At 41.9% G+C, this 142,648-nt stretch overlaps 5 protein-coding genes across 14 annotated transcripts; 3 read left to right on the forward strand and 2 right to left on the reverse strand.

The window, feature by feature from the left end:
- Positions 1 to 719: 719 nt before the first annotated feature.
- On the reverse strand, positions 720 to 52,194 carry GTF2H1 (general transcription factor IIH subunit 1). Of its 2 annotated transcripts, XM_008004902.3 has the most exons (16): positions 51,723 to 52,194; positions 40,818 to 40,986; positions 37,502 to 37,694; positions 36,820 to 36,906; positions 35,269 to 35,434; positions 33,915 to 34,008; positions 32,091 to 32,240; positions 31,893 to 31,972; positions 26,122 to 26,249; positions 25,919 to 26,006; positions 21,672 to 21,760; positions 21,167 to 21,284; positions 16,025 to 16,115; positions 15,423 to 15,538; positions 13,373 to 13,465; positions 720 to 1,985 (listed from the first exon to the last, which is right to left on the reverse strand). In XM_008004902.3, the coding sequence occupies exons 2-16, from the start codon at positions 40,969 to 40,971 to the stop codon at positions 1,899 to 1,901; spliced, it is 1,734 nt and encodes a 577-aa protein (XP_008003093.1). In that variant the 5' UTR covers positions 40,972 to 40,986; positions 51,723 to 52,194; the 3' UTR covers positions 720 to 1,898. The 2 variants fall into 2 exon arrangements, with proteins under 2 accessions (XP_008003093.1, XP_008003103.1); XM_008004912.3 differs by lacking the exon at positions 36,820 to 36,906.
- A 5-nt stretch (positions 52,195 to 52,199) lies between these two features.
- HPS5 (HPS5 biogenesis of lysosomal organelles complex 2 subunit 2) lies at positions 52,200 to 97,309 on the forward strand. Of its 6 annotated transcripts, none has more exons than XM_073017847.1 (23): positions 52,200 to 52,295; positions 56,870 to 57,026; positions 62,865 to 62,975; positions 63,436 to 63,500; positions 63,974 to 64,166; positions 65,859 to 65,992; positions 68,561 to 68,773; positions 69,410 to 69,481; positions 74,197 to 74,285; positions 76,441 to 76,619; positions 77,749 to 77,907; positions 78,465 to 78,651; positions 79,324 to 79,447; positions 80,283 to 80,432; positions 82,534 to 82,611; positions 83,479 to 84,056; positions 87,849 to 87,969; positions 88,190 to 88,345; positions 89,158 to 89,277; positions 90,443 to 90,556; positions 91,985 to 92,091; positions 93,841 to 94,111; positions 96,122 to 97,309. In XM_073017847.1, the coding sequence occupies exons 2-23, from the start codon at positions 56,919 to 56,921 to the stop codon at positions 96,180 to 96,182; spliced, it is 3,390 nt and encodes a 1,129-aa protein (XP_072873948.1). In that variant the 5' UTR covers positions 52,200 to 52,295; positions 56,870 to 56,918; the 3' UTR covers positions 96,183 to 97,309. The 6 variants fall into 6 exon arrangements, with proteins under 6 accessions (XP_072873948.1, XP_008003043.2, XP_008003069.2 ...); XM_008004852.3 differs by having other exon boundaries at positions 52,282 to 52,387; XM_008004861.3 differs by lacking the exon at positions 52,200 to 52,295 and adding an exon at positions 52,324 to 52,518.
- A 7,519-nt stretch (positions 97,310 to 104,828) lies between these two features.
- Positions 104,829 to 108,358, reverse strand: LOC103239243 (serum amyloid A-2 protein-like). Of its 2 annotated transcripts, none has more exons than XM_073023224.1 (3): positions 107,703 to 108,358; positions 105,418 to 105,556; positions 104,829 to 105,015 (listed from the first exon to the last, which is right to left on the reverse strand). In XM_073023224.1, the coding sequence occupies exons 1-3, from the start codon at positions 107,791 to 107,793 to the stop codon at positions 104,886 to 104,888; spliced, it is 360 nt and encodes a 119-aa protein (XP_072879325.1). In that variant the 5' UTR covers positions 107,794 to 108,358; the 3' UTR covers positions 104,829 to 104,885. The 2 variants fall into 2 exon arrangements, with proteins under 2 accessions (XP_072879325.1, XP_072879323.1); XM_073023222.1 differs by having other exon boundaries at positions 104,829 to 105,024.
- Positions 108,359 to 124,722: 16,364 nt separating this feature from the next.
- LOC103239253 (amyloid protein A) lies at positions 124,723 to 128,575 on the forward strand. Of its 2 annotated transcripts, XM_008004955.3 has the most exons (4): positions 124,723 to 125,209; positions 125,793 to 125,887; positions 127,758 to 127,896; positions 128,300 to 128,575. In XM_008004955.3, exons 2-4 carry the CDS (start codon positions 125,797 to 125,799, stop codon positions 128,436 to 128,438), a joined length of 369 nt encoding a protein of 122 aa, XP_008003146.3. In that variant the 5' UTR covers positions 124,723 to 125,209; positions 125,793 to 125,796; the 3' UTR covers positions 128,439 to 128,575. The 2 variants fall into 2 exon arrangements, with proteins under 2 accessions (XP_008003146.3, XP_037855527.2); XM_037999599.2 differs by lacking the exon at positions 124,723 to 125,209 and having other exon boundaries at positions 125,482 to 125,887.
- Positions 128,576 to 134,783: 6,208 nt separating this feature from the next.
- SAA4 (serum amyloid A4, constitutive) lies at positions 134,784 to 140,897 on the forward strand. 2 transcript variants are annotated; one of them, XM_008004975.3, is made up of 4 exons: positions 134,784 to 135,461; positions 136,365 to 136,459; positions 139,654 to 139,792; positions 140,518 to 140,897. In XM_008004975.3, the coding sequence occupies exons 2-4, from the start codon at positions 136,369 to 136,371 to the stop codon at positions 140,678 to 140,680; spliced, it is 393 nt and encodes a 130-aa protein (XP_008003166.2). In that variant the 5' UTR covers positions 134,784 to 135,461; positions 136,365 to 136,368; the 3' UTR covers positions 140,681 to 140,897. The 2 variants fall into 2 exon arrangements, with proteins under 2 accessions (XP_008003166.2, XP_072873956.1); XM_073017855.1 differs by lacking the exon at positions 134,784 to 135,461 and having other exon boundaries at positions 135,908 to 136,459; positions 140,518 to 140,795.
- Positions 140,898 to 142,648: the final 1,751 nt, after the last annotated feature.

The following is a 142,648-nucleotide window of genomic DNA, read 5'->3' on the forward strand; positions in this document are numbered from 1 at the left end:
CCTCAGCCTCCGGAACAGCTGGAACTACATACCACCACGCCCAGCTAATGTTTTTTTTTTTTTTTTTTTTACTTTTAATAGAGATGAGGCTTTGCTACGTTGCCCAGGCTGGTCTTGAATTCCTGAGCTCAAGTGATCCTCCTGCCTTGGCTTCCCAAAATGCTAGGATTACAGGTGTGACTCACCACGCCCAGCTTACAACTTAATTTTTAATACAGCACTCAACAGAACATTCTATTTCTCATGTCTGTCTTTCCCAATAGCCGTATTTTTAAAATTTCAATCATTTTTCTATTTGCCCCATTGTGGCAGTAACACATTTGAAAGTACTTTGTGAAAGTGTAAATTTTAAGGGATTATACCATTACTATACTGATCTGAAAGAAATGGGAAGACTGAAGGCAGGAAATGATGTGGCCTCTTTCCCTTTACCAGTTCAAGGTCTTGATAAATTTCTTTTTTTTCTGTAAAAATAGAGATGAAGTCTCACTATGTTGCCTAGTCTGGACTTTTGAACTTCTGGGCTCAAGTGATCCTCCTACCTCAGCCTCCCGAGTAGCTGGAACTACAGGCATGTGCTACTTTGCCTGGCTTAGGTTCTGACCTTAACAGTCATTATATGAAGGATAACCAGTTTGTAACATGGCCTAAAATAAAATGAACAGTTCTCAGGCAGCCCACCCAAGGAAATTCACACATAATGAGAAACCAGAGATGTGTTTGAGTTAAAAGAGTAAGTATAAAAAGTTTTACTTTTTTGTGTAATTTTTAATACAAGACATCTAAAGTCTTAAACAGTAAGTTGATCCCATCAGGAACAAAATATGGCACGAATTCCAGAAACAAGAACATTTTTTTTTTTTTTTTTGCACTTAGGCTTTTCAGTCACTATGCAATGATTATCGATTCGCCAAGGACAGTAACAGTCAAATACTAGAGAAAAGGAGATAGGAGAAACATCTTTTATTTCTTCTAAAGAGGTGAAAATAATATTTTTTTATATTTCTCACTCATAAGATTTTTAAACTCTTAAAAATGCAATATCCTCTTTTCAAAGCACATGCCATCTTAAAAAAAATCTTAGCAATGTACATTTGCACTCAAAGAAAAACATGCAGCGCCATTGTCTTCTGACAAAATTCTGCATTAAAAAACCCTATGCAACTTTCTGCAAATATGTTCCCTCTTTATTATTCAGGGACTCCAAACCACAAACATTCAGTGCAATATTTATTGTTTCTTATTTCCGTAGGAAACACAGGACCAGTGATGTCTTCTGACAACTGTTTCCTGATGGTTGAGCAACAGTCTCCCTTTGCTTTATTTTAAAGTACTCTTTTTAACTTGCTGATGTAAGGTATAATTGGAATTCATTAAAACTTGAGGATCCAATAGAGGGTGGAGGATGAAGGATAGAGGAGGAATACTTAAGGTCTACCCTGTGTCATAAACTTAGGAAAAAAATTTACACGGAAAAAAATGACAACCAAAAAACCTCGATTTTATCAATGCACCCTTTAAAAAGTTTTTTTTTTAAATTTCTGAAAGCAGCTTAATGTCAATCAAAAGCAGTTCCTGAGTAACTGCAGTAAACAGTCTTTTAAAATATATATATGTACATACACATGTACATATATATGTGCGTGTGTGTATATATATATATTTGCAACGTAGCTCATTTGGTTCTGCCTTAATTTACCTCCCCAGCATTTAGTCCCTTCTTTCCTTTCAGTCCCCAATGTGCAAGTACAATAGCATCAGCTCTGGGAGTTGGCGTGGAGCAGATGTTTCTTATCACTCCTGTGAGGTCATCTGCTTGTCTGTCAGGCCAGGTTTCCAGAGTTGCTGCAGGTCATAGTTCTCTCGATCTCACAAAACCTGTGAGCATTATGGCCACCTCACGTTTTCTTCATCAGACGCCGTGACTGCCATGTGTGGAGCTTGTTGTAGGCTGTCTGGAGCATCTCTTCTATGTGACTTACCAACTGAAAAACACAGCAACACACTTAACAACTGGGCAAAAGCAAGGGAAGTTAATCCTTCCAACCCAAATCTGGCACATATTTCAGAGTGTAGTTTTGGAGCTCCTCTGTATTTCCCCAGTCAATGAGGCAAAGTGCAAGCCCTCTGAGAAGGTTCTGTCAGACACATTTTGTATGGAAAGGAAGGACACAAAGTGGGGGGCAGTGAAAAAGCTGTGGTTGTAATGGCTGTCCTGTCATTAACCAACAATAGGCCAATATGAAAGTCACAACTGTGCTCCAGGCCTCAATCCCTTCTGTCAAACAAGCGGTCTGAACTGTATCTGTGATTTTCTAGATTTGAGTACTGGTCAGCCAACTAAGGCCAGGATGGCAGTATACACTTTTTTTTTTTTTTTTTTTTTGAGACAGAGTCTTGCTCTGTCACCCAGGCTGGAGTGCTGTGGTATGATTTTTGGCTCACTGTAGCCTCCACCTCACAGGTCCAAGCAGTTCTCATGTCTCAGACTCCTGAGGAGCTAGGATTACAACCATGAGCCACCATACCTGGCTAATTTTTGTATTTTTAGTAGAGATGGGGTTTCACCATGTTGGCCAGGCTGGTCTCGAACTCCTGGGCTCAAGCAATCTTCCTGCCTCAGCCTCAAAGTGCTGGGATTACAGGCATGAGCCACTGTGCCCAGCCTTGTATACACATCTTGGCAGAACATTGGAAAAATGCCTTATTCTCCTGAAGATTCTGATTAAACAGGCCTGGGATGAGACCCAAGAATCTTTGATTTTCAAAAGCTCCTGCAGTTAATTCTGAAAAATTTTGTGAAATAGTTTGCTATTTTTAGGGTTTTTCCAACTCCAGCATTTCAGTTCAACATAACTCAGCATATTACACAAAACCCAAATGGTTTCAATGCTTCACACAATGTGCTATGTCATGTCTTGGGTCAGGACTACAGATCTTTGAATAGATTAAGAATTTTGCCCTCACCATGGACATAGCTAGGCTAGAAGTCAAAAGGATCATATGGAATCTTTTTTATTTTTTTTGAGACACGGTCTCACTACATTGCCCAGGCTGGAGTGCAGTGCCTATTCACAGGTGCAATTTAGGTTTACTATAGTCTCAAACTCCTGATTTCAAATGATCCTCCTGTCTCAGTCTCTTGAATAGCTGGGACTACATGTGCATACCACAACATCTGGCTTACACTGACTTTTGAGGTTCAAGTCTCTGGAATATGTTTCCTTGGAGGTGGACAGTGTTTATGTGTTTGGAAATAAAGTTTTCCCAAGTCTGGGAGGATGGAGATGGAGATCAGGAAGTCCTAAATTCTTCTGGCATGTCAATGCTTAGGTCTGAGGGGTACAGAGTTAAAAAAAAATTCCCCTTACTGCCATACCTGTTTATCATTATGGGGGATAGGAATATTTAGCTCTGTCTGAAAACTGTAAAAATTATTCTGCTTGATGGGCAGCAGTATCTATATATTATCAATTGGAAGAGATCAACAACATATCCTACTGTAAGGCTGCACATGGCCTCAGCATCCTTTTTTTTTTTTGAGATGGAGTTTCACTTTTGTTGCCCAGGTTGGATGCAATGGCGTGACCTCAGCTCACTGTAATCTCCGCCTCCCAGGTTCAAGCAATTCTCTTGCCTCAACTTCCTGAGTAGCTGGGATTACAGGCACTCGCCACAGCACCTGGCTAAGTTTTTGTATTTTTAATAGAGAAGGGGTTTTGCCATGTTGGCCAGGCTGGTCTTGAACTCCTGACCTCAGGTGATCCACCCGCCTCGGCCTCCCAAAGTGCTGGGATCACAGGTGTTAGCCACCGCGCCTGGCCCTCAGCAAACTTTCCAACACAGTACTCCAAGCAGTTATAATCAATTGAGAAGGCACATGACCTGAAACCTATCTGCCATCTGTGCCCTGCTGTGAGAAGACACTCTAGGCTTCTATTCTAAGTAATGCTGTTTTATATTTTAAGAAAACCCACTTAGAATATTTAGGCAATAAATACGAAAAATCTTACTGATGATTTTTCAGCTTTCAATTATAAAACTCCCCTTTTAATTATCCTAGTTATTGAAACATTGAATCTTAAATTTGTAACTAGAGTCACGTGCCACATAATGATGTGCATATATGATGGTGGTCCCATAAGATTATAATAGAGCTGAGAAATTCCCATCATCTAGTGATGCCGTAACATCATAGAGCAGCACATTATTCACTCGTTTGTAGGGATGCTGGTGTAAACGAACCTATTAAGTAGCCAGCTGTATAAAAGTATAGCATGTACAATTATGTACAGGACATAATACTTGATAATGATAATGAATATGTTACTGGTTTATCTATTTACTGTATTTTAAAATCATTATTTACGGTGTATTCCTATTTATAAATATAAAAAAGTTAACTGTAAAATATCCTCAGGCAGGTCCTTCAGGAGGTATTCCAGAAGAAGGTATTGTTATCACAGGATGACAGCTCCAAGTGCATTACTGCTCCTGAAGACTTTTCAGTGGGACAAATGTGGAGGTGGAAGACAGTGATAGTGATGATCTTGACCCTGTGTGGGCTTAGGCTAAAGTGTGTTTGTGTCTTAGTTTTTAACAAAAGTTTAAAAAGAAAAAAAAAAATTAAAAATAGAAAAAAAGGACCAGGCATGGTGGCTCACACCTGGAATCTCAGCACTTGGGGAGGCCGAGGCGGGTGGATTGTGAGGTCAGGAGTTCAAGACCAATCTGGTCAACACAGTGAAAACCCGTCTCTACTAAAAAAAAAAAAAGAAAAATTAGCTGGGCATGGTGGCGGGCACCTGTAATCCCAGCTACTCGGGAGGCTGAGGCAGGAGAACTGCTTGAACCCAGGAGGCAGAGGTTGCAATGAGCTGCGATTGTGCCACTGCACTCCAGCCTGGGTGACAGAACTAGACTCCATCTCAAAAACAAAACAAAACAAAACAAAAACCATATACATATATATATACACATATATATTATATGAGAGAGACAGAAAGGCTTACAGAATAAGAATACAAAGAAAATACTTTTGTACAGCTATACAATGTGTGTTTTAAGTTACATATTATTCCAAAGAATGAAAAACTTTAAAAATATTTAAAGGTTTATAAAAGTAAAAATGTTATAGTAAGCTAAGGCTAATTTATTGAAGAAAAAAGCTCTTTTGTAATTTTAATGTAGTCTAAGTGTACAGTGTTAGTAAACTCTGCAGTAGTGTACAGTAATGTCCTAGTCCTTCACATTCACTCACTGAGTCACCCAGAGCAACTAACTTCTAGTCCTGCAGTCCTGCAAGCTCTATTTATGGTAAATGCCCTTTACAGGTGGACCACTTTTTATCTTTTATAATGAATTTTTACTGCAACTTTTCTATGTTTAGATACACAAATACCACTGTGTTAAAAATGTGTACATAGATGGCTGAATAGGAACAGCTCCAGTCTCCAGGTCCCAGCGCGAGCAACACAGAAGACAGGTGATTTCTGCATTTCCAACTGAGGTACTGGGTTCATCTCACTAGGGATTGCTGGACAATCGGTGCTGGTCAGCTGCTGCAGCCCGACCAGCGAGAGCTGAAGCAGGGCAAGGCATGGCCTCACCTGGGAAGCGCAAGGGGGAAGGGAATCCCTTTTCCTAGCCAGGGGAACTGAGACACACAACACCTGGAAAATTGGGTAACTCCCATCCCAATTCTGCACTTTACCAAGGGTCTTAGCAAACGGGCACACCAGGAGACTGTATCCCACACCTGGCCGGGAGGGTCCCACGCCCACGCCTCATTGCTAGCACAGCAGTCTGCGATCTAACTGCAAGGCAGCAGCGAGGCTGGGGGAGGGGTGCCCGCCATTGCTGAGGCTTAAGTAGGTAAACAAAGCCTCTGGGAAGCTCGAACTGGGTGGAGCTCACAGCAGCTCAAGGAGGCCTGCCTGTCTCTGTAGACTCCACCTCTGGGGACAGGGCACAGCTAAACAACAACAACAACAACAACAACAAAAGCAGCAGAAACCTCTGCAGACGCAAACGACTCTGTCTGACAGCTTTGAAGAGAGCAGTGGATCTCCCAACACGGAGGTTGAGATCTGAGAAGGGACAGACTGCCTGCTCAAGTGGGTCCCTGACCCCTGAGTAGCCTAACTGGGAGACATCCCCCACTAGGGGCAGACTGACACCCCACACCTCACAGGGTGGAGTACACACCTGAGAGGAAGCTTTCAAAGCAAGAATCAGACAGGTACACTCGCTGTTCAGCAATATTCTATCTTCTGCAGCCTCTGCTGCTGATACCCAGGCAAACAGGGTCTGGAGTGGACCTCAAGCAATCTCCAACAGACCTACAGCTGAGGGTCCTGACTGTTAGAAGGAAAACTAACAAAGGACACCCACACCAAAACCCCATCAGTATGTCACCATCATCAAAGACCAGAGGCAGATAAAACCACAAAGATGGGGAAAAAGCAGGGCAGAAAAGCTGGAAATTCAAAAAATAAGAGCACATCTCCCCCTGCAAAGGAGCGCAGCTCATCACCAGCAACGGATCAAAGCTGGATGGAGAATGACTTTGACGAGATGAGAGAAGGCTTCAGTCCATCAAACTTCTCAGAGCTAAAGGAGGAATTACGTACCCAGCGCAAAGAAACTAAAAATCTTGAAAAAAGAGTGGAAGAATTGATAACTAGAATAATTAATGCAGAGAAGGCCATAAACGAACTGACAGAGATGAAAACCATGACACGAGAAATACGTGACAAATGCACAAGCTTCAGTAACCGACTCGATCAACTGGAAGAAAGAGTATCAGCGATTGAGGATCAAATGAATGAAATGAAGCGAGAAGAGAAATCTAAAGAAAAAAGAAGAAAAAGAAATGAACAAAGCCTTCAAGAAGTATGGGATTATGTAAAAAGATCAAATCTACATCTGATTGGGGTGCCTGAAAGTGAGGGGGAAAATGGAACCAAGTTGGAAAACACTCTTCAGGATATCATCCAGGAGAACTTCCCCAACCTAGTAGGGCAGGCCAACATTCAAATTCAGGAAATACAGAGACTACCACAAAGATACTCCTCGAGAAGAGCAACTGCAAGACACATAATTGCCAGATTCACCAAAGTTGAAATGAAGGAAAAAATCTTAAGGGCAGCCTGAGAGAAAGGTCGGGTTACCCACAACGGGAAGCCCATCAGACTAACAGCAGATCTCTCAGCAGAAACTCTCCAAGCCAGAAGAGAGTGGGGGCCAATATTCAACATTCTTAAAGAAAAGAATTTTAAACCCAGAATTTCATATCCAGCCAAACTAAGTTTCATAAGTGAAGGAGAAATAAAATCCTTTACAGATAAGCAAATGCTTAGAGATTTTGTCACCACCAGGCCTGCCTTACAAGAGACCCTGAAGGAAGCACTAAACATGGAAGGGAACAACCGGTACCAGCCATTGCAAAAACATGCCACAATGTAAAGACCATCGAGGCTAGGAAGAAACTGCATCAACTAACGAGCAAAATAACCAGTTAATATCATAATGGCAGGATCAAGTTCACACATAACAATATTAACCTTAAATGTAAATGGACTAAATGCTCCAATTAAAAGACACAGACTGGCAAACTGGATAAAGAGTCAAGACCCACCAGTTTGCTGTATTCAGGAGACCCATCTCATATGCAGAGACATACATAGGCTCAAAATAAAGGGATGGAGGAAGATCTACCAAGCAAATGGAGAACAAAAAAGCAGGGGTTGCAATACTAGTCTCTGATAAAACAGACTTTAAACCATCAAAGATCAAAAGAGACAAAGAAGGCCATTACATAATGGTAAAGGGATCAATTCAACAAGAAGAACTAACTATCCTAAATATATATGTACCCAACACAGGAGCACCCAGATTCATAAAGCAAGTCCTTAGAGACTTACAAAGAGACTTAGACTCCCATACAATAATAATGGGAGACTTCAACACCCCACTGTCAACATTAGACAGATCAACGAGACAGAAAGTTAAGAAGGATATCCAGGAATTGAACTCAGCTCTGCAGCAAGCAGGCCTAATAGACATCTACAGAACTCTCTACCCCAAATCAACAGAATATACATTCTTCTCAGCACCACATCACACTTATTCCAAAATAGACCACATAATTGGAAGTAAAGCACTCCTCAGCAAATGTACAAGAACGGAAATTATAACAAACTGTCTCTCAGACCACAGTGCAATCAAACGAGAACTCAGGACTAAGAAACTCAATCAAAACCGCTCAACTACATGGAAACTGAATAACCTGCTCCTGAATGACTACTGGGTACATAACGAAATGAAGGCAGAAATAAAGATGTTCTTTGAAACCAATGAGAACAAAGATACAACATACCAGAATCTCTGGGACACATTTAAAGCAGTGTGTAGAGGGAAATTTATAGCACTAAATGCCCACAAGAGAAAGCTGGAAAGATCTAAAATTGACACTCTAACATCACAATTAAAAGAACCAGAGAAGCAAGAGCAAACACATTCAAAAGCTAGCAGAAGGCAAGAAATAACTAAGATCAGAGCAGAACTGAAGGAGATGGAGACACAAAAAACCCTCCAAAAAATCAATGAATCCAGGAGTTGGTTTTTTGAAAAGATCAACAAAATTGACAGACCGCTAGCAAGACTAATAAAGAAGAGAGAGAGAAGAATCAAATAGACACAATAAAAAAATGATAAAGGGGATATCACCACCAACCCCACAGAAATACAAACTACCATCAGAGAATACTATAAACACCTCTACGCAAATAAACTAGAAAATCTAGAAGAAATGGATAATTTCCTGGACACTTACACTTTCCCAAGACTAAACCAGGAAGAAGCTGAATCCCTGAATAGACCAATAGCAGGCTCTGAAATTGAGGCAATAATGAATAGCCTACCAACCAAAAAGAGTCCAGGACCAGATGGATTCACAGCTGAATTCTACCAGAGGTACAAGGAGGAGCTGGTACCATTCCTTCTGAAACTATTCCAATCAATAGAAAAAGAGGGAATCCTCCCTAACTCATTTTATGAGGCCAATATCATCCTGATACCAAAGCCTGGCAGAGACACAACAAAAATAGAGAATTTTAGACCAATATCCCTGATGAACATCGATGCAAAAATCCTCAATAAAATACTGGCAAACCGGATCCAGTAGCACATCAACAACCTTATCCACCATGATCAAGTGGGCTTCATCCCTGGGATGCAAGGCTGGTTCAACATACACAAATCAATAAACATAATCCATCACATAAATAGAACCAAAGACAAAAACCACATGATTATCTCAATAGATGCAGAAAAGGCCTTTGACAAAATTCAACAGCCCTTCATGCTAAAAACTCTCAATAGATTTGGTATTGATGGAACGTATTTCAAAATAATAAGAGCTATTTATGACAAACCCACAGCCAATATCATACCAAATGGGCAAAAACTGGAAAAATTCCCTTTGAAAACTGGCACAAGACAGGGATGCCCTCTCTCACCACTCCTATTCAACATAGTGTTGGAAGTTCTGGCTAGGGCAATCAGGCAAGAGAAAGAAATAAAGGGTATTCAGTTAGGAAAAGAAGAAGTCAAATTGTCCCTGTTTGCAGATGACATGATTGTATATTTAGAAAACCCCATTGTCTCAGCCCAAAATCTCCTTAAGCTGATAAGAAACTTCAGCAAAGTCTCAGGATACAAAATTAATGTGCAAAAATCACAAGCATTCTTATACACCAGTAACAGACAAACAGAGAGCCAAATCAGGAATGAACTTCCATTCACAATTACTTCAAAGAGAATAAAATACCTAGGAATCCAACTTACAAGGGATGTAAAGGACCTCTTCAAGGAGAACTACAAACCACTGCTCAGTGAAATAAAAGACGACAAAAACAAATGGAAGAACATACCATGCTCATGGATAGGAAGAATCAATATCGTAAAAATGGCCATACTGCCCAAGGTAATTTATAGATTCAATGCCATCCCCATCAAGCTACCAATGACTTTCTTCACAGAATTGAAAAAACTGCTTTAAAGTTCATATGGAACCAAAAAAAGAGCCCGCATCTCCAAGACAATCCTAAGTCAAAAGAACAAAGCTGGAGGCATCACGCTACCTGACTTCAAACTATACTACAAGGCTACAGTAACCAAAACAGCATGGTACTGGTACCAAAACAGAGATAGAGACCAATGGAACAGAACAGAGTCCTCAGAAATAATACCACACATCTACAGCCATCTGATCTTTGACAAACCTGAGAGAAACAAGAAATGGGGAAAGGATTCCCTATTTAATAAATGGTGCTGGGAAAATTGGCTAGCCATAAGTAGAAAGTTGAAACTGGATCCTTTCCTTACTCCTTATACGAAAATTAATTCAAGATGGATTAGAGACTTAAATGTTAGACCTAATACCATAAAAATCCTAGAGGAAAACCTAGGTAGTACCATTCAGGACATAGGCATGGGCAAAGACTTCATGTCTAAAACACCAAAAGCAACGGCAGCAAAAGCCAAAATTGACAAATGGGATCTAATTAAACTAAAGAGCTTCTGCACAGCAAAAGAAACTACCATCAGAGTGAACAGGCAACCTACAGAATGGGAGAACATTTTTGCAATCTACTTATCTGACAAAGGGCTAATATCTAGAACCTACAAAGAACTCAAACAAATTTACAAGAAAAAAACAACCCCATCAAAAAGTGGGCAAAGGATATGAACAGACATTTCTCAAAAGACATTCATACAGCCAACAGACACATGAAAAAATGCTCATCATCACTGGCCATCAGAGAAATGCAAATCAAAACCACAATGAGATACCATCTCACACCAGTTAGAATGGCAATCATTAAAAAGTCAGGAAACAACAGGTGCTGGAGAGGATGTGGAGAAATAGGAACACTTTTACACTGTTGGTGGGATTGTAAACTAGTTCAACCATTATGGAAAACAGTATGGCGATTCCTCCAGGATCTAGAACTAGAAGTACCATATGACCCAGCCATCCCATTACTGGGTATATACCCAAAGGATTATAAATCATGCTGCTATAAAGACACATGCACACGTATGTTTACTGCGGCACTATTCACAATAGCAAAGGCTTGGAATCAACCCAAATATCCATCAGTGACAGACTGGATTAAGAAAATGTGGCACATATACACCATGGAATACTATGCAGCCATAAAAAAGGATGAGTTTGTGTCCTTTGTAGGGACATGGATGCAGCTGGAAACCATCATTCTCAGCAAACTATTGCAAGAACAGAAAACCAAACACCGCATGTTCTCACTCATAGGTGGGAAATGAACAATGAGATCACGTGGACTCGGGAAGGGGAACATCATACACTGGGGCCTATCATAGGGGAGGGGGAGGGGGTAGGGATTGCTTTGGGAGTTATACCTGATGTAAATGATGAGCTGATGGGTGCTGACGAGCTGATGGGTGCAGCACACCAACATGGCACAAGTATACATATGTAACAAACCTGCACGTTATGCACATGTACCCTAGAACTTAAAAGTATAATAATAATAAAAAAAAAAAAGGAAAAAAAAAACAAAACCAAACCGTATACAGTACTATGCTGTATATGTTTGCAGCCTAGGAGCAATAGGCTACACCATACAACCTAGAAGTGTAGCAGGCTATATAGCTAGGTTTTTTTTTTTTTTTTGAGACGGAGTCTCGCTCTGTCGCCCAGGCTGGAGTGCAGTGGCCGGATCTCGGCTCACTGCAAGCTCCGCCTCCCGGGTTCACGCTATTCTCCTGCCTCAGCCTCCCGAGTAGCTGGGACTACAGGCGCCCGCCACCTCGCCCGGCCAGTTTTTTGTATTTTTCAGTAGAGATGGGGTTTCACCGTGTTAGCCAGGATAGTCTCGATCTCCTGACCTCGTGATCCACCCGTCTCGGCCTCCCAAAGTGCTGGGATTACAGGCTTGAGCCACCACGCCTGGCCTATAGCTAGGTTTTAAGTACACTGTGAGGTTCATATAACAAAACTGCCTGTCAATGAATTGTTTAGAACATATCCTTGTGGTTAAGCAACACGTGACTGTACTATTCTTCCCAAGGTATCTCTGGGAGGACTTGTATAACTGCACATACAAATGATCTGATGTGGTTGCTCCAACCTTGTTTTAAATACAATGCTAAAAATGCTGAGCATAAAGTGACACTTCTCAATACCTCATCCACTGACCTTCCCTGCTGTAAACAATCAGGGAAGCTGATGCCAAATAGAACCCAGGAATAGTTTTGCTTACTGTGAGTAGTGGCAATTCTATCTTTCCTTATGCTGCTAGGTTTGTGCTTGCCACTCAGTTTTTCCAAATTAATAAATTACTAATATATATTTTTGAGAACATACACACAGATTGTAAAACTTTTTGAGACAGAGTCTCGTTGTGTCACCCAGGCTGGAGTGTGGTGGTGTGACCTCAGCTCACTGCAACCCCTGCCTCCCAGGTTCAATTGTCCTGTTTCAGCCTCCCGAGTAGCTGGGACTACAGGCATGCGCCACCATGCCAGGCTAATTTTTGTATTTTTAGTAAAGACAGGGTTTCGCCAAGTTGGGCAGACTGGTCTCGAATTCCTGACCTCAAGTGATCGGCCTGCCTTGGCCTCCCAAAGTGCTGGGATTACAGGAGTGAGCCACCGCACCCGGCCAGATTGTAAAACTTTTCTAAGGGAAAGCATGGAGCTGGTTATTACAAATGCCTTGGTTACTCATGACCTCTGGAGAGGAAGAGAGAGTGGTATGCAACTGGACAGGGGCACTCAGGGAATATCTATGGGTTATGGTAACATTCTATTCATTTTCCTGATTGGTGAGTAAACAGTTGTTTTATTATTTTAAAAATATGTATGTATTTTATATACTTTCGAATGCATGACACATTTCAGTATTAAAAAATAGTACTTTGAGCAACAGAAAATAAAGTATTGGCAGGGCGTGGTGGCTCATGCCTGTAATCCCAGTACTTTGGGAGGCCAAGGTGGGCTGATCACCTGAGGTCAAGAGTTTGAGACCAGCCTGGCCAACACGGTGAAACCCCGTCTCTACTAAAATACAAGTATTAACTCGGCGTGGCAGCATGCACTTACAATCTCAGCTACTCAGAAGGCTGAGGCAGAAGAATTGCTTGAACCCAGGAGGCGGAGGTTGCAGTGAGCCGAGATGGAGCCACTGCACTCCAGCCTGAGCGACAGAGTGAGACTCCGTTTCAAAAAAGAAAATTAAGTACTCATTTACATGAAAGCAAAGTCAATTTCATCATTTTACTACAAAGAGAAAGAAGATCAGGCAAAAATCAGATTGCTGCCTTACATTTGTGCTTAAATACTGTCTCCGAATCTTTTCTTGGAATGGGCAGAGCTTCGTAACTTGGAATCGTTCCAAATTACTTTTCATTTTCACTACCTATAAAAGATGAGAAACAATAAATTACAGAGAAATCTCAAAGAAGCTGTAGAGACCAAGAGAAAAACAAAGTTCTACATATGAAAGTTACTTTTCTTGTAGAATTTAAATATAAAAAGAAAATAAATATACCAATTATATCCCATTGTTAACACTTCAATGTGAACATCTTTCAGTCATAAACACTCATTTGGCCAGGCGCTGTGGCTCACGCCTGTAATCCCAGCACTTTGGGAGGCCGAGGTGGGCGGAACACAAGGACAAGAGATTGAGACTATCCTCGCTAACATGGTGAAACCCTGTCTCCACTAAAAATGCAAAAATTAGCTGGGTGTGGTGGCACATGCCTGTAGTCCCAGCTATTCGGGAGGCTGAGGTAGGAAAATTGGTAGAACCTGGGAGGTGGAGGTTGCAGTGAACTGAGATCATGCCACTGCACTACAGCCTGCCTACAGAGTGAGACTCTGTCTCAAAAAACAAAAACAAACAAGAAAACTCAACTCATTTAGTCACTCATTCACTTATTCATTCATTTAGAGACAGGGTCTCACTCTGTCACCCAAGCTGGAGTGCAGTGGCAAGATCATGCACGGCTCACTGCAGCTTTGACCTCTCTAGGCTCAGGTGATCACCTGAGCTACTTTTCGTAATTTTTGTAGAGACGGGGTTTTGCCACATTGCCCAAGCTGGTCTTGAACTTCTGAGCTCAAGCGATCTGCCTGCCTCGGCCTCCCAAAGTGCTGGGTGTAGCGGCTCATACCACTACACTGAGGTGGGAGAATCACCTCAGCCCAGAAGGTAGAGGCTGCAGTGAGCCGAGATCACTCCACTGCACTCCAGTCTGGGTGACAGCATGAGACCCTGTCTCAATAAAAAAAATAAAATAAAATAATTATTGTCTTTCAGTGTATGAATATACCAAATGCTTCTCTAACCAACCTCCTTCTGGTAGATATTTAGGCCATTTCCTCTATCTTAGACAGTGATAGACCATCTCTAGCTAAGTATTTGCATTCCTAATTATTTCCTAAATTTCTAAACGTTGAATTTCATTTGAAGTTTCATTTGCATGCTGAAGTAAAAGCACCTAAAAAAACACTAGCAGTGGAAGAAAGGACTCTTGGCAACGTGGTCAACATTGCTCATTTTAAGTTTTTTGTTCTTTTGCAAATTAGTAGGTGAAAAAAATATTCTTTTAAAAAATTTATTTATATATTTTTTGGAGACAGAGTCTTGCTATGCTGTCCAGGCTGGTCTCCAATTCCTGGGCTCAAACAATCCTCCCACCTCGGCCCCGCCAAAGTGTTGGGATTACAGGTGTGAGCCACCATTGTTGGCCAAAATGTTCTTTTACTGTAGCTTTAAATTTATCTGCATGCTGGTGAGTGTGAGCATTTCCCCTTAATCTTCCTAGGTCACTCCATTCTTTAGTGAGTTGCTTGTAAAGTGTTTGTCTATTATTCTTAATGAGGTCTTTATCTTTTACTTAATCATGGTTTATAAGAGCAATTTATAATATTACTATTAATGTTACATTTTTCCATTTGTCAACTGTCCTAATGGGTTAAAGGGGTTTTAGTGTTAAATAGCTAGTGCTATATTTGTTGTCAGTTCTTACTTTGGATTTTGCTATCCCTGAAAAACGTATCAAATATAAATAACTTTACTGATGTAATTTGTTTTGGGTCTCTATTCACAGTGGCTTGGAGGTAGATACAAGCTTTAAGTCGTATGATTATTAGTAATGGAACTGGTCTGGATCTCAGTTTCCTAATCTATAAAATGGGTACCAATACCTACTCCATAAAGATGTTGTGAGGTTTACATGAAATAATGTATGCAAAAGAGTTATCCCAGTGTCTGTCACATGGTAAAGACTTAATAAAACTATCCAATTTCAAAACATCTCATAAGTCACTACCACAATTATGTGGCTGTCTTCAGAACTGGTTCTAACCTTTTCTTCTAGGAATGGCGTATTAACAGGAAAGCAGGACCAGAAATGCCGTAGAAGTTCTCCAACAGCTACATATAAGTGTTTCAATTCAGACTGAATATCATTTGGCACCATCTCTGCAAAAGAAGAAAGAGGTCCACAGGGTAAGAGCTATTTTAACATATATACAGAATTGAAAAAAGTGACCACTCAAAGAATAAACTTGAACATGTACTCTGTCAATGCCAAACCAGGATATGCTATTTTCAGATAAGTAAGTAATTTTGGGGCTGAGAGATCATAAAATTTAAAAGCTCTTGGGATTTTAAAGAAACTTTCAGGTTTCCCCTTTATTCTAAGAGATAGGGGAGAAGAAAGCAGCTTTTAGTATGATATTAGAGAAACTAGCAATGTACCACTATTTGTAATAGTAAGACAGTTCTGAAACCTAAGATCTTGTCTAGATGTGTTTCAGAATCTGAATGTATAAAAACAAATCTACAAAATAGAAATCCCAGGATTATTCCACGGAAAAACCAATAAAAGTTCAGCACTCCTCCCAGCTTGGTTTTTAAAGCTGATTTAGGCAGAAAGATAGTAGTAGAAGATGGCCCGGCACATACGGTTTATGGCTTGCTGTGTTCCTCCCTGCATAAGTGCCCCTCCAGGTGACAGTGCTGTGATGGTACTACTGGCAGCACTACTTGAGAGAACCTGAAAAAAATGAAAATGCAGAAAAACTGGTTTTCCTTTTTTTTTTGCCACCTTTCTTTCTTAAATTTTAGTTTTAGAGCAAAAGATGAAGTGTTTTACTTTTGTTTAAATACTACATCATTTACAGTGATCAAAGTGAACTATTTTCCTTGAGGGCAGAAACACAATCTGTGTAGAAAGATGAAAAAACTCCCAAGGTTTTGCCTAGTTAAAGCCCTTTCTTAAGTACCAATTCAATTTAACTTGGGAACTCTTACCACTGAAGGTAAAATGGAGTTTAAGGAACCAGGTAAAACATGTTAACCTGTATCCTTTGTTACTGTTAAATTTATTTTTCTAAGAAACAAAATCTTGTTATGTTGCCCAGGCTGAACTTGAACTCCTGGGCTCAAGCAATCCTCCTCCCTCAGCCTCCTGAGTAGCTGGGACAGACTACAGGTATGTACTCCACACCTGGCTTTGCTAACACATATCCTTGAGAGCAGATTGGGGGGGAATCAACAGAGCAGAAATTTATTAATTGTCATTTAGTTTTCAAGGAAGGGAATAAATATAGCCAAAAGGGGGAAAAATATACTCCCCACTGTATCAACATCAATATTTAGGAAAAAATTGACCTATCTATTCAATGAGTGCCTATCAAGTGCCACGCACTGTAGGGAGGCACTGCTACAGGGAGGAACAAATAATTTGTGAAACAGCAAGTGCAGGGTTAGCATCTCTAAGATTTTCCAATGAAGTTTTTATGAGCAGAAATCCATCCATGTATAGATTGGATGAAAACATTTTTTCAACTTAGTGTAAAAGTACAGTATGGGACAACCATGAGTCAAGGGGACACTGGAGCTCACTTTATTCCTATTTTCTTTTTGTCAGATACCAGCCTGGGCAATATGGTGAAACCCCGTCTCTACAAAAAATACAAAAAAATTAGTTGGGCGTGGTGGTGCACGCCTGTAGTCCAAGTTACTTGGGAGGCTGCGGTGAGATCATTTGAGCCTGGGAAGTTGAGGCTGCAGTGAGCTGAGATGGCGCCACTGCACTCCAGTCTGGGCAACAAAGCAAGACCCTGACTCCAAAAAAAAAAAAAAAAAAAAGAAACAGACTGACTACAGCATAAAAAAATTATGTAGGGAGAGCTGGGCATAGTGGCTCACAGTTGTAATCCTAGTGACTCAGGAAGCTGAGGTGGGAGCATCGCTTGAGCCCAGGAGTTCAAGGCTGCAGTAAGCTATGATAGTGCTACTGCACTCCAGTCTGGGTGACAGAAACCTCATCTCTAAATCAAACAAACACCACCACCCCCAAAACAAAAATTACGTGTGTCTACTTGGGCCCCAGGGCCAGATACTGGACAACCATAGTCTAGATTGAAAGAATTGGTCAAATAATCCCAAGTTGGTTATGTGTGCATATATGTACACATATGTATTTTCTAGCTTTCTGCTGAAGGGACAATGAGACCCCAGTGGCAATGAGTATACCTAGTGCTCAGATATGTTTTTTTTTCTTTTTTTTTGAGACAGAGTCTCACTCTATTGCCTAGGCTGGAGTGCAATGGTGTGATCTTGGCTCACTGCAACCTCCACCTTCTAAGCTCAAGCAATTCTTCTGCCTCAGCCTCCCGAGTAGCTGAGACTACAGGTATGTACCACCATACCCAGTTAATTTTTGTATTTTTGGTGGACACGGGGTTTTGCCATGTTGGCCTGAGTGATCTGGAACTCTCGAGTGATCTGCGTGCCTTGGCCTGGCAAAGTGCTGGGACTACAGGCTTGAGTCACTGTGCCTGGTCCCAGATCTTGGTTCCTACCTTAATCCACTCAGTGCTAAAAAGAAAATTCCACACCTGGGGCGGAGCAAATACAAGATAAGCCTGGAACATCTATCTTACTGCACCATTAAGTAAGGAGGGGCTCAGAATGATGGGGATATTGTCAGACACAGGAGAGCCTATGCGAAGAGGGTAGGAAGGGTTTGACTATAAAGGGGTATGGGTAGACTTTCTGAGGGGACAGAACGGTTTTTTTTAAATCTTGATTTTGTTGGTGGCTACATAACAGCATGTGTTTATCAAAACTTGTAGACTAGCAGACTTAAAAAGATAAATTTCATTTTGGGAGGCTGAGGTGGGTGGATCGCTTGAGCTGAGGAATTCAAGACCAGCCTGGGCAACGTGGTGAAACCCTGTTTACACAAAAAAATATAAAAATTAGCCAGGGGTGGTGACGCATGCCTGGAGTACCAGCTACTTAGCTACTTGAGGGGACTGAGGTGAGAGGATTGCTTGAACCTGGGAAGTCGAGGCTGCAGTGAGCCAAGATGGTGATACTGCACTCCAGCCTGGGAGACATAGTGACACCCTGTCTCTAAATAAATAAACAAATAAATAAATTTTACTATATGTTAAGTTGTACCTTGGTTAACAGAAAGAAAAAAATAGCCTGTAATCTCAGCCCTTTGGGAGGCCGAGGCGAGTGGATTGCTTGAGCTCAGGAGTTCAAGACCAGCCTGGGCAACACGGCAAAACACTGTCTCTACCAAAAATACAAAAAATTAGCCAGGCATGGTGGTGAGTGCCTGTGGTTTCAGCTGCCTGGGGGGCTGAGGTGGGAGGATCACTTAAGCCAGGGAGGTGGAGGTTGCAGTGGGCTGAGATCATGCCACTGTGCTACAGCCTGGATGACAGAGACATGAGACCCCATCTCAAACAAACAAACAAACAAACAAACAAAACCAAAAGAATAAAAGAAAAAAAAACAGCAACAGTGTTTAACTCATAGAATAAATGAATCCATGCTGATATAAATAACAAACAGAGGAGAAGGGAATGAAGGGAATGCTCTTCCTTTCATGTCAGCTGGTAACGTAGAAGAGCTGATGGAATTAGAAAATCATCATTTAACAACCGCTCTTCCAGGTAAGAATCGTCAATGATTCTAAAAAAACTACTAGATGGAAGTTTGTTGTGTGGTGACATATGCATATAATCCCAGCTACTCAGGAAGCTGAGGTAGGAGGATTGCTTGAGTCTAGGAGTTTGAGACTGTACGGAGCTATGACTGTGCCACTGCACTCTAGCCTGGGCATCAGGGCAAGACCCTGTTTCTAAAGATAATAATATTAAAAAATAAAACATTTGGTGAGAAATGGGGTATTTACATAGTCTCAAAGTACAGCTCCACAAAACACTTATTAATTACAAAGGGAAAAATAGTTAACTTTTTGGTGGAAAACCAGGCAAATACTACCTTTAACCAAGTGAAAAAATGTATTATCACAAGCTGGGATATACACAAATCATTTGCCTCCTGATATGACACACTGAGTAGGATACAACATTATTTCTGGAAAAATGCCTAATGTGAATCTAGTCACGAGGAAACATTAGAGAAATTTAAGGTCATTCTACAAAAAATTGCCCAGTACTCTTTCAGTGTCAAAGTTATGAAAAGACAAAGATTAACAAATCACTCCATTTTAAAGGAGACTAAAAACACATGAGAAACAAATACAACTCATAAACCTGGCTTGGCTGCTGGACCAGAAAGTTTTCTTTTGCTATGTATGGTATAACTGGTGAAAGTGTAGATCTGTAGACTAGATAATACATCATCAATGTTAACTTATTAATTCTGTAATTGTATTGTTATTTAAGAGAATGTCTTAGTTTTTTGAAAATATACATCAAAATATTTAGGGGTAAAGGAAATTATGCCTGTAACCCTCTCTCAAAATGGGTTGGAAAACATTTTTCTGTCACTTTCTGTAAAATCTGAGATTTCAAAATAAAAAGTAAAAAAGTAAGTCTTGATGTGTGATAAATACCATAATATAGGTATACACTCTGCCTCAGTGCTCATAAAAACGGAGAAAAGGAAAAAACAAATTCTTCTTTGCACAAGTTAAGGATTACTTTCCAAAGGCAATGAAACTGGAGCTGAGTCTTGAGTAATTATTAGCTCCTTGGGGGAGAAACAGGGCTAAGGGTATTCTAAGGAGAAAGAGTATGAGTCAAAGCACAGGAAGCATGAAGGAGACAATGTGATCAAAAGATTCTGGACAGCTTAGTGTGTTAGGCTGGAGTACGGAACCCGTGGCCATGTGTGGAAGGTAGTAGTGGAGACTATGGCTGAAGATGAGACTCGAGTAGTGGGCAGGGGCCAGACTATAAAGAGTTTTGCAGACCAAAGGTACTCAGACTACTGCAATGAAGGGAGGTAGTGAAGATTTTCCAGCTGCAGTGATAAAATACACATTTTTATTTTAAAATATTTATTTATCTATTTGAGATGGAGCTTCGCTCTTGTTGCCCAGGCAATGGTATGGTGTCAGCTCACTGCAATCTCTGCACCTCACCCAGGTTCAAGTGATTCTCCTGCCTCAGCCTCTTGTATAGCTGGGATTACAGGTGTTACCAGCACGCCCAGCTAATTTTTAAATTTTTAGTACAGACAAGGTTCCACCCATGTTGGCCAGGCTGGTCTCGAACTTCTGACCTCACATGATCCACCCACCTCAGCCTCCCAAAGTGTTGGGATTACAGGCATGAGCCACTGCGCCCAGCCAAAATAAGTGATTTTAGAAAGGCAACTTGCAGTAGCAATATGGAAAATCAGTCAGGTTTGCCCAAATAAGGGTGATAGAATCAAGAAGTATTATTGAAGGCAGAACTGACAACCTGTTGATCGATTGAAGTACGAAGAAAAACAAAGAACAATGATGAGCTGTTTTACATATTTTGAGCCTGAGTCATGCAGAATATTCAGAGAATAATGTCCAGAGAGAATTTGGAAACCTGGGAGATTTTCCCAATAAAAGTATACAGAAGTAAAAATCACAAAATTCATCACCTTATTTTTCATTATCATCTTCAGATGCCTCTTGAATGTGCCAAACACCTTTTCTTGCTACCTCGATTTTTTCAATTTATCAGAACTATGTCTTTAAACCCAATTATAATATTAGTTGTATAGTTCAATCTGCTTGTGCTCATAAACTGAGGGAGAAACTATGGGAATTCTGGCCTTCAAACAGTAGAAGTCACCTACCTGAGTTAACTTGGGTGTATAAGCTTCCATTTCTTGTTTAATACTTTGAAAAGAATTAATAATGTCCTGACTTGTTGCATACTGTAGTGACTGGATTGGAGTTGGACCATGATAATACCTGCAGGTTAGCACAGAAGAAATTACTAATCACACACAGTAAAGATGCTCAACATTTGTCTTTGCAACATTTTAGCAGTCAGAAAAAAGTTCCCCTCAAGGCCAGAAACGGGGTAACTATATAGTTAAAGAGATTTCAATAAAATAATTTCAATAAAATAATTTAACTCCCATAAGGGCAATAAGAAGGCAACAGCAGAAAGATCCAACATTTATTGTCATGGGTTTGATCATTTTTGCTTTCCTGAGAAGCATAAATTTTAAACAAAAAAGGATATTGTACTTTGATAGTGACAAACTGATGAAAACATGAGTGCTGTACTTGCAGGATATATTTTGGACTGAATTGTGTTACATAGCTATTCTGCTTAATATTGACCAAACTTACCTATCTGACTTCTTGAGGTTTAGTGCAATCGTTTTTACAGAGTTATTTTTCCCCAAGTCTTCATATTCAATGGACTCTTGTAATTTCGCCTATAATTATTAACACAGTACTTTTTATTTGGTCACAACTTTCTCTTACAAAATAAACATGACTGAAAAAATAAAACTGTACAGAGAGTAAAAAATGAAGTCTTCCCACCATGAGCTTCACTTCCTAGACATGACTGTCCTACAAATGGTTGAACCAATTTTTTCAACCAATACTTAGGAGTACTACTTTTCTTACACTTTGACCACATGAAGTATTACTGAACTTTTTACTTTTGCCAATCTGGTAGGTAAAAGTTTACATTTTATTATTTTTTCCCCAAACGAATGATGTTATGCTGTCCGCTATTTTTATATTGGGTACTTTTTAAAAAATAAGACTTTTTTAAATATTAAGGAAACAGTCTTTTACTTTATGTGTTGTAAATACTTTATCTTCCAGTTTGGTATTTTTTTGCTTTAATTATAAAAAAACCATCTCCTCGGCAGATGCCTGTAATTCCAGCTACTTGGGAGGTTGAGGCAGGAGAATCGCTTGAACCCGGGAGGCAGAGGTTGCAGTGAGTTGAGATCATGCCACTGCGCTCCAGCCTGGGCAACAAGAGTGAGACTTCATCTCAAAAAAAAAAAAAAAAAAAAAAAAATCTGCCTCTTTGCCTGCTTTTTGCTTACACATCTGGGGCTTTTTTTTTTTTTTCCCCCTAGGTGCAAATCACCATCTCCCCAGCTGAACTCAGCCTCCTAAATTGCTGAGATTATAGGCACATGGTACCATGCCCAGCTTGTGGCTTAATTTTTGCTTGAATCTTGGATCCACTCAGAATTAATTTTGGATTAGGAGTAAAATAGGGACTCTAAGTTTCTTTTTTTTTTTTTTTTGAGACAGTGTCTCGCTCTGTCACCCAGGCTGGAGTGCAGTGGCACGATCTTGGCTCACTGCAAGCTCTGCCTCCTGGGTTCACGCCATTCTCCTGCCTCAGCCTCCCGAATAGCTGGGACTACAGGCGCCTGCCACCTCGCCTGGCTAATTTTTTGTATTTTTAGTAGAGACGGGGTTTCACCGTGTTAGCCAGGATGGTCTCGATCTCCTGACCTCGTGATCTGCCCGCCTTGGCCTCCCAAAGTGCTGGGATTACAGGTGTGAGCCACTGCGCCCGGCCTGGGAATCTAAGTTTCTTTTAACAAAATTATCGATCAGTCCTTCTAACACCATTTGTAAAATATTCATCTTTTCTCACTGACTTTTAAAATGTCATGTGTATCATATATATGCTTAATTCCTCCATGTATTTGGGTTTACTTCTGGACTCTTTATTTTTACTAATTTTATTCATTAATTTCATTAATCTGTTACCCCCATGCTATTAATAACCTGCTTAAATTTTTACAGCCTTGTAATAATAAAAACATATTACTTATGAAAGATATATGATCTATGTAAACATTTGTGCAAATCAGCCTAGCAATGTCTTCCTCTACAAAGCTATGAAATTCATCTGGTCAACTCTTACTGACTACCAAGACTAGAATCAGAACATTCAGGTTATTAACTATATCTCAAAAAAGGTCAATCTGAAAATTTAACATTTTAAACTGCTCCAACTTTAAGATTCTAAATAGTCCCTTTATGGTACAGAACAAATCTGATCTCCTCATATGATACTCAGAGAAATACATCCTTACCTAGACTCAGCCTAACTTTTTTTTATTTTTTTATTACTTTCTCAACTCTATACCCTTCAGCCAACTTCAAGGATTACTGATGTCTTCATGATTTTTGACATATGTCAAACTTATTTCTACCCCTGCTGTCGCCTTACCTATGACATGTCCCTACCCAAGCTCCCGTTAACAATCCAAATCCTAAACTTATGCCAAGGCCTAGTTAGGTCACCTGACTTTCACACTTAACTGAAAGTTCCATCAAGGTAGGGACTCTGTCTGCTATTAATTCTGAATCTCTCATTCTACAAGTGAGAGAATCTATAAAGTGTAAACCTTTATAGAATAAAGAGCAGTCAACTACTGACTTGGAAGAATAGTTAGAGCCAGCACTTACTACTGAATACTGATAGCCCCTGACTTATAATGGTTTCACTTGGAATTTTTCAACTTTATGATGGTGTCAAAGTGATACACATTCAGTAGAGAAACCATACTTTGAATAGCCATACATTGTTTTTCATTTTCAGTATTCAATGAGTTACATGAGATATTCAACATTTTATTACAAAATACGCTTTACAGCAGGTAATGCTGCCCAACTATAGGCTAATCTAAGTGCTCAGAACACGTTTAAAATAGGATAGGCTAAACTATGGTGTTCCATACATGAGGTGTATTCAATGCATTTTCGATTTACAGTATTTGCAACTTCTGATGAGTTTACTGGGATGTAGACCCATTTAAGTTGAGAAGTATCTGATTTGTAAAAATTCACACAAATAAATAAATTTCTTTTTTATTTTTTGAGATGGAGTCTTGCTCTGTCATCCAGGCTGGAGTGTAGTGGTGCGATCTCCACTCACTGCAAACTCCACCTCCCAGGTTCAAGTGATTTTCCTGCCTCAGCCTCCCAAGTAGCTGGAATTATAGCTGCACATCACCACGCCTGGCTAATTTTTGTATTTTTAGTAGAGACATGGTTTCACCATGCTGGCCAGGCTGTTCTAGAAATTCTGACCTCAAGTGATCCACCCACCTGGGCCTCCCAAAGTGCTGGGATTACAGGCATGAGCCACGGCACCTGGCCAAGAAATTTCTGGTAACTTGTTCACCACCAAGAATCAAGGGTACTCAGTGCAACAGTATACAAAGAAAGCATCGCTTAATTGCTTTCTTCTCTAACTTCTTTATAACTTATATTTTAGTTTTGCTTTAGTTCAAAAAAGAAATACCTTACTGGCTTTATTAATTTTACAGGTAATACATGCCTGTAAAAACATTAAGTTACGGAAATAGGCCAGCACAGTGAGTCATGTCTGTAATCCCAGCACTCTGGGAGGCCGAGGTGGGCAGATCACATGAGGCCAAGAGTTCAAGACCAGCCTGGCCAACATGGCAAAATTCCATCTCTACTAAAAATACAAAAATTAGCCAGGTGTGGTGGTGCATGCCTGTAATCCCAGCTACTCCGGAGGCTGAGGCAGAAGAATCGCTTGAATCCAGGAGGCAAACGTTGCAGTGAGCTGAGACTGCACCACTGCACTCCAGCCTGGGTGACAGAGCAAGACTCTGTCTCAAAAAAACAAACAACAACAACAACAACAACATTAAATTACTGAAATAAATGAAAGAAATTAAGACTTATCCATAATCTCTTTATTGAAAGATAACTGTTTAGCATATTCATTTGAAGGCCCTTTCAAAGCTCACAAACTATTTTTTTGTGTGTAAAACTGTACTGTACCATCTGTTCTGCGAACTCTTTGATGCAATATATCATTAATGCTTTCAAAATAATTAATAGTTGCATCAATCTCTATTGTATAAATGCACTACAGATAACAGAATCTTTGCTACTGTCTTTATTGTGATATTGTAACAAATATTTCTATCTAAATCTTAGTATGCCTTTCTTAAGAACTAAATGTCCACAAGTAGAACTAAGGATATAAAGCTTTAAATGTTTAATACACATTGCCTGACTGCTCTCTAAGAAAGCTTTATCCTAATTAGGAAGGGAGGTACAAAATAGCTTGGCAAAGTTGCAGGAGAAGAATACACAAGAAGCTAATTCTGTCCATCCTTCTCCACAACCTCAAATGATTTCATCAATATTTAATGAGAAGACACTTTCAGCTCTGAAATGCTAGGTTTAACAGGGCTAATTCACTTTCTTTTAAAAATCATATACATGAAACTTTGGCTTTTCTGTCACATTGCCTCTGTTAAATGAAGGTTTTATTCCCAGAGAACAAAAATCACATATAACAACAATCTGTATGTATGTGTACATGTGGGGAAAATAAACAAACAAAAAACAATAAAAATGGCTAACAGGCTAGAGTCAATGGAAAGTTGGCTGGCAAGCCAAAGCTGGGGAAATACTCTTTGTAATGCTATACACTTTAAGCTAAATGCTTAACATCTTGGTCAGAAGAACTGAGTCATAGGAAATAAGCATATATAGTTCTTGCAGTTACGTAAAGTATTTGGAGAAACTTGAGACCCAAATGGTTCATATTTTTTTGCCCATACCCTTTTGACTGCTGGCTGAAAGCAGTCTGCATCTCCGGAATTTCCATCCATGCTGCTGGGCTCACTATTTTGTTCATTTTGTGCTTCTCTTAAAACAAAGGGGGAAAAAAAAAGTTAACGTTAAAAACCACAACCAAAACACCACAACTCCATCTGGATATCTTGAAAAGCCCAGTTACTGCACCTCTGCATTTATACTTAACTGTTTTCTGAGTCCAGCTGCCAGGACCATGGCACTGTGATGGTTAAATCTCTTGATGATGGCAGCATTACTATTCTCTTTTATGGATTTAGAATTGGAAGCAGATGGCACAGAGGAAATGCCATAGCCCTGTGAGAAATAATTTAGTAGATTAAACATTTTTTAAAAAGGTTCTGCTTTTCTTAAGACATGCTTAGCTGAAAAAATTTGCTGGATGATGGGACTTTATTATTTTTCATGAACATTACTAAATATTTATGAGCAAACATTTAAAAACAAGTGACATTATACACATAAAAGATTAACAAATAGCACTAACTTGTTATAGCATTACAAAATACATCTTAAACTGAATTTTTGTCTTTTTTTTTTTGAGTCCCGCTCTGTTGCTCAGGCTGGAGGGCAACCTTTGCCCCCTGGGTTCAAGTGATTCTCCTGCCTCAGCCTCCTAAGAAGCTGGGATTACAGGTGCCTGCCACCACACCCAGCTAATATTTTGTATTTTTAGTAGAGATGGGGTTTCACCATGCTGGTCAGGTTGGTTTTGAACTCCTGACCTCAAATGATCTGCCCACCTCGGCCTCCCAAAGTGCTGGGATTACAGGTGTGAGCCACTGTGCCTGGTCTGTATTTCTCTTTTAAAGAACAATTTGGATCTAGTTATCAAAACATTACATAGAAGTGATAGAGGCCAGGATGCCTGTAATCCCAGCACTCTGGGAGGCCAAGGTGGGCGAGTCACCTGAGGTCAGGAGTTCAAAACTAGCCCGGCCAACATGGTGAAACCTCATCTCCACCAAAAATACAAAAATTAGCCAGGTGTGGTGGCACACACCTATAATCTCAGCTGCTTGGGAGGCTGAGTGAGGCAGGAGAATCACTTGAACCCAGGAGGGAGAGGTGGCAGTGAGCTGAGACTGCACCACTGCACTCTAGCCTGGGTGACAGAGCGAGACTCTGCCTCAAAAAAACAAAACAAAACAAAAAAACAAACAAAAAAAAGTAAATAAAAAGAATAGAATATGGATTCAGAAAGATAAAGACTCAAATTCTTTTTCTAACATTAATCTAGGCAAAATAAACTTTTCCAAGTTCTATAAAGTAGGATAAAAGATAACAAAATGAGATTATGTTTTAAAACATGTACTGAGTGCATGCTACTTGCTAGACCATGTAGACACAAAATTGATTAAGACCCCATGCCATAGAAGCTTAAATACTAGTTAGTGGGAAGCTGGGCTGGAGAGAATTACTAATCAATCCTACTGGAGAACAGGGTTTGAAAAAGCTACAGAGAAAACCAACTGGTGCTTGCCAAGTAGATCTAGGAGACAATAACATTTCAGGGAGAGGAAACTGCTTAAACAAAGAAAGAGGCACTGTGGTCCCGATTATTTGGGAGGTTGAGGCAGAAGAACTGTTAAGCCGAAGAGTTCAAGTCCAGCCTGGCAACACAGTGAGACCCTGTCTCTATTTAAAAATAAAACAAAAGCAAAGAAGCAATGTAGCACATATTGTGACATGAGACTGTATATGGTTCAATATACTGAGAAATAATGATGGTCCAGGAATTGGTGAGGCTAAAAAGGTAAAAGATAGATCATAAGACTCACATGTGCTGGGCATGGTGGCTCACGCCCATAATCCCAGCACTTTGCGAGGCTGAGGTGGGCGGGTCGCCTGAGGTCGGGAGTTCAAGACCAGTCTTGGTCAACATGGTGAAACCCTGGTCTGTACTCAAAATACAAAAATTAGCTGGGTGTGGTGTGTGCCTGTGATCCCAGCTACTCAGGAAGCTGAGGGAGAAGAATTGCTTTAACTCAGGAGGCGGAGATTGCAGTGAGCCGAGATCACGCCACTGCACTCCAGTCTGGGCAACAGGGTGCGACTCCATCTCAAAAAAAAAAAAAAAAGATCCATATTCTGTTCATCCATGTATCAAATAACTACTAAGTGATTATTACTATATGACATGTGCTGGGAACAGGCCAATAAACAGAACAAAGTCAGCTTCATCAAGATTACACTCTGACAGGAGAGTGAATGGAATTATCAAGTAAAACAAGGTAAACACAACTTTTTTTTGAAAGTGGAAAATGTTATGGAAGACAATAGAGGGTAACATGATGAAGTGACTGAATTTGCGGGTGGTTAGAGAAAGCCTTTCTGATGAAGCAACTTTTTAATTTTTAATTTGAAAATTTTTATTTTTTTTTGAGACAGGTTCTCACTCTGTTGTCCAGGCTGGAGCACAGTGGCCCAATCACAGTTCACTGCAGCCTTGACCTCCTGGGATCAAGTGATCCTCCTGCCTCAGCCTCCCAGTTAGCTTGGACTAGAAGTATATACCACTATGCCCAGCTCATTTTTAAATTAAAAAAAAAAAAAAAAAAAGGTTTAGAGATGGGGTCTCACAATGGACTCAAATGATCCTCTCACCTCAGCCTCCCAAAGTGCTAGGATTAAAGGCATGAGCCACCCCACCCAGCGGGAAATGACATTACAACAGATATCTAAAGATAGGCAGAAGCTGGTTAGGGGACAAGCAGCTAGAAGAACAGTTAAGTGCATAAGCCCTGAGGTAGAAAAAGCATGGCATGGAACTGAAAGGTTATTATGTCTAAGGCATGAATGAGTGGAAGTGCCCCATCTGAGAAGAATGCAGGAGCCAAATCAAGCAGTCTTGTAGGAATTTTGATTTTATTCTAAGTTCAATGAGAAGATAATGAAAAATTTCATATAGGGGATTATTAGGATTTGATTTATATTATAATCCTTTCTCTTTTTTTCTGAGACGGAGTCTTGCTCTGTTGCTCGGGCAGGAGTGCAGTGGTGCAATCTTGGCTCACTGTAGCCTCTGCCTCCCCAGTTCCAGCGAGTCTCCTGCCTCGGCCTCCTGGGTAGCTGGGATTACAGGCATGCGCCACCAGGCCTGGCTAATTTTTGTATTTTTAGTGGAGATGGGGTTTCACTTATTGTCCAGGCTGCTCTTGAACTCCTGACCTCAGGTGATCCACCCGCCTCAGCCTCCCAAAGTGCTGGGATTATAGGCACAAGCCACTGCACTTGGCCTATATTATAATTATTACTGCTAGAGGGAATAAACTATAAAAGACAAGACAGCAAAAATAAAGGTCAGTTAGGAGGCTAAGGCAAGCAAACAGGCCAAACATGATGATACCATAAACACAAAAGGGTGTAAGTGTCTGTGTAGATACCACAGATGAGAGGTGTATTGTACAAGGCTTGCTGATACACTGAATGCTGGATATAACAGGAGGAAAACATGGCTGGCTGCAACGGCTCACGCCTGTAATCTCAGTAATTTAAGAGGCTGAGGTGGAAAAACAGTTTGAACCTAGGAGTTCGAGACCAGCCTGGGCAACACAGCAAGACCCTGTCTCTACAAAAAATAAAAAAATTAGCCAGGTGTAGTAGCCTGTGCTACAGTCCTAGCTACTCAGGAGACTGAGGCAGACTGCTTAAGTCCAAGAGGTCAAGGTTGCAGTGAGCCATGATTGTGCCATTGCACTCCAGCCTGGGTGACAGAGTAAGCCTGTCATAAAAAAGAAGAGGAAGAATTAAGGAGACTCGCCGACTCCCAGGGTTTTGGTTTAAGCAAACTGCAATGCTTTTTACTGAGAGAGAGAATACCCATGGAGATAGGTTTACGAGGATGGGAATCAAAGGTTCCATTTTACATGTGAAGTTGAGATGTCTTTGAAATAACTGAGTGGAGATGTCAAGTAGGCAGTTAGAGCTCTGCAGTCAAAGACAGACTATAGTTACCCGGGATTCATCATTATGTAACAATAATTTTTTTATTTTTATTTTTACTCCCTCCCCTGTTCCCCATATCTAGTAAAGCAATGGAATAGACAGAATGCATTCAGGAGGCTGGAAATCATAGCCTATGACAGTTACTACTATCAGAAGATTGATAAGGGAAGAAGGAACACTAAAGGAAAAACTGCATCAACCAACATTTGTAGTAAAAGGATTGGTTATATAAATGTTGATATACCCAAACCATTGGAATACTATGCAGGAATCTAAAAATACAGATAACAACAGTAACGCCTATTACCTACTACTTATTACGCACTAGGCTCTTTTAACTCACAGAAATCCTATAAGGCAAGTACTATTAGCCTAACGGGGGGGAAAAAAAAAAACAAACCCAAAAAGCTGGGCTTGGGCCGGGCATGGTGGCTCACGCCTGTAATCCCTGCACTTTGGGAGGCCGAGGCAGGCGGACCACTTGAGGTCAGGAGTTCGAGATCAGCCTGGCCAACATGATGAAACCCTGCCTGTACTAGAAATACAAAAATTAGCCTGGTATGGTGGCATGTGCCTGTGATCCCAGCTACTCGGGAGCCTGAGGCAGGAGAATCGCTTGAACCCTGGAGGTGGAGGTGGCAGTGAGTCGAGCTCACGCCACTGCACTCCAGCCTGGGCAACAGAGTGAGATCCCATTCAAAAAACAAAACAAAACAAAAAAACCAAACTGGGCCTGGAAATGTTAGAAAATATCAGAATCTAAGTCAGCTAGTTTGGTTTTAAAGTCTATGTTTTAAACTATGGGATAGTTTATATAGATATTGATACTAAACAAAAGATAGTTATAAATGTACATGTACAATATGCCATCATGTTTATTTAAAAGCCAAAAAAAGCACTAAAAAAGTCTTTTCCTTCATAGTAAGTTGTAAGTCTAAGTGCCGCTAAGCTTTATTTTCTCAGGATAATTAAAGAGGGCCATGTTTGTATAGATTCTTCTGGAGTTATGAAAGGGTAATGTCCTGATAAACTCACTGTATGATGAAAATATAAATTGAAAATACATTGGCCGGGTGCGGTGGCTCATGACTCTCAATCCCAGCACCCAGCACTTTGGGAGGCCAAGGTGGGCAGATCACCTGAGGTAAGGAGTTTGAGACCAGCCTGGCCAACATGGCAAAACCCCATCTCTACTAAAAATACAAAAATTAGCTGGGTTTGGTGGCACGTGCCTGTAATTCCAGCTGCTCGGGAGACTGAGGCAGGAGAACGGCTTTAACTTGGGAGGCGGAGGTTGCAGCGAGCTGAGATTGCGCCACTGCACTCCAGTCTGGGCAACAGAGTGACTCTGTCTCAAAAAAAAAAAAAAAAAAAAAAGAGCAAGAAAATGAAAACTCAGAGTAAAGGGAATAACTGAGGAAGACAGGTTCTGGCCTAGAAGACAGAGGTAGTGATAAAATTATCCTTGATCACAACAGGAACCACCTCTTTCTCTGCAAGTGGATAAATCTGTAGGTCTGGGGTCATGATGCTGAGGTAGGTAGGTCATATATGATGGCCTACTTGCTGAAACACTGGGGTTGGCATGGTGTAAGCGTCATGAGATTGCTTAAGGTTTGGCAGACAGTAAGCAATCAACAAATGTTTGTTATCTTCCTTATTTATTAATTTATCCACATTTCTTTAGATTAAATGTTAGCTAGAGCATAAAGCTGGACTCATCACATTAAGCCTTTATTATTACTAGAGAACTGCGGATGAGGGAGCTAGAAATTTATTTTTAAAAAGTTTTAGCAACTCACACAGGAATTTCATTTCTTCCAGGCAATTTTAATGGCAAACAACGCTATTTCAGAGCACTTCCGATAAATCACTTCAAATAACAGTATTTTGCTTATTTGACATTCTCACAAGTGGAACAGGTCTACACTTAAGACAATGTTGAAAACTAGAAGACTCTTTTCTCTCAAAACTTCTTTTATTGCTTCTTACCTCATCTAATGGTTTATCTTCCAAAGCTGTTAAATCTAGTAGTGGGTTTTTCACTCCTAATGAAACCATTGTTTTTAGGCCTAGAAAATCAACAAAATAAAAAGTTCAGCATGTCTTATCTGTCTCAGAAAATTAACACCTATAATGTCTAGAGGATGAGAAGTTAAATACCAGTGTCTATCAGAGATAAACAGTTACCTTTTTCATCTATTTTGGCACATTCTGCAAAGAGATCCTTTGACCCTGTATTCAGCCGATCCCTGTGAAAATAATGGGACTGGAAAAACCGTGTCCAGAATTCCTTCTCTGTCATGTTGTGGGGAACATTTTCTGCATATTTCATTTTTACTGTGGGGAAAAAAAACCCACAAGAAAATATCATATACTGAATTTCCATTTTTAAAACCTCTCAAATTAGATAACGGAAATACAAACCATCAGCAAAATCTAGACCATAAAGCTCTCAACTCTACATACTATATATTATAATCTCATTATAAACATGAAATGTAACTTGAGAGATCAGGCAAGGCATGACCTCTATAAATCTTACAAATTACTAACAAAACCTTATTTGTACCAACAGAATAAGGTTTTGAAGTTTTAGTAGAAATACCAAGAATCTCAGGAGTCAGAGCTGAGTTGGCTTGTTTGCTCATTTATATATGTGCACTCTCAATCCAAGGCACCATGTTAGCTGGTGGGGAAAGAAAAAGCTCAATAGCCACTGGACTGTCAGCTCAGCACTCCAGGGGCTTACACTCTAGCAAGCATAGAGTTCAACAGCATTGTTTCCTGAGCTCTGAGTTTAAATTTCTAGGTCTGCCACTTTCTGTGTGACCCTGAGCAAATTACCTAATCTTTCTGTACCTTGGTTTCCTCATCTGTAAAGTAAGGGTCATAACAGTACCTCCACTTCATAGGTGTACGTGATGATTAAATCAGTTACTATAGAAAAATAACTTTATTAGTGTCTGGCACATAATAAACACTACACAACTATGTTATTATCAGAAAGATACAAAAGAGCCAGGCACTATGGCTCAAGCCTATAATCTCAGCACTTTGGGAGGCCGAGGCGGGCGGATCACTTGAGGTCAGGAATTCAAGACCAGTCTGGCCAACAGGGTGAAACCCCACCTCTACAAAAAATACAAAAATTAGCTTGGCGTGGTGGCACATGCCTGTAGTCCCAGCTACTTGGGAGGTGGAGGCAGTAGAATCACTTGAGCCTGGGAGGCAGATGTTGCAGTGAGCCAAGATGGCGCCACTGCACTCCAGCCTGGGTGACAGAGCAAGACTGTCTCAAAAAAAAAAAAAGAAGAGGGTCTTGTTTTGTTGCCCAGGCTAGTCTTGAACTCCTTGCTTCAAGGGATCCTCTTGCCTCAGCCTCCTGAAGTGTTGGGATTACAGGCATGAGCCACTGAGCCTGGCCAGGATTTCATAGAGGTGGCAAGGAGGTGATGCTTGAGCTGAGTCCTGAGAGAGAGATTCCTAAGGACTAAAGGGGTGAGAGTGGTGAAGAGGGAAGAGAGAACAGAATACAGCTTAAGAGAGTACTGCTTAGTCAGAAGAATGACAGACGCACTGGCTCTCACCCTTGTCTGCACATAATAAATCACTGAGGCTGGGGTCAAGGAATTTATACTTTTAGGATGGCATCTGCATGGGAAGTAATTTGTGGGTTAGGAAGGTCACTCCGGATACGGTACGAAGGATGATCTTAGTAGTATAGACAGACTCATTTATTGAGGTCTCTGCAGAATGCCATCTCATCAGGTATGTTGCAGGCTAAATAAAGTTTAAGAACCACTGATGAAAAGAATGGCAGTCGTATCAGTGAACTGATGACAACACATTGTTTACTGAGCCCCTAGTATCTACTGTATGTCAGGCACTGGGTAAAGTACTTTACGTAATTTATTGCACTTGATCAGGAATGTGAAGCTTTTTATTTTTCATTGATATACTACAGAATACATCCATATATTTTAACCATCTGAAAGAACTGATTCTTCTTACCTGCTGGATAGGTCCTAAATATGGACTCAATGATATCAGAAGTTAAATTATATCTTAGACCGTTACAGCCATCGGTCTGGGGCCGGACATCAGCCTAAAACAAAGTCCATACACACATACACGTTAGAACATCAGGGAAAGATGGCTAAGGTCCCAGTGGACACTGGACAAAGGTGGAAAAAAAAATTAATTCTAAAACTAACTGCATAGACAGAGAAAGTCCCTCACCTTCACTTTTTGCACAGAGGCAGGACTCAAAGAAGCCTGACTTGTGACCTATAAAATATGCTTCTTTGGAAGTCTAATATGGTCAAATAGGCATGTTTAAGTATGAAAGCAGAGAGGTGGTGGAGCTTTAAGATAAAATTTGTATAGTCATAAAAACCACTACAAACCTTGGTTAGTAAATAATTAAATTAACATTAACTGACTGGCTTTTTTGTGAAAGGCCTTATTAATTCGCTTCACTAATAAACATCCAAAAAAGATACCAAACATACAAATAGTATTCAAAATTTTGTTGAATGTGTCAATACTATTCTGGCTCCACCAGAATACCAACTGACTGAATTCCATTCTATAATTCCATAGATGAGGTATTTCCAATTTTTCCAATACAGTTTACAAATCTTACATTTTCCATAATATAGTCATGATACATTTAACTTTATAAGTAAAAAACGGCAAAGATTGAAAAAGGCACCAGAAAGCCCTAAATTTGAAAATATTCAAAAAAGTATTAGTCCAAACTCTAAAAGAGTCATTTTCAAATTCCATTTGACTACCAGTATGCTAGGGTCAAGTCCAAAGGCCAAGAAAACATAACTGGTGAAAAGAAACATAAATTTTAAAAAAATTGTACGTATTTTAAAAACAGTTTGGAAGAGGGCTGAGTGTGGTAGCTCATACTTGTAGTCCCAGAGCTTTGGGAGGCTAAGAAGGGAGGAATGCTTGAGGCCTGGGATTTGAGACCAGCCTGGGAAATACAATAAGAGCTGCCCCCAACTCTATAAAAATAAGAAAATTTAGCCAGTCAAGGTGGTGCACACCTTTAGTCCCAGCTACTTGAAAGGCTGAAGCAGGAGGATCGCTTGAGCCCAGGAGTTTGAGGCTGCAGGGAACTATCACTGTGCCACTGCACTCCAGTCTGGGTGACAGAGTGAGACCCTGTCTTTTAAAAACAAACAAACAAAAATAATAATAGTTCAATAATAATGAAGAATACCGTGGATACTCAATTTTCCATTAATTTCCTTTAAGGAAATGCTAAATTTAACAAAAGGAATAATCGTCTTAAGACGTACATTGGAGTTTGAATCTTTATTTTCTTCAGAAATCTAGAAGGGTCACATACCAGAAATGCAGCAGAAATGCCAACATCCTGCTTATGATTGGATGTGGAAGAACTATCTGTTGCATTCACATTTAAACGATTGGCCCAGAATTCCTCAGCACTGATCACTTGACTCACAACAAGGTCTTTATAAAGCTGAAACAAAACAGGATCTTCTTGCAGCATTCTGTAAAGCAGAATATACTGAATATAACTGAACTTCTAGAATAAAACACCATTTAGGTACATTTTAAAAAGATTTTGGCAACACAAAACATTGAAACACACAACTTTTATTTTGTGATGTTTGAGCAGCAGAGGTCATTCATTTCACTTTTCCGTAATTAAGAGCAAAATACCCCACATTTTTGGAGGAACAAATGATGTGGCAATAAATGGAGGCAGGTATAAAGGAAAGATTAAACCCTTTGAGGGCATGGGTTTGATTTTATTCATCTCTGTATCCCAGTGATTCAAAGATCACCACGTCTGTAGTGTACTGTCGTCCGTTAGTATCTGAAAATGCTCAAGTCCCTTAGATAAAATGGTATATTTACATACAAGCTACACATATCCTCCCATATACTTAAATCTCTAGTTTATATCATCAAATACAATGTAAATAGTTGCTATACCATATTTTAATTTGTATTATGTTTAATTATTGTACTTTTTTTTCCCCAAGTACTTCTGATCCAAAGTCAGTTGAATCTGTGAATGTAGAAGTCCTGGATATGGAAGGCTGAATGTATTCTCTTTCACATACAAAAGTAAATGGACAGGAGAGGAGGTATGCTTGAAATTTTCTAGGAGTGAAGTTTTTTTTCCTTTTTTTGAGACGGAGTCTTGCTCTGCCACCCAGGCTAGAGTGCATTGGCACGATCTCAGCTCACTGCAGCCTTTGCCTCCCAGGTTCATGCAATTCTCCTGCCTCAGCCTCCCAAGTTGCTGGATTCCAGGCATGCGCCATCACACCCGGCTAAGTTTTGCGTGCGCGCGCGTGTGTGTGTATTTTTTTTTTTTTTGAGGCAGAGTTTCACCATGTTGGCCGGGTTGGTCTTGAACTTCTGACTTCAAGTGAGTCACCCGCCTCAGCCTCGAAAAGTACTGGGAATACAGGCATGAGTCACTATGCCTCGTCTTCAGCAATGGATTTTTCATGGTGCTAAGCATGCACAGATATAAGCACTGATGGCCTGAAAAATATTGGTGATGGAATAATTCATAAGGAAATTGTAGCCAGGTGTGGTGGTTCACACCTGTAATCCCAGCACTTTGGGAGGCTGAGGCGGGCAGATCCCTTGAGGTCAGGAGTTTGAGACCCGCCTGGCCAACATGGTGAAATCCTGTCTGTACTAAAAATATAAAAATTAGCTGGGAGTGGTGGCGTGTGCCTGTGATACCAGCTACATGGGAGGCTGAGGCAGGAGAATTGCATGAACCCAGGAGGCGGAGGTTGCAGTGAGCTGAGATCACGCCACTGTACTCCAGCCTGGGTGACAAAGCAAGACTCTGTCTCAAAAAAAAAAAAAAAAAAAAAAAGAAAAAAGAAATTCTCATTATTTTACATACTGTCTCAGTTTTTCAGTGTGAATTCTTTTAGGTTTCTTGTTCACAAGCATACTTCCAGTGGCTTGGCATCTTCTCTGTAACAGAGAACTAGGAAAATAAATTAAAGAACTTCAGCACCTTCCAATCTCCATTCTGCTCCTAAGCAGATCTTAGGTGTGATGCAGTTAATTCAACTTCTGGGTTTCCACTCTCACTTGCCTGAAGTCAAACAAGCAGTAAGATTTTAAAGCTGAAAACTAAACACCAAGGTAAAGACACTAGAGCCCATATTTTCCTACATTACAGTATCATAGCAGAAGCGAGGATAGATGGCCGGGCGTGGTGGCTCACACCTGAGGTCAGGAGTTTGAGACCAGCCTGACCAATGCGGTGAAACCCCATCTCTACTAAAATTACAAAAATTAGCTTGGTGTGGTGGCACACACCTGTAGTCCTAGCTACTTGGGAGGATGAGAGAGGCTAATTGCTTGAACCCGGGAGGTGGAGGTTGCAGTGAGCCAAGATTACACCGCTGCACTCCAGCTTGGGCGACAGAGCGAGACTCCGTCTCCAAACGAAAAAAAAAAAAACCAAAACCAAAACAACAAAAAAAGTGGGGATACCTAACAAGTTATTACCCTACTAGGAGACTAGAGAGAACCCAGTATCTATCTCTTTCGAAAGGCTATTCTTTTCCTCCCACCTGTTCTTTTCTTCCAGTTCTTTATTTGCTTTCCTCTTGAATTTGGGCAGCAGCTGCTGAAGAAGGTCCTTTACTGCATCTCGCTCTTTCACTGCTGTGCTTTCATTGGAAAAATGGAAGTTAGTTGTGTCCCCTGCATGTAGGACCAGCTGAAGCTGAATTTTAGCTTTTCCTTCTGGACTAATTTTCTGGCCTAAAAAGAAGCATGAGGGTAGTTAGATGATGACACTCACACTGCGGGAATAACCATACAGTAAGTTACTTTCCAAGAAGATTCACGATTCCTTTGGGCTTTAACTGCCCTATTCCAATAGTGATGCTTTTGCAGAACGCACAATTCTTAAATGATCCCATGTAACCAGAGCATGCTCAACAAATTCACTAACACTCTGCTTCCTTCTTCGGTACTCTTTTCATGCAGCACTTCTCACCCACTGCTACTACCTCCAGATATTAATGGGCTTTCGTTTCCATTCAACTAGGGCAGACCTCTTTAAAGCTTTCTGAATGTATTTTAAACAAACTGCCCCAAATCAACATTGTCATTAATAAAAATGACCTATCATGATCCAAAAGACTGCAAAATGCGGCCCATGGTTTATTCATTTTGCAAGGGAAATATGTAATTTTATATTCAAGATATCTGGTGTCACCACTTTAATAAAGTAATCAAACTTAGCCTCACTAAAAGTGAGATAACCTGACACTATATGCTTTCTGAGGTGATGGAACAGGAAGTGAATATCACTATGTATGTTATCATTCTTGCACAAAATGTTTAAGCTGAATATATTCAAGCCTTTAGGTCTGATTTTTAATTTATAAAAAAATACAGGTACATGGGAATAAATTAAAACCTTGAGGAGACAATCAGAAATATTCAGAACGTTTGATATTTGACAAGGCTACACCCTGGAAGGTAATAAAGAAATGACAACTACAGGAACCTACATTGGATACCATTTTTTTTTTTAAACCCAAAAACCACAACTATAAATATCATTGAAACAACCAATGAAAATGTAACAATGGGTATTTTTTATTAAAATGTTTTCAGTGTGATAATGGTATTACAAGCAATAAAAGTGCACACACAAATGATAAAGCAAATATGGCAAAACAATAAATGTAGTATCTAGGTAGGGCATATTACACAGGTTTTCACAGTACCATTCTTTAAAATTTTTTGTAACTTTGTCAGCTATGGTAAGAACTACTGCTGATTTTCACCTTAGTGAAAATCAATTTCAATTCCTTCTTTCAGATGTGGGCATTCCTTCAAATATTCAACTTGAAACTGTTCTGGTGCAAATTTAGTTTTGGGTATGCACTGCTTTCACCAATAACTGAGAAGAACTGTAGAGAAATTGGAGATGGGCATACTGTTTATTGTACACTGTGGTTATCACAATGTGCGTGTGTATTACAAAGCTATGGGGCTAGCTTCCCGTTTGAGAGAGATGCTAGTACTCCTAATTTATAAGTCTACTGTTACAGAAATGTTAGTAGCTAAGGCTATCAGCTACTAACAGAAATTTGTAGGGCATTCTCACAGAAATACATACATATATATATATATATATTTTTTTTTTTTTTTTGAGAATGAGTCTCACAACAACACCCAGGCTGGAGTGAGTGCAGTGGTGCGACCTTGGCTTACTGCAAGCCCCGCCTCTCGGGTTCATGCCATTCTCCTGCCTCAGCCTCCCTAGCAGCTGGAACTACAGGCACCTGCCACCATGCTCAGATAATTTTTTTGTATTTTTAGTAGAGATGGGGTTTCACCGTGTAAGCCAGGATGGTTTTGATCTCCTGACCTCGTGATCCGCCTGCCTCGGTCTCCCAAAGTGCTGGGATTACAGGCGTGAGCTACCATACCGGCCAGAAATAAAGTTTTAAAAGGAGGTACTATTACCAGGATAGTGGACAAAAGACCATAAGGCTTAGGCAGTACTGAGCTACGATGAATTTTAAATAGCATTCTTTTTTGAAAATTAAGATTCTAAATTATTTCAGTGGAGAAAGACAGGGATCTTGGTTATTTCCTGCAGCAAAGTAGAGGTAAGTCTTTGGGGCAAGGCAGTGGTTTGTATACAAAGCAATTTATAAATTGAGCACTTGCAAATTGAGGGTTGTCCGTTTTGGAGGGTATCACATTGCTTGAAATTATCACAGAATTTTATTTAGGAGAAGAATCTTATATCCAGGGAAATAAATGAATTCATTAATGATTATTGTCAAGGAGTTGTTGCCCTAAGTTTCTCCTAATCAAGATCTTTCTTTTTTTTTTTTTGAGATGGAGTCCTGCTCTGTTGCCCAGACTAGAGTGCAATGGCATGATCTTGGCTCATGGCAACCTCTGCCTCCCAGGTTCAAGTGACTCTCCTGCCTCAGCCTCTGGAGTAGCTGCGATTACAGGCGCATGCACCACTCTCGGTTAATTTTTGTATTTTTAGTAGAAATGGGGTTTCACCATGTTGGCCAGGCTGGTCTCAAACTCCTGACCTCAGATGATACACTCACTTTGGTCTCTCAAAGTGCTGGGATTACAGGTATGAGCCACTGTGCCTAGTCCATGCCTGAAATTTATAAAAAGAAATTCTTCCATCTACATTCACTATAAGGTTGGGTCTTCTCAACAGAAGATGGCCACAGAAACAAAGATCAGACAACTTGCCTAACTGGTACAATTTTAGCAAAGGAAAATCTGGCATCATCTATCAGCATTTTAAATGCATAAACCTGGCCAAGCATGGTGGTGCATGCCTGTAATATAATCCCAGAACTTTGGGAGCATGAGGCAGGAGTGTTGCTTGAGGCCAGGAGTTTGAGACTGGCCTGGGCAACACAGCAAGACTCTGTCCCTACCAACAACAACACACAAAAAAATCACATCAACTATTAAACAGGAAATTCTTTGCAGAAATGTATCCTATACACACAAGCTTGAAATGATATTACTGTAAACACTGCAATAAAAAAATTCTGGAAAATTCCTAAGTGTCCAACCACAGAGGGCTGGTTAAATACATGATGGTATATTCATTTAGTGGGGTATCATGCAACTCTTAGTGTGTGGAGATCTATATGTGAGGTAGATTTACATATTATACATAAATCTGTACCTGTTCTATTATTAAGTGAAAAGGCCAGATTGTAAACCAGTATATATTCAGTGACCCCATTTTGTAATTATTTCTACATGGTTGATTTTTGGATATAAAATAAAACACAGAGATTATTTATATAATCTTTTCATAAAATTACTAGCAACTATGACATACAAATACATCAGAACTTAGTATAGCTGACTTACATTTAATATCCGCATACATATGGCTGATTGTAAATCTATCTTTGCCTTCAGGTGCCCAAGCAATTCTTTCTGCCATGAGGTATAGAGCTCCATCCTGCTTCTTTTGACGCACTTTCTTTACAATCAGCAAAACTTCTTCAGATGAGGTTGCCATGGTGGCTAGAAGGTGCTAAGAGAGAAAAAAATGATGAAGAAAAAAACTATCCCACACATCAATTAGGGTTGAATTTGTTGACTTCTAGAGTCCCTTTCAAATATAAAATCTAAATTGTAGGAAATTAACTGGAAAGAAAAAAGTCTCTTTTCTCATTCAAAGTGGAAGATAAAGTTGCATGGCATCATTCCTCTACAATTGCATTTTATTTTGCTCATACCACAGGTGTAAATTTATACAACACTTCTATGCTAATGAGTATTATCAATTTATTTTCCTCAGTTACATTCTTAAATTATACATACACAATTTGCAAATGTGTAGTATTTTATACAGTCTATATTTACAACTGTAAAACTTTAGAATTACACAGTCATATTTATTATTTAGTTCAAATTTGTTTCAATTGAAACTAAGGTCTGCAAGATTTGTGGGGTCTTCCCAGAACCACTCCCAGAGCTAAAACCACACCAAAGTTTGCTGATTTCTGGTCTGTTTCTTCTGTATAAATAAAACTGGGAGAACTAAGTATTTAACACTTCACATGCTAATTTCCTATCTTTTAACATTCAAATGTCTTCAACTGCTCTCCAAGTCTTCGCCATGATTCATTGGTATAATGCCTAACTAGTAACCTAAGAAAGAGTTTGGTCCCTCCAACTCCATCCCCCGCCTCTAGGAATCTTAAATGCCCAATCCAAATCCTCCAGGCTTGAGTGTGGCTGTCTGGACTCGAACTGATGGTGATGTCTGCCATGGGCCGGGATGGGGAAAGTTGTGGCACCAATGCCACATATATGCCATTTCTGGTGAAGTTATGACTTTAGTAACCAGAGGAATGGCTAAAATATAATTTAACAATTACGTTTGCCCTGGGCAAATAAGTGAAGCTTTACTGAAGTATTTTTCCGAGGGTTAAAACAAATGAAAACAGGCCAAGTGAGGTGGCTTACACCTGTAACCCCTGTGACTCGGGAGGCCGAGGCAGGAGATATTACTTTTAAGCCCAAGAGTTTGAGACCAGCCTTGTCAACAAAGTGAGACCCTGTCTGTACAAAAAATAGGTCTAACTACATGGGAGGCCAAGGTGGCAGAATTGCTTGAGCCCAGGAGTTTGAGGTGGCAGTGAGCTATAATCACCACACTGTACTCCAACCTGGGTGACAAAGTGAGACCCCGTCTCTAAACAAATAAAATGGGAACAATGAAATACTGGATCTGCCATTAGTTCTTCAAAATAATTGAGAACTTCTATTTGAACATAATGAGAAAATAAGTATTAGGAAGGGGAGTATGGCAGGGATTAAAAACAATAGAAATCAGAAATTCCTATTATAAAATTACAAAAAAAAAAAACTCATCACTTTTTTTTATTTTTATTTTTTGAGATGGAGTTTCATTTTTGTTGCCCAGGCTGGAGTGCAATGGTGTGATCTCAGCTCACCACCACCTTGCCTCATTTCAGGTGATTCTCCTGCCTCAGACTCCTGAGTGGCTGGGATTACAGGCATGCGCCACCACACTCAGCTATTTTTGTATTTTTAGTAGAGACAGGGTTTCTCCATGTTGGTCAGGCTGGTCTCAAACTCTCGACCTCAGCTGATCTGCCCACCTCGGCCTCCCAAAGTGCTGGGATTACAGGTGTGAGCCACTGCGCCCAGAAAACCATCCACCTCTTAAGATTAATATGGCTGGGCACGGTGGCTCCTGTCTATAATCCCAGCACTTTGGGAGGCTGAAGCAGGTGGATCACTTGAACTCAGGAGTTCGAGACCAGTCTGGGCCACATGGTGAAATCTGTTCCCACAAAAAATACAAAAATTAGCCAGGCACAAGGATGTGCTCCTGCAGTCCCAGCTACTTGGAAGGATGAGGCAGGAGAATCGCTTGAGCCCAGGAGGCAGAGGTTGCAGTGAGGTGAGACCACAACATCGCACTCCAGCCTAGGGATGAAAGTGAAACCCTGTCTCAAAACAAAACAAAACAAATCACTGGATTAAAAAAATTATTACTTCTTATTCACTCAAACAATGAGTTAGAAATAAAAAATACAAGGGAAAAATGTGAAACCCTGCTTTCTCTGAAGTTGATTATCTCAATTATGAGTAGTCAGATACCCCTTTTATAAGTCTTCACAGACTATTCTATCCCGAAAATACAAAGGAAATAGGTCAGTGTGAACACATTTATCCAACAAATTTGTACTGAGCCAAGGAGCCTGGGGGCTGTCCAAAGATGAATGTCTGTTGATTTCTGCCTTCAAAGATCTTCCAGTGCAGCGAGCAAGTGTGTATATGTGTACTATTTGTTAGTGGATATAAATTAGAATGTGTGTGGAGTCCTGATTAGGGAAAAGAAGTCAGGCTGGTGGGAGCAGGGAAAAGCAAAAAAAAAGCAGATAAGCTACAAGTCAGCCTTTCTTCATGGTCCAGGACACATAGCCCTCCCGTGCAAATAATTCACAATCTTCCTATGCCCCACTGATCAACCAGACCCTCAGCTGATAGAAAAATGCAAGTTAGCTCACTGCAGCCTTCGTGTTATCAGTACCTCACGTAGCCTTCTTCAGCAAAAGCACCACCCTATAAAATCCCCAGGAAGCTTTTGTCTCCTTGCAGTCAGTTCTCCGCTTGCTAATCTGCACGTTGCTTTCTTGCAACATATTTTCCTACTTTCTCTAATAAACCTGACTTTCTTTACCTACAACTGTCCTGGCAAATTATTTTTACTACTGGTGCCACCAGCCTCAGACAGTTGCTACCCACGACATGAAGTCCCAAAAGGGACACAAAAATGTTCCAAGTTAGGACTCGGAGGCAGTTTCTTCACTCAGAAAGCCATGAGAAATGTTTGCCACAGAAATTTTTAGAAGCCATTTAAAAAAACTGAGATAAAATTAACAAACCAACAAATGCATAGGTCTTAGGCATTCTGTTCGATGTGTTTTGACAACAGTACATACCCATTTACAAACACCCAAAATAAGACACAGAACATTTCAGTCACCCTTGAACATTCCCTCATGTTTCCTTCAAGTCAATCTCTTTTCCCCAACCTCCAGCAACTATTCTGACTTCTATCACCACAGATTAGTTTTTATCTGTTCTAGGATTTCATATGAAAGGCATCATGCAGTATGTACTCCTTTTGTCTCCAGTTTTTTTTGCTTAACATGTTTTTTGAAATCCACCATTGTTGCATATGTATCAGTTCATTCTTTTTAATACATAGTTTGGTTATATATTGGGTCTTGAAGAGAGAACTTCTACAGAGAAAGTAAAGGGAAACAGGTGTCAGAGACAAAGGGAATAGTTTGGGGCAATGGATTGAAACTCTAGGAATGAGTAGTCTGCTTAGGATACAGCATAAGGTTCATGATGATCAGTAGGATATGAGGTTGGATGGTTAAGATAGAGGCATACAGTGGAGAAGGCCACCCTATGTGGCAAACAATAGAAAACTTCTGAAGACTTCTGAATAGGGCAGTGATCTGCATTTTAGAAATTAATCTGTGGGCAGCAAGAGAGACTGGAGAGGAAGGGACAAGAAGGACCACTGAAGCAGCAGAATGAACAGACATCGCTGAAGTGCTGAAAGAAGCATCACGGTTGCTTGCCCATACCCCATTTCTGAGCCTTACTGACATGAGCACAGTGGTACCATTTTCTGAAATTAATGAGAAGGAAGAGCAGATTTGAAAGTGAAGATAAGGAATTCAGTTCTGGACATGATGAGTGTGAGGTACTGCTGAGTCATGCAGGTGGAGACAGTCTGCATTATGTGGGCATTTGCAAATGCTAGAATAAAGCCCGATTAGATGACTGCTTTTAATTAAAAAGGAATTTTAAAAATTCCATAATGTCACAACCCTAACATCAATTTTCCTCATTTTCAGTTGTGCTTACCTTATCTGTACCTACCTCACAAATGTAATCATAAAATACATTCAAGTTCATTATTTTGTGATTTTTACTCACCACTGAGAATTTCTCCATGTTTTCTTTCAATCCCCAGTTTTGATATCCATATATCAAATATGATAAAGGATCACAATTCTTAATAAATGATACCATCTTTTAACTGACTTATTTGATGTCTTAAGACTTTGAATTTTCCCTTCTAGAAGTTTAAAAAACTGTTTTAAGACTATTTAATGACATGAAAAGATACACAAAGAGACAAAAAAACGCAGGTAGTTTGATTTCATATTCTTTTCTTTTTTTTTTTTTTCCAAGATGGGAGCCTTGCTCTGTCGCCCAGGCTGGAGTGCAGCAGCACAATCTTGGCTCACTGCAACCTCCGCCTCCTAGGTTCAAGCGATTGTCCTGCCTCAGCCTCCAGAATAGCTGGGACTACAGGCATGAGCCACCACGCCCAGCTAATTTCTTGTATTTTTAGTAGAGATGGGGTTTCACCACGTTACCCAGGCTAGTCTTGAACTCCTGGGCGCAGTAATCCGCCCGCCTCAGCCTCCCAAAGTGCTGGGATTACAGGTGTGAGCCACCGCGCCTGGCATGATTCCATTTTTTTTTTTGAGACAGAGTCTCATTCTGTCACCCAGGCTGGAGTGCAGGGGCATGATCTTGGCTCACTGCAATCTCTCCCTCCCAGTTCCAAGCAATTCTCCCTGCCTCAGCCTCCCAAGTAGCTGGGATTACAGGTGCCCGCCACCACGTCCAGCTAATTTTTGTATTTGACAGGGTTTCGCCATGTTGGCCAGGCTGGTCTTAAACTCCTGATCTCAGGTGATCCGCCTGCCTCGGCCTCCCAAAGTGCTGGGATTACAGGCATGAGCCACTGTGCCTGGCCCCATATTTTTTTTTTTTTTGAGACGGAGTCTCACTCTGTCACCCAGGCTGGAGTGCAGTGGCCCGATCTTAGCTCACTGCAACCTCCACCTCCCGGGTTCAAGTGATTCTTCTACCTCAGGCTCCTCAGTAACTGGGGGTTACAGGCGCATGCCATGGGGTTTCACCATGTTATCAGGCTGGTCTCGAACTCCTGACCTCGTGATCCCCCACCTCAGTCTGCCAAAGTGCTGGGATTACAGGCGTGAGCCTCCATGCCCAGCCTGCCCCATATTTCTAAATTTAAAAAAATCTAAAATTTAGGCTGGGCAGGGTGGCTCATGTCTATAATCCCATCACTTTGGGAAGCCGAGGTGGACAGACTGCCTGAGACCAGGAGTTTGAGACCAGCCCGTGCAACATAGCAAAATCCTGTTCCTACAAAAACTATAAAAATTAGCTGGGCCTGGTGGCACACACCTGTAGTCCCAGCAACTTGGGAGGCTGAAATGGGAGGATTACCTGAGCCTGGGGAGATGGAGCTGTGATGACGCCACTGCACTCCAGTCTGGGTGACAGTGAGACACTGTCTCAAAATAATATTCTTCATCATCTAGAATTTACTGAATGCTTAATAATGTGTCAGGTGCTAGACTAAGTTTCTTACAGGCATTATCTCAGTCAGTCCCCAGTTAATAATCCCATGAGGTAGGTTCTATTATTAGTTACATTTTGTACATAAGGAACCTGGGTCTGAGAAATCAAGATGCTTTCTTAAAGCATCAGGGAAGCAGCAGAAGTGGGTTTGAATCTGGGTCAGTCTGTCCTTGAAATTCCACTATGTCACTCTGAAAATATATGTGACTGAAGGGACAGACATCAAATTTAATAGTGATTATCTATGGGTGATAAAAATACAGATGATTTAAATGTTCTCTTTTCTGATCTATAAAAAATATGTATTTTATACTAAAGCAGTTATTTTAAAAAAATGTCTTCCCAAGAGTTTCTTCTTTATCAAACCAAATGTTTATAAGGTAACCCAGGAAAGTGTTAGGGGTGCTAGTGTGAGAATTTGAAAACAGTGTTTTCTATTTTCAATAGTTTATTATTTTCAATTTCTGTAATGCAGGTGTATCACTTGTACTTTTAAACTAATTTATGAAAGGAAATTTTATAACATGTATGAAATCATTAGTTGAAATATTTTAACATGAATTTTCTAGTATTCTTTATAATAAACATGTAACTATGCAATTCTTCTGCCTCAGCCGGCCAACTAGCTGGGATTATAAGCACCAGCCACCACGTCCAGCTAATTTTTGTATTTTTGTATTTTTTTTTTTTTTATAGTAGAGATTGGGTTTTGAGGCAGGTGGATCACTTGAAGTTGGGAGTTAAGAGAACATATTTTTAAAAGCCCACTCTGTAGAATATGAAACTGGACTGCAAACCATACAGATTAGGAAACATATGTTTTCAGAAAAATGAATTAAAATCTAAGAAAGATGAGAGGGGAGGATTTGAGGGGGAAGTTGGCAGATAATTTTAAGTATGTTGATACCTCATTATCCTACTTAAGCAGGATAATTTTAAGTATGTCAGTAGTTGGAAGAAAAGCAATGAGCAAGGACAGCTGATAGAGCAAGTCTCCAATTAACTGGGCTTACAGGTACAAATAAAGTTTTAGCATTGGAAAATAATACAAAAATCTTTCTGAGTTGAGAAGATAAAAAATGCATGAAGACAGAGAAACTGCAAAGTGGAGAATATATTAGAACTGACTATATCAACTGGGAAAAACATAACTTTTTTTTTTTTTTTTTTTTTTGAGAAGGAGTCTTGCTCTGTCACCCAGGCTGGAATACAGTGGCATCATTTCAGCTTACTGCAACCTCCACCCTCCGGGTTCAAGTGATTCCCTTGCCTCAGCCTCCCGAATAGGTGGGATTACAGGCACGTGCCACCACGCCTCGCTAATTTTTCTATTTTTAGTAGAGATGGGGTTTTGCCATTTTGGCCAGGCTGGTCTCAAACTCTTGACCTCAGGTGCTCTGCCCGCCTCAGCCTCCCAAAGTGCTGGGATTACAGGCGTGAGCCACTGCACCCAGCCATATCCTCTTATATATAACATATAAAACCATTTATATCAAAATTCATTTATGGGGAACTTTAAGAAATAAATATGAGATAAAGTACTGAACACTGGGCATAACTGATCAACTCTCTCACAGCTAATTTGCTTGGTAAATTTTCCTGGTCATCTGTAGCACCTCTAAATTGTTCAAAGACCAATTTCAGGAGGTTTAATAGAATCACTGGAGCTATCTTACAATGCCTTCTGTGATTTCCAGGTTTTTCTTGAGTGTATTCCTTGAGTGGCAAACACTTCTTCCCAGGAGAACGCTATAACAGTCATAGAAATTCACGAAAATTATTGGTGTAGGCTACATTTAAACAGATCAGGTCAAAGAAGATCTGGCTTTACTAAAAGACTATTTACTTTATGAAACAGTCTGTTATAAGACTTCTTTATTTAAATATCTTCTTTACTTAGCAAGATCTCTAGTCAAGGCATTAATTTATTTGCAGTTAAAAATGTATTTGTCTGAATCTAAATTCATATACCTTGCTCTGAGCCTTTGTACATTCTCTTCCTTTCCCATCAACTGGCTAACTTTCACTCATTTTTTTTTTCAGTCTATGTTAAGCTAAAGTTACCAGGCTAAAGTCTCCTATTATTTTCTTCATGGCACTTACTACAAAATAATTTTTAATGTAATTCTTTTAACGTATACATCTCCTGACAGATTTCAAGCTTCATAAGGGAGGGCAGAGGCCACATATATTGGGTTCTCTGTAACACAGCACTCAGTAATATAGTGTTTGGCCTATAGGAAGAGTCCAAGAAATATCAATGACATCATTTAAGATCTTGCTGTTAAAAGAATACAATCTTTTGGTAAGACATAAGACGAAACCTCTGCATATACATCCTTGTTTAAACTCCAAGAACCACTATAGTTCTCAATTCACAGATCAATGTATCATTTCTCATAGAGATTCTAATAACTGGATCTTGCACTTAAAAGGGAACAGTGATAGGGAAGAATTTGAACTGGCTGAACACAAACCTTTACATTACTGCACCTCTGCATTTCCATTACCTACACCCCCTTTTCCAATGTGCAAGAGATAAATGGAGGAGAGGAGACAGGGAGCAACAAGTGAAAGAGAAATCATCCTCTGAAAGGAGGATTACTAGAGAGCACTGTTACATCTGCCAGCATACAAAAATGGAGATTTGGAATGCCGCTTGCCATCAAGCAATCCAAAAGTATTTTAACAATTCAGCATTAAAGGGAATAACTTTGTAAGTATGCAAAGAGTGACCAAAATGTACTGTTTTAAGGATAATTTCACAGACAAGGAAGATATTAAGGAGAATAACTGATGTGGCAATTTTAGGACTGAGCACTTGCACATTTTACAGCAGTGCAGGGAAGAGGCAGGAGGAAAATGCGCCAGAGATGCATGACAGAGGAAAATATGCTCATATCTACTAATACTGCATGCTGACAAAAGCATATTACCAAAATTGAGAGAAGAGTAATCAGTTGGTAATCAAAGTGGTGAGAAGAGGAACTACTAGGTCAACGGCTGATACTGCCACCCTGAAAGCAGGAAAGAGACAGGAAGGGCGCAAAGACATCTCTATCAGCGGTATCCATAAGGCAGAGATAAATGGTAGCCAAAACGCTAGGAAAGCTCAAGGGATGCCAGAAAACATTCTGATGGTAGGGAATAAAATAGCATAGAGAAGCAGATTATCAGAGGGCAGGACACACGGTACCAGCAAGAAGTTACAAGCCTCGAGAGCAGTACACACAGGAAGCATTCACAATCGAGGACTGGTGCTGGTCCCTGGTAGCTGGCTTCACTACTTTTAACTGATTCCTCTCGCACACTGCACCAATTTTCCTAGTATTTTTCAAAAGACCTCTCTGAATTTGCTTTGTTTTTTCCCCCACATTTGTACCGCAATGTGCATTTAATATTACTTAGGAGACACTCAAACTTACCAATCTGCTGCATTGCTACAAGTCGGCTGAGTGGCCTGGTCAACATAGTGAAATCCCGTCTCTACTAAATATACAAAAATTAGCCAGGCGTGGTGGCATGCGCCTCGGTCCCAGCCACTCGGGAGGCAGAGGCAGGAGAAGCCCTTGAACCCAGGAGGTGGAGGCTGCAGTAAGCCGAGATCGCGCCATTGCACTCCAGCCTGGGCAACAAGGGCAAAACCCCGTCTCGGAAAAAAAAAAAAAAAAGTCGACTGAGTGAGGATAGCAGACTATCTCTTTTTTCTCCTTTCTGAATGAGGGGCTTAAGCCTACTAACAGGTACAAAGTTCTCTCCAGAGTCTAGTCCTTCTGTGAGCCAAAGGTCTGCTACTAGAGGTTACCTTCCCTGCGGTTGTGACCTCTCCATCTCAACTGCTCTAGTCTTTTTTTTTTTTTTGACAGGGAGTCTCCCTCTGTTGCCCAGGCTGGAGTGCAGTGACTCACTCGGCTCACTGCAAGCTCCGCCTCCCGGGTTCACGCCATTCTCCCGCCTCAGCCTCCGCAGTAGCTGGGACTACAGGGACCCGCCACCACGCCCGGCTAAATTGTTTTGTATTTTTAGTAGAGACGGGGTTTCGTGTTAGCCAGGATGGTCTCGATCTCCTGACCTCATGATCCGCCCGCCTTGGCCTCCCAAAGTGCTAGGATTACAGGCGTCAGCCACCGCGCCCGGCTGGTTTTGTCTTCTAAAAAATCTTAAGTTTGGCAACTTTGGCTTAATTACCTAAGTCCAGTTCAGTGGTTTTCAAACTGTGTTCCAAGAAGATGCCTCTAGGATATAGGCGAAGTGGAGTGGTGGGGCCTGGCTCTCTTAAACTTAGTTCCACCAGAGTATGTTGCTTTTTATATATTGGGTTCCAGGTAAAAATTCATGGGGAGAAATTGTTCCAATCCTTTAAAACGTTTGAAAATCACAAGCCTGGATATTGGTTTGTATGGAGTCAATACTCACTGCAAAGCATATTTCATTCAAACCACTGTTGTTTTTTTTTGTTTGTTTTTAAGACCTGGTCTTCGAATGGACGAAAGGTGTATTTTTTATACCTCCTTTCCCCGTCCCCATTTTACTGACGCTAAAAGGGGAGTTTAGGAGTCATTTGGGGCCAGGCACTGTGGCTCATGCCTATAATTCTAGCGCTTTCGGAGGTCTAGGCAGGAGAATCGCTTGAGCCCAGGAATTCGAGGTTACAGTGAGCTATTATCACGGCACTGCATTCCAGCCAGGACGACAGGGCAAGACCGTGTCTCTTACAAAAAAAAAAAAAAGAAAAAAGTCATCTCCTTATTCAATTTGGCCTTTGAGAACACTGGGGGATATACAAAACAATTATCTATATATCCAGGTTCTCACGGTCTATTTTTCATCATTTCACCACAATCAAATGACCAAAACTAGGAATGTGTGGACTGGCCCATGTGTTAAGAAGGTTTTTAAGAGAGGTAAGATTGACAGGTGGAAGCAAAAGGTGTGCAGACACCAAGGTGAGAGCTTTTCTCTTACAGAATCCCAGACTCAACAGCACATTTCCTGACGGGAAGGGCTTCTCTGTCTGGGAGAGGCCTCCACTTCATTCTCATAAGCCAAATCTGATCCTGGCTTTGGGTAAACCTGCTCTCAGTGGAAGAGCAGGCTTCCTTTAGACAAGTAGATTAGGGGTCGCCTCTTCCTCGCCTCGGGATAAGGGCAAACAAGACGGTAGGCTTGGGCGTTGGGAGGACGCCGACAGCGACGCTGGGAAAAGGGGTAGAATCCACGCCGTCCTGCGGCCCCCAGGCCTGTCAGCTCCTCACTCGCCCACCCACCCGCCCGCCCGCCCGCCCGCATTCTTCGGTCTAAACTTACCAGGTGGAAGCCACAACTCCAGACAGGAAGTAACTAACTGGGTTGGATCTGGTCGAGTTCCGCTGCGCTTCTTAGAGCCGCTGCTGAGAAGAAGCTGAAACCCAGCGGCTGCAGGAGTTGCCACCGCCTCTGCTACTGGGGGGTCTCGGCTCCATCGCTGGCTGCGAGGAGTCAGAGGGCACGTGACCGGAAGTAGCAAGGCGGGCCCTAGGCACGTGACTCAAGAGCGCGGCCGCCATGACACCTTCCGCTAGTTCCCTCCCTCCCCCACGGTTTCCCGCCTGTTTCGTTTCCTCTCTCCGGTCTCGAGCGGCGAAGGGTCCTGAGATCCTGGCTGGCTCAACCATTTGGCCTACAGCTCCTCTGGTTCCAGTCGGCGCCGTGTCTTCAGCCTGCAACGGCCCTCCGGCTCCAGGCCGTAGAGAGCGTAATCGCGACCGCGACCTAAGGGGGAGGGACTACGCGCAAGCAGGGGGCGTGACTCGTCACGTGATGAGGAAGTGCCGTTAGTAGCGTTGTCTCCGGTCCACGGCTCTCCTGGATGACGTCAGCAAGGAAGGGGAGGAACGGGAGGTGAGACTGAAGTGCATGTTCTGCTGTTAGTGGGCGGTGAATTCCCCGGCGCTAAGTCGGAAGCCGAGATCCGATCCACTGAGAGCTGCGAGGTACTGGCCTGGATGAGGTGGAGCTGGGTTGGGACCTCCGGGCTGCTGGTCTGTGAGCCTGGCTTTGAAAATTGGTTACTGGGTCTCCTCTCAAGAGATCTCAAGATATTAAAGTTACTGCTGTTAAAAAGGTAGTAGTTCCACTAGGCAAGGAACTTTTTGTGGGCAGGGATTGTATTTTGTTCATCCTTGTGTCTCTAGCGGTGTGTTCAGGTCCTGGAACATAGAAGGCACTCGAATGTTGAATGAATGAATGTATGAATGAGTCAGTCGCCATTTGTCTGTCTGAGGCAGAGAGTTGTTTTCTGATCATTTCTTCTTAGAAAGATCCCATTGTGACAATGAGACAGTCGGCAACTTCTCCTCATTTCTTCAATTTTTGCTCTCGTATTTCTTTCTTCTCTTTTCTTCCACGCACCTACTGGGGCAAAAGAGAACATATTTGCATTTGATGTGTGAGCAACAAACACTGAACTATTTTACGATAATGGGAAGATGATGAGATTTGGATTCAGGAGACGAGTATTCTAATCTCAGATATACCATTGATGAGCTCTGTGGTCCTTGGGCAAGCCAGTCTTCCAAAAGTTGTTTCATTTACTTTGGTTAAGCATTTGTCGTCAACTTGTATGTTCTTAGTTTTTGGTAGAGTCACTTCACAGAAGTAACATTTAAACTCAGCTTTGCAGAAAGATAGGGTTTTGGTAAATGGGGGAAGATTCCATAAACATCATGTTTTAAACCATGGAGGCACAGCAAGTTTATAGAATGAAAGAGAAAAAAAAGAGTTGAGTCCAATGTAGTTGGAGAATAGGAGAGAGGTTAAGATGGGAAATGAGACTGGAAAAAGAAGTAGGGAGGAGATAACAAGATTTTCAAGAAATAGAGCTATTGAAGGCTTGTACAGTATTAAGTACATACTTTTAAAACTTTATTGTGGAAAATTTCAAACGTAGACAAAAGTAGGATAATAAAATGAACCCTCATGTACACTTAATGCCACTTGGGCAATTATCAGCATTCTGCTGTTCCTGTTTATACTGTTTGTACATTTCTAGGTACTTTTTGTATCCATTGTTGCATTTGATTAATAGCAGCTTTCAATTTGAGCTCAGTTCTACTATATGTAGCTACTGGCTAAGAAGATTTTGTTTATGTAAACAATTTCTTTGGGTTTTAGTTGACCACTTGCTCTGTTGAATCAACGGTGTAACACGGCCACTTAAACACAACTAATACTATTTTAGGTTGTAATATAGAAACTTAGTGTCTAGATCCAGGAAGTTAGTGTTTCTACTCTATTCTGGGCTCATCCAACTGCTTAAGGAGTATTATGCTCAGCACTAGGCACCTCATTTTTAGACAAACTAAAGTACCTCTGTAGAAGGTTGACTGGACAGAGGGTTGGAAAATGTCACGTCAGGAGTGATGGAGGAACTGGGAATGTTAAATTTTTAGAAGACCTGATAAGACTTTTGAAATACAGAAGGATTGTTTTGGAAAGAGACAGCTCATTCCCTTCAACTATAGAAGCTACATACAAATAGGAATAATGGCAGAGCTATAAGTGATCAGGCTTCAGCACAGTATTAAAAAGAACCTTTTAACAGTGAGCCCTGTGGAGGACTGAAGTTGGCAGCTTCATGAGAGTGAGTGATTTCTTTCCATTGCTGTAAATGTTCGGGGATCTAGGGCAAAACTAATTTCTGAATTAGGTGGACATGTTCACTGAATTACCTGTGAACCTGTCTCCATGTTGAGAATTCTAGGAAGTAGGGCTCATGTGGGATCTCGAAGCTGGATACGCTTGGGTAAGAAGATCTGGAGGGGAAGCAGTCATTTCAGGGAGAGTAAACATAAATGCATAAAGTTAGAGTTGGTTTAACACTGTCATCCAGCAGCTTCTCTGAGAATTGGCATTGCTTATGCTGTTTTTATTGTCGGTTCTTATTTCTGTTACATTCTTTTTTTCTTTTCAGTAGAACTTACTAGGTGTGTTCCCCTCCCCACCCCACCCCCACCCCCATTATATTATAACTTCCAGGACATTCTCTTTTCACCGAGATTAAGGCAAAATGACCTATCTACTTTGGAGTTTCTTTCAAGATCACACGTAGAGGAGACACTATGATATTATCATTCCTTTCCATCTCTTGGATCCTGTACCATGGTTTTATCTTTTTCTTGTATTTTCAGTCCCTTTCGTTTTAGAGTCTACTTTTAGCTACTACCTACAAATCTGTTGAAGAGTCTCCCCAATAATAAAGTCCAGAGGGGTTTTCTCCTTTTCCACCGGACTTCTTGAGTAATTGAAATGTTTTATCCTCATTTTCATACCACCCACCCCTTTTCTCAAATCTTTGTTTTCTAGCGTCTAACCACCCACAGCACTTTACAGAAATTATGTGACCTCCCAATACCAAATTCTTCAGTTCCTTTCTGTTGCCTGCCAAGTTAAGTTCAGGCTCTTTGGTTTGAAATTCGAAGTGTTTTGTAACTTGGGCCCAAATTGTGATTCCAGCTTTGTCTTTCGTTATTCCGTTGCTTGTATCCTATGTTTCAATCAAAGACTAAATTTGTATGCTTCTAGTATATTCTGCATTTTTTTCTTCTCTATATATTTGCACGTTGCTGCCTTACCTGCTACCCTTTCCCTTTTCCTTGAGATAAAAGTGTAGTCAGCATCAGTACTACTTTCCTTAGAGAGTTTTCTTCGGTTCGCTGTAATTCAATGTGATCCCTCTGTCCTGTAAAGTTCTAACAAAGCAGTTTGCTTATGTTTCCCTCATAAGATGTGTGTGTGTGTGTGTGTGTGTGTGTGTGTGTGTGTGTGGTATTTGTCTTTTTCTCTCTATTATAAACTGACTGACTTCTGAAATTATTTTACTTGTCTTTTTTTTACCACTGTGCCTGATACTTTACTAGGTACTGAATGAAATGAATGAGTGAAAAGAATGAGGGAAGATTTTCTTAGATCAATAATTCTCAAATATTTTGAGTACAGGCATGTGAAAACTTTTTTTTTTTTTCCTGAACATCATTCTCCTTGCAGAGGTCAGGCTGTATTAGGAACAGTATTACTAGCAGAAAATCAGATTGTGTTATATGTGTGCAATAAAAAATATATATATATATTTTTTTTGAGACGGAGTCTTGCTGTGTGCCCCAGGCTGGAGTGCAGTGGCACGATCTCGGCTCACTGCAAGCTCCGCCTCCCGGGTTTACGCCATTCTCCTGCCTCAGCCTCCTGAGTAGCTGGGACTACAGGCGCCTGCCACCACGCCCGGCTAATTTTCTTGTATTTTTAGTAGAGACGGGGTTTCACTGTGTTAGCCAGGATGGTCTCGATCTCCTGACCTCGTGATCCGCCCGTCTCGGCCTCCCAAAGTGCTGGGATTACAGGCTTGAGCCACCGCGCCCGGCCAATAAAAAAAATATTATAGTCTTCGTTTTGCCACTAGAAAGTATGTTCTTTGAGGGTTAGAACTTTATCATATCTAGGACCTAGAATAATGGCTGGCACTTAGGTGGGTGCTCAGTACAAATCTGTTGAATAAATGAGTGATTGAATATATATGTTTCTGGGAAAAAAGTCAAAAACATAAAGTATGAACAAAAAACGAGAATATATAAACAGTTTATGAATTTTTCTGTTGTATTAATTTGTTTTCTAAATTTGGCAGGTAACAAGTGATTGAGAAAAGTTGTAATTTATGGGGAGAATTTTCTTTTCTTTTTTTCTTGAGATTGCTGCAATTGGACATAAAAGTGCATTTGAGAGTAGGTGAACACAAAAACTCTTGTGTTACTTTACAAAGTCCTCCCTGGTTATTTGGCATTTGTTACCTTGCATTCTTATCCCTGTTCTGTCCTATCTAGTCTCTTTTGTTGCAGCTCTTTACTTTTCTTTGTGCTCTATTTCCCTGTACCTTCTCACTTAGATCTGTTCATTCATTCACCTCACTTACTAAGCCCCTGCTAGGTTGGAGAGAGAAGTCTAGTGGCCTATTCCTATTAAGCACTGTTAAATTGTTAGCTGATAACTGTAGGGTTTGCTGATAACACTTAATAAGTTGAGACCTTTCTGGAAGATTGCATTTTAATGAAAGACTCCTAAAGACAGAAGATTTGCTACTCACAGAATTACAGCAGCAGGGTTACTGTTTTGCCTCAGAGGAGATAGGCCAATTTTCCTAAATCCTACTCTGCCTATTCTGCTTACTCACACTGTTAGATAATAGAGGGGGATAGGATTATGGAGGGCCTTGAGAATCTGTACCTGCTACTCTGGGAGTTTTAGAGTCGGGGAATGACACAATGTAAACACACTGTGGCATACAATGTTACCTGTATGTGTTTTCTTTCTAAGTACCTGTATAGTGGGGACTTTCTCATGTTTCATTATGTTCCCCACATATTTGTTAAATGCATGTTAAATGAATGGAGGGCTTCTTAAATTATATTTTTGTGGATTTTATTCAGGTAAGGAATACTGTATCTATCATTCAACAAGTTTCAGCTTTCTGGCTAAATGACTTTTGTGCCAGTGATACCAGAGTCCTACAGCCATGTTCTTGCAGAGTTTGAATCTCTGGATCCATTACTGTCAGCCCTGCGGCTGGACTCCAGTCGTCTAAAGGTGAATTTATTGATCCTTGTATCAGTTTCATTTTCATGTACTCTTTGTTACTGTGCCCCTACCCTCTAGTTCCTTAACGTTTTATGGAATCTTGGGTGTTCTTACCTGTCCTAGTCATACTTTCGTGGGGAGAAAAAAAGAAAATAAACTTTTTATCTGAGGAATGTGAGCCCCTTTAAATTATCAGGCCAAGGCTGGGTGTGGTGGCTCACACCTGTAATTCCAACACTTTGGGAGGCTGAGGTGGGAGAATCGCTTGAGGCAAGGAGTTCAAGACCAGCCTGGCCAACATGACAAAACTCTGTCTCTACTAAAAATACAAAAATTAGCTGGGCAAGGTGGCATGCGCCTGTAATCCTAGGTATTCGGGAGGCTGAGGCATGAGAATCACTTGAACTCAGGAGGTAGAGGTTGCAGTGAGCCAAGGTCATGCCACTGCACTGTAGCCTGGGCAACAAAGTGAGACTCTGTCTCAAAAAAAAAAAAAAAAATTGTCAGGCCCAGAGAAGCATTGGCGTGAAACAGTCTTTTATCACTCTTTTTTTTTTTTTGAGATGGAGTCTCGCTCTGTCACCCAGGTTAGAGTGTAGTGGCACGATCTTGACTCACTGTAAGCTCCGCCTCCTGGGTTCTCGCCATTCTCTTGCCTCAGCCTACCGAGTAACTGGGACTACAGGCACCCACCACCACGCCTGGATAATTTTTTGTATTTTTAGTAGAGACAGGGTTTCACCAGGTTAGCCAGGATGGTCTTGATCTCCTGACCTTGTGATCTGCCCGCCTTGGCCTCCCAAAGTGCTGGGATTACAGGTCTTATCACTCTTGTTTGAGCTAATTAATTACCTCTTGAAGCTACTTACTGTGTGGGCACTAGACTAACTGACACCAAGTAGTGATAAAATGCAGTATACCTTATACTTCAAAAGTGTATAGCCAATCACTAATCAATGTTATTGCTGTAAGCCAATGAGAATTCCTGACAAACAGCCTCTTCTGAGAACTTGAGTTTCTTGTTTTCCAGAGCATTCACCAAGGCAACTTGGAAGTGTGTCCTAGGCTGCAGTCCTCAAACTTGGCCCAGATAAACTCGATGTTAATTTGGCCTCAACTTCTTCCTTTTAGGTTGACATTTTACATAGAGGTATAATTTTCATAGCTCTTTCTTGATTTATTTTTTGAGCTATCTTTTGAATTCTAATTTACCGTCCCTGGAAACCATAATACTGACTTGCTTGATTTTCCCCTGTTAGTGTTGCTGTCTTCTCTCAGAAGCTAATGTATTTGATTGAAAATAAAATGGTATAAATGAGTATATCCCACAAAGACCAAGAGAAAACTGTCCCTTCACCCTCTGAAGGTTTGCTGAAAATCAACTAATACAAGTAAGATTAATAGGAGAAAAGGCATATAAAATCTTCTTTTCTTTTTTTTTTTTTTTCATTTGAAACAGGTTCTCTTTGTTGCCTGTGCCTGAGTGCAATGGGGAGATCCTAGCTCACTGTAACCTCAAACTTCTGGGTTCAAGTAATCCTCCTGCCTCATCCTCCTGAGTACCTGGGACTAAACATACTCGACACCATGCCAGGCTAATTTTAAAAAAGTTTTTGTAGAGATGGAGTCTTGCTATGTTGCCCAGGCTGGAGTACAGTGGTGAGACCATAGCTCATGATAGCATCTAACTCCTGGCCGCAAGCAATCCTGTGCCTTGGCCTTTGGCCTCCCCAAAGCACTGGGGTAACAGGAGTGAGCCACCATGCCTGGCTGTATGTACCCTCTTTCATAGGGAAGTGGGGATATGGAGAATGTAGATGATTGTTCTGAGTAGCAATAAATCCTTAGGGAGAATGAATAGACCTAGCAAGTGGGAGGCAGACATGGGAAGGTGAGGGATGGAGCTGCATAGGAACAATCAGGTAAAATCCCCCGGATGAACTCTTGGAGCTGCCTTCAGAAGAATAAATGAAAAGTCTATCTGGGCATGATGATCACTCCCAGTCTCTTCTCTAGTGGTTGATCTTTCCTGGTAATTTGATGAGATCCCTAGGGAAAGTGTTTAGGTCAATTGCATTTCTTTTGGAAGGAAGCTTTCCCTCCCTCCCTCCCTCCCTCCCTCCCTCCCTTCCTTCCTTCCTTCCTTCCTCCTTTCCTTTCCTTTCCTTTCCTTTCCTTTCCTTTCCTTTCCTTTCCTTTCCTTTCCTTTCCTTTCCTTTCCTTCCTTTCTTTCTTTCCTTTCTTTCCTTCCTTTCTTTCTTTCTTTTTTGAGATAGAATCTGACTCCCTTGCCCAGACTGGAGTGCAGTGGCATGATCTTGGCTCACTGCAACCTCTACTTCCTGGGTTCAAGTGAGTCTTGTGCCGCAGCCTCCCGAGTAGCTGGGATTACAGGCACCTGCCGCCATGCCCGGCTAATTTTTGTATTTTTAGTAGAGACGGAGTTTCACCATGTTGGCCAGGCTCGTCTCAAACTCCTGGCCTCAGACAATCCTCCTGCCTCCTCCCAAAGAGCTGGGATTACAGGCATGAGCCACTGAGCCTGTACCTTTTGGAAAGAGGCTTTCTTGGTCAGATAAGAAAATTCCTATGGAGGGAGTCCCTCTCTGTGCTTGGTGGAGAGGTGGAAACGAGACAAGGTTAAAGGGACTTTGATTTTGAGGCAACTTCTGACAACTGTCCGCATGTCAAAGCTCCATATTTTGGGGTATTGGTTGCTGAGCCCCAATAACCCCATTACATTTTGAATAACATGAATCATTGCAGTTATACTACGGTCATTCCAAAACAGGGAGTCTGGTGTAACCCTCATTTTAGGGAGCAAAGCAAAAGTTAGTTCGCTCTGGGCAGAATGTCGACCTAAGAGGAAGAAGCTGAGGCAAGTGCCCTGGCTTGGTGGTTCACACCTGTAATCCCAATAATTTAGGAGGCAGAAGTGGGAGGATTGCTTGAGCTCAGGAGTTTGAGACCAGCTTGGGCAACATGGCAAAATCCCATCTTTACAAAAAGTACAAAAATTAGCTGGAGATGGTGGTGGGCACCTGTGATCCCAGCTACTCAGAAGGCTGAGTTGGGAGGATTGCTTGAGCCGGGGAGGTTGAGGCTACAGTGAGCTGTGATCGCTCCACTGCATTCCAGCTTGGGTGATACAGCAAGACCCTATCTCAAAAGTAATTAAAAAAACCCAAAAAACAAAACAAACAAAGGCAAAAATAATATAAGCAGACAGTTTATTAGGGCCAAGCATGAGGATTACAACCTGGGAACATAGATAAAAGTTGTTTTAAATATACACTTTAATTAGCAGCAGTTACAAGTGGATTTTTTTTTTTTTTTTTTGAGATGGAATCGTGCTCTGTTGCCCAGGATGGAGTACAGTGGCACCATCTCAGCTCTCTGCAAACTCTGCCTCCTGGTTTCAAGTGATTCTCATGCCTCAGCCACCAGAGAGGCTAGGATTACAGGTGTGTACCACCATGCCTGGCTAATTTTTGAATTTTTAGTGGAGACGGGGTTTTGCCATATTGGCCAGGCTGTTCTCAAACACCTGGCCTCAAGTAATACGCCCGCCTCAGCCTCCCAACGTGCTGGGTGATTATTTTTTGAAACGGATGGTGGGGCAAGGGGTGGTGCAGTCTTACTGTGTTGCCCAAGCTGGAGTACAGTGGCTATTCACAGTCATCATAGCTGAGTCATAGCACACTGCAGTGCACTGTAGCCTTGAACTGGTGTCAGGCAGTCTTCTTGCCTCAGCCTCTCAAGTAACTGGGACTATAGGCGTGCACCACACCACATGGCCCGACTAATTTTTGTAAATTTCTTAGAGATAGGGTTTCATTATGTTGCTGTGACTGATCTCAAACTCCTGGGCTCAGGCAGTCCTTCAGCCTTGGCCTCCCAAAGTGCTGGAATTATAGGCATGAGCTATCGCACCAGGCCTTTTTTTTTGAAATGGCATCTAGCTCTGTCTCCAGACTGGAGTTCAGTGGTGCAATCTTGGCTCACTGCAACTCCGTCTCCTGGGTTCAGGTGATTCTACTGCCTCAGCCTCCCAAGTAGCTGGGATTAAAGGTGCACACTGCCACACCCAGCTAATTTTTGTACTTTTAGTAGAGATAGGGTTTCACCTTATTGGCCAGGATGGTCTCGATCTCCTAACTTCGTGACCCTCCTACCTCAGCCTCCCAAAGTGCTGGGATTACAGGCGTGAGCTGCTGCGCCTGGCCTGGATTTCTTAAAAATAAAAAATTTTAATTTAGGGCTGGGGTCTTATTCTGTTGCTTAGTCTGGTCTCGAACTTCTGACCTCCCAAAGTGTTGGGATTATAGGCGTGAGCCACCTTGTCCAGCCCAAGTGGATGTTTAAAGGAAAAGGAGGCAGATTCTGAGTTGTTTACCAATAACATATTAAAATAACAAAAACTATTGATTGGCTATACATTGTTCTTAGTATCACAGATTTCAGTGACATGAAGTTAACAGGCGAGACAGCTAGTCAGTGACAAAATGACTTTAAACAATTGTCCCCAGGCATGGGTGCCGAGATTGGGGGCATGACTGATATCTCATATTCATTTCTGTCTGGACCTGCATACTTCACATAGTTCAGACTGCCCTGAGCTATTTTTCTTTTCCCAATAGCTATGTGTTTTGATTGTCCTTGGAATTCAAAGAACTATGTACTTCCTTCAATCTCTGAGTTATTTTGATTAAACTCAGGAATGATGTGGTAAAAAACAAAGTTTCATAACCAGTACCAAAATAATTTCATTTTTATACTTTTGCTACTGCCCTAAAGGAAATACTAGCATCTGAGGAAAGGGAAAAATAGGAAGTGATAGACAAAATAATATGAGTAACAGTTTTGAGGCTTGACATCAGACATTTTTTCAGCTGCAAGTTACAGTATGGTGTAACATATTAATAGGAGCTTAAGTGGTAAAGATGTTTATAATCTCATAGGAGGTTAGTGTTCTGGGTTTAGTGTAGTGGCCCAATGATGTAACTGGCTCCCATTTTTCCCATTCTACCATTGTACATATGTTAGCTTTTAGTTGCATTTGCAATGTGTGTCCTGTCTCCAGTCTTACTGTTCTCATTAACATCTCAAGAAAGTGGGGGCAAAGGGCAAAGGCTTTCTACAGGCTCTGCCTCTTATCTGGAAAGGTAAAGCTTCCCTTCCTGAGAAGCCCTCAGCTGTGTTGGTCATATTAGCTAGAATTGAGTTACATGGCAACGCTTGGCAGCTAGGGAACTGGGAAGGTGAATATTTAGGTTTTCCAACTTCTGTAGTGAAAAGCAGCAAAATTGAAGAGGATTGGGAATGTCTCTTAGTCAACCAACTAATAACTTTGCCACAGGGTATTGGGCACAGCATGGCCACTGCATTCTCTAATGGAGTCTCACCTACCCTAAGACTTGCGGATGTTTTGTGGTGTTTGTACAGATCAGAAGTGATGTAAATGAATGAATGTTTAACATGGTTACTTTATCTTCTGGTCACTTCCTCGGTCTTCCATTGTTGTAGCTAGCATCGGAATGACCTAGCCAAATTACACAAAATATGAACAGTCTAACAGCCAGCTTTTGCCAAGGGAAAATTACTCACACGGTGGAGCCTATTCAGCCTTTGTGAGATTCGTTTAGAAGTTTAAAAACAAAATGTTCTTTCTTCAGTATTTTTTACTATTCTAGAATTAGAGAGTAAGTGTCATGTTGTGTCCATTTGGGCAGAGGGTAAAGTGAGGGAAGGAGCCTGATGCATAAATCCTCAGTATTTATTTTCAGTGGATAGTCTATTTGGTTAAGTAGCTGTGATCATCTCACACTTCTCTTTACATGTTTTTAGTGCACGAGCATAGCTGTGTCTCGGAAATGGTTGGCTTTGGGCAGTTCAGGAGGAGGACTCCATCTCATTCAGAAAGAAGGTTGGAAGCACAGGCTTTTTCTTTCACACAGGGTAAGATTAAGGGCAGCTCTGTCGTATACCATTTGGAGTCTCTTTCATAAATGCAAATTTTTCCAATATAAATAATCGTTTGGAATAAAAGAATGTAAAACGTGCCCTGGTGCGGTGGCTCACGCCTGTAATCCCAGCGTTTTGGGAGGCCAAGGCGGGTGGATTACCTGAGGTCAGGAGTTGGAGACCAGCCTGGCCAACATGGTGAAACCCTGTCTCTGCTAAAAATACAAAAATTAGCTGGGCGTCTTGGTGGGCACCTGCTACTTGGGAGGCGGAGGCCGGAGAATTGCTTGAACCCAGGAAGTGGAGGTTGCAGTGAGCCGAGATCGCATCATTGCACCCCAGCCTGGGCAACAGAGCGAGACTCAGTCTCAAAAAAAAAAAAAAAAATAAATAAATAAATAAATAATAATGTAAAACTTGAGATTTAAAAAATATTTTTTCTTTTGTGCTCTAGGAAGGTGCAATTTCTCAAGTTGCCTATTGTTTACATGATGATGATTATGTTGCTGTAGCTACCAGGTAAGAATCTGTTCTAAAACCGTCTGTCTTTTTTCAAATGCATTTTAATTTGACACATTTAATTATTTTATTTAATGTGTGTGTTAGGGTAACCAACCATCCTGGTTTGCCTAGGATTGTCCTAGTTTTAACGCTGAAATTCCTGTGTCTCGGGAAATCTCTCAGTACCCAGCAAATGAGAACGGACAGCTGGTCATCCGAGTGTTTGTAGAAAATGCTAATTTGAGGTTACGACATTTCAAAGGCCTTAAAAGAGAAAGGGAACAGAGATAATTTAGATCATTTAACTTCTCCTATTAAACTGGTTTGGTGACTAAAACAAGGAAATTAATATCTTGACTTTTTATAATACTTCCTCTTTTCTGAAGAATAAGAGTTACATATGTATTTAGTATAGTTGATACTGTGATGCAATTAAATTGTACCTTGTTCATCATTGCCAAAAGTTTGCCTCTGTGACTCAATTCTTGCAGTCAAGGTCTTGTAGTTGTTTGGGAATTAAATCAAGAGCGTCGTGGGAAACCAGAACAAATTTATGTGTCTTCAGAACACAAAGGCCGAAGAGTCACAGCTCTCTGTTGGGATACAGCTATTCTTAGAGTTTTTGTAGGTGATCATGCTGGGAAGGTTTCTGCCATCAAACTCAGTACTTCTAAACAAGCAAAGGTGAGAAGCAGTCCCATTCTTTGTGTATATAGTGAGATACAAGGTGTTGTCTTATAAAACTTCCAATTAAAGAATGTGATTTTTATCTACTATATTTCTTGGGAGACTAATCCAGAGTCCAGACTTGGAGATTTTGAGGAGACCTGTTTTTATATAGTACATATGGTAGCCTGTTATAGCTCAATGCTGTTACTGAATGGCTTTTGTGAGCTAACTTCAGTACTTTGCACGTTATCTATTGCAGTTCTTCCTGATTCACCTGCATGGCTCATTTAAAGCATTCTTTAGTATAAGGCTATTAAGAAAGAAAAGAAATCTATTTATTATTGGTGTGAATAAAATGACAGACATAGAAATGACACCAATTGCTCAGGCTCCTGATCTTCTCCGCTTCTTGTGTAGAAGAAACTCATAGGTCTAGGAATATTTTTTTATCAGGATGGATATAATTTATTTGGAATGGAATCTTGAAGACACCTTCGGGCTTTGCTCTGCTCTGCAGGTTCTCAGGCTTCCTGCTGCAGTTATTTCTGAGTAGAAGGGTTGAGACTCAGTTTACCCTAACAGAATGCTCCAGTCTGTCATTAAGACAGAGTAGACCAGCTTCTCTTTGTCCTGCTCCTCCGGGGCCATTACAGCAGAAGTAGAGGGATTTGTCTCGCATTGGCTTGTTTCTATTTAGGATCCTGGCAGAAAAGAAGGGCTCTAACTACTATTGGCTAAATTAATTTTATTTTATATTTTATTTTATTTTATTTTGAGACAGGTTCTTGCTCTGTCACTCAGGCTGAAGTACAGTGGTGAGATCATGGTTCACTGCACTCTTGATCGCCCGGGCTGAAGCAATCCTCCCACCCCAAACCTCCTGAGTAGCTGAGTCTACTGGCATGCACCACCACGCCTGGCTAATTTTTAAAAATTTTTTGTAGAGACAGGGTTTTGCCATGTTGCCCAGGCTGGTCTCGAACTCCTGGGCTCAAGCGATCCACTCACCTTGCCCTCCCAAAGTGTTGGGATTACAGGCATGAGCCACTGCACCTGGCTATTGGCTAAATTACTTTATTTTAATGAACACATCAGAATATTTTTCTGGTTTTTGCCATCATGACCGATCAAAGTTATCAATTGATTCTTAATATATTTTGGATCTAAAATATAGAAACCCTATACATAGTAAACGTACTTTGTCTTTTTCTCAAAGGGAGAAGTACTATCTACAGGTGAAAAATTCTCTCACGTACTCCAGAACTTTATTTAGTTAGAGACAGGTTCTTCCTCTGTTGCCCAGGCTGGAATATAGTAGCTCGATCAAAGCTCACTGCAGCTTCAAGCTCCTAGGCTCAAGCAATCCTTCTATCTCAGCCTCCCGGGTAGCTGGGATTATAGATCTGTGCTACCACGCCTGACTAACAAGTTCTAAAGCTTGCTTCATCTTTTTCATTCTAACCTCTAAGATTAGATGATCACAAACAGAGCCTTAAGAATTCCCTTCTGCAGTTAACGTACCAAATTATTTAATACAACTCTTAAGTGAGTGAAACTTCGATATCCTTACAAGCAAATTAAATTTTGGCTTATTTGAAAATTTTATTTTGCTATTCAAGTTATTTTCATTTACAAGGTAAAGTGGAAGAGATCACATGTATATGTTATGATTAAATAAACTTTATTTCTTTCTCACATTCCTTTTAGGCAGCTGCTGCTTTTGTGATGTTTCCTGTTCAGACCATAACAACAGTTGACTCCTGTGTTGTACAGTTAGATTATTTGGATGGAAGGCTACTTATATCTTCACTAACTCGATCCTTCTTGTGTGACACTGAGAGGTATATTGGCCATCCATTAGTCACCAGAAATGCAGACTTTTAGAAATGGGAGGAACTTAGAAGTTATCTACCCCAAGCCCCATCAATCAGTTATACAGATTTTTTTTTTTCTTTTCTTTTCTTTTTTGTTTTTTTGAGACAGGGTCTCACTCTGTCACTCAGGCTGGAGTGCAGTGGTGTGATCATGGCTCACTGCAGCCTTGACCTCCCCAGCTCAAGCGATCCTCCTACCTCAGCCTCTCAAGTAGCTGGGTCTACAGGCATATGCCACCATGCCCTGCTAATTTTTTGTATTTTGTTCAGAGACTGGGTTTTGTCATGTTACCCAGGCGGGTCTTGAACTCCTGGGCTCAAGTGATCTTCCTGCCTCAGCCTCCCAAAGTGCTTGGATTACAGGCAAGAACCACTGCCCTTGGCTATTACAGATGTTACGGAATCAGTTGTATGCAAGCTGATGTTAGAGAGCAGAGAGGAGGTAGAGGAGTCTAAGACAGTCCAGTGGGTGACTAAGACAAGTATTCCGTGAGCCCGTTGCTGGTGAGGCGTATTCTAAGTGCCATGAGAGAAGGCCAAAGGCCTGTTTTTATATGGGGAAGCAGGAAGGCTTCTTTGAGTTTTGTTGTTTTCAAGATTTGTTTTATTTTAATAGAATTTTACTAAAGGGTAAAATTGGATGAAGAATAAGAGCTTTACGAAGATAAGTGTTTCATCAAAATCTCAAGGGTAGATAGAGCCAGAGGTCCAATGAGTGGCAAAGGAGTGCATTAGAGGTAGCTGTGAAATACCAGAGCAGAATAGCAGACAGCTGAAAATGAGTATTATGCATCACTCTGCCAAAGTTCTCAGCCATTCTCACTGCAAGGAAATTTTCACTGGCCTTTCTTTTTTTCACTGGATGTGGCAGCTATCATATTTCTCAGGACCATCTCCTTTTGAAAATTTGTCATGGAGAGTTTTGAGCCTACACAAAAGAAGGGAGAATTGTGTAATCAACCCCCGTGTACCTATTTCATAACTAAAGTTGGATGATAGTAGCCTAGAACCTCTTGTAAAAATAACATGTTTAGATGTGCTTACTCTCTGTTAGCTAGAATTCAGTTTTTGGGAACATGGATAGTATAATAAAATATATACTTATGTTAAAAAATCTTTTTGTTTCAACCTATTTTCCCTCCCAACAAACAGTATATATATATATTTTTAAAAGCTGGGCCTCCTAGTGACTAGCCAAAGTGATAGGTATGACTTTGTTTCATGTAAATTTAGTGTTAAGGATTAACTAAGGTAGCATATGTGAAAATACTCAACTTTGGGCCTGTGACATATTATTTGAAAAATAATAGAAAGTAAGATTAATGAGGATACAAATGATAATGAATTGATTGCATTTTTCACTCAGCAAACATTTATTATAGTCCTCCAGATCCTTAGCACCATATTAGGTATCATAAAATATATAAAATAAGGAAGAAATATATTTTATTTCCCAAATAAGGAATATAAGTAATAAAACCACTACTTCCTGTACTGCTCTGTATACATTTCAAAGCACTCTTACACCAATGTTCTTAAAGTAAAGCAAATGTTATGTTTTATTCATAAAGCAAGTAACTACAGAAGTAGTTATTGAATTATCTGAGGTTATCTAGTAAATTCATGCTAGAGAGCATACTAGATCACTCTTCAATAAAAGAGATTGAGTTTATGGAACTCTACAATGTATTGAGTGCTTTCTGTAGGCCTGACACTGTGCTACACACTGGGAATCCAACCAAAGAGGAATAAGAAGTGTCCTTTGCCCTGAAAAGTCATGATTTGCTGTTTAAATAGACATAATTGCCATATATCATGTCATAAGTGCTATGAAAACAAAGCATAGGAAGCATGTAATTCCATATATGGGATTCAGGGAAAGTTTCTGAGGAGGAATGATGGAATCATGGAGGGTAAGTAACAGGAGTTTTTAGGAAGAGACATCTACCTCGTCATTATCACCTTCCATGTTCCCAGGCAGTGTACTGAGCTCTTTTATATATCTAACTCATGTAATCCTAAGGGAGCAGAATACTCCAAAGTGCAGAGTTTCAGAAGGACCTGGGTTTTTGAGGAAAAAGTAAATTTATTGGGTGTTTGTGGTGAGGAAGTGACTTGGAGACAGGGTTGGAGAACTAGATTAGGAGCTTCCATAGAGTGTCCAGAGAACATTTTACAAAGTGACTTTAGAAGCAATTAGTAGGGTTCAAGGATGTACGAAATAGTTCAGTAGCATTCACTTTTTAGATTTGAAAGGGGCCTTTACATTAATTCTGAGCCTCTTATTCTGTGGCTAATAAACTAAGTACTAATATGAAATGATTTGCTTCCTGTCACAGAAATAGCTAATGGCAAATCAGAGCCAGAACCCTATTTTGATCTTTCCAGTCTCTTGTTTTTTTCAGTATATTGCTATTATGAATGAAGGAGAAGGCATTGTGAGTGGAGTTATTATGCCCATGCTGATTTGTAGTGCCATTGCTTTTGCCTTTTTTTTGTAAGTAAATCTGCTTTCTCTTCCTTTCTGGATGTTAGAGAAAAGTTTTGGAAAATTGGAAACAAGGAAAGAGATGGAGAATATGGAGCTTGTTTCTTTCCTGGAAGATGTTCTGGGGGCCAGCAACCTCTGATATATTGTGCTCGCCCAGGCTCTAGGATGTGGGAAGTGAACTTTGATGGAGAAGTTATAAGTACACATCAGTTCAAGAAACTCCTCTCGTTGCCACCTCTCCCTGTGATTACTCTAAGGTAATGATTTGTATGGCTTGTTAGGATTGTTTGAAGAGCTTATATATAGAGGTTGGGTGAAAATCTCTGATATTGTGTAAGTGTTAAAGATTTTATTATACCTGGCCAGGCGCGGTGGCACACGCCTGTAATCCCAGCACTTTGGGAGGCTGAGGCCGGTGGATCACGAGGTCAGGAGATTGAGACCATCCTGGCTAACGGTGAAACCCCGTCTCTATTAAAAATACAAAAAAAAAAAAATTAGCTGGGCGTGGTGGTGCATGCCTGTAGTCCCAGTTACTCAGGAGGCTGAGTCAGGAGAATGACGTGAACCCAGGATGCGGAGCTTGCAATGAGCCGAGATCATGCCACTGCACCCAGCCTGGGCGACAGAACGAGACTCCGTCTCAAAAAAAAACAAAAAGATTTTATTACGTCTTTTCAGAGTGAAGTTGAATTTTTATTAAAAGATTCAGAAAAACCAAAGAAGTCTTTGAGAATTACCTTTCCTATGATTAGTGTGAGTTGAATAAGGGCAGATGTAGTTAGGCTGTTGAATTTGTTTTGGAGGCAAAAATTACCCTATATTGGGAAAAGTATAATTTTATGTTATACTTCTAACAGATAAACTCATTAACAGATGTATTTACTTTCTAGATCAGAACCTCAGTATGATCATACAGTTGGATCCTCCCAATCTTTGTCTTTCCCCAAACTCTTACATCTTAGGTAAGTTTCTACTTTTCTTTGATCTGGGGGGAAAAAAAGAATACTTAGCTTTTAATCTCTATTTCTTGTTCAGAAGTAGTTAGTTTTTTAAGGTTATTTTTGCACTAAATTATTTTTAGAAAGTTAGGAAATAATTATGTTACATGAAGTGTTCTGTATTTAAAAGGAATGCAAAGATCCTAGAAATACACTTCTCTTTCCAAGCCAATTGGAGAGTTTATAATTGCCAAGAAACTTCTAACAATTAGAGCTAAGATAGCTCTACTAACCTCTTCATAACCTCTCCTAGCTGGTGGGATGCTATAATGAAAGCAAGTCCCAGATCAAAATCTGCCACACAGATGTATGTCTTTTTAGCAAGCAGGCACAAAAAAAGTTGTAGAACTTGTTCTTGTATGCTTGGTGAAATTTCAGCTCTCTATCCTGTAGGTACTCTGACAAATAACTTGCATGAAAGATCTGCTGGAGGCAGTTTCAGCCGTATTCTAAAGTCAGAGTTCAGCCAGCCTTCTAGTTGGATTTGGTGCAAAGTCCAGCACAAAGTGCTGCCCTAAAAGTTGTTAACTGCTGGGCCTGCCAATTCTTACACCTTGTTCTGCAAGAGCAAGAGTGCCAGTGTATGATTTCCAGCCAATATCTTGAACTCATCAATAAAAAATTATTTCTGATATCCCTTAGGCTAGTTAATAAGATCTCTGATGCAAATTCAGCAAACGTTGTATGAAGTTGCTATTCATACAATACAATGTTGTACAATACAAAGTTGTACCATACAATGGTACACTGGAGTGCGAACACCTGATTCAGTTCTTTCAAAGGGTAACTAACCACTGTTTGTGATTTTTTAAAAGTAATTGAAATTTAACTGATTGCCTCTAAGGGTAAGGATAAAAACCAGCTTATGTATTTGTCATACTTCCTACACTGAAGTATTTAAAAGTGAATTATAAGGCTGGGTGTGGCTCATGCTTGTAATCCCAGCACTTTGGGAGACAGAGGCAGGCAGATCATCTGAGGTCAGGAGTTCGAGACTAGCCTATCAACATGGAGAAACCCTGTCTCTACTAAAAATACAAAATTAGCCCGGCATGGTGGCACGCTTCTGTAATCCCAGCTACTAGGGAGGCTGAGGCAGGAGAATCACTTGAACCTGGAAGGTGGAGGTTGCAGTGAGCCGAGATCGTGCCATTACACTCCAGCCTGGGCGCCGAGATCGTGCCATTACACTCCAGCCTGGGCTACGGAGCAAGACTCTGTCTCAAAAAAATAAAATTAAAAAGTGAATTATAGACATTATAACACTTTAGTAACTCCATAATTCTAATTCATCATGAAAGTTACTAGAGAAAGACATTTATTTGCCCATAATTAGATAAAGCATGCTAAAAACTCTTCCTTCTTTAGCATTCTTCCTTTATGGCACTTGTCATTTTTATGTATTATATAATATATAATTCATATATTACATATTATATATTTATATATAAATTTTATAATTTTATAATTATATACAATATAATTACGTTTATATATTATATTTACATGTTATAATTTTGTAATTACATATTAATTTATAACTACATATTAATTTTTATAATTACATATTATATTATTTGTTTATAATTACATATTAATATAATATGTTACAATTAATTTCAATTAATATAATAAATTACAATTAATATAGTTACATATTAATATAATATTTAATATAATATAATTACATATTAATATAGTATTTATACATGTCTTACCCTAGACAGTAAGCTCCATGAGGGCTTTATTTCTGTTTTGTTCACTATTATTTTTTCAATGCTTGGCCTAATGCCTGGCATGTGATAGATACTTAATAAATATTTGTTGACTATGATGTGATGTGCAGGGTGTTGGGAAGTCCCTTACCCAAGAGTATTTTTTTTTTTAGAGACAGAGTCTTGCTTTGCCACCCAGATTGGAGTGCAGTGGTGCGATCTCGGCTTACTGCAGCCTCCGCCTTCCAGGTTCTAGCAATTCTCCTGCCACAACCTCCCAGGTAGCTGGGACTCACAGGTGCACGCCACCACCCCTGGCTAATTTTTTATATTTTAGTAGAGACAGGGTTTTACCTTGTTGCTCAGGCTGGTCTCGAATTCCTGGGCTCAGGGAATCCACCTGCCTTGGCCTCCCAAAGTACCCAAGAGTATGTTTTCTAGTAGTCGGACCATAATACACTTAGCTCTCCTGGTAGAGTTACTCTTTTGACTGTAGCTATTTAAAGCTCCTGCTAACAGTCCCTACCATGGTAGACAAAACCTTTGATGATCTGACTCTGCCTGTTCCTCAGCTAAAGCAACAATTAATGCCGTTTTGAAACCTCTGCTGATTCCTCCAAGAGGCTTACATTAGACAGCCTGTTCCTGTGCATGTACTGTTGTCAAACCATATTCATTCCTTTATCATTGCCACTCTTACTGTATTATGAATATGCATCCCAGCATCAGATTGTCAACTCCTTTTCTATGGGCAGTGCTAGACACATAGAAAACTCTCAAATGATAGTGAATTCAGCAAAAAGTTGTTTCAAAAACATGAAGAGGAGGGCTTCTTTTCATTCCTGTTTGTTTATTTTTTTCATTTGTACACTGTGCCCTGTGGGACTTTTACTGTTGCAACCCATACATCCCAGAGGGGGCATCCTTATGCACTTTGTTTCCTTTCAGGCACATTGGTATTACTTTCTCGAACTTTAAAACAATCCTCTTAGGTTTGTGTCCCCATTTATTATCAGTGTAGGGATAAGGGGATGAGGAATGGATAAATTACAAGTATCAGCTTTTATCTAAGTTCCCGTCCCCAGCCCCCCATCTAATCTAGGTTGCAATTCCTAAGGAGTTTTCCAAGCTCAATGTCAGGTTCAGTATCAAAATTATGATCCTGTATCTCTTTCTCAGGGATCCTCTGGACCCCTTCCTTTTTTTTTCTCCTCTGACTCTTGAAGGCAGCCTTCTCAATTTGACTTTGGATTAAGATTCTGACCATTTCTTGCATTTTATGACAAAGATTACTATCGTGTAGGGATAGTGATCGGGTCTTTCATATTGACAAAATGTTTAACACTTACATGAGTACTCAACTCCTGTTAAAAATCAGTTAGTTTCATAGACACATGGAACCATTTTTAGTATTCTTGGAAACATAAAGGAAAAAGAAATATGGTCCCTGTTCTTAATATTGTAATTTATTGGAGAGGTGTGATTTATTTCTCCGAAAAGTTTAACAACAGTAAGAAGTAAGAGTTGTGACAGTGCAAGTACATGATTTAGTGCCATATGAGCAACAGTGTAAGAAATAGGTTGAGTGCAAGAAATAGGGTGAGTGCTGTGGGCTGTAAGGGAGGATTTCAGAGGGAAGTAGAACTTCTGATCCTTGAGAGGTGGCTAGATGAAGAACATTGTAAGTTGGAGAATGTCCTGACCAGCATTAGGAAGTGGAGTTTTTTTTTATATATCAGTGGTATATACCAGTGGTATATAAAAAATAGTAGCAGCCTTGAGAGAGTAAATAAAATATATGAGATAAATTTATGAGTAAGTATAGAAAAAGATGAGAGAGTGCCAGAGAACTGGAGAGAAAGAGAACCAAGAAAATGCAGTGTCCTAGAGCCCCAGGAGGTGGGGTTCAAGAAGCAGAGAACAGTTAGCCAGGTTGTCTTCTGCTTGGGGTTAAGAAAATGGGAAGTGATGAAGGGTTATTGGGTTTGGCAGTTTGGGAATCTGTGACTTTTGAGAATTCAGTTAAGTGGAATAGTTAGGATTCCAGATAATAGTGGGTAGGTTAGTGAAGATAAGTGGAGGAGGAAGTAGATTCTGTGTTACACAGGAAAAGAGTCCAGGTTTTGGAGCCAGACTATCCTTGGTGTAAATTCTGAGTCTTCTACATTTCGTGCTGAATGGCCTTTGGCATATTATTTTATCTCTCTGAGCCTTAGCTTTTTCTCTTTTTAATAAAATAAGAATGGTATATCTACCTTGATTGGCTTCTACAAAGTTAGGTAATATAGACAGAGCCTTTAATAAAGCTCCTGGAACATTGTTGACCAGGAGTTCTCAGCCTTTTGTTGCCCACATACAACTAACAACATCAAAATATTACTGTTCCCCTCCCCTCCCCTCCCTCCCTCCCCTCCCCTCTCCTTTCTTGACAGAGTCTTGCCCTATCACCCAGGCTGGAGTGCAGTGGCACAGTCTCGGCTCACTGCAACCTGCACCTCCTGGTTTCAAGTGATTCTCCTGCCTCAGCCTCCCAAGTAGCTGGGATTACAGGCACATGCCACCACGCCTGGCTAATTTTTGTGTTTTTAGTAGAGACAGGGTTTCACCATGTTGACCAGGCTAGTCTCAAACTCCTGACCTCAAGTGATCCACCCGCCTTGGCCTCCCAAAGTGCTGGGTCTACAGGTGAGAGCCACTGCACCCAGCTGACCCTTTTCTTTTTCTGGAAAATATCTAGTATATATGTCTGAATTTTCCCAGTTTGGTATCATTTTACGCTATTTATTAGTGGACTGTTGTTACAGACAGAAAGGAGTTGTTAGGACTCGATTAGATGGATCACTCTTGTGTTTTCTTTCTACAGTCTGATTTTACTTTAATAGCTAATGCAAGGATCTGAATTCAGGGAATTATAAACTTTTGTGTCCTAGCACCCTCGAATTCTCTTGACTTATTCTCTTGCAGTGAGCATTGTGTGCTGACTTGGACCGAAAGAGGAATTTACATTTTCCTTCCTCAGAATGTTCAAGTTCTTCTTTGGAGTGAAGTCAAAGGTAATTATATTTTTCTTTATGTAATTTTTAATCTCATGCTTATGAAAATTAGATTATTGTAGGAGCATTCTCTTGTAATTTAAGAAGTAGAAAAATAGGATTTTTTTTTTTTTTTTTGAGACAAAGTCTTGCTCTGTCACCCAGGCTGGAGCGTACTGGTGCGATCTTGGCTCACGGCAACCTCCGCCTCCTGGGTTCAAGTGATTCTCCTGCCTCAACCTCCTGAGTAGCTGGGATTACAGGCATGTACCACCACACCTGGCTAATTTTTGTACTTTTAGTAGAGAAGGAGTTTCGCCATGTTGGCCAGGCTGGTCTCGAACCCCTGACCTCAGGTGATCTGCCAGCCTTGGCCTCCTAAAGTTCTGGGATTACAAGCGTGTATGATTATAGGTGTGAGCTACTGCGTCCAGTCACGTTTCTTTTAAAGATGGACCGTAGATGTTTCCCATTGTAAGGTACTTCCTAAACATGCATTTGTGAATTTGTATTCAGCTATTTATTTTTTCATGAATAATTTTATTTATTTTTTAATTGACACATAATAATTGTACATATTTATGGGGTATATAGTGATGTTTCGATACATGCAGTGTATAGTGTACCCTGATCAGATCAGGGTGGTTAGCATATCTATCATCTTAGACATTTATTAGCTCTTTGTGTTGGGAACGTTCATTATTCTTCTAGCTCTTTGAAAACATACATTGTTGGCCGGGCGCGGTGGCTCAAGCCTGTAATCCCAGCACTTTGGGAGGCCGAGACAGGCGGATCACGAGGTCAGGAGATCGAGACCATCCTGGCTAACCCGGTGAAACCCTGTCTCTACTAAAAAAATACAAAAAAACTAGCCGGGCGAGATGGCAGGCGCCTGTAGTCCCAGCTACTCGGGAGGCTGAGGCGGGAGAATGGCGTGAACCCAAGAGGCGGAGCTTGCAGTGAGCTGAGATCCGGCCACTGCACTCCAGCCTGGGCGACAGAGCTAGACTCCGTCTCAAAAAAAAAAAAAAAAAAAAAAAAGAAAACATACATTGTTATTAACTATAGTCATCCTACAATGCTATGGAACAGTCGAACTTATTCCTTCTGTCTAGCTGTGATTTTGTATCCTTTAACAAGTCTTTTCCCTGTCTCCTCCTTCCTCTTACGCTTGCCAGAATCTTGTCACCTCTGTTCTGCTTTTTTACTTCTGTGATATCACATGTTTTCTAGCTTCTGCATATAAATGAGAACATGTAGTCTTTAACTTTCTGTTCCTGGCTTATTTCACTTAACATGGTGTCCTCCAGTTTTCATGAGTAATTTTAAGTGTAATTTTCATTAGTAACTGCTGAAAAGGAACAAACAGGTTATTTGTCCCTCTGTTGCGCTGAGTCTTTGTCCCTGCCAGAAGTCTTGCTTTGGCTCCCATTTTGTATCTTTATAGTTTGGCGTTCAAATTGTTCTTGTGGGAGCAACAGCCATCATATGTGACTGAGATAGAAAATCAGTCTCTATATTCTTTGGGTTAAAACCAGAAGTGGGGGAAATCTAGCTTTATTACTATTGCTGCTCAGTAGAGAGTATATGTTGACTTTTTGGTTCTTTTTCTACTTTTGTAAAAACCAAAAAAGGAGAGAGAGAAAGAAATCATTACTTACTGGTCTCATCAACAGTGATTTTCTTGTGGCTTAAATTTCTTAAGTATGTCCCTTGAAAACTAGTCGTTTAAGTCCTTTCAGGATACTCTGCCGAGACAGATATTTTCTTGAAGGCAGATATTTTCTCATTAACTGTATATTGATTTACATACTGTGTTAAAATCCGTTCATTGAGGACCAGGTTGTAACGCTCAGGAACCTTATAGTGTGGCCTCTAATGTAGATTATCCTCTTTTAATGTCCCAATTTCTTTTCACAGAAAGCAGCACTTTAAAACATAAGACTTTAGGTCAGAGAGAGAGAGTTCTTTCTTCACATCTTTTATTCTTGATCTTTTTAGAATAGTTTCTAAAATATGATTTCTTCATTGAACTGCAAGTACAAAAATAGAGATGAAATTCAGTCAAGCCAAACCCTACATAAGAAATGAATTTATTAGAATAATTTCAACCCTTTTAAAATTGTAAGGGATATTTGGTTAATGTTTTGTATGTTCACACCTGTGGTTTTTGTAGATATTCAGGATGTGGCTGTCTATAAGAATGAATTGTTCTGTTTGCACCTAAATGGGAAGGTCTCACATCTCTCCCTGATATCCGTGGAGCGCTGTGTGGAACGCCTGCTAAGAAGAGGCCTATGGAACCTGGCTGCTCGTACCTGCTGTCTTTTCCAAAATTCTGTCATTGCCAGCAGAGTGAGTCAGAGCTTACCTAGACATCTTTGCCTTGGATTGGTGAAACTATCCTAGCTTGCAAGATTGTGTTACAAAGTTGCTTGACTTTATTAGCCCTGTCTGTATGACCTACAGATACAGCAATACATGCCCAGGGAAAGCATGATAGATATATCTAGGGGTGGATAGAGGGTAAGAAATTGGGTACAATTTTCATTTAAAATATCAAATTTGCATACAAATTTATTTGTTTCAGAACTTGTTTTTAAGGGGGATAATTGTGTATATGGTAAATTTTAATTAAATTATTATTATTATTATTATTTTGAGACAGAGTCTCGCTCTGTCACCCAGGCTGGAGTGCAGTGGCGCAATCTCAGCTCACTGCAACCTCTGCCTCCTGGATTCAAGTGATTCGCGTGTCTCAGTCTCCTGAGTAGCTGCGACTACAGGCACTCGCCACCACACCTAGCTGATTTTTTTTGTATTTTTAGTAGAGACGGGGTTTTACCATGTTGGCCAGGCTGGTCTCGAACTCCTGACCTCAAGTGATCCACCTACCTTGGCCTCTCAAAGTGTGGAATTACAGGTGTCAGCCACCGCACATGGCCTTAAATTCTTAATTCTAAGAAAATTCTCATTAAATCTTTCTCTAGCTTGCTAAGCCTTTTTAAAGCACCATTGAAGTTTTATGTTCTGTATTAGACCTCTCTCTTTCTTTCTTTCTTTCTTTCTTTCTTTCTTTCTTTCTTTCTTTTTTTCTTTTCTTTTTTTTTTTTTTTGAGATGCAGTCTCGCTCTTGTCCCTCAGGCTGGAGTGGAGTGCAGTGGGTCGATCTCGGCTCAGTGCAATATCCACCTCCCAGGTTCAAGCGATTCTCCTGCCTCAGCCTCCCAAGTAGCTGGGATTATAGGCGCCTGCCACCACGCCCAGCTAATTTTTGTATTTTTAGTAGAGACGGGGTTTCACCATGTTGGCCAGGCTGGTCTCTAATTCCTGACCTCAGGGGATCCACCCACCTTGGCCTCCCAAAGTGCTGGGATTACAGGCATGAGCCACCATGCCCGACCTAGACCTCTTTCAATATATCGGCCATTTGAATATAGATTTACCTACAAATAGCTATTCTATTGCAATATTCTTTTATTAGGCAAGAAAAACTTTGACTGCAGATAAATTGGAGCATTTGAAATCTCAGCTGGACCATGGCACCTACAATGATCTAATTTCTCAACTGGAAGAATTGATCTTAAAATTTGAACCTTTGGATTCAGCTTGTAGCAGTAGAAGAAGCTCAATTTCATCACATGTAAGTATTCTCACCTTTAAAGGATTTTTCCACCTTCGGTTGTTCTTATTTACCTCTAGGATCCCCAAATTTGTTGTCCTTTCCATTTAGATTTTTTGGTGGGAAGGGGTGAACTTTTGTTCAGCTACCAGCCCAGCTCTGTGAAGCCTCCATTTAGGTGTGTCTTGGAGCCACATTTTGTTTTGTCATTGTTTATTATTTTCTGTTCCCTGATGTACTCATATAGCTCCCAGCATAAGTTACGTTGCTCTAATATGTGATTTCAGGTGCTTCATGCTAATTTGAGTCTGAATGCAGCTCCGGATTATCTCATTTAATCCCCATTCTCACTACCACGCTTTATGAAGACAAGCTGGTGAAATATGGCAACTGATGCCACTGGCACACGGAGTGACCCAGCTGCCAGGCGCCTAAGCCTTGCTCATCAGTTTGTTCTAATAAGCCATAATGGTTGTTATTAACTTTCCACTTGAGTGTTGGTATTTCTTTGCAGAAGTTATATTAATATTATAAAGGAAATTTTTACTTTTTATTTTTGGAATTCTTTTAATTTTTAGGAAAGTTTCAGCATCTTGGACTCTGGTATTTATCGTATCATTAGTAGTAGAAGAGGCAGTCAGTCAGATGAAGACTCTTGCTCCCTTCACAGCCAAACCCTCTCAGAGGATGAGAGATTTAAAGAATTCACCTCACAGCAGGAAGAGGACCTGCCAGATCAGTGCTGTGGCTCACACGGAAATGAAGGTGATGAATATGTCTGTTGTTGGTTCCTGATGTGAAGCCATTATTTTCCATAAGCTCTTGTTACCAGGATTATCTTGTGCACAGAAGTTCTCTGAAGTGTTAATAATTTTTAACATGTTGATAGAACATTCCATCCAGATCTACAGATATGCTGCCTACTAGAAGAGTTGGTTTATGTTTAGTATTTTTTCCCCTCATGTTTGGACTAACATTAGGGCCTATTTTTGATCATGCATCAAAATGCTGGAAAGGTTATGAAAGAAAGGTCATTAACCAAAAGAGTGGGAAGATTTTATCCTGACTAACCAAATTATTTTTCATCAGGAATGAAAAATTACTACAGTTTTGGGGGTCATTGCCTTCCTTTTTCGATGTGCGAGTATTCCTATGGCTGAACTATTGAGAAGAGAATAATAGAGACCCTAAACTCCCTTTTTGACTTATGGGGACTCAGGGTTAGTAGGCAATTGAAGGTACCTGCCTCTGTTTTATGTGGACCATCCCGTGCATTTTGTAAACCTGTGTTTCGCTCATTTGTTTCTGGGTCAGTTGTGATTTTGGTATTGAATCCTTCATTTCTTTCGGTTTATTCATTTCAGAATTTTTTTGAAGATTAAAACAGCTCCCACATGGTTAGATTTTGTTTCTTTTTTTCCTGATTCCATTCATTAGACAATGTTTCTCATGCTCCAGTGATGTTTGAGACAGATAAGAATGAAACTTTTCTCCCCTTCGGCATTCCATTACCATTTCGTTCTCCATCTCCTCTTGTGTCTCTTCAGGCTGTCAAAGAAAGGTAAACCAATTAGTCTTGTCATTTAATTCCATTTCTGATCTTACTTCAGTTGCCACATTAGAGAGAGAATGGAAAATGAGAAAAAAGAAGTCTCTTGTTTTCCATATAACTTGTTATATGAAGCTATTAACTTCTCATTTACCTTGGGGAATCAGTTTCCCTCTGTTTTAGTAGCTGGTATTTGAGTTGTTACAGGTGTAGGTGTCCACACCCTCAAGAGATCAAAAATAAAAAAATCTCTGATGGGAATAGTTTCCATGTATCATTAGTCTTTAGTTGATCCTTTCTAATGGTCAGTTTGGGCTCAGACTTGGGGTCTTTTCAGAATTCTTTCTAGCTACTCCATGGGACCAGGGTTGACATTTGAGTTTGAGAGAGGACTCTGTGCAGCTACTTAACCGTGTATCTGAGTCTTACTGGGTACAAGTTTTGCTTAAGAAGGCTATATTGTGACTAGTTAACAGCTGAGTTACATGAAGCAATTCTTTGTTGTTCTGTGACCAGAATGGGGCTGATGATCACATGGTTTTGCCCAAGTTGATAGAAATATTACAGATACAGCTGGAGTTAAAGACCTTTTCTTTAGCCCTGAAACACTGGTTTCTTAGGGCAATTTAGTAAATAATGGGAATCATTATATTGTAAGTTTTATATGGGGCTTATGTGAAATACTATTATTTGAACAGAGAAGTTGCTATAAACAGTCTTTACTAAGTCCAAGTTGCCTCCCTAGAACTAATAGAAACACAGAAAAGTCAAGAATGAAAACCTGAGTTTTCATTCTTGGCAGTAATAAGTTTTTATTCATGTTAATTTTTTGGTATTTGACTTCTAGTGTTTCTAGCTTTGTGCGTAAAACTACTGAGAAGATTGGCACCCTTCACACAAGCCCTGATCTGAAAGCGAGATCAGAGCTCAGGGGTGATGAGCAATCATGTGAAGAGGATGGGAGTTCAGATACCTGCCCAAAGGATGAAGACACCGAGTAAGCTCTTAGACATCACTCTCTATACATTCTAGGGAATCCAGCTGTCAGTTTTAAGAAAGCCATAGACCAACCTTGTGCAGCCTGTGGCCCGTGGGCCTCATGTGTTCCAGGACCGCTTTGAATGCAGCCCAACACAAATTTGTAAACTTTCTGAAAACATGAGTTTTTTTGTGATTTTTTTTTTTAATAGCTCATCAGCTATTGTTAATGTTAGTGTATTTTATGTGTGACCCCAGACAATTCTTCCCGTGTGGCCCAGGGAAGCCAAAAATTGGACACCTGTGCCATAGGCTATGTCCTTTTCAAGAAGGCACGTGTATGTCTGCATTCATTAAGGATTGTTTGTGTAGCTTATAAAAATTGTGAAGTTCCACAAAGTGTTGAAAAATCACATCACCCTGAAGCAGATCTATAGAGCCGAGTTTTAATTTAGTACCTCTTCCATCTTTCCCCTGCATAACTCCCCTCCTTCCCCCATAATCTCTTCAAACTTCTGGGATCTCACAGGAGTATTATATTAAGAGTAGGATGACCAAGGATCTAGACCTTGTCCTGGCTCTGCTTATGACTAGTATGTGACTTTGGGAATGTCGCTGATGCTCTCTGGCCTGCAAGATCCGAATGTGCTATTATTTGAGTCGAGGACTCATCAAGCAATAGCAAAAGGACCACCTTTTATATTCATCTAATTGTCTCATGTAACATAATACTTTATTCTCTAATAAACAGAATATTAGATTGAGATAATGAAAAAGAAAAGAAGGGATTCTTTAGGCAATGAAGACACTGTTGATCAAACAGTTGGCATTGATGTCCTGTCAGGTACCTTCCCATGATATGCTGGTGGCCTGGTCCTTGTGTAGCAGAGTTGTAGCAGAGCCCTTGTTCGGGCATAGTGTGGAGTATCTTGTCTTTCTGGCTTCTGCCTTACAGTTTAGGGAATCTGGGTATTAAAGGCAAGCAAATTCAGCACTTACCCAGGAATTAAGAGAGAAACCCATGGGACCAGTGTTTGGACACCAGTGGTATTGGGGTTTGGAAACCCATGGACAGCCAGATGAAATAAAAGATTTGTAATCCTCAGAATAACTTAGTGAATCCATGTGTTTATAGAAAAAAAGTACAGATTTTTTGATATGACATTTAATGCAGCCTTCTATCTGACCGTAGCTACCTTCCAGCCACATTTTCTAAGTGCTGTAAATTTCACTCCTGTCAGAGAACTAAGTGTGTACTCTGATACCTCACTACCTTTCTTCATGCTATGTCTTCTATCCAGAGTATTCTCCCACCGTTTTTTGTAACACAAATAATACCTCCTTAGGAATCTGTCGCTTTCCCTACTCAGAAAAATTATTTCTTCTTCTCTGCTTTCATATCACAATGCTCTTCAAAGAGCTGCTCTTTGGTATTCAACTTACTCTTCTTTTAAATTATACTTAGTTGTTTGCATGCCTTTCTTTCTAATGAGAGCTTACTGGAGCTTATCACCTTGAGGCCAAGGACCACCTTTTCTATTCGTCTATTCGTCTGATGTAATAAGAGTATTAATACTTGCCATTTAGTAAGTGTAGGAAATATTTGTCTAAGGGCTGGGTGCGGTAGCTCATGCCTGTAATCCCAACACTTTGGGAGGCTGAGGCGGGCGGATCACGAGGTCAGGAGATCGAGACCATCCTGGCTAACATGGTGAAACCCCATCTCTACTAAAAACACAAAAACAAAGTTAACTAGGCACAGTGGCGGGTGCCTGTGGTCCCAGCTACTCAGGAGGCTGAGGCAGGAGAATGATGTGAACCCGGGAGGCAGAGCTTGCAGTGAGCAGAGATCACACCACTGCACTCCAGCCTGGGTGACAGAGCATGACTCTGTCTCAAAAAAAAAGAAAAAAAAAAAAAAAAAGAAATATTTGTCTAAGAAAGCTCTGAGGCTGAGGCAGGGAGAATTGCTTGAACCCAGGAGGCGGAAGTTGCAGTGAGCCGAGATCACGTCACTGCACTCCAGCCTGGGCAACCGTGAGATCCTGTCTCAAAAAAAAAACAACTCTGATCCCCTCTAACTCTTGTGAATGTTATTGTTATTTTTCACGTTTTCTTAGGGAGGAAAAAGAGGTAACTAGTCCACCACCAGAAGAAGACAGGCTCCAGGAGCTTAAAGTAGCAACAGCGGAAGCAATGTGAGTATAATGAGAAACCTTTATAGTGACTTCTCAAGGCAGTTTAGTAAATGAAGTGAATCATTATATCGTAACTTTTTTATGGGCCTTATGTGAAATATATAGTTGATTAGAGAAGTTGTTATAAATGGTCTTTCCTTTTATTAAGTCCAAGTTGCCTTCCTAGGATTAATAGGAAAAACCCAGGCACTGAAGTTTTCATTCTTGGCAGCAATAAGATTTTTTTCATGTTAATTTTTTGGTATTTGACTTTCAATATTCCTAGCTTTGTGTGTAAAACTTCTGAGATTAGCAGCCTTCACACAAGCCCAGAATGGGAATGACTTTCTGAGTCCATCAGTAGTGGTCCTGTGATAGTTTGGGGCAGAGGTAGCCTCATCTGGAATTGAAATTGAAGAATTAGGCTGGGCGTGGTGCCTCATGACTATAATCCCAGCATTTTGGAAGGCTGAGGTGGGCGGATCGCTTGAGCTCAAAAGTTTGAGACCATCCAGGGCAACATGACGAAACCCCAAATACCAAAAGTAGCTTTGTGTAGTGGCATGTGCCTGTATTCCCAGCTACTCAGGAGTCTGAGGTGGGAAGATCACTTGAGCCTGCAGTGAGCTATATTTGTGCCACCGCACTCTAGCCTGGGTGACAAAACAAGACCCTATCTCAAAAAAAAAAAAGGAGGGGGAATTAGTAAACACTGCCAAGTTTATGTTTTCTGTTTTGTCATCTGTTGAGACAGTTTTTATTGAAAGAATTGAAAAGTAACATTTATTCCAGATGAGTATGTTACATTGGTTAGGTTAATTTGGCTTGAATTAATTTGTTTTAAGAAAAACACATGAAGCAAATTTCATACTTGTCTGTCTTGTATAGGACCAAGCTACAGGACCCTCTGGTTTTATTTGAATCCGAGTCTCTGAGAATGGTTTTACAGGAGTGGCTTTCATATTTAGAAAAAACATTTGCCATGAAGGACTTTTCAGGCATTTCAGATACTGACAACTCGTCCATGAAATCGAACCAGGATGTACTATTAGTTAATGAATCAAAAAAGGGAATATTAGATGAAGATAATGAAGAAGAAAAAAGGGACTCTTTAGGCAATGAAGAAACTATTGATAAAACAGCATGTGAATGTGTGAGGAGTCCAAGGGAGTCTCTGGATGACCTGTTTCAAATATGTTCTCCATGCACCATTGCAAGTGGTCTTCAGAACGACCTGGCTGAATTGACAACATTGTGTTTGGAGTTGAATGTATTGAATTCTAAGATCAAAAGCACCAGTGGACATGCGGACCACACTTTGCAACAGTACTCTCCTGAAATTCTGGCTTGCCAATTCCTGAAGAAGTACTTTTTTCTCCTGGACTTGAAAAGAGCAAAAGAGAGTATCAAGCTTAGTTACAGTGATAGCCCTTCTGTTTGGGATACTTTTATTGAAGGATTGAAAGGTAATACTCAGATTGCCTTATCAAAGATAGAAATTTGTATAAAAAAGCAGTAGCAGTTTTGAATTTTGGGGTTTAAAAAAAAGATTTAAGTAGAAAATCACATCTGTTCTGGTCAGCCCTTCATTCTGTTTTCCATTCATTTTAACTTTTTTTTTTTTCCTCTTTTTTTGAGATGGAGTCTTGCTCAGTCACCCAGGCTGGAGTGCAGTGGCGCAATCTCGGCTTACTGCAAGCTCCGCCTCCTGGGTTCACGCCATTCTCCTGCCGCAGCCTCCCTAGTAGCTGGGACTACAGGCGCTCTCTACCATGCCCAGCTAATTTTTTTTGTAGTTTTAATAGAGATGGGGTTTCACCATGTTAGCCAGGATGGTCTCGATCTTCTGACCTCGTGATCCGCCTGCTTCGGCCTCCCAAAGTGTTGGGATTACAGGCGTGAGCCACCATGCCTGGCCTCATTTTAACTTTTAATAGTTCTTTCAGACATTGGTTGCATTTACAACTGGATTATAAGAAATTAGTTTTTTAATTTTTATTTATTTTACTTTTTTTGAGACAGTTTCAATCTGTTGCCCAGGCTAGAGTGCAGTGGCACCATCTTGACTCACTGCAACCTCTGCCTCCTGGGTTTAAGAGATTCTCTTGCCTTAACTTCCCAAGTAGCTGGGACCACAGGCGTGCACTACCACGCCTGGCTAATTTTTGTATTTTAGTAGAGACGGGGTTTTGCCATGTTGACCAGGCTGGTCTCAAACACCTGACCTCAAGTGATCCACCTGCCTTGGCCTCCCAAAGTGTTGAGATCACAGGCATGAACCACTGTGCCTGGCCCTATTTTTTATTTTTAGAGACAGGGTCTCACTCTGTGGCCAGGCTGGAATGCAGTGGTGTGATCATGGCTCACTGCAGCCTTGACCCCTTCAGTTCAAACAATCCTCCTGCCTCAGTTTTATGAGTCGTGCAATTATAGGCGTGTGCCACTGTACCCGCTGATTTCTTCATTTTTTTATAGAGATGGGGTCTTACTGTGTTGCCCAGGTTGGTCTTGAAATCCTGACCTCAAAGCAGTCTTCCCACCTTGGCCTCCCAAAATGCTGGGATTATAGGTGTGAGCCACCATGCCTGGCCCTAGAAATTAGTTTTATTTCTCTCATAATGACATTCAGAAAATGGTAGAGCAGTGCTGGGGAAGTTGAGGTTAAAGTAAAATGTTTGTAAATGCAGATATATTAAAAGAAGAAAATCTCTCATGTAACTTACTAATACAGAAATACTATATGGGATACTTATTGTGTGGCAGATATTATGGTAAACACTTTTCAGCATTGTCTCATTCATCCTTACAATAATCTTTGGAGTAGATGGTGTTATTTCATTTTATAGGTAAGCAATCTGAGGCAGAGAGAGATCTTAGGTGGCTAAACTGCTGTAATAAATATCTCATAATGTAGTAACTCAGACTTATATAGAAGTATGTTTCTTGCTTTTGTAACAGTCCAGGACAGGTATTCCAGGTCAGTGGGTAGCTGTCTTCCAGGTGGTAATTCAGCATTCCAGCATTCCAAGTTCCTTCCATTATTTTCAGCTCCAGCTTCCCTTAAGGGTTGCGGTTGTGTCTGGGTTGCTATGTTTGGGGAAAGCATGTAGAACGTGGTGTCTTACAGGCCTGGCCTGGTAGTGGCTTACATCTCTTCTGTATACATTTCCATTGGTGAAAATTCCAGCATATGGCCCCAACTAATTGTAAAGTAAACTGGGAAGTGCAATCTGTCCAGGAGGAAAAGAATGAATATAGGTGAAGAACTTGCTTACATGTCTACCTCAGAAACTTTGGTGCACAGCCAGCAGTATCTACCTTGGCTGAAGGTCACACTATGTGTCATCCTGACATATAATAGAAACCAGCTCTCATACTCTAAAAACTATATGCATTGCCCTTTCTGCAGCCATAGTTCCATGTTTTTGAAGAAGTGAATTTTCTTAATTCCAAATTCTGCTTGAATAACAGATGCCATATTTCTAATAATTAATTTAGACTTTAAGCAAACTTCTCATTCATTACCAAAAGTGAATAGAGAAACGTTTTTATGTCAACTTACTTAAAGATATTTTAGCTTTCTAGAAATACGGATCTATAGTTACAGATCTGCTTTAATTCAAATACAGCAGTTAAAAGCATAATAATATTTTTTGTTCTGAGTTGAGGTAGATTGTCTTTTGTGCAAAATAAGAAACAAGTTATGTCTCCTCACAAATGTGTGACATTATTTCTCATTGTAAATTTACTGTATCTGTCTCTATTATGTGATCATACCCAGTCACAGAAGAGCAGAAAAGAGTCTCCATCAGCCAGAGTGATAGTTGTTACTACCAGTGCTGGCTAGAGGAAGCATGGTGGGCAATTTGAGTGATGTGGCTGCTTACTTGAGTTTAAGTGAATATGTCTGGTTTAGCTCGCACGCAGTCATAAGACTTCCCCAAACCTCTGAATGGCATCCTCCTCTGAATTCCTTTAGAGTACTTATTGCCTGACACAGTCAAATGGGAAACAATGAGACTAGGAAAAAAATGACTTATTAAAAAAAACATGTATCAGAATTTGAATGTTGGCTCTTAGAACCTGGTGAGTAGCCCTCACCCTTCTAATGATGTTATAATTATGGGAAACAGCTTTTGGAACTGTTATTTGGGATTTGCCTTCAGAGCCAGTTGAAAACTACTTGCCCAGCCTAGGCAACATAGCAAGACCCTGTCTCTACACACACAAAGACACACGCACCAGCCTATGTAATGTAGCAAGACCCTATCTACACACACATACACATAAACACACATACACACCAGCCTAGACAACATTGCAAGACACTGTCTCTACACACACACACCACACACACACACACACACACACACCCCCAGGCATTGCATCTAGGCAACGTAGCAAGACGCTGTCTCTCCACACATGCATGTGCGCATGTGTGCACACACCGGCATTGCAGCTAGGCAATGTAGGAAGACCCTGTCGCTTCACACACACACACACACACACACACACACACACAGCCAGGAGTTCAAGGTTGCAGTGATCGCTACCGCACTCCAGCCTGGGCAACAGAATGAGACTCTGTTTCTAAAAAACTAAAAAAAGAAAACTACTTGGAAAAAAACCTACTTTACTTTAGATTCATATTTTTTTTTTTTTTTTTTTTAACCACAATAGTTTTAGATCATCACTCACTTCTTTCACCAGACTTGATTTTAAATGACTTTTGGCTATTCCAAAAAGTCAAATATTTTGTTCTTCAGAGAATGAATATTTGCTATACTGATATCTTTAAAAATAGGTCAAATATTTTAAAATTAATTTCACTGAATTTAATTCTAAAAGATGGAGTAGGAATACTAGTTCTAGAAAAAACTGAGCAACTTGGCATTGATGGTAGCTAGGTATATTGCTTTGTGATGTGTGTAGATATGGACGGTCACTATATATAGCCCTAGACACTCATTATTTTAAGAGTAATAGTCACTGATGTATTAATTATATGTTCCTTTGTCTTATTTAAAACCTTTAATATGCTTTGCCTCCCAATTTGATTTTAAGATTCTTAAAAGTAGAGATTGCATCTCTTGTCCTTTTATTTGTTTCTCCTATAATGCTTAACAAACATTGGGCCTTGAACATAATAGGTCCACACAGTAGGTAAGTGACTGATGATTTCTGAATGAGCATATTTATAAATTGAATATTTCCATCTAAGAGATAAAGTTTGGAAAAGGGTATGCTTTATATTTCAGAAATGGCAAGTTCCAATCCTGTGTATGTGGAGATGGAAGAAGGAGATCTACCAACAAGGTTAAAGTTACTAGATGACAAGGTTCCTTTTGATAGTCCGTTGTTAGTTGTTTATGCCACCCGGTAAGTTGTCCTATATATTGTTTTTATGAACTAAAGCACATGATTTTTTTGTGTGTATTTTAGTCTCTAACACATTTTAGTCTCTAACGTGTTACTCATTTGCATATGAGGCAGCTTCTGTTAGTATATTTATTTTCATTTGTAGTAAGTAACCTAAATGTAACCAAGTTATAGCATTTCACTGAAATTAGAGACTAAAGTGTTTTGTTTTTAAATGCAGGTTGTATGAGAAGTTTGGGGAATCTGCTCTTCGATCCTTAATCAAGTTCTATCCATCCATTTTGCCCTCGGATATCATACAACTTTGTCATCATCATCCTGCTGAGTTTTTGGCCTATTTAGACAGTCTGGTGAAATCAAGGCCTGAAGATCAGCGGTGAGAAGGAGAAGATATTTGCAGACTCTCCTTTCTTTTGATAGGGCATTGTTTCTCTTTTATAAGCAGGTGTCACACTGTTGCTGTTAATTACCAAGGGGTTGAGGCACCTACTATGGAAGAGGAGGATTTGGGCAGCCTTGTAACATTCTGCCACATGTCACAGCACACATCACAAATGTGCATGTACCACACTTCTTCCCTCCCTCTCAGAGATTCTCAGATCAGTGCAAAATTAATCTCTTGATTCAGGGCCTGGACTAAGAAGATAAGCTTCTTATTGTCTTTGCAGTGAGTAGATTCACTGCTACCTTTTTATTGACATAGATCTCAGTTCCAGCTCTTCTCTTTTTAGGCTGATGTCTGATTTTCTATCTCCCCATGGTTGTAACACTCGTGACCTGTGCCCCTGGCTTATTAGACTAGCAGCTTCCTCCTTTCTTCTTTTGATTGGTTCACACTTGCCACAATGTTGCCCAAGCTGGATGCAGTGGCTATTCACGGGTGTGATCGTAGCATCCTACAGCCTCAAACTTACGGCCTCAGTGATCTTCCTACCTTGGCCACACTAGTTTTTATTTGTCTCTTTCTTTCTCTCCTTTTTTTTTTTTTTCTTTTTTGGCCCTTTGACATTTTCCTTGTTATCTTAGAGCTTAGTTGCCAGCATTTCTAGACATTTTGTAGCAGAAGAGTCTTTGAGTTATTTCTTCTACTGTATTCATCTCTTAATCAGGTTTTCTTCACACTCCGCACATTTTATGTTTCCTTTCTTAGTGTGAAGATTGGTGACTTTTTCCCCAACTTTCTCTTAGGTCATCTTTTCTTGAGTCCCTTCTGCAACCAGAGTCTTTAAGGTTGGATTGGCTGCTTTTGGCAGTGTCCCTTGATGCTCCGCCAAGCACCAGCACAATGGATGATGAAGGTTATCCCAGGTACAGAAGAAGTCCTCTTTCTTTGTTTCTTTTTTTTTTTTTGAGACAGGATCTCACTCTGTCGCCTAGGCTGGAATGTGGTGCTAAGATCATGGCTTCCTGCAGCCTTGACCTCCTAGGCTCGGGTAATTCAACCCTCTCACCTTAGCTTCCTGAGTAGCTGGGAATACGGGAGCACGCCACTCTGCCTGGCTCATTTTTTGTACAGATGAGATTTCGCCATATGGCCCAGGCCCATCTCAATCTCCTGGGCTCAAGCGATCTACCTGCCTTGGCCTCCCAAAGTACTGGGATTACAGGCGTGAGCCACTGCACCTGGCTAGGAGTCTTATTTCTAACGATTAAGCTCCAGTGTTCCTTTGGAATGGAACTGGTTTATTCACATATGGCATTCTGGGCTCACTTTAGGAATAGCTATGGAAGAGACTGACCCAAGTCATGGTAGTAATGAGATGAAGTGTATTTCTTAGTGGTTCTGAAATTATTTGGGGTCACCCTATAAGAATCTGATGATTCCTTTTAGAAAAATGCAGTCTTGCAAAATTGTGCACAACTGACCCCCTGCAGGTTTTTCATGGGCCCACATTAAGAGACCTTGATGATAGCCTGTGAGAGGGTGAAACTGAGTGGGGGGGTTAGAGAGATAGGTATGTAAGTGTTTTCTTCCTAAACATTTGTCAAGGAATTTCTAGACATAACCTGACCTGATTTAGGACTTTAAAAATAAAATAAAATTCAGGCAAGCTACACACGGCTACTTGTGTCAGAACTGTTCCTTGTGTTTTCCCCCAGGAGACACTTCTTAAAAGACCCCGAAATGCCAGTCTTACATTCCTAGCAAAAAGTCTAGAAGGATATGCAGTGGTTATCTGTGAGTGATGGAATGATGGAATTAAAAGAAGAAAAAATAATTTATTTCTTTTGCTTTTGATTACCTAAAGTATCAAAAAAGAATTTTGCTTTTGATTACTTGAAGTATCTAATCTTTAAAAATAAACAGGTTATAGGAAAAATATGTTTTTAATTTTTCAAAAGCCAAATAGCAATGTTTTTAAAATGTAGTAATAGAATGCAGTTAAACTCTATTCTTACCTATTAGGTGATTAGTAAGCATTTTCTAGAGTTTATTTCCTGTCTGATTTACTGATTCTTTTTCATTTCATAGGCCTCATTCACACTTACTTTCCTGGGGTTATAGTCAGCTGATCCTTCATCTAATTAAGCTTCCTGCAGATTTTATAACCAAAGAGAAAATGACAGACATCTGCAGGTCTTGTGGGTAAGTGAGAATTTTCTTAGAAACTGAAGTTAAGATTAGAAACATTTCAGTTAACAACCTTATGGTTAAGGGTCTGAATTAATACACATTATTATTTGGGGAGTCTCTTTGCTATTTAAAAGCACCTTTTTGTTTTAAGTGATAGTAAATTAAACGTGTTTTTTCCATTTAAATTTCGTGCTTTTTTTTTTGTATAGCCTTTTGCTAATTCCCCTCCACTCCCTCTGCTTAGTTGCCAGCCCCAGTTCTCAGGCATGTAGATAGTATTTCATTAAGCACCAGATTGTGTGATACCAGTTATAATTGATACAGGCTTTTATAATTAATATAGTAAGAGAGAGATCAAAATGGGCTCAAAAGAATCGCTGGTGAAGGACTCAGGGAGGAGGTGAGATTTTGAAGATAAAACCTCAAACCTGGGTAGGATTTGTATTTATAAAGGAGCCAGGAGAGAGTGAGTTAGGTGAGAGAGAGCAAGGGCGTGGAAAACTGACATTGCTTATTATCCACATCACACTTCAGTCAGTTATTTATTGCCTGGTGATGCTGCCTTATGGCTCCACCTGGATTATAAACTTTTGGAGATAGAGACTTGTGTCTTTCTTTTCCCTCATAATGTCTATATCTAATTTGTGTAGTGGTAGGCACTTGATACATATTTGTTCATTGATAATGAGGGCTGAGTCTGGCCAGGTGGTGGGTGACAAGATAATGCAGGACCTTGAAAGCTGGCAGAAGTATTTGGTTATCAGTAGAGACCCTTTTAGACTAAACTTTTTGGTGCAAAAATTGCATAATGAAAGTGGAGCTTTCTAGAGATCATTTCTGATGTCATACATGAGAAGGCTGGAGACAGAAGGCCAGCTAGGAAGCTGTTGGAGTAATTCAGATATGAGTGGATTGGTGATTAGTGGGGCAGCAAAAGGAGCACATCCAGTGGGCATTTCAAAGGAAAATGTGGTGGGACATGCTGATACTGGATATAGCAAATGAAGGAGGGGGAAAAGTCAAGGAAGACTTCCAAGGTTTGAATGTTTGGAGAAGAAACATGTTAGGTTTGTGTTCAATTTTAAAGTTTATAAAGTGAATAAATTTTAAATGCCTTGTAATTGGAGCTTGGCCTCAAATGTCAGCATTTGTTGCTAGTTTTTTTGTTTTTTTCCCATAGATCAGGGTCATCTAATATAACTTTCTATCATAGTGGAGATATTCTACTGAACTGTCCAATGGTGGCCACTAGCCACGTGTAGCCATTGACTACTTGAAATGTGAATATGTTAACTGAAGAGCTGACCTTCAGATGTTATTTACTTTTAATTAATTTAAATTGAAATAGCCACATGTGACTGTGTCTGCTGTTTTGGACAGCACAGCTCCAGATAAATTTATGGTCTTTTATTCCTTTCTTCAACTTTGGTCTCTTTAAAGTTTCTGGCCTGGATATCTAACTCTGTGTTTGGAGCTGGAGAGAAGAAGAGAGGCCTTCACCAATATTGTGTATCTGAATGATATGAGCCTGATGGAAGGGGACAATGGTATGTCAATCCTAACTGGTTACTCTTGGTTGTCAATTTTTAGAAGTTACTCCAGACTTCTCAACAAAAAAAATTTGGTGAACCTTTCAATGATCATAATTTAATATATAATTTTTCTTGTCACATTTGTGGAGTTTTTTTGGTTTGTTTTTTGTTTTTTGTTTTTTACCTATAGCCCTTGATATGTTATGAAATCACAATTAAGAATAAACTACAGGCAACTTTTCTTTTTCATGAGTGCCTACTATGTGTTAGGCACTATACTATGTGCTTTCCATATGTTGTTTTAAATGAGATAAACTCTGGGAATAGTTACTATTATTTCCATTTTCCAGATAACTGAGGTACAGAAGGGACAGTTAATTGGCCCAAAATCACACAGCTACTAATAGTAAATGCTGGAGCTGGGGTTCAGACCAAGGACTTCCTGCAAAATGTGTGCTTAGGCTTTTTTTTTTTTTTTAATTTCCCATTAATTAAAGATGATTCTGGCCAGACATGGTGGCTCACGCTTGTAATTCCAGCACTTTCAGAGGCCGAGGCGGGTGGATCACCTGAGGTCAGGAGTTTGAGACAAGCCTGGCCAACATGGTGAAACCCCGTCTCTACTAAAAATACAAAAATTAACTGGGCATGGTGGCTTATGCTTGTGATCCCAGCTACTTGAGAGGCTGAGGCAGGAGAATTGCTTGAACCTGGGAGGCGGCGGTTGCAGTGAGCTGAGATCGCAGCACTGCACTCCAGCCTGGGCAACAGAGTGCCCCCCCCCCCCCAAAAAAAAAATGGTGATTAGTAGGGCAGCAAAAGGAGCACATCCAGTGGGCATTTCAAAGGAAAATGCAGTGGGACATTCTGATACTGGATATAGCAAATGAAGGAGGGGGAAGAGTCAAGGAAGACTTCCAAGGTTTAAATATTTGGAGAAGAAACATGCTAGGTTTGTGTTGAATTTTAAAGTTGGTCTCAAAAAAAAAAAAAAGGAAAAGAAAAATTCATTGAATTCATCAAGTTCTTTCCTGTGTTACATTGTCTTCCGTGTTTCCTTTATCAGAAGTGTAGGCCTCTTTATTTCTGATGGCCTCTACTCTAAGTTTTCACATTATGTGGGCCCCATGCATATGTCCTCTAAGCTTATCTGATCTTTTAGCTTTCTGCTTCAATGTCACTTCCTCATAGAGCCCTTATTAGCCATTCTCTCTGATGCTTCCTTGTTCTTTTTTTTCATAGTGCTTAGCATACTTTATAAGTATGTATTTACTTATGTGTTTAAGTTTTGTTTCCTATACTATACTGTAAGCTCCACAAGAGTACAGGGATTGTGTCTCTTTTGTTCATCATTACATATCCAGTGCCTAGCATAGGATATGCCCTGGGTAATTACTGAGTGGTTGAAAGAATTCTGAAGCTGCCCGGGTGTGGTAGCTCATGCCTATAATCCCAGCACTTTGGGAGGCTGAGGTGGGAGGATTGCTTGAGCTCAGGAGTTCAAGACCAGCCTGGGCAGCATGGTAGTGAGACCCTGTCTCTCTTTAAAAAAAAAAAAAAATCAAAGTTAATTTTGTGACTTCTCTTTCTCATGAACAATTTATACAACAAATTTTCAGAAAATAACTTGTGTTAGGGTGATGAGATTATGTTCTTGAATATTTTTATGTTTTGGCATTAAACATTTTCACAGTTTTGACCATCTCTTGTATCCAGTCAGTGTGCTAAGAGTGGTCAAACTGACATTTCCCTGTGTGTGTTTAGGTTGGATCCCAGAGACTGTGGAGGAGTGGAAGCTTCTCCTTCATCTCATACACAACAAGAGCACGAGGCCAGCCTCCCAGGAGTCGCTAAATGGGAGCCTCAGTGATGGGCCTTCCCCCATCAACGTGGAGAATGTGGCACTTCTGTTAGCTAAGGCCATGGGCCCAGATCGGGCTTGGTCACTGCTACAGGAATGTGGTCTGGCCCTTGAGTTGTCAGAGAAGTTTACCAGAACCTGCGATGTCCTGAGGATTGCCGAGAAAAGGCAGAGGTAATACCAGTTTGTCCTACCCTCTGCGTGGTACTTGGAGAAGGTAGAATGCCAGACATTCAGAGGTAGATGTGGAGATCAGTTAGTCCTGACCCATCACTAACATGAGGAGACTGAGACTGAACTGGTAATTAAAGGAAGAGGCTAAAGTAATATTTCATTCACAGTCATGACCAAGATGCTGTTCAGATTAACCAGAATAATCTGATGTGTCCTTGATTCTTTAAAAATATTACTGGTACCAGGCTGGTTGTGGTGGCTCACGCCTGTAATCCCAGCACTTTGTGAGGCTGCGGTGGGCGGATCACGAGGTCAAGAGATTGAGACCATCCTGGCCAACATGGTGAAACCCCATCTCTGCTAAAAAAAAAAAAAAAATACAAAAATTAGCTGGGCGTGTTGGTGCATGTCTGTAGTCCCAGCTACTTGGGAGGCTGAGGCAGGAGAATTGCTTGAACTCAGAAGGTGGAGGTTGCAGTGAGCCTAGAATATGCCACTGTACTCTAGCCTGGTGACAGCGAGATTCCATCTCAAAAAAAAAAAAAAAAAAAATTACTGGTACCTGGGTGGGTACAGTGGCTTATGCCTATAATCCCAGCACTTTGGGAGGCTGAGGCAAGTGGATAACCTGAGGTCAGGAGTTCGAGACCAGCCTGACCAACATAGTGAAACCCTGTCTCTATTAAAAAAAAATTCAAAAAAATTAACTGGACATGGTGGCGGACACCTGTAAATCCCAGCTACTCGGGAAGCTGAGGCAGGAGAATTGCTTAACTCAGCAGGCAGAGATTGCAGTGAGCCAAGATCATGCCATTGCACTCCAGCCTGGGCAACGAGAATGAAACTCTGAAAAAAAAAAAAAAAAAAAAAAAAATTACCAGGTACCTAATGTCTCAGTCTTTGTGTGTGTGTGTGTGTGTGGGGTATAATACACATAAAATTTATCATCTTAACAATTTAAAAATGTTCAGCTCAGTGGTATTAAGTATATTCACATTGTTTTGCATCCAGTCTCTAGAACTTTTTCATTTTGCAAAACTGAAACTCTACACCCATTAAACAGCAACTTCCTCTACCTAGCCCCTGGCAACCCCAGTTCTACTTTCTGTTTTTATTAATTTTACTATTCTAAATACCTCATCTCAGTGGAATTAATACATTTGTCCTTTTGTGACCGGCCTGTTTCACTGAGTATATCATCCTAAAGGTTTTCCATGTTGTAGCATGTGTCAGAATTTCCTTTCTACTTAAGGCTGAATAATATTCTGTTGTATAAATATGCCACCTTTTGTTTATCCATTCATCTGTTGACAGACACTTGAATTGCTTCCGCTTCCTGGGTATTGTGAATAACACTACTATGAATATGAGTATACAAATATGTCTTCCAGACACTGCTTTCAGTTCTTTTGGGTATATACCTGAAAGTGGAATTCTGGAATCATATGATAATTCTATTTTTAATGTTTTGAGGAACCACCATACTGTTCTGTAGAGACTGCACCGTTTTGCTTTCCTGCTGGCAGTGCACGAGGGTTCCAGTTTCTCCATGTGCTAGCCCTACACTTGTCATTTTCTGTTGTTGTTTTTTGTTAAATAGTAGCTATCCCAGTGGGTGTCAGGTACTATCTCATTGTGGTTTTGATTTGCATTTTTCTAGTGATTAGAGATGTTGAACATCTTTTCATATGCTTATTGACCATTTATATAATTGTCTTTGGAGAAATACTTACTCAAGTCCTTTGCCCATTTTGAATCGGGTTGGGTGTTTTTGTTGTTGTTGCTGTAAGAGTTCTCCGATATTCTGGACATTAATCCCTTGTCACATATATGATTTGCAAATATTTTCTTCCATTCTGTAGGTTGCCTTTTCACTCTGTGGATTGTGTCTTTTGATGCACAGAGTCAGTCAACTTTTTGAATCCTCTGAAACTCTGTAGTTTTTAAGTTTTCTGTGAAGAATGAACAATGACAACTAAATTTGCTTGTTTCTTTTATTTGGGATTTCAGGGCCCTGATACAAAGCATGCTTGAAAAATGTGATCGGTTTCTCTGGTCCCAGCAGGCCTAGTGGGAGAAGATTCAGCAGGATGTTATGACATTTTGAGAAAAGCTAAATCATGTTCCTGAACCTTCTGAATGCATTTGTTATTGAAAGAAAGACACCACCCCCAAATCCTGCCATCTTATTGGAGCCACTTTTGTCAGTGTCTGTACCCTTGGCATTGGCATCTGTGACTCTTTATCCATGACCTCAGTGTTTCTTAACCAAAGTTGTACTCAGCGTTTCTTAACCAAAATTGAATTTTGAAAAGAGTCAGTCCTTGTTTGCTGGAATTAGAATGTTAATGTCCTAGTATTATTCCGAACTACAGTATCAATTGCTTGTTGCTAGTGGATTAGAGAGATTCTTTTCTTACTGTGGCTTCCATGTTGGGAGCAGAAGCTTTTCATCCGGTCACATGAAGACAGATAGTATTATTGCCTGGAGTTGAATTATTTTTATATCTTGTCTGACACAGTATGGAAATTACTGAAATAAGACCTTGTATAATGGAATTAACAAACCCAAAATAAGTAGAACACTGAAGATTTGAATTTGATATTTAAATAAAATGGGACTGGGTGCAGTGGCTCAGGCCTGTAATCCCAACCCTTTGGAAGGTAAAGATGGGAGGATCACTTGAGGCCAGGAGTTCAAGACCAGCCTGGGCAACATAGTGAGAACTCATCTCTACAAAAAATAAAAAAATTAGCTGGGCATAGTACTTGCGGCCAGGAGGTCCAGGCTGCAATGAGATATGTTTGTGCCATTGCACTCCAGTCTGGGTGACAGAGAAAGACGCTGTCTGAAAAAAAATAAAATGTCTTCATATATAAATTAAGCTAATTTAAAATGTTTTTCCCTGTGTTTATTTAATATTTTCTAATCTGAACCTATATACAGCTGACTGATTCATTCTTAGAAATGTGTTATCTGTAATCTTTCCTAAACAGAGTAGCCCACAAGAATCATGCACTTTTAAAAATTACTTCTAAGAAGCCATAACAAAGCTGTGTACTAATAAAGACTACAGCAAGCACTTGTATTATTTAAATTATGTAAGTAGATTGTCATTTGTCAGGCTCCTGTACATTTACATAGCATGTTATATTAATAATAAATGTAAAGTATGACTAAAGTTTTCATTTGAACAGAACGTAGACAGGAGGTTTATTGTGAGCATTTTTGCTGAAAGGTGTGGAGTAAGTAAAGTGTTGGATGCACTGAACAACTCTTTTTTTCATTTGTAACACAACCAGAGAATATGGACACAAATCACTGTTAAACTTACACATTACTCCTAGGTATGATGCAACCATATGGATTAAAGAGATTGTCAGGGAAAGGAGAATTCTTGGAATTCTGGGAAGTAGTCTACGGCCATACCACCCTGAACGCGCCCGATCTCGTCTGATCTCGGAAGCTAAGCAGGGTCGGGCCTGGTTAGTACTTGGATGGGAGAATTCTGGGAAGTATGGAAAACCTTCCCACTAGCATAATTTGCCTTTTGGCTCTATTGGATTATGTTGAAATGTGCGTCTATACTGAGATAAGGGTGAGAGCCCCTGTCCACGGTCAGCACAGTGACTATAAGAAGGCCCAGAGGAAGTCCCATGGCAAGCAGACAGCGTGAACTGGCACAATTGTGCAATCATTTCCTCACAGACTTTCTCAAGGCACAGCAATTCTCATTTGATAAAGGGTATGGAGAGAAATTTCTAGTATAACAACCAAAAACAAATTTTGTCACTTGAATTTATTTTCCAAGGCAAACAAACAAAAATCACCGTCATGATATTTTGGGCTAGATGAAAAAAAAAAAATCTTCAGTTAAACATTTAAACTTGCAGTCTATTTGGGTATTAGTTTTTAAATAGAACTTGTGTTTTTCTTTCACTTGCCTGAAAGTTCTAGGCAGATTGTGATTCATGGTTACCTCCCTTTCGCTTTTGTTTCCAGATCTGACCACTGTTTTACAGGGCAGCATAGTGGCTGAGAGCTTGTGTTCTGAGGCTGACTGCCTTGGTTTGAATATCTGTGCTCTCTTTTGCTTCATGACCTTGGGAAGTTCCTTTGTTTCTCTAAGTTTTAGTGTTCTCATCTGTAAAATGGGGATGATAGTAGCTCTGATTCAGGGTATTTTGAGCATTAGATGAGATAATGAATAGCACAAAGAAAGAGTGAGGTGTTAGAGCTCCTCTTCAGTGAGAATTAAAGGAGATGGAAATGTAGGGCACAGTGCCTGTGACATAGCGTATAGGTAATAATGTTAGCTCTTGTTAGAAAGGTTTGAGATGTCGTCGTTGGACCTGGTAGTTTTCAGACCCATAGACATTGGATTTACATGAGCCAGAGACAGTGGGAAGATGAAAATTGAAATTAATAATTTCCTTGCATGTGTTAAATTTGTGACTCCCCTGGTCAAGGCTCAAAACCTTGTAGTAGTCATCCTTGCCTCTTCCTCCTCCTCTATGCTCACTTCTAATTACTAGGTACATCCTCTCAATTCTGCCTTGCTGGTGTTTTTTTCCATTAGTCATTTTTTTCCCATTGTCTCTTGCCACCAGCCCACGTTCTCATTACTTCTTGCCTAGACTATTGCCACAGTCTTTTTTGGAGATGGAGTTTCACTCTTGTTACCCAGGCTGGAGTGCAGTGGCGTCATCTCAGCTCACAGCAACCTCCGCCTCCTGGTTCAAGCGATTCTCCTGCCTCAGCCTCTCGAGTAACTGCGATTATAGGCATGTGCCATCACACCCAGCTAATTTATAATTATTATTATTATGATTTTTAGTAGAGCCGGGATTTCTCCATGTTGGTCAGACTGGTCTGGAACTCCCGACCTCAGGTGATCTGCTTCCCTTGGCCTCCTAAAGTGCTTGGATTACAGGTGTGAGACACTGCGCCTGGCCCATTACAGCAGTCTTAAGTGACCTTCCTCTCTTCACCTCTAACCACTGACATCCCATTACTGCCAGCAGTTCATCTCAGCACAATAAATGTAAACAATCTTAGATGTCACCCAGTCAGGTGGTTCCCAAACCTGGCTACATATCAGAATCACCACAGGAGCTTGTTAAAAATACAATGGCTGGCTAGGCACGGTGGCTCACACTTGTAATCCCAGCACTTTGGGAGGCCAAGGCAGCAGATCATCTGAGGTCAGGAGTTCAAGACCAGCCTGACCGACATAGTGAAACCCCGTCTCTACTAAAAATACAAAAAAAAAAAAAAATTAACTGGGCATGGTGGTGGGTGCCTGTAGTCCCAGCTACTTGGGAGGATGAAGCAGGAGAATCACTTGAACCCGGGAGGTGGAGGTTGCAGTGAGCTGAGATTGCACCACTGCTCTCCAGCCTGGGCCACACAGCGAGACTCTGTTAAAAAAAAAAAAAAAATTAGCTGGGCATGCTGGCACACACCTGTAGTCCCAGCTACTCAGGAGGCTGAGACATGAGAATCACTTGAACCCGGGAGGCAGAGGTTGCAGTGGGCTGAAATTGCACCACTGCAGTCCAGCCTGGGTGACAGAGTGAGAGTCCGTCTCAAAAAAACAAAACAAAACAAAACAAAACAATTGGTAGAGACCCTGCCCCAAACCTGAAATCTGTAGATCAAGGGACTAATTTATTTTTATTTTTATTTTATTTTTGAGATGGAGGCTCGCTCTGTCACCCAGGCTGGAATGCAATGATGTGATCTCGGCTCACTGCAACCTCCTGGTTTTAAGTGATTCTCCTGCCTCAGCCTACCGAGTAGCTGGGATTACAGGTGTTCGCCACCATGCCTGACTAATGTTTGTATTTTTAGTAGAGATGGGGTTTCACTGTGTTGGCCAGGCTGATCTCGAACTCCTGACCTCAATTGATCTGCCCACCTGGGCCTCCCAAAGTGCTGTGATTACAGGCGTGAGCCACTGTGCCCGGCCTCAATGGACTAATTTAACCTCCCTCAACTTGCCCTCCACCCCCACACTGTTCGGAGATTTAGATATTGAGTTATCCTTGTGTGTAGATGTACCACAGCCCCTGAGAAAGAGTGTTTATCTTGCTCTCATGGGAAGTTACTTGCAGATGCACTGCCAGAATCTTTGTCTTCTTGGGGCCCAGTCGTGCCACTTCCCAGTCAGAGACTTTCAGCACCTCCCCTCTGTTTTCAGAGTACAGCCCAAGCCCTTGGGCTTGGCATTTAAGGCCCTCTGTGATCTATTCAAACTTTTTCTCAGTTTCAGAGCCCAAGTTTATCCTTTGTCCTGGGTCCTCCGTTCCTTGCGTACGTTCTGCACTTTGCACTTTTTGCATATGTTCCTGTTCAACCCTGGCGTGGCTTTTCACCCATTGCCCACCTGCTGAAATGTCCTCAGGATTCTGTCCGCCTCACACGGATGCGAGGGCCATATAATTGTCAGAACCCCAAGCTTATGAGGGCCCCCCACTTGGTTTAATGTTCTGCTTTCACTCTTTTGAAATTTTTAATAATTGATGGACAAGGGTCCCCACATTTTTTTTCCATTTTGGCTTCTCAACAAGTTCCCACATTTTTATTTTGCAGTAGTTCCTACAAATTAGGTAGGAGCTCCTGACTGCCACAGTAGATCTAGGGTAGTGCCTAAGATTGTCCATTTCTGGCAAGATCCCAGGCAATGCTGATGCCTCTGGTCCTTGGATCACACTTTGAGTAGCAAGGGTCAGTCTAAAGTATGGTAGAGCCAACAACTTGGAAGGAACCTGAAAGTATGGAGTGGAAGTCCCTGGCAGCTGAAATACTCATCACAAACTGTTAAGTGTGACGTAAGTTTGTATATTCCTTAACATTCTGTATTTTGGAGTATCTTTGTTAAAGCAAGTTAGCCTTACCCTACTAATGGAAGTGAAGGAGAGCAGGTCTCACCAGTCGGTCTGTCCTTTTCTAATTTTGGAAAAAGCCTATGAGGTGCGCAGTGGGAACTTGGCTCTGAGTGGGTCCAACACAAGCTCATGCTCTCTGGTTCGCTTCCTCCAGTGTTGGTGGGGACTGACTGGAATGGCCTTTCTGATCTGAGGGGTTGGAGACTGATTTTGAAAGAAGTCCTCTTAGACTTCTAGCCCAGACTGTGCAGTGCAGCCCAACTTACCGGAGTTCTGCTTTGAAGTTTGGGGCCAAACCCCAACCAACAGTAGAGTACTGGTCATTGTCCTCAGAACTTATCTCCATTGGGGACCTTGTGGGTTTGATTGGGCATAAGATTCATGTATTCCTTGTATCCCCTAACCATAAAGGCCATCATATTACCCTCATTTTACCCCAACCTCTAACAAAGTACCTATGTTGTAAGAGAACAAAAAAAAGTTGTTTCAAGCAAAAGATTATGTAGTGTGTTACAGTCTTGTTGCTAGGAAAGTCACCATGTCCCTAAACCTGTTAAAGCCCCATAGCATCCCTAAATTCCTTCAGTGTCTTATGGAGCACCGTGCTCCGGATCATGTTCCCCCTGGGAGTGGCATCTGTGTGGGACCACAAGGGTTATGGCAGATTTCATTAGTCCATGGTGGTTTACATTTCTCTGTCTCTCCCAGTCGCCCTGCCTCTTTCCCCATCTTGGCTACCCAGTATAGTTTCTTCTTGTCTCTTTTATTTTCAGTCTTAAGATCCAATCCATTCCTTTGTTCCTGAGTGAACTTGCTGTGTCCAGACCTTACTTTCAAAAAGCAAAGCTTTGCACTGTGTATCAGATGCAGCCTATCAACTACTTCGGACCTGCTGGCCCCCTCCCCTTTCTCCAGCCACTGCTACAGCGATGAGTTCCACCATAGGCTTTGATTCATTTCATGCAGGTACAACCTGGCAGCACCTTGCTTTGGGTCTGCTCCGTGGACCTTCTACTTCCTACTCCAGGTAAACCCACTGGGCACTCGTGTGCATAGCCAAGAAATGCAGAAAAGTTAACAATGGTGGGGCCACCTTTGACCAAAGGGAGATGGAAGCCAATTGCTAGGTGCCTTTCATTTTGGACTCCTAATGGAGAGCACTAAGACACTTTTTACACGTTCCTCTGAAGGTCCCATTGGCATCAGTTATGTAGCTCTTCTGCATGGCCAGCTGTATAATGTGTCCCTGTATTGGCTTTGCTCCTCCCTGTTTTACTCCACTGTCTCACTCCTGCTCCCCAGGTTCATTCCCCAAATAAAATACCTGCACGCAAGACTTTGTTTCTGCTTTCTTTTCAGGAGAACCCTTGCTAAGAATTGTGGAAAGGTGGCGGAGGTGGGAAGCGGGTGCAGTGGGGAGACTCTGCTATTCTTTGAGGTTTTGTCACCTAGGCTTAGTCTGTTATCTAAGTTGAGGGTGTATTAGATAAGAAACAGTAGTTACGGCCAGACGCGGTGGCTGAAGCCTGTAATCCCAGCACTTTGGGAGGCCGAGATGGGCGGATCACGAGGTCAGGAGATCGAGACCATCCTGGCTAACACAGTGAAACCCCATCTCTACTAAAAAAAATACAAAAAACTAGCCAGGCGAGGTGGTGGGCGCCTGTAGTCCTAGCTACTAGGGAGGCTGAGGCAGGAGAATGGCATAAACCCGGGAGGTGGAGCTTGCAGTGAGCTGAGATCCGGCCACTGCACTCCAGCCCGGGCGACAGAGCGAGACTCTGTCTCAAAAAAAAAAAGAAAGAAAGAAACAGTAGTTACCCAGCCATCATGGCAGGCTGAGTCTTCTCTCTCCCCACACGACCTGCTTCCTTTTCCTCCCACTCTGATGTCCTCCCCATCTGTTCAGCAGAGCTCCCTGACCCTATCTCCAGATGCAACATGGCTTATGGCTTGGTATAGGAACTACTGAAGGATCCTCAACCTCTAGTTTCTAGGCAAGCCTCCAACTGCACTCTGGGGTACTAGGGAGAGTGGCACATCCACACTTATTCAATAGTGAGAGACCCAAAGGCATTGCTTCTAATCAAGGAACTAATTTTACAAAAAATGAAGTATGATGGGGTCCCATGCTTATGGAATTCACTGCTCTTACCATGTTCCCTATCTTCCTGAAGAAGAGAGGAGGGCTCCACTGCTGAACCTCTTGGCCTTGTTCAGTGTATTGCAGGTTCTGGAGTCAGACAAACCAGCCTGTAGTCCTGGCTCTGCACCTGTTACATGTGTGACCTTGGAGAAGGTCCTGCGCACATACCTCTAAACCTGTTTATCCACCTGAGAACATCAAAGGTTTCTTTGCGGTGTCAATCAGATAAAGCATATAAAGTATAGGACACAGTCTTGCAATTGCAATGTAAAAGATGGCAGTGATTCTAGTTACTATTCACTGGCCTTCCATATTCCAGCAGAGTTGAACTGCCACCACTGTGTGCCTGTATTGAGGCTCTTACTGTGTTGTGTCCACCTACATGTCTCGCTTCCTCTTTAGAGCAATAAACATTGTCAAACGACAATGAGTGAGACTAATGTATCTTGTGAACAGTTACACAGGACCATAGAAATGAAAGTGTTTTTTATAAACTGTTCAAATGCTAGCTGTGTTAGAGGGACTTCCAGTCCAGCAGGGGAACTGACATACAAAACCAGTTCTGAGACTAGGGGGTAAAGATGAACCAGCAGGTGTGAACAAAGTGCTCGGGAGCCACAGACTGCCCCAGAGTGTGGTTCATGGCTACTGGGAAGGCTCTTCAAGGAAGTAGAATTTTTGTCTGGACATGAATTCTAAGTCAGTGAAAAAAAAGATGAGGGAAACAAATGGGAGAGCCATTCTTTAGGGAGAATAAAGAGAAACTTTAAAAATTGGGTCAGTCGGAAGCAGGGTGATGTTCCTAAACAAAAAATAAGAAAATAAGAAAATAAAATTTTAAAATGAGATCAGGAGTAGGGGCTAGTGTTGATGAGACTAATTGTATCAGTTGCCAGGACTCTTGGGATGCGGCTTTCCAAAGCCTCATGGAAAGGTCATTGAGGACAAGGCCAGGAGGTTGAGAAGGGGACGGGACACAACTGACAGGGCAGTGAAGAGATCTGGGCACACAGAGGCCTGGGAATAGCAATGAAACGACTGGCGAGGCCTCTGCATGACCTGGGCGAGGGGGTGGGTGAGTGGTGTAAGACAATTGATCGATGTAGCCACAGATATAAAAGGACGGGTTTAACAGAGTTATTACCAACTAACATGAGATTAGCTACTAAGGGATAAAGAACATAGAAATACATTTGGGAAAGGGCTCCTCACAAGGCTGAGATTAAATCTTGCTGGAGAGTGTGTGGTTGTAGCCACTGAGTGGCAGGAAGCTTTTGCTGGGTGCCACAAGCCAAAGCTGACAAGCAAGGAGCTCTCCATTAAGGTGACAGCAAAACGTGCCGGGGTGCAGTTGAACTCACTGGGAATGTGGCTGGGGTTCCTACAAACTCACTGGGCAGCTGCTCACATGGGGTAAGGGGTGGGATGCTGCTGAAGCCCCTGGAATCCTGTGGGGGTGGTCACTGAACTCATCATGCCCTTGATCAGGGATGCCCAGGATGCCCTGTGTGCCCAGGAGTTGTCTCCCACCCACCCAGGCTCCACTTTCGCCTAGATGTGCATGGATCACCCCTTCGTACTAAACAGGCAGTCTATACCACAAAGAATAACACAGTTTCCACAAATTCCACCTCTTAAGTATTTATTAGATACCTATTGTGTGCCCTCTCCCTGCTTTGTGTCCCTGCCCTGAGGGTCTCACAGCCAGGTCTCCTGAAAGCAGACTGAAGAGGAAGCTCAGTACTTCTCAGGCAGGCCAGCAGGTCGGAAGTGATTGGGGTCTTTGCCACTCCTGCCCCATTCATTGGCAGCCTGATCAGCCAGCGTGTCCTCCGCACCACGGCCCAGGAGTTTCTGGATATCCTCCCTGGCATTGCTGTAGTTCAGGCAGGCAAGAGGGAGATTAATCACCAGGCCAGTGAGCAACAGCGCACCCTCCCAAACTCCCCGTTCCAAGGGAGGGCTCTGAGAGAAGCCCAGAAAGGCCAAGGAAGGAGGGGTGAAAACACTGCCCCTGCCTGGACACCGCCCCACTCAGCCAGGCTAGGCAACCCGAGGCTGGATGAACAGCACCCAGAGAGGGAGGGTGAGGAATCACTCGCTCCTACCATCACTCAGACCCTCACACTGAGCACAGAGGCAGAGAGAGGGCAAGAGGAGGAGGGTCTGTAGCCTCTAACTTCTCTACAAGGAGCTCGCCTCCCCCCTGATTGTCCAAGGCAGGCAAGCTCTGCTCACCCAGCCCTGGCATCCCAGGAGCTCCAGTTACCTGATCACTTCTGCGGCCCAGACACCCCCAGGTCCCCGTTGGGCAGCATCATAGTTCCCTCTAGCATGGAAGTATTTGTCTGCATTTATGTAATCAGCTTCTCTCATGTCAGAGTAGGCTCTCCACATGTCCTGAGCACCTGAAAAGGAAAGGAAAGGCAGAAGGGACATCAGGAGAACATGAAGAATCTAACAACACCTTAGAGGGGAATGAAAGAAGGACAAATCTTCCACTGACTTCAAGCTTTCAGCCTGTGATCATAGCAGCCTTGGATACCGTGGGTTGAGAAGCACATTCCTTTATCCTAGTTGGTTTCTTCAGGTCCCCTGGTGAAGAGCCACTGCTATAGAATGAAGCTGTCTGTGATAAGATCCAGGAGTGTATAGGAATGAGGTGGTGACATGAAATACTGATGCTGAGAAAGGTGGCAGACACAGAGCACTTCTGCCCTGACTGCTAAAGTATGTATTCTTTTTTTTTAGACGGAGTCTTACTCTGTCGCCCAGGCTGGAGTGTAGTGGTGCTATCTCAGCTCACCGCAACCTCCACCTCCCGGGTTCAAGAGATTCTCCTGCCTCAGCCTCCTGAGTAGAAGAGATTACAGGCATGTGCCACCACACCTGGCTAATTTTTGCATTTTTAGTAGAGATGGAGATTTCACCATGTCGGTCAGGCTGGTCTCGAGCTCCTGACCTCGTGATGCCCCGCCTTGACCTCCCAAAGTGCTGGGATTTCAGGCGTGAGCCACTGCACCCGGACCTAAAGTATATATTCTTACAAATGGGATACACGTCATTGTGACCTGAGTCCCAGTGACTGCTAGGAGCATAAAAGTCCCTAAACACTTTCTCAGTAGGCTATACTGATGCTGTGGGTTGCTTGAGGAAGTAATAGAGCAGTGGTGCTCAGCCTTGGCTGCACTTTCTTTTTTTGTTTTTATAGACGGAGTCTCGCTCTGTCACCCAGGCTGGAGCACACTGGCACGATCTAACTCACTACAACCTCTGCTTCCCGGGTTCAAGTGATTCTCCTGCTTCAGCCTCCCGAGTAGCTGGGATTACAGGTGCCTGCCACCACGCCTGGCTACATTTTACTGTTTTTAGTAGAGACAGGGTTTCACCATGTTGGCCAGGCTGCTCAGAAACTCATGACCTCAAGTGATTCATCCACCTTGGCCTCCCAAAGTGCTGGAATTACAGGTGTGAGCCTTGGCTGCACTCTCTAATCACCCAGAGAGAAACTGAAAGTCCCAATGCCCAGGCCACACCCCAGGCCAGTTTCTGCAGACTCTGTTGGGGAGTTGCAGACATGGGTAGTTCAGGTGATGCCAAGGCGTGCCTGAGATTCATAACCATCAAGCTCTAGGAGCTGGTCAGTGATGCGTCTACCTGGCAAGAGCTCTGACCTCAAGCACAGCTGGGCTCAAACCTCTGCTCTACCACCTGCTGACTGGCAGTAAGTCCCTGGGCAGCGGTCTCAGCTGCTCTAACCTTCTCACCTTCAAAGAGGGGAGGATGCCTGCCTCACAGAGTCATTCTGAAATTCAATGAGAAAATGCTCTGATCCTTGTGGGAGTTTGATGCACGTCAGTTCCCATCTTCTGTCAAGAAGGCTGGAGAAGGAATGGAAACCCTGACAGAGCGAGGCTAAAGAGCCCTGTACATTATCCAACTAGGAAAGCAAAGGAGGAAGGAGAAAGAAGACACAAGGGTCAACAGCCTTAGTCATGCTCTTATGAGATTTATGCTGAGGGACATTTTATACCAATTGCAGGCCTTATTTTGCATCTTCTACTCAAAACAAACAGCTCAGCTGCTCCTGGAAAGGATGATTATTCTTTCTCTGAGCAACTGACTGACTCTCTAAGCTGTTGAGCAGCTCCCCAGACACCCGGCACATCCTGCACGTTGGGCACCACAACCTAAGGCAGCGGCTCAAACCTTAAGAAAGCACAAAAATACCCCGTGTGCATTGTTACTGGATCTCCCGTCCCTTACGGCTCAGGAGATGTGTTTTTGATACACCTTGCAGCGGCTTCTGAAACGTGATCCATCCGCTGAACACACCGAGAAGCTGCACTACGGGGAAAAAAGATATTCCCAGCAGCTCTGAAAGACCTGAGATGGGCAATCCAGCAAAGCCTAGTTCATGACAGGCCTTAGCAACGCAGACACTAGCAACTCTGTGGTTCAAAAGCAGCCTTCCGAAAGCATCATTTCCCCCATTTGATCAGGTTCAGGATGATGCTTCTCTTCAGAAATCCTGCATACCTTCTGAAGCCTTACCATCATAAGCCTCACCAAGGAAGGAAAACCAGCCTTGGCTACTGACACCCATGACCAAGGAGCAGAAAACCAGGCCCGTGAGAAGCTTCATGGTGCTGAAATGAAAGGAGAAGTCAGATAGTCGCCCACAAGAGTGGCACAGCTTTCCTTGGGACTCATATTCCAACGAGAGCCTGGTTATTTCCACTGGATCTTATTAGAATCTTAGTGGCTCATCTAGGAAACCTTGCAGCAGGACCTCACTCAGAGCCAGAAGCCCTTGGTTCTGAACCCATCAGCCCTAAAGCCTGACTGTGTAAGAGGATGCCAAAGTGGTGTTGATGGAGGAAGGCGGGAGTTACGACCAGACTGTCACTCCCTCAAGTAGCCTGTAATTCCCAACAACGCATTTACCGTGTGTTCCCTCTGCCCAGCACAGAACTCAACATGGGACAAACACAAAGTAAGATCACAATTTTTTATTCTTAAAGCTTTTAGCACCTGGTATTCCCAGGTGGTCTCCCATCCAAGTACTACCAGGCCGACCCTGCTTACCTCCCTAGATCAGAGGAGATAAGACACCTTCAGAATGGTATGGCTGTAGGCCCCAGGATAACTATTTTCTAAAGGAAATGACAACCTTGTTGGGAAAGAGAAAACAGAGTAAGTTTTAAAATCACTCCTTGGCGTGCTCCTCACCTGATCTATGCTAGAGCTGAGCTGCAGGTCCCTGTCTGCCAGGGAGAGGTGGCTGCTATTTATGCTGAGCCTTCCCTGTTGGGCTCTTGGGAGGGAAGAAAAGCTGGATGTGGTCCCTGGGGAAAGTCCCTGCAGGTCATTTCCCCTACAAAACGGTCTAAGACAAGTTCCTGGACGCCAGTGTTTTCTTCATCCCGGGTCATTTATCCCAGTTGTGCAACCTGTGGGAACAAGATAGGTTTGCTGTGCATGGCAGCTGTCAGGGCAGGAGACCAGCTCTGCTCCTCAGCATTGAGGGGGCTGAGGCTGCGGAGTTGAGAGTGGGAGCCCCATGATGGTGGCACCTGGGCTGCTGGAAGGTGTGGAGGGCAGCTTTTCAGTCAGCTCCTGACTATACTGGTCATTTCCTCAGGATGGGCCCTGCTGGGCCACATGGCAGATGCCTCTGAAATCAAGTCCCTCTAAGTTCATATGTAAAGCTTCAAAGCTGACAGACTAAGTCCAGCACAGTGGCTCACTCCTGTAATCCCAATGCTTTTGGAGGCTACGACAGTAGGATCACTTGGGGTCAAGAGTTTAAGATCAGTCTGGGCAAAATCGTAAGACCTTGTCACTACAAAAAATAAAAATAAATGGACCGGCTGTGGTAGTGTGCAGCTGTGGTCCCAGCTACTCAAGAGGATGAAACGGAAGGATTGCTGGAGACCCAGGAGGTCAAGGCTGCAGTGAGCTATAATCATGCCAGTGCACTCCAGCCTGGGTGACAGAGCAAGACCGTGTCTCTAAATCAAAACAAAATAAAACTGGCAGCCTAGCCCTGCCATGTCTCTTGTGTGCCCTGGAAGGCTCCTTCCACCCCTCAGTCTAGATATCCCGAGATTTACCTCCTCGGCACAGAAAAGCCCTGCTCAGCTGGCCTAGTCAATTAGGAAATTAGGAAGGAAGAAAGGATGTGTCAGTACCAGAGCCCAGCAGGGCTGAGGCCAGGACATGCAGAGAGGCTGGTGGACATAGCAGCAACTGTGGTTTCTTCTTCTCTCGTTCATTTTCACTCTTTCATTTTTTTCCTTCCTTACTCTCTCTTTCTCCTTCCTTCCTCTCTCTCTTTTTCCTCCTTCCTTCCTCCTTCCCTCCCTCTCTCTCTTTCTCCTTCCTTCCTCTCCCTTCCTTCCTTCCCTCCCTCCTTCCTTTCTTCCTTCCTTCCTTTCCTCCTCTCTTCCTTCCTCTCTCTTTCTCCTTCCTTCCTTCCTCTCTCTTTCTCCTTCCTTCCTTCCTCTCTCTTTCTTTCTCTCTCTTTCTTTCCTCTTTTCTTTTCTTTCTTTCGCACCTGGTATTCCCAGGTAGTCTCCCATCCAAGTACTACCAGGCTCAACCCTGCTTACCTCCCTAGATCAGAGGAGATAAGGCACCTTCATGACTATAGGCCTCAGGATAACTACTTTTTAAAGGAAATGACAATCTTGTTGGGAAAGAGAAAACAGTAAGTTTAAAAAACACTCCTTGGCCTACTCCTCACCTGATCTTCCTTTCTTTTCTCCCCTTCCCTCCCCAGCCATCCCCTCCCCTCCCCTCCCCTCCCCTCCCCTCTCCTCTCCTCTCCTCTCCTCTCCTCTCCTCTCCTCTTCTCTCCTCGCCTCTCCTCTCCTCTCCTCTCATCCCCTCTTCTTTCAAGACAGGGTCTTGCTCTGTTGCCTGGAGTGGAGTGCAGTGGCGTGATCATGGCTCACTGCAGCCTCAGCCTCCCAGGTTTAAGTGATCCTTGCATCTCAACCTCCCAAGTAGCTGGGACTACAGTTGTTTGCCAACACGTCTGGGTAATTTTTAAAATTTTTAGTACATTGGGAGTCTCACCATGTTGCCCAGGCTGGTCTCAAATTCCTAACCTGCAGTCCTCTTGCCTTGGCCTCCCAAGGTGCTAAGATTATAGGCATGAGCTACCATGCCCAGCCAGAAGTTCATATCTGATTGCTTCTATTTTTCGATGAAATAGGAAGCAAACTTGTCAACTGAGAAAAGAATGAACGAGGAGTTGTGGGAAGTTTCAGAAGAGAAGAGAAGTAAAAAGTGATCATCTAGGAGAGGAAGAATGTGACTGAACTTGAGAAAGGTAGTGGATTGTACGGTAGCTCAAGGTTAACGACCATGAATTTAAAGTGAGACTAGTCATAGCAGTTGTACTTTTTTTCTGATCACATTCAGCTGCCAAGGTTCAGACTTTTAGCAAGTGGCAAATTGAATATCACTGTGCAATAAATGCTTGTTGAATTGTATGACTGAATACATGCAAAAGTCAAAGGAGGAGGATTCCTTTAAAGATGAGGGAGAGTTACAGGGCACAGGGAGAATGTTAACAGAGAGAGTGACTGAGGGTAAAAGATAGGGCACAACATAGACTTTGATGACCAAGGGCCCACAGGGCCACTGGGGACAGGGTTGCCCAGAGTGTAGCAGGAGCAGGTCTTTCTCTGAGACAGGCAGGAGAGGAGAGATAACAAGGAAGATGCATTTTGAGATGAAGGACAGAGATCCTGAGGGAAACCAGCAGGCCCTTTCCTTTACCAGTCATAGGACTCATTGCTCTCCACCTGTTTGCATTTCTGAGTTTGACCCAGACTGCACAAAACACAGGGATGGGAACCTTGTCAGCCTTATTGACAGATAACTGTTGTCTCTTTTACACCAAACACAGCACCTCACCTGTAGCAGGTTCTCGGTCACTTTTATTGATGGAAGGAGTCAGTGCATGAGTGAAGTAGAAGTCATCTGCAATAGATTGACAGGTTGAAGATTGAGAAAAACGGAAAAGCTTTGGAACAATGATGTTTAGAATTAGTCATTTAGAGATGAACATGGACATTGTTAATATGCAATAAAGTCTCAGCCTACTTGAAATGTTTACATTAATTGTCAAAAAACATTCAGAAGGCAAACCCTTATCAGCTCTCTGCTGCTCCCAGAGACATGTTATTAGGCATCATCTTCTGGGTTATAGTGGCTTCTTAACTGGCTTCCACATTTCCACCTTTGCCACCAACTAGTCTCTTTTCAATATAGCAGCCAGACTGTTACAACACAAGACAACTTCTATCACTCTCCACTCAAAACTCTCCAGAGGATTCCACTTCCACTCATAGTTGAAGTCAAGTCCTTATAATGGTTTTCAAACTTTACTCAAACTGTCCTAGCTCCTTCCTGTATTAACTCATCATCCAATTCTCTCCTCTTGTTCATTTTGCTCCAGCCACACTGGTCTCCAAACTCCCAGGCACATCTTACCCTAGGGGCCTTGGATTAGCTGTTCCTTTCCTCTGGAGAATTCTTTTCCCAGATATTTGCATATCAGGGCTTTGAGGGGGCCATGATCTGGGAATCCAGTATCCTGGAAGGTTCAACAATATAGTTATTGTCAATAAGAGTATTGGTGGTGAATATGTTGGAAAGAGGGCTGTGAATGAACTGTGAAAATTTTCCGTGAAGATGGGAGAGGACTGGAGAGTTTTGTCAACAAATACAATAAAGAGATACTTTGTCTCCAAATATCACTAAGCAGATTGTCTACACAGAAGTTTCTAGTGGGTATTTCTAGGCTGGGCACGGTGGCTCACACCTGTAATCCCAACACTTTTGGAGGCGGAGGCGGAGGATGGGTTAAGGTCAGGAGTTTGAGACCAGTCTGAGTAACATAGCGAGACTCTATTTCTACAAAAAATTAACAGTTAGCTGGGCATGGTGGCACGCTCCTGTTGTCCTCACTACTTGGGAGGCTGAGGTGGGAGGATCACTTGAGCCCAGGAGTTTGAGGTTACAATGAGCTATAATTGCACCATTGCACTCCAGCCTGGCAACAGAGCGAGACTCTGTCTCAAAAAAAAAAAAAAAAAAAAAAAAAAAAAAAAAAAAAAAAAAATGCAGATTCCTAATCCATAATTTTGGAGGTCTTGGTCTCAGTTCAGCGAGTTGGGGGTGATCTTCAGGAATCAGTGTTTGAAAATCTTCCTGTTTGGAAATCGCTTGTGTAGATAACATTAGTAAGACTGGAGAGAAGGTGGTAATGAATTTATCAGGGACTTCAAAGAGGACACATCACGGAGAACTGGGGGTGAAGAATAGAGAAATGGTTATGGAGAGCAAAGAGGACGAGGACTCCTTTTTCCTATTCTGTTGTCTAGGAGGAATTGCAGGAGGCAGACCCCGTGGATAAAGATGAGAATAAAGTGAAATCAACACGGGAAAGACAGGTTTCAGGTTTTTGTAATGGGAAGGAAACAGGCGGAGATAAAGGGGCATCCTTGCTGCAGACCCTTCTTTTGAAGAACTCACTGGAAGGTAGTAGAAGAAGGGTGGGCAGACTGTAGGGAGAGGTGAGGCTGACTCTGACTCTTAGGGAAATTAGTTGATGTGACGTGAAAGCAGGGAGATAACAAGGGTAAAGGACATGGCGGTTGAGCGTGCTGGTTAGTGACAGCAGATTGGGATTCTTTATTGCTTTCGGGCTCAGTGTGGGGTGCTGTGCTGTGGGGGGCTGATACTTATGAGCCAGTGGAACTACTCCCCAAAGGTCAAGTGGACTAAAATAAAAACAGTGAGGATGACTTTCTGATCTTCTCCCAACTGTGCTGAACTCCTGAAGAGAATGAAAGTTAGCAGAAGTTCTGGAGAGAATGAAGGGACAAGGGAGGAGGGGAAGGAAACAGTGGCTAGTGAAGGTGGAAACAGAGTACTTTCAGCACATGCTTAATCTGAGGACATTTATCAGCAAGAAACTCATTTTTAAAGCTGACACACAGTATTGAAACTTGGAGGCCACAGGCCTCGCAGGCCGGGTCTTCTACTTTTTGAGATCTCTAATTACTGGATCCAAGCTTTCTCCCTGGGAAAGGGTAATTTGTTTGTTTATGAATTCATTTTTTATAGAGTCACAGCCAGTCCCTTCTTTCTAACATGTACACCATATTTTCTAGGCACGACTGTCTTTTAACATTAAGAAAAACTCTGCCTCCAAACTCCTATCAGATGGAGAAGCTGCAGAGAAGATAAATGGCTCATTGAAGGACCAGAACGCAGGACACTCGTGATACCTTGGCCCGTGCTCTTTCTTCTCCACTTCCTTGCCTCCATCCCTTAACAAATGTTCTTTTCTGGGAACTTGAAAAGATGATGAGTGGTTTATGGTAATTCCAGGTTGGATTATTTGGTTTGGGAGAATGCCATTGGTCACAGCAATCTCAGCTCCTGGCAGCAGAAACCTGAACTTTGTCTCCATCCCATTTTGCCATGCTTATCTCTAACAGAAAGTCCTGTTACGAAACACCAGAATACCTTTCCAGTAGAGGTTGTGACACTGAGTTCCCATCACAGATCCTAAAACCCAGCCACCTAGACTTGGAAGCAGTATGAGCCAAGCCCTGGATTCAGACAGACCTGGTATGACCTTGCCTCTGCCATATACTGATATTGTGGAATAGCATTTAATGACCTGGAGAAGTATAGACAATCTCTTAAAGGAAAGAGTGAAATAGAATATGATCCCATTTTTGTTCAAAGACGTGTTCCCATGGTGAAACACAACCTAGAAAGTTTTACATCAACTGGTATCTGTGTTTCTAGGTAGTGGGAACAGCTTGTGTTACTCTAGGTTTTTAGAATTTTTTACAATGACATGTTCATTCATTTATTGATTCATCATCAGTCATCCATTCACTCATCAAGTTCCTTCTATGCAGCAGATACTACAATAGACATTGGGCATACAATGAGGGGAGATGGTGGCTAACCAGGTCTAGGCTGTGCCTCCATGAAAAAGAGACTTATAATTGGGGAAAACTGGCTATCCATGTGTAGACACAAAGCTTATACTTATAATAAATCAGTAAGATTCCAGTAAATAAATGGGAAAAAATTATGTGTACAAAAAGTACAATGAAAGAAAAGAGAAAGCAAGGGGTGTCACTAACCATTCTAAGATTGTTTCTCCCGGCCGGGCGCGGTGGCTCAAGCCTGTAATCCCAGCACTTTGGGAGGCCGAGACGGGCGGATCACAAGGTCAGGAGATCGAGACCATCCTGGCTAACCTGGTGAAACCTCGTCTCTACTAAAAAATACAAAAAACTAGCCGGGCGAGGTGGCGGGCACCTGTAGTCCCAGCTACTCAGGAGGCTGAGGCAGGAGAATAGCATAAACCCGGGAGGCGGAGGTTGCAGTGAGCTGAGATCTGGCCACTGCACTCCAGTCTGGGCGACAGAGCGAGACTCCGTCTCAAAAAAAAAAAAAAAAAAAAAAAAAGGTTGTTTCTCCCAAAGAACAACAGTCCCCCGGTACTAACATCATTGCTCATTCCTACCCTGTCTTATTAAAATAAATGAAATCAGAAATGACTCAGCTGTCAAAAGGTCTCCCGCCACTTTACAGAAGTAAAGCCAGGCCATGGGCTATCGATTACCGGGAGGGCAGGAGAAAAGATTCCCTCCTGTTTCTTCCACTGAGCAAGTGAATCACCAGGAACACAAAAGGACCAACTTTCTAATTAAGGGGTGGACTCTTAATTGTGTTTGCTGTGTGTCCCTCCTCACGAAGCCCACACCCTCTGATGGAGAGAGAACCCTTTCCTCCTGGCTCGGAGTTTCGAAGTTGCATTCTTTAGGCACCAGAATCCAAACCTGTCTGCGTTGAGTTCTGTGTCTCTTGCCCTATAGATTGTTGGCTGAGGCTCACGCCTCTCTGAAGCCTGCTGGCCTCTAACTGATGAATGAATCAGGTCATGTGAAGGACTCGCAGGGGGAGCATGTTGGGATTTGGTCACTAGCCCACTGTCGGCAACAGTAAGAGCCACTCTCAGAGTCTGGAACTGGTATTGCCAAAGGACAACAGAACTCTGCATTCTGTTTAAAAATATTTCACTTTATTCCTTTTAAACATTTGCAAAAGGGAGTAATAAATTATAGGCGGGTGGATCAGCTGAGGTCAGGAGTTCCAGACAAGCCTGGCCAGCATGGTGAAACTCCATCTCTACTAAAAATACAAAACATTAGCTGGCGTTGTGGTAGGTGCCTGTAATCCCAGCTACTTGGGGGACTGAGGCAGGAGAATCGCTTGAACCTGGGAGATGGAGGTTGCAGTGAGCCGAGATCGCGCCACTGCACTTCAGCCTGGGCAACAACAGTGAAACGCCATCTGAAAAAAAAAATAGACATCTCAAAACCCCAAATCTCTTATGGAATTGTATAGTATTTATGAAACTAATAACTCATTTGAGAAGGGGAAAATTGCTCCTAAAATTCCAATAATTCTTAAGTTTTGTTTCAATTTTAAGTAATTTATAGGTATGTCTTAGAAATCATCATTAAGGCCAGGTGTGGTGGCTCACGCCTATAATTCCAGCACTTTGGGAGGCTGAGGCTGGTGGATCACGAGGTCAGGAGATCGAGACCATCCTGACCAACATAGTGAAACCCTGCCTCTACTAAAAATACAAAAAAAAAAAATTAGCCGGGTGTGGTGGCGGTCGCCTGTAGTCCCAGCTACTTTGGAGGCTGAGGCAGGAAAATGGTGTGAACCCAAGAGGCGGAGCTTGCAGTGAGCCGAGATCATGCCTCTGCACTACAGCCTGGGAGACAGGGCGAGACTCCGTCTCAAAAAAAAAAAAAAAAAAAAAAAAAAAGAAAAGAAATCATCATTAAACCCATTAAACCTTCTGTACCAGTTAGGCTATTCAAATATCTACATCTTTAAACATGGATAGCAATTTTGAAAAATAGAGAAGTTTTCAGTTTAGATGAACAATGAAATATTTTGTCAAAAATACTCCTTTTCCTTTTACATTAATTGTCAGGAAAATCCAACATAGGAAATTTACTACTTATGACTGAACAACATCAAATTTGTAGATTTACCAGAAAGCCTGTCTCAATCTGATTAGTTAGCAAAACAGGGAGTCCTGTTTAGTCCTCCTAAACATTTTGTAACTCCCTGGTTTCTCTTACCTTCAGAGAGATGTGATTTACAACACAGTGGTTCAATAAACAAAAGGTACTTTCAGATCCAAGTGATTCACCTTCCAATTTCCCATTAATTAAAGATGATTCTGTGCGTAAATGGAGACACAGCTCTCTTGACACATAGCCTTTTTCCATAACCCCAGTACTGTATCTTCCTTGTCAGACCTGCTGGGTGGGCACACTTCCCAGAGACAGGGTCCTCTACCTCTTTGGAGCCCCCAGCCTTATTTGGGAACTCAGGCTCACTACATTTATGCCCAGGTATGGGGAACTCACAGCCAGGAGACCTAACCCCAGCAGATCTTACAAGGGGAGCTGGGGTACATACCACTCATAGACAGACTGAGGATAAGGATGACTTGAGCCCCTGCTTGGCATACCTTTCCTTCTTGGCACATAGATGTGTTCACCTCCAGGCCTAGCACAACTGGGAAAGGCCTAGAATTACTAGGCATTAGGACCAGTGAAAGGTTTCAGAGTCAAGGAAGAATTGAGCTTATGGCCTCCTGTGGTCCAGCTGGATATAATGTGTCCCAAATCTGTTCCCTAACTTCCACCAGGACTGCCCATTTCCCCAACTCTAATGTAGGATTCTTTTTTTTTTTTTTTTTTTTTTTTTTTTTTTGAGACAGAGTCTCGCTCTGTTGCCCAGGCTAGAGTGCAGTGGTGCGATCTCAGCTCACTGCAAGTTCTACCTGCCGGGTTCACGCCATTCTCCTGCCTCAGCCTCCCGAGTAGCTGGGACTACAGGCACCCACCACCACACCCAGCTAATTTTTTTTTGTATTTTTAGTAGAGACGGGGTTTCACCATGTTAGCCAGGATGGTCTCGATCTCCTGACCTCGTGATCCACCCGCCTCAGCCTCCCAAAGTGCTGGGATTACAGGCGTGAGCCACTGTGCCTGGCCTAATGGGGGATTCTTTAGACTGTAGGAAGTCATTAGGGAAGGAAATGCTTTGTGTTTGCTCAGACATTCATTCCAGCCCCATCCCATCTGCAATGAGAGACTCGTAAGCTCCAAATCCTGACTTTCCTTAATGCCTCAGGTCCAATGTCCTATCTGCTTCTCTACTAGCACTCTCGCTTTGCTGCCTCAAGATGCTTCCCTCCCATTGATGATGTGTGAGTATTTCTGTTGTTGGTTTTTCATATCTTTTTCCATCTTTTTTTTCTTTTTCTTTTTCTTTTTATGGAGACAGGGTCTCATTCTGTCACCCAGGCTGGAGTGCAGTGGTGCAGTCTCGGCTCACGGCAACCTTGATCTTCCAGGCTCAAGCAATCCTCTCACCTCAGCTTCTTGAGTAGCTGGGGCTACAGGAGTACACCACAACACCCGGTTAATTTTTATAATTTTTGTAGAGATGCGGTTTCAGCGTGTTGGCCAGGCTGATCTCAAACTTCTGGGCTCAAGTGACCCACCCACCTTGGCCTCCCAAAGAGCTGGGATTACAGGCGTGAGCCACTGCTCCCGGCCCATTTACACATTTTAATTTAATTTGACTTTTATTAATTTTTTTGCAGCCCACAACAAGATGTCTTCATATTTTTCTTTTAAATTATTATTTCTTGGAGACAAGGTCTTGCTCTGTTGCTCAGGCTGGAGTGCAGTGGCGGGATTGTAGCTCACGGCAGCCTCTAACTCTTGGGCTCAAGTGATCCTCCCACCTCAGACTCTCAAGTAGTTAGAACCACAAGCATGAGCCACCATGCCTGCCCCCCACTATATATCTATATCTATATCTATATCTATATCTATATCTATATCTGTATCTATATCTGTACCTATCTATGTATATATATGTTCAACATTTTTGGCTTTCTCTTCTTGAAATACTTTTAATAAGAAGATTTCTGAGCTGGGCGTGGTGGCTTATGCCTGTAATTGCAGCACTTTGGGAGGCCAAGGCAGGAGAGTCACTTGAGCCCAGGAGTTCAAGACCAGCCTTGGCAACATAAAGAGACTCTGTATCTACACAAAAATAAGAAAACTAGTTAGGCATGGTGGTGTGTGCCTGAAGTCCCAGCTACTCGGGAGGTTGAGATGAGAGAACTGCTTGACCCAGGAGTTTGAGGCTACAGTGAGTCATGATTACACCACTGTACTCCAGCCTGGGCAACAGAGTGAGACCGTATTTTTTTTTTTTTTTGCCTTAGAATATAGGTTTTATTATTAGTTAGGTGTGGCAAGGCCAACAGCTCAGGAGATGACTGCCATTGAGAAGATAGCCTGTTACTCACTGTTCCCAAGAGAAGAGAGTGAACTATGCCACAGGGGATTGCACCAGGAAGCAAGTGGGTAAGTCAGAGAGCAGAGGAAGTAGGGGAGGTGTAGGAAGAATCCTTACTGTGTTTCTGCAGGAAGGAATGGCGTGGCAGCATACACAGGTTTAGGATTGGCTAGCATGAATAATTTCAATGGGTGTAGGGGCATGGAGGCTGCCCCTAGTTGTTTGGGACGTGGTCTTTGAGTGATTAGGACAGGTGGATGGTGCCCCACGATGTGAGAGCTCGATAAAGGAGGTGGGTGGGAGTGTGGACTCTGGATTGGTTGGTCTGCACATGGAGGGCGTGCTCCCACGAGAGTCATTTACTATCTCTAGGACTTGACTAGCTCTGAGAGAAATGGTCCCTCAGGGTCAAAAAGGGCCCAGATACTAAGCACCAAAAACACAGAATGAAAGGGCATGATTAATACAACTTGCGAGGCACCCTTGGCATGGCTCAGGCATTCTGCTTAGACAAGCCAGGCTGTCTGAGAGTCTTGCCAGTGCATGTATCTTCCTTGGCTGGCATGCTTTCCCTGGTCACCTTTGCAAGTCGGCTTCCCTACTTAAAACACCTCCAGTCTCCATCCAGTCTCCTGCTCCACAATTCCCACCTGGAGAGCAGTCCTCACTAAGTCCTCCACAGCCTGCCTGCATCCATCTTGGGACATTTCATTCCTATGACTGTCCCCAGTGTGTCCCATCTGCTGTTCACACTCCTCTTTCCCAGGTGCCCGTTTCATACCTCATGCAACACTTCTGTCGCCTGGTGGCCTGAAGCACATGCGCATGGCGTGTCCTGGCACAGGTAGAGTAGGATCTGATGTCCATGGGCCCTCAGCATCTCCACCACATCTCATGAACCCTTCCTTGCCTAACAGTCCAACATCACTCCGACATTTCCTGTGGGATGGTGGGGTGGGGTACACGCACTTCTCTGTGGGTCTCCATTGACAAACTTTACGCTTAGCACTTTACAGGAAATGGTTTCATTCAGGCCGGAAGTAAGGAGGTTCTGCAAAGCTGTGCAGCCCTACTTTCCTGGCGCCCACTTTGGACATAACCACTACTGCAAACAACTCTCGCTTCTTCTGCCCCCGAGACACCCTCTGCCCCAAAGACTGTGGCAGGGTTCCTAGTGGTCCCCTCACTTGCGGCAGATCCCTTGATTCCACATCTCAGAGACTAGTACATGTGCCCTCTTCACTCATGTCAGGGAAAAACTCTCTCAAACTGCTTTTTCCCTCTGCCCTCAAACAACAACGATCATCAACACAGAAGATCTCGATAACCAAAGGTGTGGGGTTTTTCTCCCCACACACCAAGCAGGAGACACCAGGAGTGTCCTCAAATGCAGTTTCAACACTACCTACCTGGAGACAGTGTCATATCCCACAGGTTGGGGGCTCAGTCCCTAAGGCCTCTCCCTCTTTCTCCCCAGTTGCAAGTCTGGGCCTCTGGAACCTCTGACTAACTGGCTTCAAGTTGGGGTTCCCATAATCCCCTTCTTGGGTTCATTTAATTTGCTGGAGTGACTCACATAACTCAGGGAAACACATTTGCTGGTTTATTATAAAGGATATTATGAAGGATACAGATGAAGAGATGTGGAGGGTGAGGTAAGGGGAAAGGGGCGTGGAGCTTTCATGGTCTCCCTGGGTGTGCCACTCTCCAGGAAGTGTTCATTCTCCAGATAGTGTTCAGCTATCTGGAAACTCTCTGAACCCTGTCATTTTTGGGTTCTTATGGAGGTTTCATTACGTAGGCATGATTGACAACCATGCAGAAATGTGATTGGACAAAAAGCATGTGATACAAACCCAGCAAGGCTTGTCTGTTTGCCTCTCTGTGCAGCATTCCTTCCTCCAGGGTATGAGGCAAGGCCCTTTCTGGAATGAGACCCACAATCAAGTTAGAGTCTTGCTTGGGGCAGGTGGAAGAAGGACAGGAGAAGGTAATAGAGATTCTGTTTAATGAGGCCTACAGTGCCCAACAATATAACAAGGAGTTAGGATCCAGGAGCTGCAGACGAAAAGCAAAATATATGGCCGGTGCGATGGCTCACAACTGTAATCCCAGCACTTTGGGAGGGCTGAGGCCGGTGGATCACTTGAGGTCAGGAGTTTGAGACCAGCCTGGCCAACATGGTGAAACCGCGTCTCTACTAAAAATACAAAAATTAGCCGGGTGTGTGGTGGCGGGCACCTGTAATCCCAGCTACTCGGGAGGCTGAGGCACAAGAATCACTTGAACCCGGGAGGCAGAGGTTGCAGTGAGCAGAGAGCACACCACAGCACTCCAGCCTGGGCAACAGAAAGAGACTCGGTCTCAAATAAAAGGAAAGATATATATACACACACACACACAATAACACCACAGCTTTTACTTTTTTAATTGACTTAACTTTTGTTTTTTGTTTAGAGATGGAGTTTCGCTGTTGTTGCCCAGGCTGGAGTGCAATGGTGCGATCTCAGCTCACTGCAACCTCTGCCCCCTGGGTTCAAGCAATTCTCCTGCCTCAGCCTCCCAAGTAGCTGGGATTACAGGCATGCGCCACCACGCCCAGCTAATTTTGTATTTTTAGTAGAGATGGGGTTTCTCTAGATTGGTCAGGCTGGTCTCGAACTCTCAACCTCAGGTGATCCGCCTGCTTCAGCCCCCCCAAAGTGCTGGGATTACAGGCGTGAACCACTGCACCCGGCTGATTGAACTTTTCATAGATAACTTATTTATTATAAAGAATTAATTTGTTAGCTGGGTGTGGTGGCTCACACATGTAATTTCAGCACTTTGGGAGGCCAACGCAGGTTTATTTACAATAAATACAAAAAGTATCTAGGCCTGGTGGTGTGCACCTGTAGTCCCAGCTACTCGGCAGGCTGAGGTGGGAGGTTCACCTGAGCTGGAGAGGTTGAGGTTTCAGTGAGCTAAGATTGTATCACTGCACTGCAGCCTGGGTGACAGAGCCAGACTTTGCCTTAAAACAAAAAAGAAAGAAAGAAAGAAAGAAAGAATTTGTTGCATTCCAGATAAAAATTCCAGTGGGAAATTTTGATTCACCTTGCATTTAATTTATAAATAAATTTGGGAGAATTGGTATCATTGCTAAGCTAAAATATAATCTTTGTGGACATGATGTACATTGCCACTTTTTATCCTTTAACAGACTAAATTTTCTCTGTAAGAGGTTATTTCCTAGATAATATTTTTGGTACTACATTTTGCTATATTTTGTAACTGTTGTTGCAGAGAAATGCTATCAATTTTTAAAATTTCGCTATGAATACAGCAGCCTCACTGAATTCTCTTAGTAGTTCTAATAGTTTGCCATTTGATTCTGACAGGTTTTCTATGTAAAAGATGGTGTCATCTTGAAACAATGATCGTTTCATTTCTTCTCTTTCACCTCTTACCTTCCTTGTGTTTCTTAAGCATTGGGCAGGTCCTTCAGGGATATGTGAAACAGTAGCAGTAACAACTGGATATCTTGGCCCTTTTTTTCCCCCCGCCCCATGATGGAGTCTCACTTACTCTGTTGCCCAGGCTGGAGTGCCGTGGCACGATCTCAGCTCACTGCAACCTCCACCTCCTGGGTTCAAGTAATTCTCCTGCCTCAGCCTCCTGAGTACTTGGGATTACAGGTGCCTGTCACCACATCCGACTAATTTTTGTACTTTTAGAAGAGATAGGGTTTTACCATGTTGGCCAGGCTGGTCGCGAATTCCTGACCTCCAATGATCCACCTGTCTCGTCCTCTCTAAGTGCTGGGATTACAAGTGTGAGCCACCACGCCTGCCATTGTGGCCTCTTTATTGGTCTTCTTGAGAATACACCTGAAGTGTCTTCATCACACATGTTTGCTGTAGAGCAATGGTTCTCAAACCTTTTGGTCTCAGGATCCCATTACACTATTAAAAATTATTGAAGACCCCAAAGAACTTTTATTTATGGGGACTCTATTTATCAGTATTTACCATATTAGAAAGAAAAAATTTAAACATTTATCAATTCTTCAAAAAATTATAAATCTTCTATATGTTAACATAAATAATATATTTTTATGTAAAAGCCATTTTCCGAAAAAATTAGTAAGAAGAGTACTATAGTTTTACCCTCTTGAAAATTTTTCATGTCTGATTTTTTTTTTCATACCTGGATTTCCCTATCTGATTCATCATCCAATTTGTTTTAATATGTTGTTTAGATTGGAGTATATGAAGAAAAGTCAGCCTCACAGAGATATATAGTTGAAAAGGGGGAGTGTATCTTAATGGTATTTTTAGATAATTGTGGCTATTCTTTTTTTTTTTTTTTTTTTTTGAGATGGAGTCTCGCTCTGTCGCCCAGGCTGGAGTGTGGTGGCACAATCATGACTCACTGCAAGCTCCACCTCCCGGGTTCATGCCATTCTCCTGCCTCAGCCTCCCGAGTAGCTGGGACTACAGGCACCCGCCACCACGCCCGGCTAATTTTTTAAAAATTTTTGGTAGAGACGGGATTTCACTGTGTTAGCCAGGATGGTCTTGATCTCCTGACCTCATGATCCACCCGCTTCTGCCTCCCAAAGTGTTGGGATTACAGGCGTGAGCCACCACACCCGGCAATTGTGGCTATTCTATACTATACCAAACTCAACAAGTGGTAGCTTCTGAAAAGTCAGTTACAATGTGGAAATCCGCACTCATATCAACGAACTTATCATATTGTGTGTACTCATGAGAAAATGAGACTGAAACATGAAAACAGTGTGTTAGTACTATTCTAAAAATAATTTTGATATCAAAGCCTCCCTAAGGAGGGATTATCAGGGTTCCCTGGAAAACAGTTTGAGAACTGTTGCTATAACATATTGATATTTATCCTTTCTCAAGTCAGAAAGGGTCTCTTTATTTTGTTATACATTTTCCTTATCATCAATAGATGTTGACAATTATGAAATTAATTTTCTGCATCTAGTAAAATAAATGTACAGTCCTTTCCTTTGATTACTGGTACAGTGAATTACAAAGATAGATTTTTCTGATATTAAACTCTTCTTGAATCCCTGGAATAAACCCTGGTTGATCATGATGTACTATTATTTTCTCTACCGAGTTGGAAACATTTAGCATCTCTCTGTGAGCTCTTTCTCCCTGGGAGTGTCAACTACCCTGCCTAAAAGATGTGTGACTGTGTGTGTAGACCCGTTCCAGCAGGTACCACTCTCAATGGTTTTAAGGTGGCAGGATGTGGTGGGAGAGGCGGAGGTGTCAATGCATAGGTGTCAGAGCAGAGTCTACAATGTCATTGTTCACATGGGAGCCATGCATTTGCTATTTATGGGGCGTTTGGCCATCCTTTACCTCCTCGCCCCACCCATTTCTCAGAGATTAAAAAAATGTTTTTAAAGACAATCTTGCTGTGTTGTCCTCATGTGTCCAATGTGGCCTCAAACTTGTGGGTTGAAGCAGGCCTCCTGCCTTGGCCTCCCAAGTAGCTGGGACTACAGGCACATGCCACTGTGCCTGGCCCATGTCTAAATTTTTTGTTTGTTATTACAAATGCCTAGCCCTCAGGGTATGAACATGGACTGCAGAAGAAGAAACCAGAGTTGCTGCTATGTCCACCAGCCTCTCTGCATGTCCTGGCCTCAGCCCTGCTGGGCTCTGGTACTAACCCATCTCTGGCCACCATGCTCCTCCACAAGCCGCTGCAGAGCTAATCTGACCCTGTTGATGTTCTCATGAGAGAGTGAACTGTGTGGCCCCTGCATCCCTCCGTGATAATAGAGCAGAACAAGAGCTCTCCCATCCTTCCCTGCCTGGAAGCTGGGCACATCCCCAGCTGGGCTGCCAATTTAATGCACCACACTCGCATTCTCCCAAGGTGGGGCTCCAGGACTAGGCAGGAGCAGCAGAAAGTGCCCTGCTCTACATTGCCCTCGGCGCAAGGGGCCAGCTTAGAAAAGGCATTTCCAAATTGGCTAGGCCAGCTGAGCAGAGATTTTCTGTGCTGAGAAATCTCAGGATACCCAGACAGAGGGGTGGAAGGAGCCTTCCAGGGCACACATGAGATGTGGCAGGGGTAGGCTGTCCATTTTAAAACTTAAAGGCTTTAGATATGAACTCACAGGGATTCATGTCAGGGCCATCTGCCATGTGGCCCAGCAGGGCCCATCCTGAGGAAATGACCAGTATAGTCAGGAGCTGACTGAAAAGCTGCCCTCCACACCTTCCAGCAGCCCAGGTGCCACCATCACGGGGCTCCCACTCTCAACTCTGCAGCCTCAGCCCCCTCAATGCTGAGGAGCAGAGCTGGTCTCCTGCCCTGACAGCTGCCATGCACAGCAAACCTATCTTGTTCCCACAGGTTGCACAACTGGGATAAATGACCCGGGATGAAGAAACCACTGGCGTCCAGGAACTTGTCTTAGACCGTTTTGTAGGGGAAATGACCTGCAGGGACTTTCCCCAGGGACCACATCCAGCTTTTCTTCCCTCCCAAGAGCCCAACAGGGAAGACTCAGCATAAATAGCAGCCACCTCTCCCTGGCAGACAGGGACCTGCAGCTCAGCTCCAGCATAGATCAGGTGAGGAGCACGCCAAGGAGTGATTTTAAAACTTACTCTGTTTTCTCTTTCCCAACAAGGTTGTCATTTCCTTTAGAAAATAGTTATCCTGGGGCCTACAGCCATACCATTCTGAAGGTGTCTTATCTCCTCTGATCTAGGGAGGTAAGCAGGGTAGGCCTGGTAGTACTTGGATGGGAGACCACCTGGGAATACCAGGTGCTAAAAGCTTTAAGAATAAAAAATTGTGATCTTACTTTGTGTTTATCCCATGTTGAGTTCTGTGCTGGGCAGAGGGAACACATGGTAAATGCGTTGTTGGGAATTACAGGCTACTTGAGGGAGTGACAGTCTGGTCATAGCTCCCGCCTTCCTCCATCAACACCACGTTGGCATCCTCTTACACAGTCAGGCTTTAGGGCTGATGGGTTCAGAACCAAGGGCTTCTGGCTCTGAGTGAGGTCCTGCTGCAAGGTTTCTTAGATGAGCCACTAAGATTCTAATAAGATCCAGTGGAAATAACCAGGCTCTCGTTGGAATATGACTCCCAAGGAAAGCTGTGCCACTCTTGTGGGCGACTGTCTGACTTCTCCTTTCATTTCAGCACCATGAAGCTTCTCACGGGCCTGGTTTTCTGCTCCTTGGTCATGGGTGTCAGCAGCCGAAGCTGGTTTTCCTTCCTTGGTGAGGCTTATGATGGTAAGGCTTCAGAAGGTATGCAGGATTTCTGAAGAGAAGCATCATCCTGGACCTGATCAAATGGGGGAAATGATGCTTTCGGAAGGCTGCTTTTGAACCACAGAGTTGCTAGTGTCTGCGTTGCTAAGGCCTGTCATGAACTAGGGTTTGCGGGATTGCCCATCTCGGGTCTTTCAGAGCTGCTGGGAATATCTTCTTTCCCCGTAGTGCAGCTTCTCGGTGTGTTCAGCGGATGGATCACGTTTCAGAAGCCGCTGCAAGGTGTATCAAAAACCCATCTCCTGAGCCGTAAGGGACGAGAGATCCAGTAACAATGCACACGGGGTATTTTTGTGCTTTCTTAAGGTTTGAGCCGCTGCCTTAGGTTGTGGTGCCCAACGTGCAGGATGTGCCGGGTGTCTGGGGAGCTGCTCAACAGCTTAGAGAGTCAGTCAGTTGCTCAGAGAAAGAATAATCATCCTTTCCAGGAGTAGCTAAGCTTTTGTTTTGAGTAGAAGATGCAAAATAAGGCCTGCAATTGGTATAAAATATCCCTCAGCATAAATCTCATAAGAGCATGACTAAGGCTGTTGACCCTTGTGTCTTCTTTCTCCTTCCTCCTTTGCTTTCCTAGTTGGATAATGTACAGGGCTCTTTAGCCTCGCTCTGTCAGGGGCTCCCTTCCTGGTTTGTTCCATTTCCATTCCTTCTCCAGCCTTCTTGACAGGAGATGGGAACTGACGTGCATCAAACTCCCACAAGGATCAGAACATTTTCTCATTGAATTTCAGAATGACTCTGTGAGGCAGGCATCCTCCCCTCTTTGAAGGTGAGGAAGCTGAGGCTTAGAGCAGCTGAGACCACTGCCCAGGGACTTACTGCCAGTCAGCAGGTGGCAGAGCAGAGGTTTGAGCCCAGCTGTGCTTGAGGTCAGAGCTCTTGCCAGGTAGATGCATCACTGACCAGCTCCTAGAGCTTGATGGTTATGAATCTCAGGCACGCCTTGGCATCACCTGAACTACCCACGCCTGCAACTCCCCAACAGAGTCTGCAGAAACTGGCCTGGGGTGTGGCCTGGGCATTGGGACTTTCAGTTTCTCTCTGGGTGATTAGAGAGTGCAGCCAAGGCTCACACCTGTAATTCCAGCACTTTGGGAGGCCAAGGTGGATGAATCACTTGAGGTCATGAGTTTCTGAGCAGCCTGGCCAACATGGTGAAACCCTGTCTCTACTAAAAACAGTAAAATGTAGCCAGGCGTGGTGGCAGGCACCTGTAATCCCAGCTACTCGGGAGGCTGAAGCAGGAGAATCACTTGAACCCGGGAAGCAGAGGTTGTAGTGAGTTAGATCGCGCCAGTGTGCTCCAGCCTGGGTGACAGAGCGAGACGCCGTCTAAAAAACAAAAAAAGAAAGTGCAGCCAAGGCTGAGCACCACTGCTCTATTACTTCCTCAAGCAACCCACAGCATCAGTACAGCCTACTGAGAAAGTGTTTAGGGACTTTTATGCTCCTAGCAGTCACTGGGACTCAGGTCACAATGAGATGTATTCCATTTGCAAGAATATATATTTTAGTAGTCAGGGCAGAGGTGCTCTGTGTCTGCCACCTTTCTCAGCATCAGTATTTCATGTCACCACCTCATTCCTATACACTCCTGGATCTTATCACAGACAGCTTCATTCTATAGCAGTGGCTCTTCACCAGGGGACCTGGAGAAGCCAACTAGGATAAAGGAATGTGCTTCTCAACCCACGATATCCAAGGCTGCTAAGATCGCAGGCTGAAAGCTTGAAGTCAGTGGAAGATTTGTCCTTCTTTCATTCCCCTCTAAGGTGTTGTTGGATTCTTCATGTTCTCCTGATGTCCCTTCTGCCTTTCTGTTCCTTTTCAGGTGCTCGGGACATGTGGAGAGCCTACTCTGACATGAGAGAAGCCAATTACAAAAATTCAGACAAATACTTCCATGCTAGGGGGAACTATGATGCTGCCCAACGGGGACCTGGGGGTGCCTGGGCCGCAGAAGTGATCAGGTAACTGGAGCTCCTGGGATGCCAGGGCTGGGTGAGCAGAGCTTGCCTGCCTTGGACAATCAGGGGGGAGGCGAGCTCCTTGTAGAGAAGTTAGAGGCTACAGACCCTCCTCCTCTTGCCCTCTCTCTGCCTCTGTGCTCAGTGTGAGGGTCTGAGTGATGGTAGGAGCGAGTGATTCCTCACCCTCCCTCTCTGGGTGCTGTTCATCCAGCCTGGGGGTGCCCAGCCTGGCTGAGTGGGGCGGTGTCCAGGCAGGGTCAGTGTTTTCACCCCTCCTTCCTTGGCCTTTCTGGGCTCCTCTCAGAGCCCTCCCTTGGAACCCCCATTCCAAGGGAGTTTGGGAGGGTGCGCTGTTGCTCACTGGCCTGGTGATTAATCTCCCTCTTGCTTGCCTGGACTATAGCGATGCCAGAGAGAATATCCAGAAACTCCTGGGCCATGGTGCGGAGGACACACTGGCTGATCAGGCTGCTAATGAATGGGGCAGGAGTGGCAAAGACCCCAATCACTTCCGACCTGCTGGCCTGCCTGAGAAGTACTGAGCTTCCTCTTCGGTCTGCTCTCAGGAGACCTGGCTGTGAGGCCCTCAGGGCAGGGACACAAAGTTAGTGAGGTCTGTGTCCACAGAAGCTGAGATATGGCATACAATAGGCATCTAATAAATGCTTAAGAGGTTGAATTTGTTGAAACAGTGTGGTCTTTTGGTGCGTACTGCCTGTTTGGTACAAAGGGGAAATCAATGCACACTCACGTGAAGGGTGAGCCTAGGTAGGCCTGTGTGTTTGGATGTGAGGAGACATTCTTAGCAGTCACAGCGCAGACACCTGCATCAACCCCTCCACGAGTCAGACCTCCTTTTTTCCAGACCCTTGTGGATACATTATTGCTATTTCCAGTCCCTTCCTTGTCCAGGCTTCTCATCTCCTGTCAATTATTTCCTGTTGCCTTCTCTGTCCCCCAGTTCTTCGTTCCTCAGTGATCTCTGTTTCTGGAGGCAGGGGACACAGACAATTGAATCATGAAATCCTGCCTCAATGACTGCCACCCCAATCTTCCTTTCATTTCTCAGCAACACCTACAAATTCAGGCATTAATGACTTTCTACCCATTCTGTCTAAAAAATACCTCCAATGCAGTTCTCTTCCACTCTGTTTTTGTTGCCTTATTTCAAGTCTAAATATGTAATGCGACTCCTTTTATGAATGTTTTCTGAGTTTCTGGACCTTAACTAGATCAAAATTATGGAAGTCGTGGCAGTGAAGAGAGAGCCAGATAGAGATGAACTGTTTTATCAGTCAGGGTCCCTTTGGAAGACAGAAACCAGGCAGTAATTTGAAAAGGGAAATTTTAATATAAAGAATTATTAACTGATAGCAGCATTAACTTCTAAGAGTACAGCATATGAGAAGGTATAAATTTGAGATTGGGCCCCTCACAAGACTGACATTGGATGGCAAATAATTTACTGGGTCCTTCAAGCCAAAACTAACAAACTCCATTGAGGTATTAATGAAACTTGGCAGGAACCTGCCCAGGGTGTAACTTAACTCTGGGAATGCCGCTAGGGTTCCTGCGACAAATTTGGGAAACTGTCTGCTTGGGGGCAGGAGAGAGGATGTTATCACACCCCCTGGGAAGCCAGCTGTGAAAGTGGCAGTGCTCTGGACTGAATTATATCTTGCCAAAATGTGTATCTTGAAACTCCAACTCACAGCATGGCTGTACTATTTTGTTACAGCAGCCCGAGCTGATTAAGATAAGTGGGCTGCTGGTGAACATCATGGACGTCCTACTGAGGTGCCACAGAAATTGTCAGGAAACTGCCTTGGCCTTGGGATGCCACTCAGATCTCTGGGGCGAGTGCCACTGGGTGTCCTGTACAGGAGCTGAGAGGAAGCAAAGCACACACGATTAGGAAAAGATGTCTTCACCTCCTGCTTGGCCCTCTAACACCCTCTATGTGTGAAGATTAACATCATGCCCAACTGGCAAAGGAGAAATGCTTACAGGGTCCAGCTCCAGCATCACAGTTAGGGCAAAGGGGTGGATGTGGAGCTCAAAATAAAGAAACTGTTAACTGGCACACCCCTTTTCTCTGAAAAAAGAATTGAAGAGGACTCCTAAGGTGAGAAGATTAGTTATAAAATTAAATTTACAGAGGAAAGACAAACTGATTTGTCAAGGAGGAAGAAAATGTATGGATATAAAGTAGAACTATTTACAGCAGAACTTTCTCATACAGTTCCCATCAAAAGACACTAATGGAAGTGTAGGTATGGGAGGTATAGAAGGTTTGAGTCTGAGTCTCAAAGATGTGTCAATGCCAAAACAAGGCAAAGGCAAGATAAATAAGATGAAGGTGAGAGAGGTGGAAGATTGGCTCATGGGAGCATACTCGATCCACTGCTGAGATTAGTGTTCAGTCTAGTAAGGTCTGAATTGACCCCAAGTTGTAAAAAGAGACTGTAATGCTATTATTAGGATGCTTACAATCAGATTTCTGTCACAAGTACTTAAGTTGTAGATTTTGGGGGGCTGGAGATGAAGAAAAGGAGGGTGAGAGAAAGAATGGCTTTCAAAGGCAAATAAAGCAAGCTTTCAAAGTCTTTGCAGATATACAAAACTTTGCAATCAACACATTATTACTAGAAATAATTCACTGAAGCAAGATTCGGATACAGAAGTTCATTCATCAGTCTGTAAAGGACCAAATCACTCCCCTTCTTGAAATCTATACTTTGAAAAAAAATTTAATTCAATATAGTCCATAGGTTAAAAATGTTTTAAATCAAAATTTATATCCAAGGAAAAAAGTGCTTTGTTTACCCAGAAATCTATAATTTGTAAAGTCACACCTAATCCCTATGCTCTGACACACCCAAATACCTTTTATTAATTACTTGGTTTTCCTCAGTAAGAATTAACATGCTTCTCTCTGTTAGAAAAGTTTGAGAAAGGGAAATTGAATTGCTCTATGTTATAGTTGTGTTTTGTTTTGCTTCGTTATTTGAGACAGGGTCTCCCTCTTTTGTCCAGGCTGAAGTGCCATGGCGGGATCATGGCTCACTGCAGCCTCGACCTCTTGGGGCTCAAGAGATCCTTCCACTTCAGCCTCTTGAATAATGGGGACTGCAGGTGTGTGCCATGACACTTGGCTAATTTTTGTATTTTTTGTAGAGACGGGGTTTTGCCGTGTCGCCCAGGCTGGTCTTGAACTCCTGGGCTCAAGTAATCTGCCTGCCTTGGCCTCCCAAAGTGCTGAGATTACAGGCATGAGTCACTGAGCCCAACCCACTGATATATATATATATCATGTGTATGTGTATATATATAAATTTGAGGGTGCCCAGATTCACATTGTTTCTGGGGTCATCTGTGAGGGTGTTTCCAGAAGAGACTAACATTTGAATTGGACCCAATAAAGTAGATTGCTATTCTCAGTGCAGTTGGGCATCACCCAATCTGTTGATGGCTTGAATAGAACAAAATAGAGGAAGGATGGATTTACCTCCCTTTTCCCCTGCCTCGCTGCTTGAGTTGGACATCTCCTCTCATCTTCTCTTGCCCTCAAACTGGATTTACATGATCAGTTCCTCTGGTTCTCAGGCCTTTGAACTCAGACTGAATTACACTTTCCTGAGTTTCTAGCTTGCAGATGGCAGATTGTGGGACTTCTCAGCCCTCATGATCTTGTGAGCCAATTCCTTACAATACATACATACATACATACATACATACATACATATACATACATACACAAATAAATCATTTATCTTATGTCTCTCAAGAACCCTGACTAATAGGGTACTGAATCTTTTCAATCTTATCGCCTATGACTTTAATTCATGTACCTCATGCTACACGCAAATTGAGCTGCTTGTTATTTTTAAACATGTTGTTGAATTAGGAAGTATTTGAGACATTCAGAAATGTGCTTCCATGTGTTCATTCAGCGTTTATTGTTATTTAAAATATTTGTTTATTTATTTATTTATTTATTTATTTATTTATTTATAGATTTAGGGGGTACAAGTACAGATTTGCTACACTGATAGATTGCGTAGTGGTGAAATCTGGGTTCTTAGTGTAACCATCACCTGAGTAGTGTTTACTGTACCTGCTATCCACCCTCCATCTTTCTGAGTCTCTAGTGTCTATTATTCCACTCTCTATGTCCATGTATACACATTATTTAGCTCCCATTTATAAGTGAGAAAATGTGATATTTGACTTTCTGGGTTATTTCACTTAAGATAATGGCCGCTAGTTCTATCTATGTTGCAGCAAAAGGCATGATTTCATTCTTTTTAATGGCTGAATAGTATTCTATGGTGTATTTATGTGTATACACACACACACACACACCCCCATCATCCGTTGATAGACACTTACATTAATTCCATATATTTGCTACTGTGAATAATAGTATTGTGATAAATACACGCATTCAGGTGTATTTTTTATACCTTTGGGTAGGTACTCAGTAATGGGATTGCTGGGTCAAATGGTAGCTCTGTTTTTAGTTCTCTGGGAAATCTCCATACTGCTTTCCACAGAGGCTATACTAACTGACATTCCCAGGAACAGTGTATAAGCATATGCTGGAAGAAACTATTCTCTTATCTGCCTTATGGCTGCATCCCATCAAAGAGAAAACAACTGCCTTCCACCTGCTCCATGGAATCTCATTATATCAGAGAAGATGACTGAGGAATTCAACCACGACTGGATGGGCTTTTTCAAAAGATGACACCTGCTTCTTGGGCTCATTCAAATTTCAAGAGAACCATTTACAAGTTAATTTCTATCCCTCAGGTCCACTCATTCTTCCTAACAATCATTCATGACTTCAAAAAAATTCCCCATCTTCTACATTCCCCATCTTCTCCTCCCCTATGAAGAATGGTATATGATCACCTGTACCCCATTGGTATTTGGGAAATCACCCTCCTGTGATTTTTCCCCATGCATGTTAAAATAAATGTATACGACTTTTTCTCTTATTAATCTGCCTTTGTCAGTTTATTTTCAGCTGAACTCCGGAGAGTGAAGGAAGAAGCTTTTTTTCTTCATCCCTACATAACCCAGGCATTGATCCAGGCAATGAAGATTCAGTGTAAACAACCACCACTAACAAGACCATGGCCTTTGGAACCTATGCTAAGAGGCATGGATGAGCTCCCTCAGCATGTGGATGGAGACTGAAGACAGGTCTGAAGGTTCAGTGTAGGTGTCTCCATTCTCTAAGAAGTTTGGAGGAGAAGCTGGATACAGCAAAACAGATTGAGAAGGAGCAGCTGTTGGGAAAGGAGGAAAACTAGGAAAGCATGGTGTTCCAGAGTCCCTGATGGAGCTATTGATTAGTAGTATCAGATTCTGCCCAGTAGTTGAGGAGTTCACCTTTGGCTTAAGCAACATGGGGTCACTGACTATCTCGTGAAGGTGGTTGCAGGGGAAGGTCTGGAGAACTAAATGGAGCAGTGATAAGAGAGAATGGGAAGTGGTATGATAGGACTCCTGGACACCCCAGACATCAATCAAAACACCACAGACAAGAAGGTGTGGATACAAAAACTAGCAGTTAGAAGAAATAATAGAAAATGAACTCCAACTACTTCTGAAAAAAAGTAGTGAGGGCAATTAATACACTGAATAAAGCCTCAATAAGTACAACAGTGTAGTACTGACTTATATATAGAAAAAATGTGATCAGTGGAGCCAAATTCTCAGAATTAGATATAAGTGCATATGAGGATTTTGTATATGATAAAGGTTGTATGTTGACGTAGTAAGTAAAAGATGGACTATTCAACAAATGGGATTGGTACAACTGGGTGACCATCTAAAATAACATAATGTTGAAAACATACTGTATATACTATGGTAGGACAAATTCCAAATATGCTAAATATTTATAAACAAATAAGGAAAATAATAATAATAATAATATTAACATTATCTGGTGAATCTTTTATAACTCAGGGTAAGCTGCAACAACATGGATGGAACTGGAGGTCATTATGCTAAGTGAAATCATTCAGAAACAGAAAGACAAACATCACATGTTCTCATTTATCTGTGGGATCTAAAAATCAAAACAATTGAATTCATGGAGATGGAGAATAGAAGGATGGTTACCAGAGGCTGGGAAGGGTAGTGGGGAAGGGGAAGTGAGGGGAGGTGAGGATGGTTAATGGGTACAAAAAAATACTTAGTATGAATAAGACCTAGTATTTGATAGCACAACAGGGGGACTATAGTCAGTAATTTAGTTGTCCATTGTAAAATAACCAAAGGAGTATAACTGGATTGTTTGTAACATAAAGGATAAATGCTTGAGGGGATGGATACCCAATTTTCCATGATGTGTAATCCCAGCACTTTGGGAGGCTGAGGTGGGCAGATCATTTGAGGTAAGTGGGTTGAGACTAGCCTGGCCAACATGGCGAAACCCCGTCTCTATTTAAAATAGAAAAATTAGCTGGGTGTGGTGGCGTGTGCCTATAATCCTAGCTACTCAGGAGGCTGAGGCAGGGGAAATCGCTTGAATCCCGGAGGTGGAGGTTGCAGTGAGCTGAGACCACACCACTGCACTCCAGCCGGGAGACAGAGTGAGACTCTGTCTCAAACAAACAAACAAATAATTTATAAAATCTGATACTTTTTCACCATGGAGTTTCTTATGTAGGAATTTATCTTAGAGATATATTTGTACATGTGCAAGAGACATATGTCCAAGGTTAATAAATTCATCATTATTTGCAATATCAAAAGGTTAATAGCTGTCAAACAGCCATTTATATTGTATAAATTATGGTCCATCCATACAATGGAACACTGTGTAGCTGTAAAAAAAAAAAAAAAAGCAAGCCTTATATGGAAAGACTTCCAATAAATACTAAGCTTAAACGAAAGTACAGAATAATACATATTTGTATGAAAAAAGAGATTTTATGCCTCGAAGACCTTCACCCTTGATCTTCTGGTGTTATTCATGTCCTTGTATTCTCCCAGAATCATTACCTCCTCCCACTGGTACAGTCAAGTCTTGCTTGTTCTGTCCTTACATTCTTTAGAGAGAAGTCACAAGAGACAAGCAAACATCTTTGCTAATAATGTTGATCACTTCCTACAACGTAATATCCATGTGCAATTTTTTGGGAAGACCTCCTACCAAACAGGTAAGAATGGAAAGACACAAAGAGAAGAAAGTGGAGAAAGACCTCTGTCTTCCCACACTGGATTTTGCGAATACAACTCTTCTGTGATACAGGAAACTAAAAAGAGGGAAAAGTGGCAATTAAGAAACACTGCCAGAAAATAAATACCTTGATGACCCAATTTGGAAAACTGCTTCTGGATAAGGAAACACTATTACCCAATATGCTAATTTTTAAAATACCCAAAGAATTGAGCAAAAAGGACTTTGGCAAGGCGGGTTGTTGGATTTTAAACTGTTCTCCCATTAATGCCAAAGCCAGCAGAGATACCAACTATAGCTCCATGGCCAGAAGGTACCAGCAGCTTTGCTTTTACTGAAATTTCAACTGGAGAAAGGTCCACAGGTGAGATTTCTTCCAAGGAGTAATTTCTCTTATTTGACTCTTTTGAGATCTTTTTCTCACATAATTGGCAAATTTCAATTGGAAAGAAACTGTGTTTTGTACTTCATTATAAGGTCAGTGCTGAGGAGAGTAGGAACTCAGGAAATGCTTCTTGATTGACTTTAGTCTGCTTTATCGGGTGACAAATTGACCACAGACCAAATAACACGTTGGAATTCTCTTATTCTTTCTAGGGATCTGGGCTGAGAATTAAGGGTTTATACTTCTTCTTAAAACCCATTTCAATCTTTCATGCAGTTGTGATTCTAATACAAACAAATGGAAACAGGGAATTAGTCTTTCAAATTCAGTCCTTTGGCTGGCGCAGTGGCTCATGCCTGTAATCCTTTGGGAGGCTGAGGTGGGAAGATTGTTTGAGGCCAGGAGTTCAAGACTAGCCTGGGCCAAACATAGTGAGACCTTGTCTCTACCAAAAAAAAAAAAAAAAAAATTAGCTGAGTGTGATGGTGCACGTTTGTAGTCCTTGCTACTCAGGAGGCTGAGGTGGGAGGATCACTTGAGCCCAGAAGGTCGGGGCTGCAGTGAGGCTTAATCGTATCAGTGCACTTTAGCCTGGGCAACAGAAAAAAAAAAAAAAAGAAAGAAAGGGAAGAAAGAAAGAAAGAAAGAAAGAAAGAAAGAAAGAAAGAAAGAAAGAAAGAAAGAAAGAAAGAAAGGAAGGAAGGAAGGAAGGAAGGAAGGAAGGAAGGAAGGAAGGAAGGAAGGAAGGAAGGAAGGAGAAAGAAAGAAAGAGAAAGAAAAAGTAAGAAAGAAAGAAAAAAAGGAAAGAAAGAAGTTCAGCTCTCAAAACATAGATCTGTATTTTATTTACGATTCTCTGCCCCTCTCTTTCTTTCTCTTCAGCACAATGAAGCTTTTCACAGGCATTGTTTTCTGCTCCTTGGTCATGGGAGTCACCAGTGAAAACTGGTTTTCGTTTTTCAAGGAGGCTGTCCAAGGTAAGAACTCTGGAGGATGGAGGGCACATACCCAGCATTCATTCTGAGCAGGGGCCACATACTCACTGGATATGAGTGCTCCTTAGAGAAGCCACACAGAGGTCAGAGCAGGAGTGTGGGTTTCTGTATCTCTTTCTTCTTCTAGGCTGGTCTGATTTATCACCCTCCCTTGGGGTTTCCAGACGAGAGGTTAAAGGTGCTTTGGGCCTAGCTTGTACTGTTGGTGTAGAGTGCAGAAGGATAAAGACTTCCAGGGGGTGATCTCCCACTGTGGAAATTTATAGATGGCAGATTTCTCAGGGCATGATGTTTATTTAGCTCATCCACCTCTGGGAATATACTGAGTTCACAATTATACTCCAGGACTGAGACATGCCTAGGAGAGAGTGGAATAATAGTGCTTGCACAGAGAAATCCCGTCCTGTTCCCAAGTAAATAGCCAATGCTTGGGATGCAGAGCTTATGAAAATTAAGCCCTAACTTATAAATAAATAAAAAGAGCAAATTTTTACTGATTAGCCACAGGAGGGCTGAGATACGGCTGGGAAACTGACTTCTGCCATTCTGGAGGGGAAATGAATCTTACTGACTAGCTGTTAAAATGGGAAAACTTTGTTGTCAGGTTTTGCAACACTGTGAACTTCATGTGTTGTTATTAATTTTGTAGTTGAATTTTTTGTAATTTTTCAATTGAAATTTTACAAATTTTCATTTTTTCTGCATTTTGTGCTTTTAAAAATGATATTCTCTAAATAGTTTTTAAAAAGTTTTAGTAGCATGTGCTAAGTTTTTCTGCACATAGTATAAAATATCTTTTTCCTTCAGTCATTGTGTTTCAGAATTTGTTGTATGGTTCACCAGCATTTAAATCGGCTGGGTGTGTTTGTTTAAAAAGTGCATTCCTGAGCCTCTTCTCATAGTTACTGAGTCAGAATCTTAGAATTGAATTGGGACTAGGAATAGCATTTGAAAAACTCCCCAGGTTACTTTCAGCACAATACCAATGAGAACAACTGTCTTGGGTTTTTCTGCCACCCAGTGACAGAATCTGTCAGGTGCTTGGAGAAAACTCTTGCTAGTCAATCTGGAAAACATAGAATGAACATAAAGCATGCATCAGAGAAAGGACAGTCATTATGCCATGCCAGAGATAAACTATTTGACAAAATTACAGACACAAAATAATACATGAAGTTAGTGAGAAATATCCCTTAGAACACAGTACATAAGTAACAATTAAAACTATTTATCACAGCTTTTCTTTTTTCCAAGTGAGTTAGTTTAAAGAACTTGGTAACACGTAAACCACAGCAGAACTCAAAAATATTTATTGATTGAACAACACAGGCACTGATAGACACTTTCTATAGCTCTTCCTGGCTTAGACCTGTTTCAAACATCTATTTTTCCACTAATCTTTTAAAAAACTTTAAAATGATATATAACTTACATATAGTACACTGTATAGCTTGATGAGCTTTTTACACATACAAACATCCATATTACACCATCAGATCAAGATGTCAAACATTTCATGCACCTTGGAAGGGTCTCTCATGCCCTCTTCGAGTTAACAACCCTCACGAAAGCTAACTCCTATTCTTACCTCTATCATTATTGATTAGTGTCCCTGTCTTTGATCTTTGAATAAAAGAAATTGTACAGAATATGTCTTTTGTATCTGGCTTTGTTTAACTCAACATTATGACATATTAATGTACATGGCAACATTTGTTATGTGTATTAATGTTTTGTTCTTTTTCATTGCTGCGTAGTATTCCATTGTATACTGATATCACCGTTTATTTATCTATCCTATGTTATTGGATAATTAGGCTTTTTTAAGTTTTGGGCTATTATGGATAAACCTGCAGTAAACATTGGTGTACGTGTACTTTGGTTTACATAAGCCCTCATTTCTGTTGTAGGTATACACTTAGGAATGGAAGTGTAGAGTCATAAGGTAGAGTCATGTCAATTTAACTTTTGTAGATACCAGCAGTTTCCCAAAATTGTACCAATTTACACTTCCACGAACAATTATGAGAGCTGGGCATGATGGCTCACACTCGTAATCCCAGCACTTTGGGAGGCTAAGGCAGGAGGATCACTTGAGGCCAGGAGTTTGAGACCAGCCTCAGCAACAAAATGAGACCGCATCTCTACCAAAAAAAAAAAAAAAATTAGCTGGGTGTGTTATCAGGTGCCTGTAGTCCCAGCTGATGGGGGGATCACTTGAGCCCAGGAGGTCAAGCCTGCAGAAAGCCTTGATCACACCACTGCACTCCAGCCTGGGTCACGAAGGGAGATCCTGACTGAACAAAACAAAAACAAAATCCAAAACAATTATGAGAGTTCCAGTTGTTCCACATTTTTGCCCACAGTGTATATTGTCAGTTTAAAAAATTTTTGTCATTCTGTTGGGTGTATAGTGGTATCTTATTGTCACCACTGCCCTTCACTAATAGGAACAGGAATCCAACTTGCATCAAGTATTCCAATATGCTAGGCATTTTGTGTATGTTACCTCATTTTATCTTCTCATTTAGTCCACCAGGGAGGTAGGTATGAATCCCCCCAATTGAAGAATGTGGAAATTGAAACTTAATTGTTGGGGCAGAGAGTTAAACATTAACATTCATACCGTTCATGATAAATCTGATTATCCAGGTCCTATGAAGCTCTCTCAGGTCATTCCACCTCATCACGTACTGCCCATTCCCTCGGCTTTCCTGTGCCATTTATGCCCATAACAGTCAGATTTATTCAAGTCCTAGTTGTCCTCAGTCAGCTGGTAAGGATGTATTTTTCTTATGGGCTATGGTAGATGTGCAGCCCCCTCCATGTCCCTTGTAATGTCCCTGGATCTTATATCTGTAGTACTATTCTCCATTGTGACATTCCTCACATGAACGTTCCCTCTTTGTACACAGCACACACAGACCCACGTAAGATGTAACCTAGGGCATGACAGCTGCCAACCAATTCAATTCAATGTAATGCATGGAAAAGCACCTTCCTTACAGTTACTCAGGAAAGCTGTTCACAGGAAGTAATGTTTATCTGTATGTATGATTTCAAAGGATTATTTTGTCAAGGGTCAAAATCTGGAAATCAGTGGAAAATGATCATTTCTACATTTCTCCAGTATGGCACTAGGTTCATTTTTGTCATTTTTTTTTTTTTCTTTCCAGGGGCTGGGGACTTGGGCAGAGCCTATTGGAATGTGTTGACATCCAGTCACCAGAATTCAAACAGATATTTCTATGCTCAGGGAAACTATGATGCTGCCAAAAGAGGACCTGGGGGTGTCTGGGCTGCTAAACTGATCAGGTAACACAGATTCCTGGGGACTCCAGTGACAGGCCAGCAGTGCCTATCTGTCTTGAGAATCAGGAGAACCTGTGGCTCTCCTGGGGTCTGGGTGGCTGGTAGAGCCAGAGCAAGGCTGGTGAGGATGTGTCTCCTTTCACCCACAAAGGGAAAGTAAGAACCGAGGAGAGGTCTGGAAAGCACACTGTTGCAGGGGCCGGGTTCAGGGGCTCACACCTGTAGTTCCAAGTCTTTGGGAGGAAGGTGGGAGGATATCTTGGGCCCAGGGATTTAAGAGCAGCCTGGGTAACATAGCAAGACCCTTATCTCTACAGAAAATAAAAGAAATTAGCCAGGCATGGTGGCATGCACCTGTAGTCCCAGCTACTCAGGAGGCTGAAGTGGGAGATCCCTTGAACCCAGGAGGTCGAGGCTGCAGTGACCCATGATCGAGCCACTGCACTCCAGCCTGGGCAACAGAATGAGACCCTGTCTCCAATAATAATAATAATAATAATAATAATAATAATAATAATAAAGGGAAAGCACTCTGTTGCACAGTACAGAAAGTACCAGCGGACTTAGGACTTTGCCCAAGAAGATTGATAGCCTTCTTCCCCTTTCCATGAGTTTTCCAGCCTCCTCTCAGTCGTTCCTTGGGTGGGAGAAGAGGAGGGAGTTAGCAGGTGGAGCTGTCTCAGGTGAGTCAAGAGATTAATCTCCTGTCTCCTTTCTTTGGGTTGCAGCAGTACCAGGGTCTATCTTCAGGGACTTTTAGACTATTATTTATTTGGAAACAGCAGCACTGTATTGGAGGACTCGAAGTCCAATGAGAAAGCTGAGGAATGGGGCCGGAGTGGCAAAGACCCTGATCGCTTCAGACCTGACGGCATGCCTAAGAACGACTGAGCTTCCTCCTCCTCTGCTCTCTGGCGACTGGGCTGTGAGCCACACACTTCTCCCCCCAGACAGGGACACAGGTTCACTGAGCTTTGTGTCCCCAGGAACTGGTATAGGGCACCTAGAGGTGTTCAATAAATGTTTGTCAAATTGAATTTGTTGATGGAAACTGGGAACATTGAGGCAGACTTCGTGGGAAGAATGGTCATCTGAGGCCATATGGAAGATAAACAGCACCATGGTAGATGAGCCTGTGACTGGGGGGCCCAAGGACTCCCAGCTGGCCTGTAACTATGCAGGCTCCTCACATGACCCAAGCCAAGCTTCTCTGGTCATTTTCGGCCCCAGCTTCCCCTCCTGAGTAAGCCTAAGCAGGTAAAGCACTGACCATCATCCTGAGCTTCTGAGTGGCTGGAGTTATGGCTCTGGCACAGCCCTGGGCAGCCTTCTATCAGTCTCCTTTGTAACTCAGATGGGACTTCTACCCCCAAATCCCCACTTCTTCTTCGGGGCCTCACAGGTTATTTTGTTGCAGTTCCCAGTCGTCTCTGTATACAGACTTTATACTGCCCAATTCATTGCATCCTGTCCACTCTCTGCCTCTAGGCCTTGTTCCCCAGACACCTCTTTCCATATCAAGAAGGTACATTGTGGGCTGAGTGCGGTGGTTCACGCCTGTAATCCCAGCACTTTGGGAGGCTGAGGCAGGAGGATCGCTTGAGCCCAGGAGTTCAAGACCAGCCTAGGCAACACAGTGAAACCTCATCTTTATTAAAAACCAAAAAAAATTAGCCAGGCATGGTGGCATGTGCCTGTATTCCCAGCTACTTGGGAGACTGAGGCTAGAGTACTGCTTGAGCCCAGGAGGTCAAGGCTGCAGTGAGCTATGATCACTCCATTGTACTGCAGCCTGTATGACAGAGTGAGACTGTGTCTCAATAAAAAGAAGGTACCTTGCTTAGAGAAGCCTAATCCTAGGAGTTCTATCCTAGAAACTGCTATGTTGGACTCTGGTTTATTTATTTATTTATTTTTTTTGAGACAGAATCTTTCTCTCTTGCCCAGGCTGGAGTACAGTGGCACGATCTCAGCTCACTGCAAACTCCGCCTCCTGGGTTTAAGCAATTATCACACCTCAGCCTCCAGAGCAGCTGGGGCCACAGGTGTGCACCACCATGCCCGGCTAATTTTTGTATTTTTAGTAGAGACCAGGTTTTGCCATGTTGGCCAGGCTGGTGTCGAACTCCTGGCCTCACGTGATCTGCTGCCTTGGCCTCCCAAAGTGCTAGGATTACAGGCCTGAGCCCCTCTGCCTGGCCGACTCAGGTTTATCTCTTATCAACACCTGTGCTTCCTCTGACTCAATTTTTAATTTGTCCTGCTCATTTTACCTAAGGAATGACTCTCCTGTTGGTTTTCCTTATCTTTATTCTCATTGGGGTTTTTTTTTTTTTTTTTGAGACAGAGTCTCCTGTCAAGCAGGCTGGAGTGCAATGGTGCGATCTCAGCTCACTGCAACCTCTGCCTCCTGGGTTCAAGTGATTCTCTCACCTCACCCTCCTGAGCAGCTGGGATTACAGGCATGGGCCACCACACCTGGCTTTTGTGTTTTTAGTAGAGATGGGGTTTCACCATGTTGGCCGGGCTGGTCTTGAACTCATGGCCTCAGCTGGCCAAAGTTCTGAGAGTACAGGCCTGAGCCACTGCACCTGGCCAGCATCTCATTGGCTTTTAGTTCAGATAAAATTCTACTTCCTGTCCTAAAGGGGAAGTGAGATATGTAGATAGACAACACAGTTTAGTAAGAGCCTCAACAGCAGCACACACTGGTGGCAGTCCAAACTTTGCTGGGGTATGGGAAGTCAGCAAATAGTAATTAGAATAGCTGCCTTTTAAAATTGCAGTTGCAAGACTGTGCCCTATACTTTAAATATCTGATTTAAGCTGCAGAGAGAGCTTTGATGTTCTCAGCTGGAT

Source organism: Chlorocebus sabaeus, chromosome 1 (assembly GCF_047675955.1).
Source record: "Chlorocebus sabaeus isolate Y175 chromosome 1, mChlSab1.0.hap1, whole genome shotgun sequence".
NCBI lineage: Eukaryota > Metazoa > Chordata > Mammalia > Primates > Cercopithecidae > Chlorocebus > Chlorocebus sabaeus.

Excerpts from the sequence above, each read along its gene's own strand:
- LOC103239253 (XM_008004955.3), top strand. The coding sequence starts at position 125,797 with ATGAAGCTTCTCACGGGCCTGGTTTTCTGCTCCTTGGTCATGGGTGTC. Across the intron at positions 125,888-127,757 it reads CCTTGGTGAGGCTTATGATG|GTGCTCGGGACATGTGGAGA; the intron begins GTAAGGCTTCAG and ends GTTCCTTTTCAG. Across the intron at positions 127,897-128,299 it reads TGGGCCGCAGAAGTGATCAG|CGATGCCAGAGAGAATATCC; the intron begins GTAACTGGAGCT and ends CCTGGACTATAG.
- LOC103239243 (XM_073023222.1), bottom strand. The coding sequence starts at position 107,793 with ATGAAGCTTCTCACGGGCCTGGTTTTCTGCTCCTTGGTCATGGGTGTC. Across the intron at positions 105,557-107,702 it reads CCTTGGTGAGGCTTATGATG|GTGCTCAGGACATGTGGAGA; the intron begins GTAAGGCTTCAG and ends TTTCCTTTTCAG. Across the intron at positions 105,025-105,417 it reads TGGGCCGCAGAAGTGATCAG|CAATGCCAGGGAGGATATCC; the intron begins GTAACTGGAGCT and ends CCTGAACTACAG.
- HPS5 (XM_073017847.1), top strand. The coding sequence starts at position 56,919 with ATGACTTTTGTGCCAGTGATACCAGAGTCCTACAGCCATGTTCTTGCA. Across the intron at positions 68,774-69,409 it reads CTCCCTGTGATTACTCTAAG|ATCAGAACCTCAGTATGATC; the intron begins GTAATGATTTGT and ends TTTACTTTCTAG. Across the intron at positions 82,612-83,478 it reads GTAGCAACAGCGGAAGCAAT|GACCAAGCTACAGGACCCTC; the intron begins GTGAGTATAATG and ends TGTCTTGTATAG.
- SAA4 (XM_008004975.3), top strand. The coding sequence starts at position 136,369 with ATGAAGCTTTTCACAGGCATTGTTTTCTGCTCCTTGGTCATGGGAGTC. Across the intron at positions 136,460-139,653 it reads TTTCAAGGAGGCTGTCCAAG|GGGCTGGGGACTTGGGCAGA; the intron begins GTAAGAACTCTG and ends TTTTCTTTCCAG. Across the intron at positions 139,793-140,517 it reads TGGGCTGCTAAACTGATCAG|CAGTACCAGGGTCTATCTTC; the intron begins GTAACACAGATT and ends TTTGGGTTGCAG.
- GTF2H1 (XM_008004902.3), bottom strand. The coding sequence starts at position 40,971 with ATGGCAACCTCATCTGAAGAAGTTTTGCTGATTGTAAAGAAAGTGCGT. Across the intron at positions 26,250-31,892 it reads AAGATAAACCATTAGATGAG|GGCTATGGCATTTCCTCTGT; the intron begins GTAAGAAGCAAT and ends TATTTCTCACAG. Across the intron at positions 15,539-16,024 it reads AACACAGCAAGCCATAAACC|AGATGGTGCCAAATGATATT; the intron begins GTATGTGCCGGG and ends CTTCTTTTGCAG.